At 38.6% G+C, this 144179-nt stretch overlaps 6 protein-coding genes and 2 non-coding genes across 13 annotated transcripts; 5 read left to right on the forward strand and 3 right to left on the reverse strand.

Moving 5' to 3' along the window:
- Positions 1-28797: 28797 nt before the first annotated feature.
- Positions 28798-29569, forward strand: LOC131428734 (uncharacterized). The gene is made up of 2 exons (XM_058592778.1): positions 28798-28995; positions 29183-29569. The coding sequence occupies exons 1-2, from the start codon at positions 28798-28800 to the stop codon at positions 29567-29569; spliced, it is 585 nt and encodes a 194-aa protein (XP_058448761.1).
- A 21480-nt stretch (positions 29570-51049) lies between these two features.
- LOC131432389 (uncharacterized) lies at positions 51050-52047 on the forward strand. The gene is made up of 3 exons (XM_058598622.1): positions 51050-51194; positions 51255-51694; positions 51785-52047. The coding sequence occupies exons 1-3, from the start codon at positions 51170-51172 to the stop codon at positions 51983-51985; spliced, it is 666 nt and encodes a 221-aa protein (XP_058454605.1). The 5' UTR covers positions 51050-51169; the 3' UTR covers positions 51986-52047.
- A 5218-nt stretch (positions 52048-57265) lies between these two features.
- LOC131431499 (D-aspartate oxidase-like) lies at positions 57266-63640 on the forward strand. The gene is made up of 4 exons (XM_058597256.1): positions 57266-57505; positions 57569-57781; positions 57850-58337; positions 63378-63640. The coding sequence occupies exons 1-4, from the start codon at positions 57300-57302 to the stop codon at positions 63527-63529; spliced, it is 1059 nt and encodes a 352-aa protein (XP_058453239.1). The 5' UTR covers positions 57266-57299; the 3' UTR covers positions 63530-63640.
- A 208-nt stretch (positions 63641-63848) lies between these two features.
- Positions 63849-76117, forward strand: LOC131427374 (D-aspartate oxidase-like). The gene is made up of 4 exons (XM_058590510.1): positions 63849-64152; positions 69610-70119; positions 70185-70384; positions 75829-76117. The coding sequence occupies exons 1-4, from the start codon at positions 63962-63964 to the stop codon at positions 75963-75965; spliced, it is 1038 nt and encodes a 345-aa protein (XP_058446493.1). The 5' UTR covers positions 63849-63961; the 3' UTR covers positions 75966-76117.
- Positions 76009-89532, reverse strand: LOC131427373 (protein polybromo-1). Of its 6 annotated transcripts, none has more exons than XM_058590505.1 (16): positions 89393-89532; positions 89131-89272; positions 88156-89071; positions 87718-87944; positions 87066-87658; positions 86858-86993; positions 85070-85443; positions 84450-84768; positions 83187-83274; positions 82497-83127; positions 82266-82438; positions 82032-82204; positions 81868-81927; positions 77402-77827; positions 76819-77335; positions 76009-76499 (listed from the first exon to the last, which is right to left on the reverse strand). In XM_058590505.1, exons 2-16 carry the CDS (start codon positions 89254-89256, stop codon positions 76198-76200), a joined length of 5061 nt encoding a protein of 1686 aa, XP_058446488.1. In that variant the 5' UTR covers positions 89257-89272; positions 89393-89532; the 3' UTR covers positions 76009-76197. The 6 variants fall into 6 exon arrangements, with proteins under 6 accessions (XP_058446488.1, XP_058446489.1, XP_058446491.1 ...); XM_058590506.1 differs by having other exon boundaries at positions 87718-87929; positions 89382-89532; XM_058590508.1 differs by having other exon boundaries at positions 85070-85413; positions 89382-89532.
- On the reverse strand, positions 83312-83384 carry Trnaf-gaa (transfer RNA phenylalanine (anticodon GAA)). The gene has a single exon. It is a non-coding gene; the product is annotated as a tRNA-Phe (tRNA).
- Positions 85487-85558, reverse strand: Trnae-uuc (transfer RNA glutamic acid (anticodon UUC)). The gene has a single exon. It is a non-coding gene; the product is annotated as a tRNA-Glu (tRNA).
- Positions 89533-124954: 35422 nt separating the features above from the next.
- On the forward strand, positions 124955-129192 carry LOC131428735 (uncharacterized). Its single transcript, XM_058592779.1, has 3 exons — positions 124955-125108; positions 125190-129050; positions 129131-129192. Exons 1-3 carry the CDS (start codon positions 124955-124957, stop codon positions 129190-129192), a joined length of 4077 nt encoding a protein of 1358 aa, XP_058448762.1.
- Positions 129193-144179: the final 14987 nt, after the last annotated feature.

Below are 144179 nucleotides of genomic sequence, written 5' to 3' on the forward strand. Positions count from 1 at the left end.
TCATTCTGGCGATAGCCATTTTTACTGAATCTTTGTCAACACTGATAGTATCCAACAACTGATGTGATACTGGAACGTTCATTGCTGCTTGGGCGATTTGGTTCGGTGATAGCACTTCATTGGAGCAAACGCTGGAAAACTTTTCGGAAAACAGTTGATAAATTTCATCTAGATTAGTTCCAACACTTATCCCATATACCATCGACGAGGGCAAATTCGATTCTTTTCGTTGGTCGTTTACGTACTTCCAAAAAGATTTAGGATCAGACTTCAATTTGTTCTGAACATTCCGAAGGTAACGTGCGTAGCAACGTTTTGCTGTCCTTTTATATAAAGAGTTGATGTGTACGTAGTTTTCGCGCAGTGCATACCCGCCATGCTTGGAATATTTTTTCAACGCAGATCTTTCAGATGATTTTAATCGTTTCAATTCAGTAGTTTGCCATGGAGCTTATCTGAAAGCATTACTTAGTTTTTTCGGCACATAATGATCTATAGCATACGTCAAAATATTGGAAAAAAGTCTGAACAGCAAGATTTGTATCGTCTTTGTCGAGAACTTCACTCCAATCAATATTCGACAAAAAGTCGATTATTTTGCTATATTGAGATGATGACAATGATGACAGGCAGAAATCCCACATATTACCTGCATAATCATGATTATACTCATATAATCATGATTATAATCATATCTTCGGTTATCATGATTATAATCATATCTTCGGTGTTAACGCAGTTTCTGCAGGTAATATGTGGGATTTAGTCCTGTCATCATTGTACCAATAGCCTGTTTTAAGACCTTGCCCAAAGACCATTGCTTCATTACCACGGATAATCTCAATATAGGCTCTCGAGACAATGAAGCCAGAAAAGTATACCCCATATAGACGGAGAAAAACATCACTCCATGATCATTTCCGTGGGTACTTTTGCTTCAAAAACTTATCCAAATCGTTTGAGTACTGATACATTTTCAGTTTGGATTGCTTCGATGTAGTTTGTGAACAATCGAACCTATTCCAGTCTCATTTTGATTAAAAGTGTTCTATGGATTAGTTTCAATATTTGGATATCCGATAATGTCAGATTTCTGTTATCTGTTATCATAACTTATATGTCTGTTTTCGATATCTGTTATCAATATCAATTGTCACTGACATTAAAAAAGAACAGGTATACGATAAGGAATACTTTTTGCTGACTAAGTGTGTTGTTTCCACTTTAAAAAGCAGCCTTGAGTTTATATCTCGGTATCGGTATGGGTTGGGCTCTGCAAAATTTATCTAAACATTTTTGAAGGTGGTTTATGACTATAAATTAACATTCGGGCCACGGGCTATTACTACATTGACCATTGTAAAAATGATTTATGATGTGATGTTTTTCTTGGTTTATTTACTTGATAATTCAAATATGAAGTAAACAGTGTATATTGCGACTAATTTCCAAAATCGTGATATTTCTGCTATCAACAATCAGAAGAAATAAAAAAATATGAATGCATTGCTATTGTTAAAAACCTAGGTAAAATAAAACGAGTGAGCTAATAATAATAACATTAATCATTTTCTTCGGAGCGATTATTATCACTATCGTAGTACATTTTAGTTAAGGTAACACACAATCATAATCTCAACATAAGTCTCGGTTGATTTTTCAATTGGCCGTATAAGCAAGTGACAGTTTCTCTTTGTTCGCTTTGTTTACTTTCTCTTTCGTTTACTGTAGCACGATTATAAAGATTTTCGTGGATTTTATAGTACTGATCGACAGTCGAAGTTTTCGACAATGAGTTGCGTGGAAAGCTCGGATTCCTCTAAGTAAGCTATAAGAGAAAATAAGCAAAAAGAACTGACTGACTGACTTATACGGCCATTTAATAATCAATCGAGAAATTAGTTGGTATAGTTTCCGGCTGCTCGGCCACAAATGGAAATTGATCTTCAATTTCAGCTTTTCTTCCTGAGCAACCTAGATAGGCGAGTAGTTTGAGTTCTCGAGCCTGTAAGAACCAAACGCAGCCAAAACACAGTTCGCAACAAGAAGCATCACACATTTATGATCTGGCAAGCTGTTCATGGCTGCGATAATATTTCGCAACCCGAAACGAAAAAAACAACCACTTCTACCGATGTTTTGAGATCCCATCCTACTGATTTCTAGCCAGAGTATGCGTCCAGGCATTAGACGATATTAACAGTTGTATATTACACGAGAAAAAAGATGTAACTTTCGCTAAAAAGCTCGTCAACTCGTCACACTGCCCACAAGTTTGACCAATGGAAGAATGTTGAGCATATCGTCACCAAAGAGATTGTGCTGAATCTATTACAGGATGTTTCCATACTTTTTTTAGACATTCTTTTCATATTTCATATTTTCTTTCCAAAAGATTAGGGGAGTTTTTCAAATTTATCGCGACACGTTTGGTTCAATAGAGAGGTTTGGGTTTCTTTTTTGAAAATCTCGCATCCGTGTCGTTCAATAGTTCCATAAGAACTGGGAACAGCGTAGATCAGCAAATCTTTTGAATAATTTCAGAATTTGTAGTCATTATACTTACATATAACGGAAAAAGGAATATATGTCTGTAGAGTCTATCATCCAAACCATGTATTTAATACGCTCAAAAAAGGATCGAATCATACCTGTAACATGAAAAAGAGAATAAGAAATGTACGTGAATTTTGATAATAATTTACGGTTATTTAATTGTAAGTAATGAATTTTGCTTCAACCGTTTTTATTTCCATTCCATTCCCTAGGCATCGATTGCTATTTTTGTGCTCTATCTGCGTTGGATAGAACTATTGAAATTCACCTATTCAGCTGTCAACACATTTGCCGTACTCATACATTACTACATTTCCAATCTACTAACGCAAGTATGGCTCCTACATTGATTGGAACAACTTTTCAAATTATGGCTTTAACTTTTAAAATGATACGTAATTTCATTTGTGTAAGAGACACCGGAATCGCACCGATAGCAACGGCAAACAAGAAGGACAACGTACGGTGCACGTTTACAATTTCGACTTCCGCGTCCGGTTTCAAGCTATAAGCCCATTCTCTAATTGCTTTTCTGTGGGCAATTGTTGCCTGTGGTGGAGATGCTTCACTTCTTCGCTTCAGATTTTATTCACTCGACTACGCGGGTTGTTTGTGTTTGCCACTTAGCATGTTGGGAAAATTAGCATCTGGTCGGGTAGTGCAAGTATATTCCACAGGAAGGTGCAAAGTTTTGAATAATATTATTATGTAAACAGTTGCAGAACTTTGGCCAGTAGATCTGCCTTAAGCTGAATTGATGTCGGTTGCTACCTTCTCCCGACTTTAGAACATATAGTAAATGTTGGAATACGTCTTTGTTATGAGTACCCGAGCAAAATTGCTTTCGTAGTTTTCGTAGTGGTTTTAATGGGGATTTATGTTACGTTGATAACGGGATATGCTTTCTCAAAACCTCAAATAAAAACCTATTTTAATCCACCTAGTGGTGTAATGATGGATTTCTCATGTATAATATTGTGGTATACAATTCAAAAATTTTTTCTTCGATTTTTGAAAAAAACCAAGAGATTGGTTGTGCATTAACTAGTATAACTAGTAATACAGAATAAAAAAGTGCTTTGATTGCGTAAGTCATCCTTAAGAAAACGAAGTGGGTTCACTATTATATGCACTTCCGGCACCGGAACCCGAGAACCGGTATAATCAAAGTCGGTTCGTACAGCCACCAACTAACACTACTAGTACGCACTCTAAATTACGATTTGAATGTTTGTCGCATCCGAAAATATGCAGTAATTTTTGGTAGGACCATAAGATTGGGAATAACGGTTTAGAGTCCAGTTTATAACATTTTTTACGTTTTTTGTTTCGCCGGTTTAAGTGACGGTGTACAATACTGATCACACTTTACCCTATAACTCCGGAACCGGAAGTCGGATCCGGATAAAATTCCGGAATTTCGTATGAAACCGGGAGACCTTTCATTTGAATCTAAGTTTGTGGAAATCGGTCAAACCATCGCTGAGAAATGTGAGTGAGATCCATTTTGATATATATGACCAGTATTTCCGGAACTTCCGGAACCGGATACCGGGAACCAGGATAGCCGGAATCGGTTTGTTTAGTTGCCTACTGATAATGGCTATCGATTTGTGTAGTTTTGAGACCAGTTTAGAAAAATTTTTACGTTTTTTGTTTCGCCGGTTTAAGTGACCCTATAACTCCGGAACCGGAAGTCGGATCCGGATAAAATTCCGGAATTTCGTATGAAACCGGGAGACCTTTCATTTGAATCTAAGTTTGTGGAAATCGGTCAAACCTTCAATCGGTGTACCTTCTGAAATGACCGCACTCACCGCTTGGTGGAGCGCGAGATTAATTGCATTGTTATCATTTCAACCAAAGTGTGCCATAAAATCTCAATATATACAAATGAGCTACCGAATTGAAAGGGTTCTCACGGTTTGACATTTGCATTAGGAATGTATGATAGGAACTCAGCAGTGCAACCAATTTATCACCATTGGTGCCAGTTTCACGGAGGACCGTAGATGTGCGCCAAAAAAAGATCGTGACTGTCATGTCTGGAAATTCGTGTGTGGATTAACTATTTAACATAAAACCGACGTACTTGTAGAAGACCGGGTAGAGTGCTTCTGATGTAATAAAGTATAACAAATTGTTTGCATATAATTTCAATGGTAGTAGAAACTTGTTGTACCGTTTTACCTCACTTTTTCTTCTTATAATATTCAGTTGAAATTATATCTACAATCCAGAAGCAGATCCAATACGATCTATTAAGATTGGCCCATATTATGTAGAAAGCTTCAGCGATCCAAGTACATACAAATGAGGCTGGCAGTACTAGCAAGTTTAGCCCGTTTTAACCCAATTCAATTAATTAATCGTATCGATTCTTATCCCCGCATGAGTCAGAAAGCTTTTCTGGCCCGAAGAGGCGAACGACCTTACGGTTAAAACCTGTTTAAAGAAGATTTGGGGTAACACATAATATATTTATTTGCGGTTGTTCTGATTAACAGCAATCCATTTGTAGAACGTCGTGTTGATGTGGCCAAAGAGATGATTTCCAACACAGATAGTGACCCCACATTCATCGAATGCATCATAACTGGTGATGAGGTGTGGATCTATGAATATGACGTCGAAACCGCACAACAATCGACCGAATGGTGCTTCGAAGGCTAGCAGAAACCATCCATTATAAAAATCGCCACACGAACTTCTTTGTATAGACGCCAAACAAAAACTAATCGTACGATATGCGTCAAAATTTGACAGAATGTGTATAAAAGTGTTGCCAACGTTGAGAGAATAAAAGTTTACCGATTGGACAAGCGCGGGAATTTTAAAATGAAAATTCCGGTTCTTTTTTGATCATAAGGTATACGATGAGAAACGGTGCAGAGGATTCCAGTTATGGCTTAGCTGTTACACAAATATTTCACATTTTTCACATCACTTTTGCAACAATTTTCCACAACAATCCTTCGGTAGTAGGTTATGAAAAAAATATTTTGTCTTGACTAATAAAACCAATAAAGATACAATTATTCTAGTTGCTCAAAACACCAACACGCCTGCAGCTAGAATAACATGCACCAAGATGACGTTTCAACAGAGTGAAAGCACTGATGCTAATATGGTAATATGGATGTTGAATTATAAAGTAATTAATATGTATTTCCGTCAGCGGTTTCCTTCCCGCGAAACTATGATGCAATATAGCGAAGTAGTCACTATTGCGTGAGATTCGGTTTGATGTATTTCTGAGTGTCCTCATCCTCTAAACTTTATAGCAATAACAAGACAAACGATCGCATCTTGCCGTGTACTCGGTTTGACATGACATTGTCTTACATAGAAGCGATAGAACGAAAGCATCAGTTGCTCGTTTGTTGACTGCTCCAGTGTTTTTTTGACGTGTTATCTTGCAGCGAAAGGAAACTTTTCTTGTTTGTCTGTCAAGGCGGTCCCCTGCTGAATGCATGAAATTGATTTTTTTAGCATATCCACAGGTGAATTAATCTGCTAAGATTAAATGTATGGCATGCGATTGTCAAAAGAATTCATGAAGATACTGTAATAACAATGATATTAGGGTAAACTGTCAGAAGCATACGAATGCACCTGTCAAACGAGTAACTGTTTTTTTTCCTAAACTTCACCACACATGCAGAAGAAGTAATGGGATTGTTTCCATTATTTGAATGTTCCATCACCTCCTGTGGGGAACATCCGAGCCATGGGTGGTTGGCTCCTCAGATGTTTATTTGAAAACAAATTGCTTTTACGGGTGTCGGCAGAATTTTAGCTCACTTCGTAACAGCACAATATAAAGGAAAAGTATATTCGTTGAATGGTCGGTATGGTTACGTTGAACATTAATCTGTCACAGTTATACTGACTTGTTCATTACTCGATATTGGCCTTCAGCAATATTTACAAAGGTATGTATGAAGTTGTTGGAAATTATTACGCTATCGATAAATTTGATTGTATATCCATCAAATGAAGGAAACACACAAACTGAAAAATAGCATATTTTCATTAAATCAAGTATATTATTTTACATGTCACCTAAAAATGCGGTTCGGATTTTAAGCGAGTTATCCAGATCCTAGAATAGTAATTTACTAAATCAGAAAAAAAAACATCTGAACGACAATAAAACCGGGAAATTAAAACAACAACAACAGATCGTGCCTCTTGCTTTATATAGTTATGGTGTATTTTTATCAGCTCTGTGTAGCCGACGTGACGGAAAAAAAATATTTTGAAATTTCGTTTGCCATGCTAATTCGCGACACAGCAGCGGATCAACAAGATTTTTATTTTGCATGTCTCGATTTTGTGTATGAGATGCGATAAGGTATGACGGGGCCAAAACGTTCACCGATGAAAAAACAAACACTGTTTTTTTTCAAAGTTTCTAGTTACAGACCAACAGACATGACACTAAGAGGTAAATTATTCTAAGAAATATATATTTTTGTGAGGCATTAGCTACATTTGTATTGAACCCAAGAGAAAAAATAAGACATGAGGGTACCGAAGAAGAATTGAAACAGTTGTGATTCATTGTAGAGTTCTTCCGGTACCTTATATTATGACAGCACTCACCACTTAGCGGCGAGTAAGAATGATTGCGTTGACCACATTTTGATTGGGAGTGTAGCGTGAACACAAATGTTAACGTTGGTAACAAATTGTTTCTTTATAAAGATGGGGGATCTTTGCATTCTGGAAAACATGAGGAGAAAATCTTTTATTGTTTCAATTCACAAAAGAAATCAAACAGTTACATATTTTAATTTTGTTATAGTTTTGTGCTGTCGAGTGTGTTGAGTGAAAAAAGAACGAAGTTTAAGTCCTCCGTACTTACTACACCGTGTCATGGGTCATCTGCCTTATCCTCAGAGGTGTAGGAGATGTTTCCCGTGGTCGGAACAATTGATGTCCAGTGAATAAAAATGGAAAAAAAATTAGTTCAGTGCATACAATCAATCTCAGCAATAGGGTAACAGAGGTATTTTGGCCACTTCATATATTTTGGCCCACCTAACAAACTTTATCAATTTCATCGGATTTTATCGATGTTAAGTAACCCATGTTGCACCAATTTGAAGCTAATCACATTAAATTACCTATTGCGGAAGGGGTTTTCAACATTTGGGGGATATTTTTACAAAGTGGGCCAAAATAAAATCAATCTTAAAGTGGGCCAAAATACCTCTGTTACCCTAGTTGTTATTGTTATTAATGTTAGTTTCTTTTGTTAATTAATATATATTACGGTTCGTGTTCATCGCTGCGACGTGTATCATGATGCATCTTACATCTACTGCAATTCGATATTCAGTGTATAGAATCCAGCGGTCGTATGTTACAAATTTGTATCAGTGCAGGAGTCTGCAAATCTGCACATAATATTTGAAAGCAGCAATCAATGGCCCGTTATCAGGCACGATGTAGAATAAAGCTGGTGGTGTCCAAGCGATTTCGGATTTTATTAACAGTTTTTTTTCCGAAATATAGTATGATGGTTATTTCGAAGAAGGTAAACATTCGGAACAACACATGGTTATATATTTTATTGCAGAGCTACTGTGGAATAGTTTGAGGTATGTAATTTATTTTTTTTTGTTTCAATTATAGAGGTTTTAACCTTAAGGTCATTCGCCTCTTCGGACCAGAAAAACTTTCTGACCCTATGTGCGGGGTTGAGAATCGATCCCAGGCGGGCTGCGTGAAAGGTATCGACTTACCCATCACGCTATACCAGTCCCCAGAATTTATATTCAAGCAAGCGTTCAATTGTTTCTAACGTGATAGAAAGGAAGCAAAATTCGGTTTTCACTATTTCTATTCCTTTAATTCCAACACAAAGTATAGCAAGTTTAAGTTTTAATCATAAAATTGCGATATCGCAGTTTTTGATTTTTGCGATAATTGATTTAACTAAATTCTTTTTGATTCAACCAATATGATTTTTGATTTGCATATATTCAAGTAGTTGAAAAATTTGTTGATTTAAATGCTGTCAAATGCTGGAGACAGCTGAAAGCAAAACAATAATCGCAATGCAAAATTAACAATTTATTTAGTTGAAATCTGTTCGCGTCGCTTCAAAATGTCAATGAAAACAACATCTATGGTTAAAGCGTTTGAGAAAATTGTGTTCGTTCGATTTGAAGAGGTTTATGATTCCATAACAAGTTTTTATCGAACAGAGGTGTTGTGATAAAGTTTACCTTGTTTAAGTTTAAAATAAGTTGGGGACAAATTGGAAAATGTTTACTGATTTGGTGTTACAAAAATCAAACAATTCACGAACATTTGTACTCCTGTACAGAGAGATTGCTAATAACGAAATTTACTCAATCAAATGTAAATGCGTTCGTCTATACTTAATCGTTTTCGTTAAATCCATGTTAATGAATGATCATCTCGTAATCTTTCAGGGATGCGCAAAAGTTTTCTGCTTCATAAGATTGGTTCAATGCTAAAAGAAAAATGTCCATCTTCTTTCATGAATAAAAAACAGTTACTTTGGCCCAAAAAATGGAAACAAAGATTCCAATGCGTAGAAGCTCTAAGCACAGAATCAGTCATAAGCGCACATTACTATATAGTTGATAACAGTTAAGAATACATTTATTAATAACCTGGGTTGAAAAAGCAAGATTAAAAAATCGTCCAATCGAGATCACTGCCAAAGAAGATCACTTGTAATTTTTACCAATAAATATCACTACTGATCTGATCTTCTTAAGATCAGTGATCTTCAAATTACATCGATCAAAACCGGTACTGATCTTTCCTCACACAAAATTGGTAGGGGGTTTTCAGCTAAAATGATTAATGATTCATGAAAGATCAATCATTGGATGATTCGATCAGCTTTGATCTTTGTCGAAGAGAATCACATATGATCAAGTTCAGACATGAGTGCCGATTTATCTACGTCCCACGTCGTTGATCACCGCTGAGGGGTGTGAAAATCAGTGAAAACAGTAATCCTACAGAAATAATAACTAAGGATAACGTGTGTCGTGTTTCAAAATCATGGAAAATTGTCAATTTTGTATCTTTGGGGAATGCTTCTCTAACACTCTTTATCACAAGAGTTAGGAAAAAATACAGCTTTCGTTACTGCCCGGCTTATGTAGTTTCAACATATTTTTTTTTTTTTATTCATTAATAATATATTTAAAGGCACACTGCTAATGCTCTAAGATGCCAAGAGTATTTTCTTATCTTGATTAACGACTAACTTAAAACTAGGGTATTATCATTAGGGTAGTGACGTATTCCGGTCGCAATGGTCGATTCTGGCAGATTCAGTTGCAGTTGCAGTTGGCGATCGGCAATGGTCGATGGATTGAATGTAATACGAGTGTCTTCCAGATGACGATTCTACGTGGGTCCGCGAGAAACACCCCCAGGCCACGGATACCCGTCGGGTGGTCCGCATGTTGGTCATCGATTGGAGCAGTTTTCCGTGGACGATGATGGTGATGTTACCTAAGAGATTGAAAGAAACATGGAGAAGTAATTTTGTGGAAAACGGAGTGAAAAAAGGGAGTATGGGAACGAATGACTGAATACGACAAAGATCTAATTAGTTTGACATCGAGATGGTGGAGAAACGGAGGAAAAGGGAACGAAAAAATTAGTGACAGCAAAAAGATCTTGTTATTTTCGACAGAGATGGTGGACAGACTAGGGATTGGGAGAATCGGGCGAATGTTAGTCTCGAACCTATAGGTGAAGATTATTCTTAGCCTCGACAAGAGAGAGGATATTACGAGTTACACTTGTATATTAATGTGTTTAAGGTACTGGTATATTAGAAGCATATATAAACTATCCCGACTCGCCAACACATCCCGAACCGGAACCTCAGGCGGTCTACCTCGGGCCCTAAGGGATTCCAGTAGCTGCGACCTGACGTCACGATACTCTACGCACGACCACACGACATGCTCGATGTCCTGATAACCGTCGCCACAGGTGCAGAGCCCGTTCTCCACGATCCCGATACGCCGGAGATGTGCGTTGAAGGTGTAGTGATTTGACATGAGCCGCGACATAACACGAATGAAATCGCGACTCACGTTCATCCCCCTGAACCAAGGTTTCGTCGATACCTTAGGGATAATGGAGTGTAGCCATCGTCCCAGTTCGTCATTGCTCCATGAAGTTTGCCAACTTTCGAGAGTTTTCTGACGAGAGATTCTGAAAAATTCATTGAAGCATATTGGTCTTTCATAAATATCACCTTCTAATGCGCCCACTTTAGCCAATGAGTCTGCCTGTTCATTGCCTGGAATGGAACAATGCGAAGGGACCCAGACTAACGATATTGAATAAGACCGTCCAGATAAAGTTCTCAAATGTTCCCGTATTTTCCCCAGGAAATATGGGGGATACTTTCCTGGCTTCATTGCCCGAAGAGCTTCTATTGAGCTTAGACTGTCCGTGACAATGAAGTAATGGTCTTTGGGCAAGGTTTCAATGATCTCAAGAGTGTACTGAATGGCAGCTAGTTCTGCGACGTAAACTGAAGCTGGATCACTGAGTTTGTAAGAAGCGGTGATGTTTTGATTGAAGATGCCGAAGCCTGTGGACTCGTTGATGTATGATCCGTCAGTGTAGAATATCTTTTCACAGTTGACTGTTCTGAATTTGTTATAAAAAATATTGGGGGCCACTTGAGGGCGTACGTGATCCGGAATTCCACGAATCTCTTCTCTCATGGATGTGTCGAAAAATACAGTGGAATCAGAAGTATCCAAGAATAGGACACGGTTGGGCACAAACGAAGAAGGGTTAATATTCTGAGCCATGTAATCAAAATACAAGGACATAAAACGGGTCTGAGAATTGAGCTCGACAAGCCTTTCGAAGTTTTCAATCACCTTCGGATTCAAGATTTCGCATCGGATTAGCAATCGATATGAGAGATCCCAGAATCGGTTTTTCAACGGTAAGACGCCCGCCAACACTTCGAGACTCATCGTATGAGTTGACTGCATGCAACCTAAGGAAATACGCAAGCAACGATACTGGATTCTTTCCAGCTTGATGAAATGAGTGTTCGCCGCGGATCGGAAGCAAAAGCATCCATATTCCATAACGGACAATATCGTTGTTTGGTACAACCTGATCAGGTCTCCTGGATGGGCACCCCACCACGATCCGGTTATCGTACGAAGAAAGTTGATTCTCCGTTGGCATTTTTGTTTCAGATATCTAATGTGACATCCCCAGGTGCCTTTGGAGTCGAACCAGACCCCGAGATATTTAAATGTGAAGACCTGAGCTATGGTTTCACCCCCTAGTTGAAGCTGTAATTGTGCTGGTTCTCGCTTCCTTGAAAATACAACTAGCTCAGTTTTCTCCGTAGAGAACTCGATACCCATTTGAAGAGCCCATGTCGACAAGTTGTCGAGGGTATCTTGTAATGGTCCTTGGAGATCGGCAGCTTTGGGTCCTATAATAGACACAACGCTGTCGTCGGCAAGTTGTCTTAGCGTGCAAGATGTGTTGATACATTCATCAATATTGCTTACGTAAAAATTGTATAAAAGGGGGCTTAAACATGAGCCCTGAGGAAGACCCATGTAACTGAATCGTATTGTCGACAAATCACCATGCGCGAAATACATGTGTTTCTCGGACAATAGATTATACAAAAAGTTATTCAAAATTGGTGAAAGACCATGCTGATGCAACTTCTCAGATAGGATGTTTATGGAAACTGAGTCAAAGGCCCCCTTGATGTCGAGGAAAACTGACGCCATTTGTTCTTTACGAGCAAATGCCATTTGAATTTCTGTTGAGAGCAACGCAAGACAATCGTTCGTTCCTTTGCCCCTGCGGAAACCAAATTGTGTATCTGAAAGCAAGCCATTAGTCTCCACCCAATTGTCAAGACGAAAGAGAATCATTTTTTCGAACAATTTCCGGATGCAGGAAAGCATAGCAATCGGCCGATACGAATTGTGATCGGAGGCTGGTTTTCCTGGTTTTTGGATGGCGATCACTCGCACTTGTCTCCAGTCGTGTGGGACAATATTACCCGTAAGAAACTTGTTAAATAAATTCAACAAGCGCCTTTTCGCAGGGTCAGGGAGATTTTTCAACAAGTTGAATTTAATTCTGTCTAGCCCCGGGGCTTTATTGTTACACGACAAGAGTGCGAGTGAGAACTCTACCATCGAAAACGGTGTTTCGTTTGTATTTGATGTCGCGGCGCGGGTGGTCTTCTGTTCCGGAACAGAGTCTGGGCATACTTTTTTAGCGAAATCGAATATCCAGCGGTTGGAATATTCCTCGCTTTCATTCGTGGCGTTTTGGTTGCGCATTCGTCGGGCTGTGTTCCAAAGAGTGCTCATCGATGTTTCTTTCGATAATCCTTCAACAAACCGTCGCCAATAACCAAGTTTCTTTGCTTTGACTAAGTTCTTCATTTGCTTGTCTAACGCCGCGTAATTCCGATAATTATCGGGTGTTCCATTTTTTCTGAACTTTTTGAACGCTAAAGATCTTTCCGCGTTCAGTGATGAGCACTCTTTGTCCCACCACAGGTTAGGAGAACGGATGTTGGTTTTCGCGCCAGGTACACGTTTCGTCTGAGCTTGAGTCGCGGTGTCGAGAATCAAGTCAGCCAACAACGTGTACTCTTCCTCCGGAGGAAGTTCTTGTGTTGATTCTAGTTTCTCAGATATCGAATTTGCGTAGTATTTCCAATCAATATTTCGTGTGAGGTCATACGAAAAATTGATTGTCTCCGATGGTCTTAATCCGTAGGCGATTGAAATTACGATAGGTAGATGGTCGCTACCGTGGGGATCGGGGATCACCTTCCACGTGCAATCCAACCGTAGCGAGGTCGAGCATAAGGATAAATTCAGCGCGCTTGGTCTTGCTGTTGGTGCGGGAATCCGTGTCATTTCTCCGGTATTCAAAATAGTCATATTGAAGTTATCGCAAAGATCATAGATCGCGGTTGATCTGTTGTCATCATGAAGACAACCCCATCCCGCACCGTGAGAGTTAAAGTCTCCTAAAACTAACGTCGGTGCGGGAAGAAGTTGCATGATACTGCTGAGCCAGTGGTACCCAACTGAGGCTCTAGGGGGAATGTAGATGGAAGCAATGCAAAGGTCCTTGCCTTTCATTGTGACATGACATGCGACAACTTCAATACCTGGTATCGATGGGAGGTTAATTCGATAGAAGGAGTAGCACTTTTTGATCCCCAAAAGTACTCCTCCGTAGGGATCGTCTCGATCCAGGCGAATAATGTTAAAATCGTGGAAGTTCAGGGAAACATCAGAAGTTAGCCAAGTTTCGCACAATGCAAATGCGTCACATTTCAGATTATTCACAAGAATTTTAAAAGAATCTATTTTTGGGATGATACTTCTACAATTCCACTGTAAAACAGTGATTGAATCCGTGACCTCGGTGGATGAGTTAGCCATCGAAGGATACGATCGCTGAAAGAAGGGGCCATTTTGCAGTCAACTGCTTCAAAAAAGTTCTAACTGTAGGTATCAAAGCCATAAACAGGCTTTTAAGGGGATCAGAGATATTGAAGGTGGTAAAAATCCAGTCCACAACATCAGAGAATTTTATGAGCCCAGCACCCAGCTGATTCTCTGTTGGGTTTTCAGGGGCACTTGGGGATTTTGGTGTCCCGGGAAGTGGTGGGAATTCCTTCTCAGAATTGAGTTTTCCGAAACCAGGAACTTTTTGCTTCGGAGCTTTTTCTCCACTACTCCTAAATATAAATGTTGGAGGCCCATCGGAAGACATCTTCGAACCCTTACTTGGGAGCTTATGAGAGGATTTGTTTACTCTTTTTCTAAAGCTATGAGGGACCGCCGAAGATGTACCTTCCAATGGGTCGTCAAACTCGCTCTCGTCAGTTGACAAGCAGGTATAGATGTTCGTTGATTGTTTAGGGGGTGTGGCAGTCTTGAGCATGTCAGCAAAGGAACGCTTGGAGTGTTCCTTCAGGGAACGCTTCATGTTATCCTTGCGCATCTTGTACGCAGGACATGCCATTAGGTCATGCGGACCCTCCTTACAGTAAAGACACTTTTCAGTGCGTTTACCGCAAGAGCCATCCGCATGAGACCCCCCACAGTTAGCACAACGGAGCTCATTGCAGCAATGGGATGTTGTGTGTCCCAGTTGCTTGCAGTTGGTGCAGTTCATTAAACGCGGAACAAAAAGACGAACAGGGAGGCGCACTCGGTCCAGGAGGACGTAGTTAGGTAAAGCCGAGCCAGCGAAGGTCACCCGATACGAGTCTGATTGGGGATATGATTTGGTACCATCCCCCGCGATCGACACTGAATGCAATCGCTTGCAATCCAGTATCTTTACGGTCTTAAGTAAGGGGTTTTTAAAGCAACCCATCCCGTACTTAAGAACGTCTTCGCATGTCAAACTGGCATCGGTGACCACGCCGTCAATCTCGACTTCACGAGCGGGGATGTACACACGATATTCCCGCGTAAAGAGCTCGCATTGAACGATCTCGTTAGCCTGTTTTGCACTGGTTAACGAGACCCTAAGCTTGTCTGGGCGCACCTTGTCGATACTCTTAACGGTAGAGTATCGCTTTGACAGTTCTCTCGATAATTGAAGAGTGTTCAATTTTTTTCCATTTAATTTGGGCCGGAAATAAACCGTATACGGTCCGGCCGGGAGTGCAAGTCCGTCGGGATAATTTTTAACGCGGGGTTTGTTGCTATTAGCAGTTGTATCCATTTCATTATCTGGTGGATCAGGATTATGTTTCTCAATGTTTATCATGACACGGAATTGTATCCGTGCGGGTAAGAGATCTGGGGTACTATCAGGTAATTTAAACGACAGATAAAATAGGAAAAGAGAATATTACTTATCTTAAACAATAGCCACCAATGCCTGGCCTTGGTTAATCGGTGTGCTCCGTAGCAAAGCTCGGCCGCTGGGGCCACGCGTTGATTGAATTGTAACTGTGCCCGTGTGCAAAAAAACCTCTAGGAGGAAAAAAGCACACAGCACCGGGTCACGGCACCACTCCAAACGTTCGATCACTATTTAAAGTCTACAGACTTGTACTAGCACTTGAAATCGCCTAACGGTATTGTTTCTATTGTTTCGTGTTTGTCTGGTACACTGCTCACAGTAATAAAAGATTAATCTTTGATTGACCTTGAAGCGGATTAGCACGGCTATATACACACTTGCTCTACCACGAATTAGCATCCGAACGGTACGACGGTCGCGTTAGGAATGAGTTTCAACATATGTTCTCGTTTGATGCAACCGATTGTTTGATTCGCAATACAAAGAATGCTATACACTATCATATGTAATAGTAATAGTTTGTACATTGTGGTTATTAATAGTAAACCTGGCATATCTTTTTACTCTCATGAGTTGGAATTAATCAAAAAAGTATTCTGTATTGAAAATTTGCATGTGTGCACACAAATCTGCATTAGTGGAAACTGATAAGTGAATGAAATTAAAACAGTCTGGATGAAGCAGTGAATGTTTTTGATGAGATAATGAGTGACATTAGTGACGCCATCATGAGACAAGCGAGCACTGCCCCAACTAAAGGTATATTCCCATACCAATGCAACGATTAAAGAAGACTTCCGGTGAAACTCTCAGCGAATGAGCACGATGTATCGTGTTAATTTGTTCCGTACTTTGAGGACTTGACGTTGCAACTCAGCTGGGGTTTCTCCGGTAGTCACGTGAAAAGAAAGTCCATTCCCAAGTAACAATTTTTGTTATGCTAGCTTATTTGTGACTAGTTTGCAACCAGATATTTGAGTTATTGTTACTAACATCTAACCACTTGCGTGACTAAAAAAGCGCAGTTTCTACTAGTTTCTATGTCGGTTAAAAATAAGTTGTCGTTACGTTGTAATGCCATACTGAAATAACTTATTTTCCATAACTTGAATATAACTTATTTCAAGTAAACTAGTTGAAACTTTGTTGCCATCGATATTATAAACATTGAATGAATCCATAATGTTTTCCTATCAACAATAAAAAGACAGTATAGTACTTGAAATTAAAAATTTAATACAAGGTACAAATTTCACAACGATTATAAAACTGTCGAGCGGAATTCAATTTTACTTAACTGTTTTTTATGCGCCGTCAATCAAAATCTGTTTATAAAGATATAAAAAATAAACAACAAAATAACCCTATGTTCAAAATGCTCAAAATTGTTCCAAGTAGAGTGATTTCTCATCATTTTAAATTCATATATCATTAGAATTATAATATTATCAGAACCGATGTTTCTATATTGTTTTCTTCGAGTTTATAATAGTGCATAGAACAAAAATGACTAATCAGCCTTCATTATTTTCGTCAAAAAGTAGTTTTAAAAAAGTAATATCCTGGTTCTTTTTACGTTTCATACATTTCTTGAGACTCCACATTGTGTTCGTCATATTCAAGCCAATAAAAGTTTTTTTGGTTACATTTTAGTTATCATAACGTTGCGAAAACCTACCGATAACTATCTGAATCAATGCAGAAATTGTATGTTATAATCTTATAATATCAAAGTTTTTGCTACATCACTTAAACGTAACGATTTACATATACGCTTACGTATTTATAATGGTTTCGCAACCTTTTTTCAACTAGTAGCTAAAACCAGAGCTGTGTTTAAAGATTTGTTAGAATCATGTAACGATAACTTACATATGATTGCTAGTTCAATGTTTACGTTATATAGAAACACTGCCGTCACCTTGTTTCAACCAGCATAACATAAAAAACATGTTCTTGCTTTTGTTGCAACATAGTTGGTCTAAGTAGTATCAGAACAAGTTACGGGTTGCTAATATTGGAGTCAAATAAACTTATTTTCAACTAGTAGCTAGAAGCATAGTTGTTATTAAAGATATGTTTGAATTAAGTAACGATAGCTTATAAATGATAATTAATTCAATATGATAAAGAGATGTGGGGATTTGAAACCTAAATAACTATTTCCTAACTAGCTGTGTTATGAAGAAACATTGATGTCACCTTGTTTTAACCAGTATAACATAGAAAACATATTCGTGCTCTTGTTGCAACATAGTTTGGACTTAGTCACATCAGAACTAGTTGCGGATTGCTACTCGGGATTGGACTATTAACGAAAAATATTAAGTTGCTGTGCCATCAATTCGGTGTCATCTCAAGTGAAGTGATGCAAGCCAGAAGAAGAACTGTCTATCTGTCTGTCTGTTTGTCTGTGTTTTGATATTAAATCAAGTTCCCATCCTTTCGATAATGTACATGAAGTCATTACACTTCCTTAGAATCGTGAAATATTTTTGCCACTATCAATGTTTTGGTATAAACTGGGTCATGTTCCGCGGGTCAAATGCTCCCCATTACTCGAAACCAATGGTTGGAATGAGATGTGTTATTTATTTTCAAAACATTGAATGCAAATAAGAGTTTTCGATTTGATGCTTTACTTCGCTGTTCTATGGGTAAATCCGGGGTTTAATGAACATATATGTTCATTTAAAAAAATATGTTTCTCAATCTTCATTGATTGCGGTGATATTAATCTTATAGCCGTTTATACTGAAAGAATGAAATGAATATAAGTACAATTATTACGCAGTTTCTATAGCAGTTGAATGTTGCAGTCTCCAAAATTCATATCACTCGGCTACGGTACCTGCCGAAGTATAAAACATCCGGCTTTGGTGCTTGCCGAATTATGAAACACCGGTGCCTCAAACCATGAACAGACACCGACACCGGAGCTTTGTTTACTGAGCATGGTGCTTGCTATCGGACACTGGCTCGGAGAGCAGAGGTTAATACTCTTTGTTGTGTGTTTGCAAGAAAAGTGCCTCCCGTACGAAATGGTGCACTGTTTTTACCATGCTCCTGCTGGTGATGGTGTCTACTGTCACAAAATGAGACTAGAGCTGTATCATCCATTAGGTAGTTACTATACTGTGCTCCAATCAGAAATTCATGCAATTCTGGGTAGTGTATATTCGGTACTGAGCACTGAGCATTTGTAGTAAACGATTTTTTTTTGTTTCAACAGTCAGGCTGCTTAAAAGGCACTGATTTAGAATAATTCACGATCGAATCTAGTAATCGCATGTCGAACTCAAATCGAAGACCTTAGCATTTCAAATGCTTTTTACTTCTTATGGATACCCGGTCATTGTGGTATTACTGGAAATGAATGAGTTGATGAATTGGCTAGATCTGCTGCAACGAACGATTTCGTTGGGCTATAACCAGCTTTATCAAACTCAACTAGTTGAATAAAGCACAAGATTTGTTCTTAAGATGCATCCAAACATAGCAGCTATTGACAAAATTTGCAAACTTGCACTCAGATAAAAGCTGTTTAGCCAGAATTGAATCTGAAAACCTCAAAATTTCAATTGGATTTTTCCACGTTCCAAGCATCATTGCAGTATTTTAGTCAGAGCTCGGATTGGAGATCGCAAACTCAACTGCAGGGTCCGCCCTGCAACTTTTTTTTAAACATGCAATAAAACACAAACGGTTCATCCGATTTCAAAATTTATTTTTTCACATTAAAGTACAATCCTTCCGGTTAATTGTGGAATATAATTTCATTCAAACGGCTGCCTCGGCTGGTCTTGCAGTACGCCATACGGCTGCTCCAGTTTTTTAGTACATTTTCGATTGTATGCAGATTTTTTCAGCTACGGCTGCACGAATGTTGACCTTCAAGGCTTGAATTGTCTCTGCCTTGTCCACATAACACTTATCTTTGACAGCCTCCCAAAGATAATAGTCTAACGGCGTCAAATCACAGCTCCGAGGCAGCCAAACGACATCCGAATTTCGACTGATAATTCGATCTTCGAAGACTGTGCGCAGAAGATCGATCGTAGCGTTCTGTGTGGCACGAAGCACCGTTTTGTTGGAACCAAATGGTGTCCAAGTCTTCCTCTTCAAGTAACGGGAAGAACCAATCGCTAATCATGGCGCGGTAGCGCTCGCCATTGACCGTGGCGGCGGCTCCTGCCTCATTTTCGAAGAAAAATGGCCCAACGATGCCGCCAAACCAAAATCCGCACCAAACCATCACTCTTTGAGGATGCATCGGTTTCTCCATGATAACGTGCGGGTTTTCCGTCCCCCAAATGCGACAATTTTGCTATGTTTGTACATACCCGCCGAGATGAAAATGTGCCTCATCCGAGAAGATGATTTTTTGGCAAGAATCGGCGTCTTCTTCAAGCTGATCGAAAGCCCAGACTATTTTCACGCGTTCCTCTAGCGTATACACAGCCATTTTCGTTCAGCGGAAGGATAAAACTAAGTTTCTGTCAAATCAGAAGTGACATTATGGTTACCAATGTCGAAATAACCGCTAGTTCAAAAACTACAAGGATCAGCCCCATGGGGTTGTTCGAGCCATTGATGTGGAATTTCAATAAATTTGCTCATATTTCCTTGTAATTTCGGAACCGGAAGTCGGATCCAAACCTTCCACTTAAATCTAAGTATGTGGAAATCGTTTCAGCCATCTCTGAGAAAATTGAGTGACATTACACACACAGCTACAATTCCTAAAGCATTAGTTCATTTATTAAATCAACCTTGCGTGAGACATCATCCTGCTCTCTAAGAATATAGATATTGTCTCCTCGAAACTGCACGCCCTGCAGCACCAAATTATTGATGTTGAAACTTACTTCGGAGTCTTTCTTGAGGCCCATTTGATTGCTTCGCTTCATATAATGAACGTTAATAAGTGATAAGAAGTAGAATTGAAATATAGATATCAATATCTGTTTCAACAATCCGCTAAGAATTTCAAATAAAAAATTATGTGTCCGATTGAGTCCCACTTTTTTGTCCGGTTTAGCCCCGCACAGACAATTCATTTTCGAGACACAATAACAATTTTATTTTCCACGTAATCGAAAGCATTTAATGATCACTAGACCTCACTGATCACTTCAAAGAATTAACCAGACCGTCACTACAATGCACAAAAATCGTATATACCAAAAAAATTTAAAAAAAACTACAAGGATCAGCCCCATGGGGTTGTTCGAGCCATTGATGTTGAACAAGGCAACTTAAATTTCTAATGATCTACAATCAAACAGTTCAATCAATCGTAACACTTTTGAAGCCGCAATTGCACGAGAGTCTGCTTAGATTGATCTTGATTAGGAACCAACACCGAACATTGTTTGTTTTATAGCCGACGAAATTACACCAATACCCCAAATGTATGCAATTATAACTTTGTACATACTTGTGATACGATTTTGATACTTAAGCTTCTCTTCGCCACGCTTGTGTTCAAGTTTTGTATGCAAGCAGTTATTTTTATAGCGCATGAGTTTTTATAAGTTTCTCTACCATTCTGCGATTCCGGTTGAAGCAATAAACTTTTTCTCATTATAAATCGAGTTCACCTTATATAAATTAGAAAATAATTTTAAGCACTCAAAATTTATTCTGGGATAGTTGCCAATTTCTCAGGCGAAACGACATAACATGGAATTTCATCCGAGCTTGCATGACAGAAGATCAGAGCATACCAACTAAAGCTTGAAATCGTTTTATGGCACTTTTTGTCTTGCTGTCCAGCAACAACCTACCTCTAGCATGCTACTCGTAGGACTAGACGTTAGCTATAATTTTGCTTCTATTTAAAGATTTGCGTGCTTCCAACAGCTTCGCTTTTGCATCGATTGACCAATCAGAGCGATGCTTTCCCTTTGATATATCGCTTACTCCTTCAAAACCGTCGTCTATGGCAGGGAAATCCGATATGCCAGAGATTTTTAGCAGACAAAATAGGACACTGCTATCTACTAATCAATATTTCAATCAATTGTAATTGAAAATACGTGGCTTGTTATATTCCAATCGAATCTTAGAAATATTTCCAATCAAATAATGAAATAATAATAATAATTGATACAAAATATACTGAGCTGTAAGTGTTTAAAACCTGACCACATTTCTACGTGTATTTTTTCTTGAGTTTCTGATTTGCACCCCTATATAGAAAATAAAGATGTGTTCCACATAAAAAAAAGTAAGATGGCGGACCCTGTATAACATGATTACTGTTCAGCGTACTGAATATTATTCGTGTGATTTTCGGGAATGCGATTATCATCTGATATCTAACTGCCCCGCATTGATGCAACTACGTATCAGGGTTTTGATTCGCCAGACAAGCCAGCTCTTCTGCTGTTAGTTGGAAAACATAAGTTCTACTTCTATTTACTAAACCCAAGAGAACTGGAACTCTTGTGTTTTCCTTCCAGCTAGTCAATGATAATAAGTTTAATTCCAAAAGCATCATTTTTTTTAGAGCGACTCTCTAACTTTGTACCTTTTAAATGACTAACTTTGCGAAACCTAAGGACGACTCTGGTATATCAATGTGCTTTTAAAATATAATGCGCTAACGACTTTTGTGCTGCCGTGAAACTGAAACGAGAATTCAAACAGCATTGGTTTCAAGCGGTGCCGTGTTAGATTTACAGTAAATGACATTTTAATTTTCCGGAAAAAGCAATCATTAATCATTAAATGCAATGTATAACATGGAACACATCTGAGACTAACTTCAACTGCAATACCCGTGAACATTTCAAACTTTCTATTGTGCGGTATTGAAACGATTCAAGATATCTTTTCTAATTTGCTTCCTTCCTTTAAACATAAACGCTTGTTTTTTTCTGCAAAAAACTATGAAAGGAAATGCACCTGTTGACGTTTGTTGTAATTTTGTTCGTTCCTGACTATTTCCCATAGAGCATTTATATTACGAGATGCTGAGTTATGATAAGATTGACAATAGAAACAGAGACGTTGCCTTATCGTCCCCATCATAATGGTATGCTCCATTGTTCTGTCATTTTAATATTGCATTAGCTATCATTCAACTCCTTACGGAAACAAACCGAATCAACGGTAAAGTCGGGAAATATGACTAGCAGAAGATTTTACCTGACGGTCAACCTCAGCTGTTCCGACACAATGGAATGTGAACGAAAGTTTGACTCGGTACGGTTTGCTGAAAGATATATGTACACATACTAGCCGGTGAGTATGTGTTTCATTTCGTTCGCAATAGCATTTCAAATACGTTGACAGTCTGTTGACAGTCGAGAATTCATAATGGCGCTTATCTCGTCACCAACGTGCAGCCAACGGAGAATGGCTGTATGAATCTAAAGTGGGTGTACCTAGCTCTATCAAAAGTTTGCAGGAATCAAATGGTATCGTTAGCTCCACAGTCAGCACCGTGAAGTAGCGTTGATGACGTGACCGACGACGGAAACATTTATCAACTAGTTGTAAAATGACTGTGCCCGTGGAGAGAAAACTTATGTAGTTTTTGTTTCATTATAAAACCTGCTAGGTTTACTGGGTGTTGTAGTTTCGAGCGAAATTAACAATGCGAAGCAACCAGTGGTCTGCCTCTGCTGAAACGTGACTTGGAATTTTGTTCGAAAAACTATAATATTTCACTGCTCTCAAGAAAACTGCTCTAGCTAGATCAGTGCAATTTGTTCTGGAACAAAGGAGAACGTAGAAGATGTAAAGAATATAAGCGAATATTGAAGAAAGTAAATTATGTGTAAAATAATAGTGACATAAGCATGGTCCAGAGGGACTGCAATTTTATGGGTCCGAGTTTTTAAAAAAAATTAGGCATTTTTTACGTGTTTAGTTAAAAAAAATTACTATGAAGAAAAAAAATTTATTCTAATCTTCGAATTTCCGGGGTCCCTAAAATAGTCCGAGTCCGCGGGGATTACCTATCACTCAGCTCCCTTTACCCATCCTACTTAGCGGTCCAGGGCATAAGCACATTCTGGTTCAGAAGAAAGGAACACTTATCTCTTCACATTTTTTTTGCTGAATCTAGGCGAACAGATTGCCGAGCTTGGTATTGCCGAGTACTCGGTAATTGTCTCGGTAAAATGTATGATTGATGAGTATCGCGGCAATTTCATATTTGGAAGCTGTCAATTATTGCCGAAATTATTGACAAAAACATTACTGTTTACTGGCTAAAAGTGCAAAGAAATAAACCATGAACGGCCCAGGAATCAACAGTTAAGCGCAGAACAGTTTTTGCTTTATTATTGTATGAAATAATGAAGAAAAAAATTAGGGCTGGGGAAGGTTTTATTCGAAATATAAACAGAGAAAACTAAAACACAAAAAAACAACATGACTAAAAACACTTGTTTCTACTACTCTTCATAGCCTGTAACTAGTAATTTGTAATAAGAAGTACCTAAAAGCAAACACATACACATGTATACTAGATTCTCCATTTCTGCACTTGAAATCTTGGCAAGTAATTTTCAACCAAGTTTTCAGTATGATATAACATTTTATTACTGCGGTATCTTTTGCTACTGCTGTAATAAAATGGTTCCTTTCGCCGATCTACTGTTTAAATTTGATATTTTCGGAAATTTGGTTGTTGATAGCACGATAGAATAACACATGGATCAATACGTCCCGAGACTAAAGCAGAGATGGCGCTCGTAGTAAACCAGTAACCACGTATTTCTAGAGTACTAACCTTTGCTTGAAACGGGTCAACATTTTAAGTCGATCCGACCAGAAACAGCTGAGTTATCGAGGTTGGAGTAAAGTCGTTTTGTAGTTTGTTTAAAAAAATGGAAAAAAGCGAGTTTCGTGTTTTGATAAAACATTGTTTTTTAATGGGTAAAAACACCGTGCAAGCGAAACAATGGGTTGAAAAATGTTATCCGGACTCTTGTACATCAAAAGCAACGATTTGTCGGTGGTTCGCCGAGTTTAAACGTGGTCGTACCGACACAAATGACGCGGAACGCTCGGGTAGACCTGTGGAAACCGTTACGCCGGAAAATGTGAGTTAAGTGACAAAAATTATAATGAAAGATCGTAAAGTGAAGCTCCGTGAGATTGCTGAGATGACACAGATATCATATGGAAGTGTATTTACTATCCTTCATGAAAAATTGAGCATGAAAAAGGTTTTTTCCAAGTGGGTGCCGCGATTGTCTTCGACAATGACAATGCACCCTGTCACAAGTCGATGAAAACAATGGCGAAATTGAACGAATTGAGCTTTGATCTGCTTCCCCACACCCCATACTCGCCAGATTTAGCCCCCAGTGACTACTGGCTCTTTGCTGATCTTAAAAAAATGCTCCAGGGAAAAAGATTTGGCTCAAATGAGGAGGTCATCGCTGAAACTGAAGCTTATTTTGAAGCTTATTTTTTATAAGCATGGTATTGAAAAATTGGAAAAACGTTGGAACCATTGTATCACCCTAAAAGGTGATTATGTTGATGAATAAAAAAAAATTGCAAAAAAAATGTTGTTTCCATTGTTAGTCTCGGGACTTATTGATCCATGTGTTATTTACTGTGCGAAATTATGTGTGTAAATTTCGTTTCGCTGATTGGTAATGTTTTCATGGAAACTTTCGACAAACGGAATAAATAACTGATTGGTTGGTAAACTCAATTTAGCCTTGTGAGATTTCATCGCACGACCGGTTGTAAACATGTTGTGCAAAATTTGGTGAATAAAAATACGGTTAACCTGACAATTTTTTCATACAATTCTTTTGCGAAAACGATCAAATAAACGGTTTGTTTATAATTCATTTTTGCATTGCCATCGTGAAATATCTCTATAGCCTCAGTGAAATATCTCTATAGTTTTTATATAACAGTATGTATACACGTTTGTCTCTTATTTGTAAATGCCACTTGAACAAATTGCAGTTTATCGTTGAATAAACAACATACCATAACAAATTGCGGATCCCACAACATGAACGATTTTTGTATAATTCGAATCGCACTAGTTACTATTTTTAATTATGCAACAAATTGACTTCCGAACTTATTGAATTTCGTTAAATTTGATAATCAATTACAATGATATGTCAAACTTTATAAGCTTGAAAAGTGTAAAAAGTTATTATTGTAGGTCGAAAACAAACTGTTATTTTATAACACCAGATTCAAAACTTTGATTACTCGTACTATAACTAAGCCATGAGGGATAGTTCGGAGCAAACTCTTATTTGCCAATAGCATATTCGATAATTAAATCAGCCAACCTTCTGCGCTCTGTTGAAGTGGCCAACATGCCGTAACTAGTGTGACATATAATTAGCAGATACATTTCAATGATGTCACCAACGGTTCAGGTCCAGCAAAGGACGATGTGGTTGTCACAAAAAAAGAAAGTAACTTGTGCTGGATTTCGATTACAGTCGCATGCCACGTGCTGTCTATATCAGTCTGACTGTCTGTGTGAACGTATGTATAGGAAGTTTTACCACGGCCTAGCCGTACCTAATTAGTGATTAGTTTCGACCATGTATGTAAATTAAAAGACCAGCAGACGAAGAAGGTTGGCGACTTTCGAAATATATAATTTAATCCATAATTGGAAAGGATCTTCCGAGCTAGTGCTATTCGAAAAGTTTTCTGTTCAAAACTAAAGAGCTATATGTTCTATGACGCTAATTTCCATGCCTTTTTGAAGCTTTTTGCAACAAATTCAAGCAAGAGTACCCAGTCAACTCGTCTGGAATTTGATTCGGTATTCAGTATGATTTTCAAATGGATTCCGAATCGGATGCAAAAACCGATTCCGACTCGGATCGATTCTTGCATCTGGTGCGGAATCCATTTGGAAAGCATACTGAATTCCGAATCAAATTCCAGATGAGTTAACTGTGTAGCAATTCTAACAGTTCTGCACGTTAATTGTGGACCGCGCTTTGTAACTGAAAATTACATTTCGCATCGGAATGCATTACTTATACTTTACTTTTATCTCAAAATATGAAATAGTTTATGAACAATTTTTAATATAATACTAACACCACCGGTTGATATGGAGTTGACAGTAGCAAACTTCTTACGAAAGAGTTTGATGTGACCGACGGGTGGAGGCAATACTGAAACGAGTATTTGAATCGCGGAAGCTACAAAAACGACTCAGGAATTCATTTGGGTACACGCTCAGCTGATGATAGATTCCTAGCACCAAATGTATCGGAGATAGAAGAAGAAATCGGTAAGCTTAGGGTTAAGACCAATCGCCATGCAAACTGCTCTGAAGTAGAGGAGGGACACTAACTAGAGCTCTGCACTGGAAGATTTCTAATATTTGGGATAAGGGAATTCTACCGTGAGAATTGATGGAAAAAGGCGAATGGATAATGTCAGAGACATAACTGGATGACGTAATACGAGCAAAACTGATATGCCGTTTTCCACACTTCCGATAATCGCATGTACTAGTTGATTGATTGAGTGAATTTTGTAAACTTTCAATGCTCCGCTTGCAGAATTATAACAGCGTAATAAAAGGTGAAACACACGAGAGCAAAAAATTACAGGGTTGTGTAGGGGACAAGACCGATTACGATTAAATTAAAAATGCAATGTTCGCATTTATTCTTGAATTAATTTAAATAAAGAAAATCCACAACAAATCGTTGCGGTCATCCAGAATTTCTAAATTGAAGTTAGAAATTTATTTGACACTAATTAAAATAACTTACTTGCCAACCCCGTCTCCAAAATATAAATTATATAGCAATTCGAAAGAATATCCACAAACCGAAATCCGTCATCTTGAATTTTAAGAATTCTCCAAGTATAAATTATAGAAATTGGTTGGTAAAGGCTGGGTAACGCGCAACACAGACCCCATTGAGGTCATCAGCCTCTACCCAGTAACTCCTATCTTTACCTCCCCGTGGAACCGGCTGGGCTGCGAGCAACCTTAGGGAAGATCGGGTAACCAACCCCGGTGGGAACTTTGGTCGTAGGCTGACAGGAAAGGGGGAGGGGGTTGCTTCTGCAAGCCTGAGCGTCTGTTCTCCAGGTTAGGAGCGGCTCACAACAGCGTCTGTTCCCCATGTTAGGGGGGGACTGATCGACGTCCGAGTGCCAGGGGAGGACTCTAAGCTCAACTGTGCACTATGGTCCTCCGGAAATTTAAAGGGTTGGTGTCCGGCCCTGCGAGCCAGCCGTAAAAAAACTATTGCAACGGAAAATCAGCAAGAGAGTAATACGAATCGAGACCAATGGCAACGACTCTTGCGACGAAAAAGGACTTGCGGTTGGAAGCTCTGTACGTGGAACTGCCGATCTCTCAACTTCATCGGGAGCACCCGCATACTCGCCGATCTACTGAAGGACCGCGGCTTCGGCATCGTAGCGCTGCAGGAGGTGTGTTGGACAGGATCTATGGTGCGAACGTTTAGAGGTGATCATACCATCTACCAGAGCAGCGGCAATACACGCAAACTGGGAACAGCTTTCATCGGGATGGGTGATATGCAGAGGCGCGTTATCGGTTGGTGGCCGATCGTCGAAAGAATGTGCAGGTTGAGGATCAAGGGCCATTTCTTCAACTTTAGCATAATCAACGTGTACAGCCCTCACCCTCCACCCTCCAAGAACATGGCCATTCGTAGCACCTTCTTCCAACATAGCCTCCCTTATCGTTACACCTGGAGATCACCACAGCAGACGGAATCGCAAATCGACCACGTTCTGATTGATGGATGGTACTTCTCTGACATTATCGACGTCGGGACCTATCGTGGCGCTAACGTCGACTCTGACCACTATCTGGTGATGGTGAAACTGCGCCCAAAACTCTCCGCCATCAACAATGCACGGTACCAACTACCGCCAGGCAGCGTTGAAAGACGAGGGCGAGCTAGATGTGGCTCCCCTAGAAGACTTCTGGAGTACAGTAAAAGCAGCCATAAACAACGCAGCCGAGTGCACCGTCGGGTACGTGGAACGGAGTCGACGGAACGAATGGTTCGATGAAGAGTGCAGAGTGATTTTGGAGGAGAAGAACGCAGCACGGGCGGTAATGCTGCAGCATGGAACCCGGCAGAACGTGGAACGATACAAACAGAAGCGGAAAGAACAGACCCGCATCTTTCGGGAGAAAAAACGCCACCTGGAAGAAGCGGTCGCACTCCGGAACTGCTGTAGCGCTCTCAAGAAGCACGGAAATTCTACAAGAAGCTCAACAAATCCCGCAGCGGCCCTCTGCCGCGAGCCGAAATGTGCAGGGATAAGGACGGGAGCCTCTTAACGGATGGACGTGAGGTGATGAAAAGGTGAAAGCAGCACTTCGATGAGCACCTGAACGGCGCGGAGAACGTAGGCATGGGGATTCAAGATGACGGGAGAAACGACTACGTCAGTGTAGCAGAAGACGGAAATGATCCAGCTCTCACATTGAGGGAAGTTAAGGATGCCATGCACCAGCTCAAAACCAACAGTGCAGCTGGTAAGGATGGCATCGCAGCTGAACTCATCAAGATGGGCCCAGAAAAGTTGGCCACGTGTTTGCACCGATTAATAGTCAGGATCTGGGAAACCGAACAGCTACCGGAGGAGTGGAAGTAAGGAGTAATTAGCCCCATTCACAAGAAAGGCGACCATTTGGAATGCGAGAACTTCCGAGCGATCACAATTCTGAATACCGCCTACAAAGTGTTACCCCAGATCATCTTCCGTCGTCTATCACCTAAAATGAATGAATTTGTAGGAAGTTATCAAGCCGGCTTCGTCGACAACGGACCAGATCTTCACCGAGCGGCAAATCCTCCAAAAATGCCGTGAATACCAGATCCCAACGCATCACCTGTTCATCGACTTCAAGGCAGCATACGATAGCATCGACCGCATAGAGCTATGGAAAATTATGGACGAGAACAGCTTTCCGGTGATGTTGACTAGAATGATCAAAGCGATGATAGACGGTGTGCAAAACTGCGTAAGGATCTCGGGTGAACTATCCAGTTCATTCGGATCTCGTCGAGGACTGCGACAAGGTGACGGACTCTCATGCCTACTATCCAACATCGCCTTGGAAGGAGTAATGCGACGAGCCGGGCTTAACAGCCGGGGTACGATTTTCACGAAATCCAGTTAATTTGTGTGCTTCACGGATGACATGGACATTATCGCGAGAAACTTTGGAACGGTGGCAGAGTTGTACACACGTCTGAAACGCGAAGCAGCAAAGGTTGGACTGGTGGTGAATGCGTCGAAAACAAAGTACGCTGAAGTCTTTTTTTATGCGAATTTACGTACCGCATAAAAAAAACGCATAAAAAAAACCGCATAACTCTGAAAATTCGCATAAAAAAACCGCATAACTCTGAAACTTCGCATAAAAAAAACCGCATAACTCTGAAACTTCGCATAAAAAAATACCGCAGAAGGGTACACCGCATAACTCTTAAAATTCGCATAAAAAAACAGCATAACTCTGAAACTTCGCATAAAAAAAACCGCATAACTCTGAAAATTCGCATAAAAAAGTCGCGTAAAAAAAACCGCATAAAAAAAGACCGCATAAAAAAAGACCTCAGTGTACATGCTAGTAGGCGGAACCGAGCACGACAGGATTCGTCTAGGAAGTAATGTCACGATAGACGGGGATAATTTCGAGGTAGTGGAAGAATTTGTTTATCTAGGATCCTTACTAACGGCTGACAACAATGTGAGTCGTGAAATACGAAGACGCATCATCAGTGGAAGTCGTGCCTACTACGGGCTCCAAAAGAATCTGCGTTCAAAAAAGATTCACCCCCACACGAAATGTACCATGTACAAAACACTTATAAGACCGGTGATCCTCTACGAACACGAAGCATGGATCATGCTCGAAGAGGACCTGCAAGCACTTGGAGTTTTCGAGCGACGCGTGCTAAGGACGATTTTCGGCGGTATGCAGGAGAACGGCGTGTGGCGACGAAGAATGAACCACGAGCTCGCTTCACTCTACGGCGAACCCAGCATCCAGAAGGTGGCCAAAGCCGGAAGAATGCGATGGGCAGGGCATGTTGCAAGAATGCCAGACAACAACCCTGCTAAACTGGTGTTTGCCACGAGTCCGTTTGGAACAAGAAGGCGGGGAGCACAGCGGGCAAGATGGGTGCACCAGGTAGAACGTGATCTGGCGAGTATTGGGCGTGATCGAGGATGGAGAGAGGCAGCCAAAAACCGAGTATTGTGGCGTACTATTGTTGATTATGTGTTATCTTAAATGTGATGTAGTGCAAATATATGTATGTATGTAAATTATAGAAATACACACACCAATCGTTGACAAAAACCTTCAAAAATTCATGAGAAGTGGTAAACATGGAGGTTTTAAACATAATTAAAACGAAATGAAACAAATTAATAATATATACCAATCATAAATCTAATCTATTCTAATTTTTTTTGGTTCTACACACCCTTGATAAGATTTGCTTCTATGAGATTCTATTTTAAATCAACACACGTTCCTAGGCTATGGTGCCCACTTGGTCACTGTTTTTTTGTGCTGATTCAAATAGATTGTATAAAATTGTCTTCATAATGTGTGGTTGTGTTTTATAGTTTGTATTTTTTTTACATACTTATCTTTTTTTCACATACTTATATATTCGTTTCTTTTTTTATATTTCTGGTATTCTGCATCATTCTTCTTCTTTTCTTCTTCTTCCTTCTTTTCCAAGTTTAAGAGCTTCTCTTAGTTCGATTTTCCACTTTTCTCAATGTGAATAAATTTCATATGGAATAGAAATGTTCAGTCAGTAATTATTTACACATGCAATTTACATATACATATACATCTACATATGCACGCAAACATACTTACACACATACATACATACGTACATACATACATTCATGTACTCCACCAGCAAACATCGTTACATTGAGCTACTATTCTAATAGATTCTGACTAGGCTTAATGTACCAATAATCATCTCATTAGTAGTGTCACCATGTTATTTTAGCGATTACTCGACTTTAAATTAATGCATTGTGATCAAATCGAATACAATATATTTGCTTCGGATTTGTGAAGCTCTATCGCAGAAAAAGTAGTTCGAAAATTGTTCAATACTGTTGTTATATCGACGCGAAATCTCACTTTAACTAAGATAAATGATGTTTGGAGCGTAATGCAATCAACATCTTATTAAATTCGTTCCGTATTTCATTCATTAAATTCAATAATTATGCTAAAGCTGTAATATATATCTATATTAAATTCTAACTGCAATTGATTGTATCTGATGATGTTTGCAATACCGTCAAGCCCACCAACCACGGAAAATATATATACCAATCATAAATCTAATCTATTCTAATTACTTCTTTTTAGGATCCGGCAGAAACCGGTTAAAACGAAGTAGTTCGAGCAGAAAAAAATATTGCAAATATAAATAAATTCTGGGTAATTTCAAAAAAATTTTGGGTTGATATAGTGCCAACAACAAATTTAGTTTGATTCAGACAATGGTTTCATGAAACAGCCACATTTGTTCTATATAATCATTCAGTTCATAAAAAAGTTTCCGTTATTTGAAATTTACTTCGTAAACCAAGTTTATGTTGTTTGGGATTTACTTTGTAAAAAAAGTTTTGTATAATGAATGTAAAAAATCGCAATTATATGGATAGTTTCAGAACGGATGTGAAGAGAAGATGATATTTGGGATCATTTCGAAATTCAAGATGCACATTTCCGGTTTATTAAAATTCTCTAAAAACCCTTCAATTTGGGTACTGTTAGAACGGTTTTGATAAGTAAAAGCCGGAAAACGATGTTTGAGGGGGTTCCAAAATCCAAGATGGCGATATTCCTTGAAAACCTTTACGATATGGGTATTTTCGAAATGGATTAGATGAACAGATGCCGGAAAAAGATTTTGTGGTGTTTCTGAAATCAATGATGTCGACTTGCGGTTTATCGGTATTCAGTTATATTACAACTACGTTTAATCTATACTTTTTGTGAGCCTTGAAAATTTGATATTTTCCGAGTGGATTTGTTTAGTAGGAAAATGATTGAGGTTTTTTCAAGATCCGAGATGGAGACATCCGATTTTTTTTATATTCTTTGAAACCTCTTGAAAAAATTGGCATATTTGAATTGATTTTGATGACTAGATTCCAGTAAAGTCTGTTTGAGGTCGTTCTGAACATTATAATAGTGACTCCTGGTTCATTAAAATTTCCTGCATCTACTCATTCAACCCGTTCCAAAAAAACGAATTTTATAAAGGATTTCAAGAAGTATTAAAAAACCGGACAACCCCATCCTGAACCTAACACATCGTTTACTTGCATCTATCCATCAAATCCGTTTCGAAAATATTGTGAGCGGTTTGAGGAAATATGATCATACCGAAAATCTCCATCTTGCATTTGAGAATCACCTCAAACATTATTTTCCTTTATACACTCATCGAATCTGTTTCGAAAATATACACATCATAAAGGTTCACAAGAAATATCAATTAAACGTAATTTTGGAATTTACAGCCATATCATACATCAATTTCTAGCACTTACTCATCAAATGCGTTCCGAAAATACTCATATCGTAAGGGTTTTAAAGAAATGTCCATGAACCGGAAATCGTCACCTTGGATTATGGATCGAGTTATATCGAACGATTTCTATGTATTTATAAACAGGACTTAGTAAAAAAAAATTATTAGGTAATTCAAACATTTCGATGCGATAAAAATTATTGAAAACATTCCTGCATATCAGATATTCTAAATTACAAACAACCATCCGTCAACATCAAAATATAGTTATTATCAGATCGTTTAGAATCAGTTTTGATCCATTTGTTCATTGTTTTGTCTTTTCCTGTCTGCTACAGACAATAGGTGTGTACATCCATGTTGCATTATTCGTTGTGTCGAATCAATAATTGATACCTGATGCGTATTATTTGCATAGTGCATGGGATCAGTCTTTCGAATTAAATTGTCGAACTGAAGATATCAAAACTGAAAAAAAGAGCATGTTGTAATTTATTCACAAGCTTTCTGCTTCCATATTAAAGGACGAAAGCGTTTAAAGTTAACTTTCAACATATGGTATTCGCGTTTTTCAGAATACAGTAGCGCTCAAAAGTATCATTTTCTGTGTTTCCTGGGAAATGTCGCACTACATCGATTTCTTACCTCTCAGGAACTTTGAAAAATATATTATAAATTTAAATTACGAAGTTTCATAACTCATGATTAGATTATATGGTCATCTTCTACATTATAAAACCGACAACAATACAAATGTCTTTCTATTTCAAAGTTCATAGGTGAAATTGCAGCTAATATAAATCAGAAACATGAAAAAAAATAATCGATAATTTTAAAATTATCATCAAAAAGTCAATACTTTGTACTGTGGCCTTTTGATTAATAACTGCAGCACACATTTTTAATGTTCTTTGCTTGCAATCATGGTTAAATATCAGCAAGTAAATATAATTTAGAGTGAAGCGATTTTAATAAAAAAAAACATGACCTGAATCGTAAACATCGATGTTGCCGTTCAACAAGACCAATAGACAACTTGAAAAAAACAACAAAAAACTTATGACCCTTACCACTTGTTTCATGACTTTTTTCGCTAAAAAAAGTTCGATCGCTCCTTTGTCGATAACACGGACACCAACATTACCGAAGAAATACCACCTACAAAAGACTTTTAAGCGTTACTGTAGATGCTACTAAGGAGTGTATCGATAAGTAGTTAGCAACATTCAAACAGTTATTAACGACGTACAAGAAACAGAAGGTGCCGAAAAAGTCCCTGGTACAGCGAGTTCAGGCCAAAACAAGAGTGCGGAAACTGTATAACCGGATTCTACAGAATAAAGACGGATGCATCCTGATCGACGACGAAACCTGCGCCAAGGAAGACTCTCGAGCGCTGCCCGGACCGCAATATTATACGAAATCGGTGAACCAGGACCTGGACGACGCTGACACCACGGTGGCGATGGAAAAGTTTGGGCAGAAGGTGTTGGTCTGGCAAGCAATCTGTACCTGTGGTTTGCGGTCGTCGATTTTCTTCACGAAGGGCACAATCAACGCCAAGGTGTACGAGGAAGAATGTTTGAAGAAGAAAATGCTGCCACTGTACAGAAAGCATAAGGCTCATCCTCTCTTCTGGCCGGATTTGGCTTCAGCCCACTACGCCAACTCCGTTCTACAGTGGTTGTCAAAAAATAATGTACAATTCGTGGAAAAGGACAGCAACCCACCGAACTTCCCGGATCTTCGGAAATTGAAAGGTATTAAGCAATTGTCAAGCGGCACTTTCGGAAGGAAGGTACAGTGTCCCAAAACATGCAGGAGTTCTAAAAAACTGGACAGCTGCCACCAGTCACAAAATAACTGTGCAGAATGTAATGAAGTGTGCGAGCGTTTCACAGAAACTAGGATTTTCTTCAATATAATCAGTGAAATGCATAAAATGGATTTTTTCTACAATATATAGAAAACTGATGTCAAAATATGTTTTTTCTCTCTCTTTTTTATTCAATAATCAATGTTGCTAACTACTTTTCGATACACTCCTTACTCGATGTAAAATCCCTTTCTCATTCGTTGTTAAAAAAGAATCTCTCAGTTGGTCAAACGTCGTTTGATGTCCCTTGACTACAACTCTTGTGGAACCCACGTTTCCTGTTTTTTTTTCATTCTCATGGCTTTGAGGCGTTTCCCGACCGTCGAAAGATTGACTCCAAGTAATGTGGACAACTCTAGAAATGTTCGGCAATGGCTTAGAAAAATGCCACCAAATCTTTATCTTCGAATTTTTTGGTTGTTCAGAAAATTCATTGTCTTCCAAGGAAAAATTTCCATTTCTGAATCACGCAGCCCACTTTCTACATGTTTGCTCATCGAGAGCGCTGTATACTTCTTCTAAAATACAAAGACTTTGTGCCACTTTTTTCAAGTTGTAACTAATGAAGTAACACTTCCCGCAAAACCGTTTGTTTAGGCACAAATAGTCATACACTGTTAAAAATGCGCTGTGTCAGTAGCTCCCTAGCCATTGGAGGTGCTTAAAGCTTGTTCGCGACAAAATCTAGACACCCCTAAATACGTATATCCCTGGAAATATTTCATCAACGTGTGAAATATTTCGCAGAGTGCTGAACGTATGTTTGTTCAATGTGTGAAATCATGTTTTGATGATTTCACACATTGAACAAACATGATGATTGCGAGAAGTAATTGCTTGCAGTTGCAATGATAATCCGGATCTGTCAGTACGAAAATGTTTGATCCGCGAAGGGAAAGCAAGTATTGCAGAAGAGACCTGATCTTTCAGTAGAAACTGTGGCTAGAAAATTAAAAATGTCTTCAACTTTCTCGCATACTTCCAAGCGCCGGTGAGGTATGAAGTCGTTCATTGTGAAAACTATACCGAGCCGTAATGATAAACAGAATGTGACGGCTACAACCCGGACTTGCCAGTTGTATCGACTAAATTATTCGACTAAATCTTTCTGCGTACTAATGTGTGTCTCTTTATATTGCCATGCAACGGAGCTGCGTAGAAGAGCATTTTAGCACGAAGAAAATGAGTTTCCAAGTTTCCCAACAAATATTTGATTTGGCAGGCAATATGCAGCTGTGGTCGAGCAAGCCAAAGCTGCATCACTACCGGAACGGTAAACAAGAAAATATGCCGTGAAGATTGCCTAAAGATCGATTGTTACTATTCCTACGCAGCCATGACGCTTTCTCGCTATTTTGGTCTAAATAGGCATCTTGTCATTACGCTAAGAATGTTTTGGAACGGTAGAAAAGAGAATGGTGTCCAAATTGTGTCAAAAGAGGTGAAAATCTTGAACAAAGGCGTCTAAATCGGTTGCAGAGAAGTCTGCACAGACCCTATTTGCTGGAGTAAACTCAAAAGTTGTAGTTTCTTTATGCAGCCTAATTAAGTAACGGCAATTAGTATTTTTTGCTATGACTGAGGGGAAAAGTATATTGGAGAAGCTAAATTAATGAAAAACTTACAGAAACGATGATTTTTTCGATAAAGATACGCTTAGAGACCTGCGTTCTTATGCATTCCGTACATACGCGCTACCATTTCGCCACCCTAAGCCTTTTATTAGACACAGCTCTAAAACACGACTAGTCATGATAGAACGTACATCGAACATGGTCTACATTCATACAAAAAACAAAGTTTTAAGATGATTAACAGTGTACAAATCAATGAATAAAAAACCTGTTTTTATCCACTCGTATCAATTATACTATCATATATAATAATGTGGTATTCTTCAGAATAATTTTCTTAGATTGTTGAAGGAATAACCGGAAACGGTTTGTTTGAACGTCTACTTATAATTACTACTGATTTGAGCAGTTTTGAGGACAGTTTAGATTTTTTTTTCACTCTTTTTGTTTTGCCCCTCTAAATGATGGTTTCAATTTTTAAAACACTTTACCATATAATTCCGAACCCGGAATTCGGATCCAAATGAAATTTAGAAGGATTTGTATAGGACCATGAGACCATTCATTTGAACCTAAGTTTGTAAAAAATCGGTCACACCATCTCTGAGAAAAGTGAGTAAGTAATTTGAAATTGAAATTTTTAAATCGGAACAAAATGAAATTCAGGAATTTTCTACGGGACCAACAATCCTTTCATTTGTATCTGATTTTGTGAAAATCAGTTCAGCCATCTCCGAGAAAAGTTGGTGCACTTATTTTCACATTTTACCCCATAATTCCGGACCCGGAAGTCGGATCCAAACAAAATTTGAGAATTTTTTCGTGGGATCGCAAGATTTTCTTTTTACTTATTTATTTATTTTTTTATTTATTTATTTATTTATTAATTTATTTATTTATTCATTTATTTATTTACTAGGTAAGGGAAAAGCCCACTAGAGCTGAGATTCTTTAATTCTCCTTCTCCAACAGGCATAAAACCTTTTCATCTTTGGATCAACAGATTACATACATCCGAAAAAAGTTTGTCCCATTTTTTTGCACATTTTACCCTCTTAATTCAGGAACCGGAAGTCGGATTCAAATAATAATTAGGAATTCTGTATGGAACCACCAGACTTCACATTGATTGCACAACCTTCTATATGAGAAAGGCAAAAATGCATCTTGGGTTGAAATAACAGCAAATTTGTTTTATTTCGAATTTAATCTGTCCAGATTTTGTCGCGAACAAGGCTGTTCCTTTGAAATCAATCGGGCTAATGTGACATTCAGTAAAATCCTCGAATCGATTAAGTGACCAAGTTTTATCGCCTTAATCGTTTATTTATGTTTTTGGAAGTTTTGAAACAGCATGGTACAAAACCAAAATAAAAAAAATGAACCTTTTCGGCTTATTTTTCTAATTTCAATTTGCTTGTGTTATGCATTTGGTATTCAAATAATTTTTCTTGTTATTACTCTTTATAAGAAGATATTTCTTCCAACTAGCGTAACACCAAATCACAGAAATCAGGTATACAGACTCGCATGTGAACTGTGTGTAAAATTTTGAATGAGCAGAGAGGCGAATACTTGCAGATGTCACTTCAATCGACATAATTTTGGGTACTACAATCGCTTCACGCTTAGTTTTTGTTTCGAGAGCTCAAATTGTTATAGTTGTAATATTTCTATAATCAACAGGAAAACTTTGTTATCGTGCCGGAACATAGTTCCGAAAGAACTAGTTGAGTAGGTAGCAGTAGTGAGCTCTTTGTTTCCAACTTATAGCAAATATAAAATTTCGTCAGGCTTTCGAAAAATGTTGTTCAAACCTGTATATCAGTAAACTGTAACCGAATTGAACTGTTTTGCTGTTTAAAAAAAATGCATAATATATTCACTAATTAGGTGTCTAATTAGTGTCGAATTTTTATTGCGTTCTTTTTTCTTAATAGTCCGTAGAAAAAGCTTAATTCACAGAGTGTGTAACACAGATTGTGTGACAGGCAAAATCTTTGTCGTAGTTTCATTCATTCAAGGGTCATCGGAAGCTCGTCAATGATCACGTCTCGAGTGTCGTTTGGCTACTCTTTCAATGAAAAACAAATATGATATACGTATAGTGCATTAGCGGATGAGTTGAATCGAGATTGTAATGGTATGTACATTGTATACTTGAATATAGACACTGAATCGTCGTTCATGCATTATTTTGTTCTATTTTTATTTCGGAAATATACAGTTACAGGGTTTGTAATAAGAATATGATAAACTTGCACATAATGAGTATTTTTTGTAATTATCTTCTCCCGTTATGACAAAGTTGAAACGAAACAGAACACAGCCTTGGCGATAAATGGAACAGGAGAAACGACAAAAAGCATACTTTGCTCGATACTGAGTAGTGCGAAGAAAAAACAGCATAACACAAAATCAATAAACCAGAAGCAGTGCAGCATTGTGTTAAAATAAATAGGTTCGTTGACGTTGTTTAGTAACGAAGGAAAAAAAACAGACAACATACCTGTTACAGAGGAGACGTGACTGTCAGTCACTGTGGGAGGCACACGATTGGGACTGTGCTCGTTTTGCTTACGAACACACTAACTGTTGATGGTTTGATTGTGCAATGTACATTCTTACAGTTTGCAAGAATGTGGCGGGTAAACGGAAGAGCTACTCTTCGCACGACCCCAAAAAAAGAAAGAACTACCGATTGTTGATATTGTAATTTTCTATACGCGTTTCAAGTGTAGATTGTTCTATTTTCGTTACCATTAGTCGCTATACATCATCATTTTCATGTATTCCTAATTTTCACCACTACTAAGCAATGACGGAGGCAGTAACAAAGGACAAATGCGAAAAATCCAATACACCAGCACAACCAGCTGGGTATCCTGCACCTATACCAATCCACCTGACACAACTTCGCACTATACACACCCCCCGGTGGCACGCGTCCTATGAGAACGGACTAAGCGGCTCCTTCGTGTAAAGCAATGGTGATTCTCCCGCACCAACACAACCACCGCTTGATGATTCGACACCGCTACGAACGAGAAAACTTTACTGCTTAAATTTTTCACTTTTTTTTTATCAACTGTCACCACTTTGTTATAATTTTCACGCTCGGCTTTTTTCGTTTTTTTCTCCTCGGTTGATAGAATCAGTTTCAACGCTACGATATTGTTGGTTTAATCCACCTTAAAGGATCAGTTTTTAATTCGAGCTGCTTCGAGATATATTCTTAGTAATCTCACAACTTTTTACACAAGTTTACGAAACATATGAAATAACTAATGAAAAAATAAACCAACGTACATTATACATTCGCTTGAGTTGATCCTTTATGTTTGTTGTTCTGCTCCGAGCGCTCGTATAGCTATAGGAATGGTCTAGCGATATGATTTTCAATCCCCTCAACCCGGTGGGAGGAACATTCCACCTTCCATTCACGATTACAAATTTCTCTATAGTAGTGATAACTAAAACGGTCCTTTCCGTTATACTTTCAACAATTCACAAAATTCTTGTACTGTTATTTTTCACTAACAAAAACATACGGTTATCAGTCGTGTAACAACTCACGAAATCGCGCGCGCTCTCATGGCTCCGCACTAAAATACTGCTTGTTATTTTCGAAGCTACGCACTAGCATCAGCCGTCTATTGGGTGGTGAAAAAAACGATGCTCATGGTATGATATTCTGACACGAACTGAGTTCGCATTTCCAGCGATTTTTCACTATAATGTGAACAGAGAGCTGATGATGTTGGTATGGTATACTGCTGTTGATAAAAAAAAGTAGCACGAGAGAGAACGAACAGAACAGGGAGAGATTTGCACATGATCTGTAGGGCGATGATAATATTAATGGGAATGCGAGCGAAGATTGAGAATATGCGTTCAATAAAGCACTCCGGTTGCCAGTATTACTTTTTACTACGATGTAAAACACAAGAAAAAAAATCTTCAAAATTTGTCATTAAAATTGTTTCAATTTATAGTTAGGTTATGTTAGTCAAACAAACCGACTACATGTGAAACGGCTTCCAGTCCGCGGTACCGGAAATTGTGGTCAAAATCTTCAAAATGGAACTACGTTTACTCTCAGATGACTGATCCATTTTATACAAACATAGATTCATATGAAAGCTCTTACGCGAGAGAAATGGAAGAGAAAGAAGAGTAGGTGAACCTCGTGAGTATGGTGCATCTTAGGTTCTTTGCTCTGCGATTGCGAACAGAAACAATCCTTTTAACGTATGACAAAAAACTCACTTTCAAGGATCACACTGAAGGAATCCAGGCAAAGTGTAATAAATATATTAAATATAAACATCCTCTTATAAACAGAAATTCTAAGCTCTGTCTAAAAAACAAATTGTTAATTTATAAACAAATTTTCAGACCAGCCATGCTTTATGCAGTACCAATTTGGTCAAGTTGTTGTTCCACCAGGAAAAAAACGCTTCAAAGGATTCAGAATAAAATTCGGAAAATGATTTTGAAGCGTCCTCCCTGGTTTAGTACAAATGAGTTACACAGACTCACAAATATAGAACCATTGGATGTAATGTCACATAATATTATAAGCAAATTCCGACAAAAATCGATGCAATCTTCAATTGAATCGATTCACTCTCTGTATTAGTTAGTAAGTTAGTAAATAAATTCCTTTTCCCCATTACACAATACAAGTAGGTTTAGAATTTTCCCTACACAAAAATCTCAGAATTGCGGAAGCAAATAATGTCCTCATGGTAATAACCAAATCATATATATATATATATATATATATATATATATATATATATATATATATATATATATATATATATATATATATATATATATATATATATATATATATATATATATATATATATATATATATATATATATATATATATATAATAGGGCTGAAAAGTCACCACTTGTGGCTGAACACCCAATTTCTCGATTTAATTTTCAATTTAAATCTTAATAATTTAATTTTAACTCATATTCCAATAAATAGTTATTAAAAAAAACGTAACAATCCTGCGCAATAAAGAGAATAAAATTATCGTCACGCCGGATAAGTTTGGCTTTTTTGAGATCCTAATTTCGGCATCAAAGCGTTCTAGCAGTTAAATATACAACAGACGTTTCCTTCCTTGTCCAGACAAAAATCGTTACCTACTTGCACGGATACAAATCCATTGCCGGTACCATGATTAGGAAATCATGAAACATTACTTCTCATGAGACCATGCCTATTACTGATGATTTTGTGATCAAATCCAATAAAAATAATCATTAGTTATTATAATTATTTATTATTGTTATGAAATTCATCTGATAATAAAATGGTCTTAATAAATATGTATATGTCATAAAATTATAGAACGAAAACAGCTTGCTGAATTTTTCTGCGTCGTTCCAATAAGTCGAGTCCGATCAGTCGACAACGATCGGGATACGGTGGGAGCTCAAGCGGATTTCTCCAAGGAAGATTTCTTAGAGCAAGACAAACAAATTAACATCTAATGCTTATGACAGACATGTGATAAGAAGTGTATCGAAAATGAGCTATCCACATACATTTGTGTTGTACGCATGTATTTGTGATGGTTTTTATTGCTCAGATCACAGCATGCTGTGCGTTTGGCTGTCAGCTTTCGTTTGTTTACTTGTTTGTGCTGTTGAAATTCTGCGTTTTCAAAATGTCGCGTATTGAGAAGGCAGTGAAAATTAAGGTTTCAGACACATGGCGCATTGAGAAGGGTATTACTAGGCGAAAATTGGCGAAGCGGTTTGGAATTTATCATGTCAGTGCCATCATTAATAAGTTTGGGGAACACTATTCTTTGAATGAGCTACCAGGAAGAGGCAGAAAATCCGGTTCTTCCAACCCGAAACTGGACCAGAAAGTGGTATCTCTAATCATGAAGAACAAATCAATGTCAATACGTAATTTGGCCAAAAAAAGCAGGAACGAGTGTCGGAATGATCCAGCGTGTCAAGAGGCGAAATCACCTGAAGACCTACAAGAAGCAGAAAATCTCGAAAAAAAGTGTAGAACAGAAGAAGCGAACAGTAACATGGGCCCGGGAATTGTATTCGCGCCTTTTGCAGTGTCCGGATTAGAGATGGTCGGGTATAGAAATTCTTATACCCGAACCCGACCCGTACCCGAGTGATCAGCAAAAAAAATTACCCGTACCCGACCCGTACCCGATTAAAAATTTGAAAAATTACCCGTACCCTACCCGTACCCGATCAATAATAAAAAAAAATTACCCGTACCCGACCCGTACCCGATAAAAAATAAAAAACATTACCCGTACCCGACCCGTACCCGTTTAAAAATTACCTGTACCCGTACCCGACCCGAATGAGTAGTAAAAAGTTTAACAAAATTCAGGATGGAAAAAATAGTGTTTTAGATAGCGAGCTAGATAGAGCGTATCAGGCTCTAGTTTGAAAGTAAAATACATTAAAATGCTTGTTTACATTTAAATATATAAATACACTGTGAAGCATGAATAGATTTCCAATGTCTTTGGTACTTTATACTCATTTACAAATGTCAACAAAAGGGAGTAATATCTACTCAAATTTTTCGAGAAGCATATTTATCCAAAATGCCGTAATACCCGCAGTATTCTATTTTGGGTAGGTATGGTTTTTACGAAACAGTGCGACTTTTGATCCAATTCTTTAGAACCACAAGTAAGCGTGCTCATTATCTTGACACACAAATAAAAATTCACATTAGAATCACTTGAAAAATCACGAAAATCCCCTAAAATTAATAGAGTATCATCGGTTCGTTTACGTGAATTGACCAAACATCAAATAATTCACGTGTATTCCCGATGTGAAAAATTCAATTTTGAAAATGGTCCTTCAAGTGTAAGTAGTTTGAACATTTGTGAGAAATTTTTTTTGGTTACATTTTTTTTACTACAAAGCAAAATGAATTATCATTTTGATTTAAATTAATCTGTCAAATATGCCCGGTTTGTAAGCCTCACAAACCCACACCAACGATGTTAACGGGAGCTGGTGGTTTTTACAGCCATTGAACTTCTGTTCCACCTCCCTTGGAACCCTCAACGAGTGAACACGGCGAAAATTTGAGCATTTCGCGTGAAAAGATTTTCACCCGTACTTTTGCGACTGTCACGCATCGAGATTTTCAGTGAAAAGAAACGTAAATTAACTCGACGTCAACATTTCAAAAGGGCCTAAAAACAATTGACAGATTTTCTTTGTTTACTTTCTCTTTCGACTATATCTGCGTTATTATACAAACGTTCGTTACATATTTGGTAATGTTGGAAACATGGAGATATTATCTTTCATTCTACACGAATACTTTGTAGGTACACGTGAAAATTAAGGAGATATTCACAAAAGAGAAAGTAAACAAAGATAAACTCTCATTGGTTTATGTGCCCTTATGAAATGTTGACATCGAACTGGCAATATAGCTCAACTTGCTGTGCCATCAATCGGTGTTATTTCAAATGAGGTGACACCACCCAGAAGTGAAGAATAAGAAGAACTTCTATGCAGATTTTCTGAAATAAATGTTCATGTTTTTATGGTTAGACTCCTAATGATTTATATGTAAATTTTCAAAATCTCCAACCATATTTAAAATAACAGTTTTCTGGTATCTGAATATGATATGTGATACTACACTACATTTTATATATTAATCAAATAATTTTTACTGGATTGTGCATTAAACAGCTTTGAAATGGCAGTCCATTAAAACCTACGTGGAAAGTAGGGTCTGACCGCAACATCTTAGAGCTAAGGCAGTGTATCTTATTAAATATGTTATAAAAAAGTAGGGTGGAAAATATTCACATAACTTTTCACGTAACTATGATTGATCGTTTTTTTTTTGAATGAAGAAAAGAAATGTTTTTTTTCTGGAAAAAGATGCCAGTTTTCAGGTCTGGTTCTAGGCGCGAATGTCAAAGCCCCTTGAATCAAATTGTTTATTTTTCGGAACAACTGTTTTGCAATAAAAAATTCTCGTCAACGTGTAAACATATTTATGTGAAGTACAAATGGTCGGGTAATCGATCAGAAAAAAAAATTACCCGTACCCGACCCGTACCCGAGTGAGTAGTAATTTTTTTTACCCGACCCGACCCGTACCCGAGTAAGCAGTAATTTTTTTTTACCCGTACCCGACCCGTACCCGATTGAAAATAAAAATTTTTACCCGTACCCGACCAAAAACCCGTCGGGTACGGTTACGGGTCGGGTTTCGGGTAAAATACCCGATACCCGACCATCTCTAGTCCGGATGCATGCGTTTTGATGAACGATGAGACTTATGCAAAGGAGGACTCAAAAACCGTCCACAATACTTTACTGTCGTCGTTGGGGAGGATGTGTGGTTTGAAGTCAACCATTTTTTACACTACCGGAACTATAAAGGCAGTAATCTATCCATCTGAGTGTCTTCAGAAGAGATTGCTGCCTTTGCATAAGAAGCATAGCACACCTCCACTGTTTTGGCCGGATTTAGCGTCGGCTCGCTATGCCAAAACCACTCTCAATTGGCTTGCGGAAAAGGGTATAAATTTCATTGAGAAAAATATCAATTCCCCAAATTGCCCTCAGCTTCGACCCATCGAACGTTACTGGGCAATCGTGAAGAGGGTCTTCAAGAAGACTGGTAAGGCAACTGAGAACATGCAGGAGTTCAAAAAAATTTGGGCTCAAGCGTCCAAAAAATGCGATGCAACACTTGTCCGGAACTTGATGAAGAGCGTTCGATCAAAAGTTCGAAAATTCATGAAGGAATAACATAAATTTCATCCGGTTTTCATTATGCTCAATTTTGACCTCGTACAATAAAGGATAAATTTTTAGTTTGAATAAAATATCGTTTTTTATCATAATTTGAAAGAAAAGTTTGTGGATAGCTTATTTTCGATACACTCGTTATCGGAATCACTGTACACTATGAAACCACATGTCTGTCACCCTGAATCACGGTGGTATCACGCGAGCATCATGATACAACGGTGATTTCCGTACTACGGTCATTGATCGTTGTACTGTGCAAAATCACATCACTGTTTACTGCTACCAGCGCCTTTAGCGTGCAATGGTGAACTCATGAAACAATATTTCCTTCTTTTAAGCATCAAATAATAAACAAAAACGTTTTATTTTGCAAAAAAAATCTCGGTTAAATGCTAATAAGCAGCATAAAACTTATATACTTTATCAACGTTATAGCATATTTTCAAAATGCAGTCAGCAAATAAATTTGATGAAATTTTGAAATACAAATAAGGAAAACAATATATTCATATTTGTTCAAAAAACCAGTACTGTTGGGTAATTGTTTTCCATTCAATAACAAGTAAATTTATTGTTGAAATGGATTTAAAAACATAATGATTCATATTTTGACTGCACATGTGATAAATAAATAATAAACGATAAATATCCAATAGCAAACATAAACCAATTGAGTGATCATCCTGTTTATTGATGACCTATATTGAATTCCATTTATCACATTGATCCCCTATATTCACTTCTGAAAACTCTAAATCTTCTAATTACTTTTTCTTATATAATCACGTTGAATGCCGTTCGACGGAAAGAAAACTTGTTTTAAATTGTTTAGAAAGAGTCTTATTTTAAGTATGAATATAGATAACAGCGAATCATGTCTTTCAGTGTGAGTAAATTGAAGCAGAACACGTACCAAGTTCCATATTCAATTTAGGAATACTTGTAGTAGTTTTCAGTGTTACTTAATAAATATAGCATAACAACTTTAAACACCTCAAAATTCTAATGAAACCATTGTGAGATTATATTCCAGTATAAATCAAATAAACGTAGATTTCCCAGTGTAATAGTAATGTAGTTGAGCAACCCGTGACACCAAAAGCACCGTCTGGTGGAGAATGGGTGCGTAAATGCTCCTAAAATGCATGCAAAAAGTTGCCTGCGCATTTAACACAACCACAGTAGCTAATGGAAAAAAGTACACCCGTTTGTCACTAGAGGTGCTGTTAGTATCACCGTACAGTGAGAAATGTATGTTTATTTGATTTATGATTCCAGTCTAGTAGACCATTTTTCATAACTATGTCATATCTATTTCGGAATGATTTAAAATTCAAGAAGGTTTTAAATTCAGCTTTATGTTGAACATCCTTTTTATGAAAATTTCGAGATGACGTTACGTTGATAGAATTTTTCTGAAATATGTGTGTGCCATGCCGTTTCTGATGGTTACATACTAATAATACCTTAGATGTATTTACTATTTTGAGGCTCAATGTTAAAAGTTTATGCGCTCTTAATTTTATCGTGAATATGCGGGTGAAAAAGGAATTATGACTGAGCACCTTGAAATTTATGCAGATTTTACAAAAGTCGGCATTATTTATAAACAAAATTTGGCTATTCATCACCTTTTTGGGTAGAAATCAGCTTCTTTGCATAAAAAATAGTGCTACTGTCTATCATATTTCCTCCGTTGTCCATTTTTATTTGATGTCAGTAAATGTTACGCTAGAACATCAAAATTATGGACATCAAAATTTCCCAAATGCTAATTACATTTAAACAATGAAGGAAAAATCCTGTATCCCAGAACAAATGTGTCATAAATGTACCTTAAAACCACAAAATTTGATATGAGTGAAACAGTCATCCGACGAACACTCACACACAAAACTAATTCAATAATTCAGAGAAGCATTGATTATATCTGTCATAAATCAGCTACTGGGAATACACTTCAAACCGCAAAAACTTGTAGTTTCTATATTATCGATCATCGGAGCTGTGCAATCAAGCTAAGTTTTGAGTTGTTTCTTTTCACTGTATATTCATTCTGTGCGCTAAACATGTCTGTCACCTCATCGTTGTACGCGAACAGCGTTGTACAGAAATCATTGTACGGAAATCACATGTCTGTCAGCGGTATAACAAAACACCAAGATCATTAACATGATCACCGCTCTGGAGCCTTTGTCCATCAATTTCATAGTCGAATCGAATTGGATTTAGTATTGGGTGGAACGTTATGACCTGGCATTTTGCAATGATGATAATAAGCCAGTTTCTACGACACCAGGCGACGAATGTATCAAGAAGATTTTGAAGCCGGATGCAGTCGTCGATAGAACGAACTTCAAAATACAATTTCAAATCATCGACATATACTAATCTGCATCCAACACCGAGCCGCGAAACAGCATCATTGAAGAACAGCAAGAACAAAAGTGGACCCATGTTACTGCCTTGAGGAAATCCAAATAGATTTGATAACGGAGATGATACACAGGAGCCTAGCTTTATTCGCAAAACTCTACCACATAAGTAAGAGCATAGCCATCCAATCAACTTTTGTGTTGCACCCAGCCGCGAGATCTTGCATAAAAGTATTCGGTGATCAATTCGGTCGGAAGCTGCTTTCAGGTCGGTGTATACTGCATCAACTTCCCGCATAGCGTTTTGGCTACCTGGGCAGCCATGGCCACCAGACGGCTACCGAAATTGATTCAGTGACGGTTGTCAAATCCAATTCGACAAAACAAAGTCGCCTGTATCTACGTTAGCCGAGCGTTTTCATCTTCTCACCTTTGCTGAAAATGTCAAAGATTTCAATGTGGAAAAATCCTGGTGGATACGGTTGTATCGTTTGAGTTGTATATCTGGCAGCGGTGAGGCAGTCGGTCACCAGAATGTCTGCCAGCCATATTTTACCAGCTGGCAGCGTTTAGTCAGCCATCTGACAGCCATGCGTATGCGGGTTGTACTCTCTCCTCCAAACTCGAAATACACACAGCAAAAAATAATAGGTATGATCTCATGAGAAGACAGATTTCAGAATTTCCTAATCATGGTACCGGCAATGGATTTTTATCCGTGTGGTCTAGATCAGTGGTTTCCAAAAAAGTTTGGTCGAATGGCCATTTGGGATATAGTATTCTTTCTACTGTCCACCAATTTGAAAAATTTGAATTTTGGATGGATGGTTCACTTGTGTTTCAAATGTGAAATAGAGGAAAATGGCGAAAAGACTAGCTTTCTTTCCAATCCTACAAGGTTAAAATAACATATTAATTCAATATCCTATCAAGTAAACATTAAGAAAGAATAAAAAAAACGGCAACAGAGACATAACATGTCATTGTCCAACCGGAAAATCAAAGAGAAATTTAATTGGTAGGGAAAGGACTTAATAAGTGTACCGCGATCACTGGCTTGAGACTAATAGAGTTCCTAAAATCACACGGAAAAGCCAACGATCGCAAAATAACTTAAATAATAATTGTTTTTTCTGAATTAGATTGGTTAAAATTTGGTACAACTAATCGATTTGGGTTTTAACTAAACTGTCATTTTTTATTTATCGTGCTGGCAATTTAGCAATGACACCCAGCAGAAACACGTACCACAAACGAGTAGAGCACCCAATCGGAAAATGAAACGTTCCAATGAGGTGTCACTCGTGAAACTGAGCACACAATCCTAGATAAGTTACCTGTATGCATAAATGCAAAAAATGACTCAGTTTTTTACCCAATTATTCAGTTATTTTATCTTAAGACGACTGTTGTAATAAATATGCTCTACTGTTAGTCTCTTCGGGGGGCAGCTAATCGTTCACCGCTTGAAAAACGAAATTTTGCCTAAGTAGCTGCTTATAGCTTTATCACTAAACTTACAGATGATAACGACTGATGAAAATTTATTATTCATATATGGCGAACTACATGCTTTACCTTTCAACGGCACAATATGTGCAGTGACATCCATAAAATTATTCAGATAAAAAAAATTTACCAGTTAAATTAATAGAAATTTTATTTCGAATTCGATATATTTTAAATATTTTAGTCCCTGACTTGATGCTTTTGGTTGATCTTTTGAGACATAGGTTGCGCCTCAGGCACTAAAAATCCTGAACCAAAATAATATTTCTCGGTGTATTTTTCAAAAAGGCGTATAAGCCAGTGACAGTTTCTCTTTAATCACTCTTTCTTTCGATTATTGTGATGTGATTGAAAAGATTTTCTTCGATATCACTATTCTGTTTGAAAGTCGAAAGTTTCGGGTATCATTTCATGCAAAGGGTTGAGTGATAAACGTGGAAACCGCTTGGTAATTAATAGAAGAGAAAGTAAACAAAGAGAAACTGTCACTTGCATACGCCTTTTTGAAAAATTAACCGAGATTTATGTATTTGACATGTGGCTAGGGATGTCGGATTTTTTTAATTACTCGATAATTCAATAATCGAGTATAATTTTTAAACTATTAGCGGCCCTTACACGATCATTAAAAGTGTCATTACTAAAATGTAATGGCACTTTTAATGATCGTGTAAGGTCTACGAGCTCAGTAATGACACGAGTAATGATGGAATTCCGGATTCTCCATCATTATCAACATTATTTCTTCTTCTTATTTTTTTGTGGAAGTGCTGAATATCGTTAGTTGTAATAGATGAGAAAATTTGACAACCATGAGGTAAATATTTTCTTCAGAACTATACACTCAAGCAAATTGAGTAGTAAAAATCATAAGGCAAATCTTATGATGCATCAAAAATCACCAAAATCATAATTTCATAAGATTAATATGAACAATATACCTCTGCAACATACATCTCATCTATCACTATAATAGTTTTCATACGAACAACATATGAACTCCACAATATATGAGAGAAGTTATGTTTGTTATAGAAATTTCGCACAATATTCCTAAAAAGTTCGTATGAATTTCATAAGGCGTTTTATTGGAATTCCAATTTTCGTGATTTCATAAGGCGGCCTTATGATTCGCTTACGATATTCTTGTGGCTAAAAACCATACGAAATCATTATGAAATTCCATATATTTTTTGCCTGAGTGTACGTGAAAAAAATTCTGGAAATGGCGAAGTGTATGGCAAATAAACATTAATGAAGATAATGAATACTGCTAATATTCTTTAATTGCTGAGGAAAAGTTATTCTGGTTACAAGCCCCGTGCTGGAGTAGTTACAAATACTCATCATTAATAATGAACGTGTAATGCTAAAAAGTAATGATGTACAGTAATGCAGTAATGACGAGTGTTTGAGCAGAAGTGTCATTACTTGGTAATGACACTTTTAATGATCGTGGAAGGGCCGCTATTCGATTAAATTTAAATCGTTTATGTGGGTCATTAATCGATTACTCGATTAATTATTCGAGTATTGTTATTGAATTTTTCAAACCATTCGATAAGCTTAAGGGCATATTCAGGAGTGTTCTAGTTCTAGATGCATAAATTATGTCAGTTTTAAAATTTAAATCTAGAAATTATAACAAAATAAACTGGCAGCCCCAGTACCGTTTTATCTGTGTTTCAAATATAGAAAAAATAGAGCGGCAATGTATACCAGTTTTAAATTTGACAGTAGAACTGGTCGAATAAATAAAACTAAAACGGATTGCTGGGGATACGTTTGTTTCAGTTTCATTTACATTATAGATCACCCATATGAATCTTGCAGCTGCTGATTTGCTCTAATAATCGAATATTGGTTTCAAAATAATCGATTAAAATTACTCGATTATCTGAATTATTAATCGATTACTCAATTAATCGATCGATATTACGACATCCCTATATGTGGCCATTCAAAACCAAAACATTGTATAACCGGAATGCGGACTTATTACTCGAATTAATTTTTGAATAAGTTTGATTATACAGGTTTTCGAAAATGTTGGGCCGTTATACCGTGCGAGGTAGTATAATGACATATCTGGACTCATAGATTGTAGTACAAAAAGATTTATTTCGAGCAGCCATTTCCAATATTACTCGGAAGTATAGCAACATTTCTCTGCGAGATAACCCGACGTTATGTTCTCGAGTGGCAATTGTCAATTTAAATCGGTCACTAGACGAGGCCAACAGTTTAAAGGCACCGTGCAAACTACGGTTTTTACCACGAGAGATTTCACTTGACATTGGACGTGCTCCAACTGTGAATCCACTGCTTCCACTAAATGAAATTACGGATGTGCCACGAATTCGGTGGATAATCGAGAATCCGAACCAGTCCCGTATTGCTGAGATCGAGGATAATGCGAAAGTTATTCCTAATATGGAGTTGCCAACTAACAACAAACCAGTGGATGATAATGGAATTCAAGCTGCCAGATTAATCGTTATCCGTCGAAGAAAGATGCGAAAACATAAACTGAAAAAGCTTCGCAAGAAGATGAAATTCGAATGGGCGAAGGTATGTGATTTAATCTGAATTCTTTGTAGTTACGCTTGAAAGAGTAAAACTATACCTTGAATACATAAGTAGAGACTGTTAAATTTGTAGGTTCGTCAACGCAGGGAGTTACGCAAGGAAAAGACGTTCCAAGCAGAACTGATTGGTCAAATCAAGGAAGCGGAAAAGTTTTCAGCCGAGGCTTATGTTGCAAACAAACTGCGACAGGCGACAGAAACACCGATTCCCCGTTTCTGGAAAGGCAAGCGACTACCACAATTCATCATTAAGCAAAAAATGGGAATTAAGTAAGACGTTCAAAATATCTCGAGCAACATGTGGAATAAACAATTTGTTAGTCGTAAATTATAAAATTTGCTATCTTGTATTCATTCATCTAAAAGAATCCAAAATCTAATATTTATGTTTTTCAAAATCATTATCAATGGCTTGTCGAGTCGAAATTTTCGATAGTTTGTTGATCAATCACTTATAAATATTAGTAAGCAAGTTTGTGGCTCTTGTTGAATCATTCGAATGTTACAAGATACTCGCAATCATGGGATAAATATTAGTTTCGTCATAGCTTGTCTCTAACTAATTTGAGCAATCATCTATTCAAGGGGTTTTGTGGCACATTTTCGGCGAAATTGCAATTTTTTATACACTTTAAAAAAAATTATTTTTGAAATTAGTGTACCAATATGTAATCTCGAGAGCCGACCATAAATATTATTTTTTGAATAACCCAGTTTGCAATCAACGGATCATAAGAATGTTGAGAGAATTGTTTCGGTTGAGCTCTCAGTAGCAAAATTACAGAACACATACTGTGATGAAGTGGGCTGATCCGTAAGCCGAGCCACTTAGTTGCATTCCACAAATGTTAAGAATCTCATTCGAATACCAACTTCCGGCCATATAATAAAAAATGACTATACATTCCTTCCCACTACCCTTTAATTAGTTTTGGAAAACAAACCCAAAAGTCAAAATAATTATAACAATACATATAATAAATACTATTGAATACCAATGAATAAAAAACTTCTGAAATGGCTATCCTATTTTTCGCGAGTTAACCTATTTTTCTATAACTGTTTTAATTTTATAGTTCATGTGTTCACAAACATGCTTGCAAAACATTTTGTCGATATTCGTAATTGAAATTACGTACACTGAAGTTTTTTTTCTTATGCGGGGAATACGTAGCGCATAAAAACCGCGTAACAGAAAATCCGCGTAATTTGGAAATTCACATAAAAAACTACATAACTTTGGAAATCCGCATAAAAAAATCGCATAACTTTGGAAATCCGTAAAAAATGCAAAACATCGGAAAACCGCGTAGGTTCGGGAATTCGCATAACTATATCGTATTTTTAATAAGCATAAAACTCTGACATGCTGCTATCCTGATTTTTTTTAAATGAATGAACAATTTTCATGGCCAGATTACGGACGTAAATCGTTGTAAAACTTTTGGAACATTGCTGAAAAAATTATAAGGGACTGAGGTTCAATGGGAGATTGATAGTACCTATTATCCTTTTCCGGACAGGACCAGCCTAGAGGCCGTGTGGAATTCGGTGGCACAGAAAAATCTAACCAAGAGTAAATCCACTGGGTTCCTGCTTCCATACTGTGAAAGGTCACAATTACAGGAGTTTATTCCTAATTTCAGTTATCAGAACACTATTTTACTCAACTATCACTTCGTTTAACAAAGTGTTTTCAATCCTTCTATAATTCTGTTCCTTCGAGCTTGTAGGAATAGTCTAATCTGTAAGAAGTATTTTCTTCTAGCTTATTCTTGTGTGCTGATTCGTAAGCGGAACTTTCGTTAAAAGTGTTATGCTTAGTAGTTTGTAGTTTTCTGTATTTCACACGCTTACTAGCTTTACTAGTTTAAGTTTTGAATTTAGTTCTCTAATGCATATTCTAAGCCATCAGGATGGTGGTGAACCCTATTTGTCCGCATTCTTTGTCTCATTTTCGAATATGCGTCAGTAATAAAATTGTCTCACTGGAACAATATGCGTACTTTTATTGATCTAACACACACATCGTCTTACTAAATATGCTGCTTTAATGCTTTGTTTGGTATTTGTATGACCAACTAGTAAACTGTCCGGAAGAAATACGAATTATATAGTCTGAGTAGGTCTCGGATCCTTCGAATGATCCAATATGAATTCTTCTTCGTTCAGACGTCTTGATTGTGTTATATATTATAAGTTGAATTAGATGAAATATTTAGGACTAATTGACCTTCAATTAATATAACTCAAAATTTTTCTCTTTCGGTAACCGGCTGCCTAGAGATTGAGGAACAAAAACTTTTGGCTTAGATTATAACATTTCGTTAGAAATTTACCAACGCATTTCCGCTATTATAAACCAGATGACTATTTTGAATAAGTTGTATTTCCATTTTTGTAGATTATTCTTATAAAATAATTGTCCTTGGCAGAGATGGCATTTCACCAGAGTGATACACACTGGCTACAGATTCTTGTCCACACCGAGGATGCAAAAAACGAAGCATCGCACAAAGAGGAAAGCGCATTTCTTCTCAGTGTCGAATAGACAGCATTTGAGTGTGTGCTTGCGGTTAAAGCAGCTGGCGCGAGTGAAACACATTCTCTTCGCATGAATCGCTCTCACGCGCTCTCGTCTAAATACACCCAAGTGACCACTGGCGCATGATGGTGAGCGAACACTTCTGTGAACTTCAATTAATAGAGAGTAGATCTGGCCTTGCTATGAAAAATTTGCAAGGAAAACCGAAAATTTTACGATAAATTGTTCTATTTTGCTGATTTTGCGTGTACACGCTTCTTCTACGCAAACCATACACCAGAGTGCTCACCGGCGTGTACACCTCTGTGAAAGTATCTGCATCCACCTCAGAGAATCTATTAGCTAATGCTCTAGCACTTAGGTGCGATTCAGTGGAGGAGGTAAAATGAAATAAACAAACGCACTCATGATGCGTGCACACTTTATACAACAGTGGTGTATATATGTGAAAGAGAAGAGCTCTCGTTGAAGTTGTCAGTGCGAGGGGAGAAATTTTGCTTGCTCTTCGTCACACAGAGGAGATAGACAGCCTAGATAGCCGTGTAGTGTCGGTAGCGGTTTCCCAACTGGCTAAGAATAATGCTACGGTCCACCTGTACCGGTGGTATAAGTCCACCAAACAGGTAAGCCGTGTGGCATCTGGCAGAATTATTTTCTACCAAGAATTGATCCACTGGTTTCCTGTTCCATGTCGTAAAAGGCCACAAAAATAGGAACTCCTAAGTCAAGGTGTATTTCCGTGCCGAGGACTGAATGGCTGCAGGAGGTTAAACAATGCAGTCGTGAACGGAATATCTTGGAACCTAGTCGCTGATGGTTTGTTAAGGAAACTTAATAACCTTGGATTTCCGACTTATGGTTTTGCCGACGATTATCATATATTGATGACCGGTATAAGCATTATCACTCTTTTTGATTTAATGCAGCAAGCCCTGCGATCTGTTCAACAATGGTGTTATCAGGTTAGATTATCTGTAAATCCGGGCAAAACATCAATGGTGCTTTTCACTTATAGTAGGATAATCACAGGAGCTCGTCCGTTACAGTTGTTTGGTTCAGAGGTCACAATGGTTGATCAAGTTAAATAAGTCGGGGTTATTCGTGATTCAAAACTGAATTGGTCTGCTCACATTGACTTCAGGATTAAAAAAAGCTTGCGAGGCTTTCGGCCAATGCAGACGAGTTTTTGGAAAGTCATGGAGACTCAAACCCAGATACATTCATTGGATCTACACAACTATCGTTAGACCAATTTTAGCATACGGAAGTCTTGTATGGTGGCAGAAAGGAGAAGCTGCGACAGTTAAGTCAAAGCTAAATCATCTCCAAAGGATGGTCATAATGGCGATGACAGGAGCATTCACAACAACTCCTACTGCTGCTCTAGAGGCGCTACTGTGCATTAAACCACTACATGTGTTCCTAAAACAAGAAGCATTATCTTGTGCATACCGTCTTAAGGTTACAGGGCTTTGGAACAGTAACCCTATAGACTATGCTACTAGCCACACTCGCTTGTGGTCTCGAATGGTTACCTGGGATGAGTATTTACTCGCTCCTAGTGATCTAACTCTCACATGCAGTTTTCCTTTCAACACATTCAATGTGAGCTATCCTCTTCGTGAGGAATGGTTGTCTGGTTATTTGAAACGACAACTTGATGAACACATAGTTTGTTATACGGACGGTTCTCTGTTGAATGATCGTGCTGCTACTGGTGTCTACTGTCGTGAAATGAGGCTAGAGCAGTCTCATTCACTTGGTAAATACTATACCGTGTTCGAAGCAGAAATCTACGCGATTCTGTGAGGAATACAATCGGCAATGATGAGTTGGCTAGAGCTGGTGCAACGAATGATTTCGTTGGTCCGGAACCAGCTTTACCACTTTTAACTAGTTGGATAAAGCACAAGATTCGTTCTTGGGCTGCATCCAAACATGCCAACAAAAGGATATTCTCTCGTTTCTCACTCAATGTGATAACGAGCTATAGTCAGAAGGGTTCATTGTTCTTGTAGTGAATAAATCCTTTCTGTATTCATCTTAAATATGGTTTAGCAGATTGTTTGGCATCCTTTATGGGGTACCGAATTTACTTATGCTCGTACATACTGCGAATCGTTCTGCATTCTTCCGGGAGTGCAGAATGGTGTCGCTTTTGTAAAATCTCTAAATCCTCTCGGGGGTTGGAGGTTTTATTAGCTGTGCATCGTTCATCAGAAAGAACGCACATAGTAACAAACCTAAATAGGTTTTACAGCAGACTGTTCGGAACCTCGTAGAGGTTCAGAATTTACTTCTGCTTCCACTAAATGTGATCCCTAGCAGAATGTTCAGCATCCCTTAGGAGTGCAGAATTTACTTCTGCTTTTTGTGTTTTTGTGTCGTCAATTTTCCCCATCCTAGTCCAAACCTTTCCAATTTCCCTTCAATCATTTATGATCATTTAGGGGTTAGCCTATGTTTGTGCTTAGGGCACATAACCGTTTTTACTTTTCTTTACGTTTCCTGACTGCACTGATGAGTCTAAGACGAAACGTAAGAAAAAGGTAAATGATGCTAAAAACAAATTGATGGCAAGGCACAAATCTCCAAATATAAAGAGGAACGTGGCATTTGAGCCAATTTGTTCTGATTCCTGAAGCAGTTTAATTTTAGATTTAAGCTAGTTCAATTTTAGATCTAATATTTCTAATATGAATAATGAAAAGCTTGCTAGCTACAAACAAAGTAATGAAATTATGACATTTTTCAAGTGAGATCTATGCCACGGTTAACCGAATGTTCAATTTTGCATAAAACTGAGATTATTTCCTATAAGTACAGAAGGTTAAATTAAAATCGTATTAAAAAAAACAAATCTATGCTATATGTTTTTAGTAGATAACAAAAATAAGACTTAAAAAAGCCAAAATATGTGTGGATCCCCTTAATCATGCTGACCGCGCCGCTGTGTACGATGTTAAGCTGAGATGCTAGGAATAAACACACTAAATCACTCGGAGATAGAGTATAGAACGATGTGATCTTTTAGTTGCTAACGATGAGCGATTATAATAGTACGCTGAAATTTATTGTTTTGGGAGCAGGAATAAATGGACTCTCTTGTGCATTTCGACTTTCGAGTCGCTATCCAGGATCGAATATCGAAATACTAAGTGAACAGTTCAGTCCGTCTACAACAAGCGATGTGGCTGCTGGGCTCTGGGAACCATATCTTCTCGGAGAAACTTCGAAAGATCTAGTCAGGTGAGTATTGCCTAATCGGTGTTAGATCATGTGTGTACATTCCAGAAAGAAATTATGTTTTAGAAAATGGTCCCGTGAGACGTACGAATACTTCCATGGCCTTTGGAAGGCCGGTTACGCCAATGAGGCTGGTATTAGCCTTTTGCCATATGTTGCTCTGGTTTCCAAAGGACATGAGTTAGATGACTTTTTCTGGAAAGACTACGTGTACGGTTTCCGAGAGTTGTCTCAATTCGAGCTGCATCAATTGGGCGCTGAACACAACGTGGAATATATGTGAATATGTTTGACGAATAAGTAAAAGAAAGCGAAATGTATTATCTCTAGTTAAATTTCGTCCACAGCACAGGCGCACAATTTATTACGTTCACATGCGAACCGAGTAAATTGCTTCAATTCTACACTAACGCGCTAAGGTCACGAGGAGTAAAATTTCGTCAGTTCAAGGTAAACTGTTTTCAAGCACTGAGTGAGAAACTAGATCGGCTCATTGTCATCAATTGTCTGGGACTGGCGTCCGGTAGTATTATTCCCGACGAAACACTAAAACCTTGCCGTGGTCAGATCAGACGTGTGCGAGCCCCATGGATGTTTCATGTTTTGATTTCCAATAATGGATATGTGATCCCGAATACCGGTGGTGTGACATTGGGCGGAACTAAACAGGAAGATGATTGGGATCTAACTGTAAGAGCCGCGGATACCATGAAGATTTCCAGGGAATGCTATGGCTTGATTCGAGCACTGAAACGAACTCCGATTATCGCAGATATTGTTGGCTTGAGGCCAACACGTGACTCCGTGAGGTTAGAAGCCGAGTTTTTAAAAACAGGTAGGTGTTCTAACTCATACCCACATATGTCTATTATCAAATAATTGATCTACTAAAGACTGATTAAGAGTAAATTGGCGCGCACAAAAAGACTCACGTAATTTGTGAATATGCTTAAAAATTCTATCAATGGTTGCTTTCAAGAACTTTTAATTAAACTTCAAAGCATTACAGCATTGTTCCAGTTCGAACGAAATTTCAAGCACTACTCTTGGTACAGCCCTTTAGCGCCCGCACAGTAAAATTGGACACGGAATGAACATATTGCTCCGCTGTTTCGTCGAAAAATCGATCTAATTGGCGACATACCCTTATAGAACCAGCAAAGAGTAGTAGCAGCTCCCCAAAATCGGGCCAAAAGATTACTTTACCCCTATTTTTATGGATGAATGGCAACACATCGTCGAGGATGTGACGAATGGTTCGTTTTCTTATGCCACAACAGCAAATCGCTTGCCAAATCATAAGCTTGAATCTTTCCGGTTTACCACATGTTCAGTCGTGATATAAATCTTTTGATCGGGAAGCTACTTAAAATTTTGTTTCACGTATGTTTCGTCATCGATGCGGCCCTTGTGTTTCACCAAAACACGGTCGTTCAAGAGTCTTGTCTCATGTTTTGGTCATAAAATTCTACTTCATGTGCCGTTTCAGACGTTTACTAACTTTGTACTAATTGTATCCTTCCGTGGAAAGGATGTTTCGCAGCAATTGAAAGTTGGCGCTGTACCTTTTGGCACAAGACTTTAAAGTACCAAAAACTTCTTGTTGAACAACCAATGATCCCTGATTCCAGGTTTTTCGTAGGTCCGGTGATTCTTTTCCATATTCAGGGTTTCCCTGTAGGTGTTAAGCAGTTGACAAATTGTTATTTTCGGCATCTTTTACGTATTTGGAATCGGTCCACTTTGGATTTTCACGGTGTTTGTGTACAATATTTTTTCATCGTTACAGTTCCATTTTACGTTATTTTTACACGCGGTCGACTACTTTGACCAAATTTGCACCTATTGCTCTCTATAGAAGTATAAACAAACCATTTCAAAGATTTCCGATTCACAACACTAGAAGCGTGATAGCGGTACACGAGGGGCATATCAATTTACTTTGAGTCAGTCTTTACACAGGACATATCCTCCAAATTTAGAGTACTTACTAACTTCGTAGCAAAAAGATTACGTTTGCTTAACGGTTTTTGTTGAACTAGGTGTCATAATAGCAGAGATGGCATTGGCATGACATGACCAGAGTGATACACGCTGGCGTCAGATTCTTGTCCACACCGAGGATGCAAAAAACGAAGCATCGCACAAAGAGGGAAGCGCACTTATTCTCAGTGTCGAATAGACAGCATTTGAGTGTGTGCTTGTGGTTAAAGCAGCTGGCGCGAGTGAAACACATTCTCTTCGCATGAATCGCTCACACGCGCTCTCGTCTAAATACACCCAAGTGACCACTGGCGCGTGATGGTGAGCGAACACTTCTGTGAACTTCAATTAATAGAGAGCAGATCTGGCCTTGCTACGAAAAATTTGCAAGGAAAACCAAAAATTTAACGATAAATTGTTTTATTTTGCTGATTTTGCGTGCCCACGCTTCTTCTACGCAAACCATACAGCAGAGTGCTCACCGGCGTGTACACCTCTGTGAAAGTATCTGCATCCACCTCAGCGAATTTATTAGCTAATGCTCTAGCACTTTGGTGCGATTCAGTGGAGGAGGTAAAAGGAAATAAACAAACGCACTCATGATGCGTGCACACTTTATACAACAGTGGTGTATATATGTGAAAGAGAAGAGCTCTCGTTGAAGTTGTCACTGCGAGGGGAGAAATTTTGCTTGCTCTTCGTCACACAGAGGAGATGGACATCTCTGCATAATAGTCCAACATAAACTGTTATGCACTGACGAGACGTCCCACATTATCTGATCCGAATGGATTCCGAATCAATTCCGAATCGGCGAGAAATTTTCATTCGGAATTCCATGTGAAAATCATGTGGAATTCCGAATCAATTCCAACTCCAGTGCAACAACCGATTCCGAATGAATTTCGCCTACAACCGGTTGATTCGGAAATCATTCGGAATTGAGTGAGAAGATGCGGACTGAATTGTCCATTCGTCTTCTTCTTTCCCGATTTTGCACGTTTTCGTGCTGATTCAGTTTATTTTTAAACGAAAACATTATATAACTGAATATATAAATTTAAATCGTCATGTTTTTCGGACATACAGAACTAGTAAATAACCACCCACTTGTACTCGGCGGGCAGATTTCCCCCCAGACGGTTGGCTATGTCGGCCAACCATTTTTGCCAGAATTCTTCCAGAATTCTGGCAGAAGTCTGGCAACAATGCAACAACCGTTTCCGGCAGAAAATTTCGCCTAGCGGTTATTAACGGTTCTGTTTCTGCCAGATTCTTGCCATACAAGATTGGCAGAACCGTTTTGAATCGGTTCTACATATTTAGCGTCTTGGTTTCATTTTTTCATTAAAAAGTACATATGAAAGGCAATAAATTATTGCCCTTCATACATACTAATTATGAAAATGTTATTGCCAATAACAGTGCTTTCTCACTACCAAACATACACATATTTCAATCTCTTTTAACTCGTCTCAAGATTCGTTTTTCGTATGTACAAGCGGGATTGACAAACATCAAATGAAGTCGAATAAAAAAAAGAAAAAAGAAGGAAGAGAGAAATAAACAAGACACATACGGCGAGATAATGACGCAATTTCGCCTGAACAATTTTGACAGCAGCCGGAATGCAGCCAGTCTTCTGACGGTTGCCAGAATTCCTCACAAGCGGGCAGTTCTTCTTGGAATCCCAACATAAACTGTTGAAATTCGCTGGAAATTAACAAAACGGTCTACCCTAGTCAGCATCATCCATTCCTCTAGCTGGAGTGTAGTGAAATGGCTTAAGTCGCCTAAATTTTACACTAACACATTCATAAAATAAGCGAATATTCAATGACATTTATAATGTCACTATCAATCAGGTTGATTGAGCAGCTAACTCAGGCGAAAATTCTAGCACTGAACCGATCGAGCACTAAACAATCATGCAGTCGAGTAAGAATTCATAGCTCATTCCGTCATTTTGATATTGTGAGGTAAAGCAATTGTTTAAGTGCCTAAGTCACAAATAGGTTTAGGTGTTATATACCTTCCAGCGCGAGCCCAAACAAATCCATATCTTTCGATGAATTCAGAGTAGTGGTGAAATGACATTCAGCGAAGTGGCTCATTCGGCGAAATGACCCCTTCGGCGAAATGACTTTCGGTGAAACGGCTTTCGGCGAAATGGTTTTCGGCGAAATGACCCTGATCCGAATAATACATAGTACATAGAAAATTTACACACAAGTTTGAGAAAACGACAAGATCATTACATTGTTTTAAAACCATTATCATATTGAATTTGAGGCAACACAATACCACGTACTGCTAGAAATAATATCTGACAGAGATTAGCAGTTCATGTAAATGATGCGCAATCCCCAATAAAACTACTTTGCGGATCCCCGGAGGACCACGCGAAACACAAATTGGGAACAGCTGAAATAGTATTTACATCCTTCAATATGCTTGTGAAAAAATATTATCGTGATGTGTGGAATTTTTTTTTTCGGGAATAACATTGTCAATCACACCAAAATTTTTGGGTTTCGTTATATCATACTCAACACAAATTAATTCTCAAGAAAACATCGTTTTTGGAATATGCAATATACAATTTTCCAAACATTAGGATAACGGACGTATTTTGGTCCGGCGCTCAATAGTATGGGAAAACCACAAATGACTCAAAATTGAAGTTTTCTAAAATGTTTAGTATGAACGAGCATTAAGGTGCAATTCAGTGTCAACATAAGGCGCGCTAAATTTCAACTGCATTAATTGAACGAATCATCGCACAAAGCGTATCGTACGAAACCAATACATAGAAATACGGAATATTTTCAGTGGTGTAGTGTAGTGGGCTTACGATATGTTTTGTTCGCTAGTGAGACAGACACTAACTATGTTCAATTTATAACCAAAACAAAAATTGATTTTCTTTATTGTTACAAAAATCAAACCTTTGGCATGATGACAATACTTCATCTAGATGATTCTAACTATGTAGCATTTTATAAAAGAACTGAATAATATTCAAACAAGATCTTTTTCATATGAAATTACAACTGGTATACAAGATGTACTGTTACAATTATGCAAGTGACGCATTGAAAGCTCGCAAAATTCACAAAATCAATCGATTTACATACGATTATCAGCATTCAAATGTGCGATTATCGATATTCGGATGTGTGAAAAAAGCATGTCATTCATTCGAGTTTATGTCATCCAGTTATGTCTCTGGCATTACCCTCCAGCCTTTTTTTCACAAACGTTACGAAGGATGTACTTTTTGATGCATCATAGAAATAAAGCACTTTTAGCATCTTCAAGATTAATTTAAAAATAAGGGCTAGTTTTCTTGTGCATGAAGGTATGTAACACTTTAATCCTTGAATTACCAGTGAAGGTTGGCAAATCAACACTTCCGACACACGACAGAAACATCATTTATCTCTGGTCTGATAGCATCACCATTTCAGGCTGCGCAACTGTACAAGACAACACTATCGCTGCAAGTAATTGACAATCAACAATGAACAACATCTGTACTGTATCTAATCGTGTGATCTATTGAATCATTCACAAAATAAATAAAAGCATTTATATGCATGTTTAGAATAGCTGTACCTGTATTGATCTTACTAGTTGAGTAGCTTCGTTGTTCTCGCATTCTTCGGACTGAAATTGGAAACAGAAAAGTGCAAAATACGCGAAATGGTAGAGAAAAGGGAAGATCTTTAAGTAAACGAAGAGAGTTGATCTCATTCTAGCAGTTCAAATTGTAGAATGATTAGATGAGATAACAATAATTAGGTACACTTATCTTTGTCAGCGTCCATCGAAATAATGATAAGCGATCGTTATGACACAATGCGAACTGATTGTATTTTCACTTTTGCAGAGCACACGGATCGGATGCCTATTATCCACAATTATGGACACGGTGGGGGCGGAATCACATTGGCTTGGGGTTGTGCTGGAGAAGTCTTGAATCTTGTCGAAAATATTTTGAACGATGAACACGGATCGACTAATAATAAATCAAAACTATGAATTCTCATATTTTAAGGTTTAGAGCACTCTAAAGAAAAAACAAAACAATGCATACAATTGTTTAGCAAGTTGCACATGGTTCACAAGATAATAAATCTAATTCTCTTACGCAGTTGCATATTCGCAAACAAAAACACATTCTAGGACAAAAAAGAAAAACATTCTCTGATGCGAACAAATAGGAGTCAGTTAACTTCCTTGTGTTCCTAACGTACAACTTGATCCGTCCGCCTTACGACGATTGCACCTGATATTGGCGGTAAGCAAAACGTTGATAAGACAGTTGATTTAAATTTGCATTTCGAATTGAGCTGCGGTATCAGTTTGCGTTCGGTTATCGAGAGAGTCAGTACCTAAACGTCTAAGGGCTTGGTTGTACGGGAATCGTAGTGCATAGCAGCAAGTTGGGTATATTGTATACACGATCACAGCATGAAGGAAATTGTCGTGATCGGTGCGGGTGTGAATGGACTGTGTGCCGCCGTTCAGCTTGCTGAGTATTACTACGGGGTGGCCAGCGTGACGCTGATTTCTGAAGATGTATCGCCGGCGACGACCGGTGACGGATCGGCAGGACTATGGGGCCCGTACTACTGTGGCAAAACTCCGGATCATAAGATTGTGTAAGCTGTGAAATTTATGTAACATTTTTAAGATCATGTGCATCATTTATAAACTTGCAACATTCTGCTGAATACGGTATTTTCCTGACCTCACGTTCGATGATCGCTGCGGTAATTTAATTGATTACAGAGCGTTCAGTAATTTAATTTTTCATAACCTCCAAAGACCATCGAGCAGCTCGGTAATTTAAAAAAATGAACTAACGAATGATTCGGAAATGTTAATATTTTTTTTGAAAGCTGTGATTCGATTTATTTGAAGATTATTTGAAACAATAGGTGAAACCGGGGCTCGTTGGCCGAGTTTTGTTTTCGGAATTCCTGTACTCTTTTTGGTTAGACTTTGTGATAAACGATTTTCTTTGTTATAAAGATACACCTTTTGAGCACATATGTGATTTTTTCCATTCCTGAAAAAAACAGGGAAATAGTTATTAACATTCAAATGCAAAGAAAAAAAAATCAGCCAGCCAACCCCAGTCCCGAGGTTGGTTGGCCGAGTTTGAAAAATTATGTGAAACACATCAAATGCATCAATGGAAAACCACAGATAACAAATATACAGGTTCAAACAAAATTTTTCAAAATCCTGTGTAAATTTCCAATTTTTTGTATGTTAGAAACACTACTGCCACCTACTCGACTGTTCGCCGCGTTCCACTACGTTCCGTAACGATAACAAAATCCTCCTGTCTGTTATAGAAATATTTCATCTACAACAATTTCCACACTTATCACACGATTCCCCTAAGTGTTAAAGACAATTTTATTTCCATGCCGCATAAATCATACAAGAATTCGATCGAAATAAAACAAAAATAAACTTGTCATTTTAAGAAACAGTGAAACAAAAATCTAGCATGAAGTGAAATGTCGCACCCAAGATTGTGGCTCTGTTAAAGTGGCTCCTAAATCATGGTGGCACATCGTGTCGATCGTGGTGACATCTGCAAGTGTTCGACACGCTGATTGAGCAAATTTTACACACAGTTTATATGTGAGCCTGTATATCTGTTATCTGTGGGAAAACGTTTATTTATGGAAAAAAGTTAGCATGTACCATTTTTTATTATGTAATATCTGCCTCTTTACTTTTTAGTCTTAATTATTTTAGTCTTAGTTTCGGTAGAATTTGTGATCATTTTCAGCTTCGCTTCTACCTTTTCCTCCACCAGCATACGCGTCTCCAAATGGGAAATCGATTCAAATTTGAATGAATCAATTCGCTATTTACGACCTTGACGCACCTCCGAATCAGTTCGCACACTCACCTTGCGGGAATGTCTGACGTTTTCAAGATGACCTACATCAACAGCAGATTCTATACTGATGAACAAGTTTTGTTTGGGGTTGGGTCAATCTACGATAAATTCTAAAAGTTTTGATGGTATTGAATTCATAAAATCTTGAAATCGTCTCTTTTATCAACAGTTAGAATTTTTAAAGTTTTAACTATTTCGATTTGTTAATAATTTTAATTTATACGCATTACTTATTTCTAATGTATGTTTTTTGCTATGATAATCTATATTAGCATAATATCCAAATCCGTTAAAAAAAGATAACATTTCACGAATATCCTAGTGCACACTGCTCTAAGCTAAAATTACAACTCGGCCAACCAACCCTGCACAAAATTCGGCTAACCTACCCCAATGAATGTTTACGAGAACAATCACGATTAACAAAACTAGAAGCAAGGTTACACTGGAAACCAGGCCCGTGCGCAGGAATCATCCATGGGGGGGGGGGGGGTTTCAAGGGGAGAGGGGGGTATCCAAAAATGTAAAACGAATACTGACAGGATCGTGCGGGGGGGGGTTCACATTATGTCAGTTTATAAATTGATAAAAAATTGATAAAAAAATATGAATTGTCAAGTTATTTGCACTTTAATATAATAAGTACTCCATTGTTCATGAAACTTAATTTAAAAAAAAATTCTTCATGGGGGGGGGGGGGGGGGTTAAAACCCCCAAAACCCCCCCATGCGCACGGGCCTGCTGGAAACCAATATATTTTGTCGTGAATACGACTTCCTTTACTATGGGGTGCCTTTTCAAAATTTACCCTCTGAGAGAGCGATAAGTTTTTGATCGTGAATATCTCTTGTTGTATCTAAAGAACCAACATAATTTTTGCTACACGCCATCGGAAATATGGTCACAATTTTATGATAAAATTTTTCGTTCTGTCACATAATCTCAAATAATTCAGTGATCTGTGAAAGGATTTATATAATCTAACTACTAATAGAATCGAAATTTTTCAACTTGAACGTGTATAGCAAAAGCATTGAAGTATTTCAATAGTACACTATTGAAAAACCTGTCTCATTTGACCCATGTCAACACCAGCCAATCAGAATGCGTTCTGAGGAAGAGAACAAAATATCTGCTGCTGTACAACAAATCGTTCGAGGAAAATGTTCCGAACAGTGTTTAATATCGTAGTGAGTTCCACAATTTGGTCCTTCTGAAAGGTAGGAATGAATCCCGTACAGCACCCTGATAGTTTCTTTCAATGAAATGCAAATCCGAAATGAAATAATCGACATTAAAATTCTGTATGTGGCTATTTTTATAGCCGTTAGGACCGCCCATTAGTGAAAAAGCTACAAACGAAATCACATAAAAAGAAACTTCTTAACAAAAATTGAATCAGTTTGGATTCTATCGCCACTGCGAGTAGATGTGTTTTGTGTCGTCTGCACAGCTAGTTTCGCTTTCGACAAGAGCGATTACGTCACAGCTGCCAGTCATTAGCATTGGTGAATAAACAACGGCGGAGAGCATTACACAAAATCAGCCGTTCTAATGGCTCTAAAAGTTTTCTAAAGAACTATTCGGATTTATTGTTCGCAAATCGAAGGTAAATATCCTCAGTTTAGTGCAAATCTAGAACAGTTTAGTTAGATTTGTGCACTTTTCGCTGTGTGAAATTCACAATAATCGAGATCAAGTGAAGCCTTCTTTTTTGCGAAAAATGTGAAAAAGAGGAATGCTTGCATAATTCATACAATTGATCAACTAATTGATATTCGGAATTGTTAAGGAACATGTGAGTTTTTTTCGTATTCACGTCATCCAGTTATGTCCCTGACATTACCCACCCGCCTTTTTTTTGTAGAGTTTTGAATATTTTTCTCAGCGGTACTTTGTTTTTGGAAATCGGATGTACATTTATTCGCTTTACACATATTACTTTACATAAATTGAAATATACTCTCCAGCACCGAAAAAAGAATAAACGTGCTCCCGAACATATGAATTGAAAATGAAAAATTGAATGTGTGCTGAGTTCTAGTATAAAAATATGATGAAAGCTAAGAAGTGCAATATGTTTGGGTCAACGTTATCCTATTACAAATTCGGCAACATGATCCTGACAGTGAATAAAATCTGATAATGTTTAACATTGATAAATTTAAGAATACTAGTAGAATGTTTCATTGAATCGCTTATCTTTTTCCTATAGCAGTTTGCAAAATTCTACGAAATTATCGTCGCGTATAATTTTCTTCAGTTGTGTAATACATCGAAGTTTGATGATCGTCAGTTGATATCACCATTTATTCGGTGTTTGTTTTTTTACTTTTGATTTGAAATCCAAACACTTTGTTTTTTCTGTTTCTGTGTACGCGCTCTTCGGTCCATGTTAGGGAAAAGTATTAAAAAAGCCCCTCTGCTGGCCAAAACGTCCCCTTTCTTTGTTGAGCATTCAAGACTTTTCTAAACAAAAGTTTTATCACTCTTCGCAGGATCTTTCTGCTATGCAAATTCGGCAGTTTGCTAGAAAATATAGAAAAAAATTAAAAATATCAATAGGCAGCTTTTCGATGTAAAGTTTTGCATTTTATCCGCCATTTTTTGATATACTGTTTTTCTCAAAACAGTCACTTTACGGACATATTTTACATCTTTTATTGAAAATTATGTTCCTGAGCCGTATTGCAATGAGATACTCACATTTTCGAGAGACATATTTTAGCCACAAATAACAGATATACAGGCTCGAACAAAATTGTTCAAAGTCCTGTGTAAATTTCAAATTTGCTATACGTTGAAAACACTGCTGTCACCTACTCGACTGTTCGCCGCGATCTTTTTAAAACGTTCCACTACGTTCCGGACCTTGTTTCGGACCGATAACAAAATCCTCCCGTCTGTTATAGAAATATTCCAACTACAACAATTTTAACACTTATCACACGATTTTTAGTGTTAAAGACAACTTTTTTTCATGTCGGATAAATCACACGAGAATTCGATCGGAAAAAAACAAAAACAAATTTATAATTTTAACCAACAGCAAAAAAAAATCTAGCGTGAAGTGAATGTTGCACCCAAAATTGTATCTTAACATAAGTGAGAGCGACATCCAAATCGTGGTGGCACTTCGTGTCTATCGTAGTGACATCTGCAAGTGTTCGCCACGCTGAATGAGCAAATTTTACACACAGTTTATACACAGATAACAGATATACAGGCTCGAACAAAAATTTTCAAAAACCTGTGTAATTTTTTTATTTGCTATACGTTAGAAACACTACTGCCACCTACTCGACTGTTCGCCGCGAGCTTTCAAAACGTTCCACTATGTTCCAGAACGATAACAAAATTCTTCTACCTGTTATAGAAATATTCCAGCTGCAACCATTTGAACACTTCTCACACGATTTCTCTAAGAGTAAAAGACAACTTTATTTCGAAGTCGTTTGAATAACACGTGAATCAATGGGAATAAAACAAAATAAACTAGACATTCTATGCAACAACAAAACAAAAAAAAAGCGTGAAGTGAATGTCGCACCCAAAAAAATTGTGTCGTGATGCGAATACTGCATCTATAATAGTCGCTTCGATCGTGGTGACATCTGCAAGTATTCGCCACATGCTTGAACACACAATTCATATGCGAGCCTGTATATCTGTTTTCTGTGATTATACAGACAACATGAGCCATTTAGATTCATTTACCTACGTGTCGTTGGATATAATTAATCATTTTTTTCGTTTTATCACTCGCGACTTCAAACTGATTTTAAATTTTCTTTGTCGAAAATTACAATGACGTTTTGTCGAAGAAAAACAAATAATCAATTCAACTTTTGTCGTAATTATAACGTGCAACTTTCTACACTTTTTTTTTGCACGGTTTCCGCATTTGATACGGCTTTGCTAACCACGTTTTTTAACACGACACGAAAGCCTCGAGAAAAAAAATTATAGTGTATCGTACCATCAACGACGGTATCAAAGATGATCGTTTGAAATTACTAGTTCTTCTAAAATGAGAAGTTATTTTATAATGAATGGTTGTTCTGTAACAAAAATGAGTGACTGGATCGGAAGTTTTGAAAAAAATTCGAAATTGAACTATCTATACAAACAGCAATTCATTAAATTATTATTTCGACATACTAAACCGCAGCCAAACCTTCGATTTCAATTTCAGCAAATGGTCGACCGCCACGCATGTGTTTTTTCATCAACTGTGGCAAAATGGACTGGCCTCCCGAATCGGAGTCAGCCTACAGCCCTGTGTACGGCTGACCACAGATCCGGATGGTTACCCGGAACCATCCTGGAAAGATATCGTATACGGGTGTCAGAAACTCTCTCAAACCGAACTTGATCGATTGAGCTACGAACACGGGCGAAGCTACACCGGAGGATACCATTTTGCTACCTTCACTTGCGAGCCGTCTGGGCTGCTGCCCTATCTGTTTAATCGGTTCGTTAATGTGGGTGGCAAGTTTGTCCAAGCAAAGGTGCAGAGTATTGATAGTGTATTGAACAATCGTAAGGTAGATTTGATAATTAATTGCACAGGACTAGGATCGCTAGAAATGTTGGGTGATAAGGAGGTCCTTCCCATTCGGGGTCAAGTAGCGAGAGTTTTCGCTCCTTGGATTTTCGAGATAACTTTGGACGATAGCGACGATGGAAACTATATCATTCCGAAGTGAGTCCAGGTTTAATAAACGATTTATGATGAAAGATTCGAATAATGATTTGTGATGATTGTAGTTCCGAAACAGTGATACTTGGTGGAACACATCAAATGAACGACTTCAATCGTAACGTTAGTTCCACGGATAGTAAATTCATTTTCGACGGATGTGAACGCATGCTGCCGAGTCTTAAGAAGGCCCCGAAAGTTAAGGAGTGGGTCGGCTTGCGACCTGGGCGAAATACAGTACGACTGGAGCTGGAACATTACAAAGCAGGTGAGAATCGTCTTATTGTTTTGTTATTTAATTTTATGGTGTTGCCATACGATCTTATTTCCATTATCTGTCGCCAAAAATATCGATTGCAAGCAATATAATTGAAACTGTCTAAAGTTATTATATACGCGTCGACTCATGTGTTATCAGTTAGACAGCTGGTTGATAATAAGAGTTGCAATCGGCAGAGTTGAGAGATTATGTTTTGCCGACTACGAAACTGGCGTTTCATTTGGAAGAAAACTTTCACGCTGTACTAAGTAGAGTTTGAAAATACAGAAAAAGCAGTACAAATATTTATCAATCATAACATAACATTCCATTGATAACAATGACTTGAGTTATCAATGTTGGCATATAAAGCATGTATAGAAAAAGCGAAAGATTTCTCATTTTGTTCTTGTTTATACTATCAACAAATGTTAGGCTTGCATACTTAAGGTACAGAGAAGGTTTCAGTTGGTGACAGGACACGAATGGTGTCTTACCAACTCCAATATATCATTCAGATGCAAAAATTGGCATTTGAGTTTTTTGAAACCTGGAATTAGACCTTTGGTGCGAATGAGTCTTAAGAAATTGTTAATATCCTTCTTAGAGAATTGTGCTGGGAATTTCATAAACTAATTCAATTTTTATTTACGTTTCGTTTTTACTAAACAATGCGTTAGTAGTTTATATTGAACAGCGGCTACAATTGAATATTCGATATGATTATTATGTTCTCGAAGTAGAGTCACAGATGACAGACTTCCAAGTTAGCACAAACTTTTTTAAAGAAGCTGTGTAAAGCATGCAAGTAAAAATCCGTTAAAAGTCACCGATGCGTACGACTTTGCACGCATGAATTACCATTGTATGAAAGCTCGAACGCAAGAGCCTGTGTGATTTCCTAGTTCCTAGAGTGGTCCTTTCCAGCACAATCTGACTAGTTCGAAGCCCCTCCACAGGAGAATTGCTACATGGTGATTGCTTTTTAAAACAACCGTTAAATTACTTACACATATTGAAATCTCTACTTAGATGTCTGTTTTCTGTGGTAGAGAACTTTTAGAGCAAATTCAGCAGTTAAATGTTCTGTATGGAAGATCTATAATAGAACAGAAACTGGAACAAACGTGTCCCCAACAAGCCGTTCTAGTTTTATATATTCGACCAGTTCTTCTGTCAAATTTAAAACTGGTCTACGATGCCGTTCTATTTTTTGTATATTTGAAACACGAATAAAACACTGCTGGGGCTGCCAGTTCTTCTTGTTATAAAATCCAGATTTAAATTTTGTAACTGACATAAATTATGCATCTAGAACTAGAACGCTCCTGAACATGCCCTTAGGCCTGCTTACGAGTCGGCGGTTTAGAGTATGAAAGGTTGCTTTCGTAAGGCCGGTTATACCAGGAAGAGTTTCTTAGGTTGAGAAACTGTCAGAGTGAAAGCGTCACGCGAAGCGTCTGGACGCGCGTGTGAGCTAGTTACATTTGATCAAAGCCAGCCTGTCAGAGGAAAGCGATGTGAAAACAGTACATCGCATTGAATCGCTTCGCTTCGGTCCGCGTTCCGCGCTCACTCGCTCTGACATACATGTCCTTTTTCTGCTGAACTTGAATGAACGGAGCTCTGCCGCGCGACTCCGTGCGATCTGTCAAGTTTCGCATCGCGTCGCTTGTCGCCTTCTCTCTGGCTTCACCCTTAGGCTGTGAACCATTTCGCGGTTAATTTTAACTTTTGGTTGAAATCTGGCACTCGAGTGGTTAATTTGATGTTGTCAAAAATAACCCTACTCGAGGGCATGGTTATTATTGACAGATCCATGGTTATTTTCCGACACTGAAAAAAATCTTGCAATGAAAACTCTAATATTATTTTTTTAGTTGAAATTCCTATGGAGTTACATTGATAATATATTCAACTTTTTTAGCGATGTTGGAAAGTAACCATTCATTTTCTCAACGTTGTTTATCTTGACTATTTTTGACCCCGAAATCATATGGCGGCCGACAAGAAGTAAGTAAATATCGTAACAAAACATTCGATTCGATTCGATTTTATATTGCATTGGAAGAGGAGAAGTAGGCACAATTCTGTTTTTAGTTTTAGCAATAACACATGGATCAATAAGTCCCGAGACTAAAGCAGAGATGGCGCTCGTAGTGAACCAGTAACGACGTATTTCTAGAGTACTAACCTTTGCTTGAAACGGGTCAACATTTTAAGTCGATCCGTCCAGAAACAGCTGAGCTATCGAGGTTGGAGTAAAGTCGTTTTGTAGTTTGTTTAGCAATGGAAAAACCGAGTTTCGTGTTTTGATAAAACATTGTTTTTTAATGGGTAAAAACACCGTGCAAGCGAAACAATGGATTGAAAAATGTTATCCGGACTCTTGTCCATTAAAAGCAACGATTTGTCGGTGGTTCGCCGAGTTTAAACGTGGTCGTACCGACACAAATAACGCGGAACGCTCGGGTAGACCTGTGGAAGCCGTTACACCGGAAAATGTGAGTGAAGTGACAAAAATTATAATGAAAGATCGTAAAGTGAAGCTCCGTGAGATTGCTGAGATGACACAGATATCATATGGAAGTGTATTTACTATCATTCATGAAAAATTGAGCGTGAAAAAGGTTTTTCCAAGTGGGTACCGCGATTGCTTTCGATGGAATAAAAACAGCAACGAGTCGATGATCCAGAAAGCAGCTTATCGCTATTTACTCGCAACAAAAAAGATTTCTTGCGTCGTTACGTGACCATGGACGAAACATGGATACATCACTACACTCCAGAGTCGAAGCGGCACTCATCTGAGTGGCGCACAGCTGGCGAAAGCCGTCCGAAGCGTCCGAAAACGCAGCAGTCAGCTGGCAAAGTCATGGCGTCAGTTTTTTGGGATACGCATGGCGTGATTTTCATTGACTACCTCGAAAAAGGTAAATCGATAAACAGTGATTATTATATTGACTTACTGGTGCGTTTGTAGGAGGAAATCGCAAAAAAACGACCGCACATGCAGAGAAAAAAATCCTTTTTCATCAAGACAATGCACCCTGCCACAAGTCGATGAAAACAATGGCGAAATTGAACGAATTAGGCTTTGATCTGCTTCCCCACCCCCCATACTCGCCAGATTTAGCCCCCAGTGACTACTGGCTCTTTGCTGATCTTAAAAAATGCTCCAGGGATAAAGATTTGGCTCAAATGAGGAGGTCATCGCTGAAACTGAAGCTTATTTTGAAGCGAAAGATAAATTTTTTTATAAACATGGTATTGAAAAATTGGAAAAACGTTGGAACCATTGTATCACCCTAAAAGGTGATTATGTTGATGAATAAAAAAAATTTTGCAAAAAAAATGTTGTTTCCATTGTTAGTCTCGGGACTTATTGATCCATGTGTTATGTATCCTTCATGAATTTCGCATAGACGTATACAAATCAATACATTACAAATAATTCTGTATGAATGGAAACTCTGTTGATAAATGAAAAAGATAAACACAGTCTAGATGACAGACTAGATGTTCTTGATAGGATAACGTGGCGCCATCATGTCATATGCGAGTACTGTGCCAACTAAAGGAATATTCGAAATGACCGTTAAAATGATTAAAGAATCCAATTATAGTGTCCTGTCTTTTAGTCTGTGCTATCGTAGTACTAGCAATGTTCTGTACACTAATGAACCAGTTGCAAAAGCTGTGGAAACAGTCAAGTCAAGTTCCGCTTCGTATAGTGCAGCAGCACTTTGACAGATTGATTTATGTTAAGAGGCAATTTACAATCTTAAAAAACGGCCATTATTGCAAAACGCAAAAGCAGTTTTTTCGCAGTCGTTGAACGGAAATTTAAAAGAGAAATGTCAGTTTGTTTAGAACATTTTTTTAAACCAACTGATGTTTTTTTCTTGAAGATTCATCAAGCAGTAGCGAAGAAAACTGCTTTAGCGTTATTCAACAATGGCTGTTTTCCTGAGATTGTAAGTAGAACCTTAAGGAGCAAGACACTTTGCAAGCATATGAGTAATGTCAACAATGCGTTCGTAAAAACCAATTCCTGTGCTTTTTTCCTGATTTTAATCATTGAAGTAAGGGTACATTAAATAAGTTTTAGGAGTTACGAAGCATTACATGCATTACTCTTTTGTAAGTTATAGTCGTTAACAATCGCTATATGCGTATCTTTTAGGTGTTACAAAATGTCACAGTTGTTACATTTTCAAAAGATACAAGCGTTACGAAATTGTAATCTTTTTTAAGTTTTGTGTGTTAGGAAGCTTTAAACTTCGTAAATTATAGGTGTTAATAAGCGTTACAAGAGTTTTGGCAGTTTTAACATATTGAAGTCACTTATTTCCAAAATCTACTGGAAATATCAAAATTATGAAATTATTAGAAATGATCCTACAACGACATGGAATACACTGATCAACATTAGCACGAGTAAAGTAAATTGAAAAGTTATTTCAGATGATTCAACCGTATCAATATTTTAAATGTTACCGACAGACATGTACCCAGAGGGGCCCTGGCCTTTCCCGAAATCAGAAACAGAAACGAAAAAAAAGTTTGAGAAATATTATGGGGCTGTTCATCTTGTAGATTATACCGTGAGATAGAGGTTTTGAGAGATACGTGATGGTCAAAACTCCATTGCCGATAAAGCACGAAGCAGCAGATCCTACGAGCATGGCTTAGTTAAGCAAGATTCTGCAGATCAGAGTGTCCTGTCGCTGGATCTCGCACTTACTGTTTTAGGGCTAGGAAGACGAACGCAAGCGCACTTCGAGTACATGTTTGGCTGAATCCATTGTTATAAGCTAGAGAACAGAATGATTACTCGACAATAGACTGAAGTCAGCACGAGTGCCGCGAAGGTCGTCTCAATGGGAAGGAAAGATCACAATGTCGGTTTTCTGGGATCGGCATAGTATACTTTTGGAGGACTAACTCAAATCAGAAAAAACCAGTATTAGCGTGCATTAATAAAGCGATTGAAGTCCGAAATCGCTACCATGGTTAAAATCAACGGTTAAGGTTTCAATTACTTGAGCATCACACTCGTTGATCTGATTTTTACGGATGTTTACTGCTTGAAATCCCTATACTGTTCACTCGTTCGCTCTACTCTGGAATATTGTTCAGTTGTTTAGAACCCTCACTACCTTAATGGTGTAAATAGAGTCGTGTCGATTCAACGTAGATTCGTTCGATTCGCTCTTCGCCGTTTACCTTGGACTAATCCTCATCAACTACCGAGCTATGAAAATCGCGGATTGCTTATTGGTATAGACACACTGCAAGAAAGACGGGAGCTCTCATGATAGCAGATGTTTTGAACGATAAGATTGACTGCCCTTTTTTACTTAGTTTCAGAATTAATTATTAGGATCACATGGTGTCTGTTGATTTTACAATAAATAAATAAATGACCCAGGATTTTATTTTATTTACAGGAAAGCGAACTATACCAATAATTCACAATTACGGTCATGGCGGATGCGGAGTAACACTTTGCTGGGGTTGCGGAACAGAAGTTCTTCATCTCAGTAAAGGGCTAGGTTTCCATGGCGACACAAAGTCTAAACTTTAAAGAACCGGATAAGTTCGGATTAATCAAATAAAACTGATGACTGTTACATGAAAAATCAAATACTTTTATTTCCCACAATTATATACATTGTGAAATATAGTGTTTGGATGTAGATAATAAAAACATATACGCGTCCTTACCGTACTGGTTTATAGTCTATTGTTGTCTTTTCGGAAAAGAAAACCAGATCTACCTTAAATGTCCTACAATGCAGGTATCCAGAGAATTCAATTTAAAACCGATCAAATTGAATAACATCTTTCATCAGGAAACCACGCAGCTGCCATAGAGCGTCAACCACAACTTCCGGCTTGTCGCGTCCTTTTTTGGCAAGCCAGTGCGTTGGTAGGCGACTCACGTCTTGATTCGGTATATTATCACGAGTGGCCGTGAGCGTTTTTTGCCAGGGCGTTATATACTGTGAGCCTCCCTGTAAACCCTCGATATAACGAATGTAGGCCTCTGAATGCAGTACCCGCTGTGGTCGGGGTGGAACGGTGACAAATAGTGGCTCTGCTGGAGGTGCTGGAACGACTGCACGTAAAATATTATGAAGAGAAAATAAAAAGGAACTGAATGAGAACACTATATTTCGTGGGGAAAAGCATGCAAGCCAATGGGGGAAGATGGAACACATTTTCTATAAATCAGTCATGTCAACGAATAGCGAATTTATGATTACTCAAACAGATTAACTGGAATCTTCAATCTAGTAGTGTAGCTTGACATAAGTAAAAATGAAATCACGTTGATTTCGTATGGACAAACAAGTAAAGATCTAATTCATGCATAATATAATGAAAAGTGCTACACTTCGCAAAATAAAGATTTAAAACAACAAACCAAAACTCACAATTATAGTACGACGCAGGAATGTAATTACTTGACTGATTGTTTCCGGCAGCACCGGCGGCTCCATTCGGTTGCGTCTGGTTAGCGGGGGTGGTTGGGCCTCCAGCATCACTGGATGCAGCGCTGCTGGATGCGGTTCCTGCTGCCTGTGGTAAACCTGGACTGGCGGTGCCAACTGCAACCGGTTGCTGCTTCACAGTCGATGGATGAGGTTGTGAGATCGATTGCCGTTTCGCCGGAACGAAATTTTTACTGCGATCCTGCGGCATCACAACTTTGCCGGGTGTCTTCGTCAAGTGAACTTCCCGAACGTGCTTCACCAAACGTTGCATGTGTGGGAACGGTGGCATATTCCGCCGCAGTCGAACACAGTTTCGCCAAATGCAGGAAAATTCTGGTTCGCTAGCTTTCATGAATGTCTTGTAGACGCAACCGGTCACATCGGTGATACAATGCTCTAGACAATCGAACGGATCCTCGAACTGATGGTCGCACTTTTCCCAGCAGCATTCGTAAACCTGACGAAAAGGATGGGTTTGTTGTTAGAAAAATAAAATATTATGAAATATTAAAAAAAATTTTACATGATTGGGCGTTATCTCTTGAACAATCGGACCTTCCGACTTTGTCGGTGCTGGACTGGGACAGTGTCCTTCGCCTGATTCCGCTGCGAATTTGGCAGCGTTTTCTTCGTTCATTTTCAAAGCACGCTGTTCCCAGGTCGTCTTCTCGTGATCCGGTAGCGAACGCCACTCATTGCCAACGATGCGGGACACTTCGCCGAAGGTGGCCTCCGGATTGCTAGCCACAATCGTTTTACGATGTTCGCTCGAATAGAGAATGTAACCGGTAACCAGCTTCCGTCCGGGTTGTTTGGTCTTTTTCCCGGACGCTTGTGGTGTACTTGTCGTATTCGGTGGGACAGGGGATGCCGTCGCCACCACGTCGGAACCGATCGATGGCGGACCGTCAATCGAGTCGTCTATGATTCCGAATTCATCTTTGCATTCCTGGAACGAACGTTTTCGTGATTATTCTGTGACTGAGTTTTCGAATGTGATTGTTTAAGGGGAACTAAACCTTAAAATTTATATCGGGATTACTTTACTCTTCATACTTTTCTTGTTGAACAAATACTATTAATCAAACAATTAAAAGATAATACTGATTGGTTATAGTCGGATAGATGAAAGGATAGGTGGATGGTTAATTGCGATTATTCTACTGATGTTGCTGATTTACAATCGTCGACCCACTGACCCTTGACCCTCCTATATTTTCTTGTGTTTCATTCGCTAAGAACAGAAGATTTCATGTAACAATTATTATATGAACAAACATTAAAGCAGAGGTGGAAATAAGCCAATTTTGAGCATGAAAATGTGAATCAAGATTTCCGATTGTGAATCAAAAAACCGAACACCGTGAATTAAAAAATTGTGCAACAAAACTAAAACTGCAATTGTTTTAAATTGTGGGAAAATAAATTGAAGAATTTTTTGAATTCTGAGTAAAACTAAAATTTATCTTATCAAAAATCATTCGTTTCAAAATTCATTATAATATCTACAATAAATATGTGATACGAAACGATAATACTGACTATTTTCATTTACTGTGAATCAAAAAATGTGCTTATTTCCACCCCTGCATTAAAGGTAAAGGTACAGAAATGCGTGGTCATGTTTATTCCGATTACGCAATTTACGTAACGCAAACGAACCCGAATTCGTAGCGTCCAAGTTCGTATGGATGAAATAAGACGTGGCGACGTTAGAGATCCTCACACAACACAATATTTTTGTCAATACGCGAGATTTTGACAATACTATTCATAGTGCAATGGAAAATAACCGTGTGCATTCAAATAGGATGCAGCGATGATAGATTGTCATTACCTTCCATTTAAACTGTGCGCGTACACCCAATCGGTAATTTTTTTTCTTGATTGGTACAACCTTCTTTGACATTCCTGTTAAGTTTGAGCGAGATATGTCAATTAGTGTGTGTTTGGCAGCTGTTTGCTTACGCCACGATAAATTTGTCTGGCTATTTTTACTAAAAAAATTGAACACCGAGTTTGCTTGAAATTTTGTGTTTCAAATGGAATTTCGGCTACGGAGTCATTAAAAATGTTGCAGAAGCATTTTGAGGAATCTACTCTTTCTAGACCGCAAGTATTTGAGTGGCATAAAGCATTCAGTGAGGGTCGTGAGATCGTAGAAAATTTGTATCACGCTGCTTGTCCGTTTTCATCGTTTTCTTCGATTACCGCGGTGTTGTTTACCATGAATTTCGGTCGGATTTGTGTGCAGACAATTCATGGATTTTATACCACGATAACGCGCATTCGAATTCCAGCATGATTGTGAGTAAATTTTTGGCCAAATACGAAACGAAAGTCATCGCTCAACCATCATATTCGCCAGATTTGGCCCCCTGTGACTTTTCCCTTTTTAGACAACTAAAATATCCACTCCGGGAAACACGTTATGACTCGACCGAGGACATAAAAAGTCATTCGCTGTGTGAACTGAAGGTCATTCCGGCCGAGGCCTATGGCAAGTGTATGGAAAATTGGATTGACCGCTAGAATGTCCGTATAGGTTCAAAAGGAGTTTATTTTGAAGGCGATAATAAAAAAACGCTTTCAAATTTGCAACAGAAAACTCAAAATTCTGACTTCTATGTTTTGAATATGAAGCTTTCTGAGCAGGTTCGAGGGTTTCACATGATTTTTTTTAAGACAACGGAGAACTATTTCATATCAGTAAACATTAAACAGTAAACATCTAATTAACAAACTAAAAATTTATGAAGGGGATCGCAATTCTACTTTTTTAGAGACCTGTCTGAATAATTGGTACCGGTCATATTTATTTGTGAGAATTTCTCATAATATTATACTTTGATGTGTGATGTAATAAAAAAGGTTTTGACTACACAGTCAAAAAATTCACAAAAACATGCCGTTTTTTTGTGCAAATCGCTTGTCAAATCATGCCCTTCTTCGCGAATTTGTTTGTGCACAAAAAATGGAACTTGGCGTTATTTCAGGACGCGATCGGTCTATCAAAATTGCATTCAGTTGTTTTATATACATGGTGTGCCATTTAGACATTATTGGAATGTTAAATAGCTCCACCAATTTTCAGCCGATTTCAACAAATCAGCCAGATTCAGAAACGTCAGTCTTTGCCATTTTAATAATGGTTTGTTTTAACACAAAAAGGGACTGAAATTGCAGCGATGTACATTGAAAACAATTATGAAAAATGTGCATTTACATCGTTAAAAATATGATAAATATTTGGCTACCTTAAGCCAAGACAATTTGTACTGAGGTTATTTGAAGAGTAAGGTGTATGCTAGAAAACCGAAGACTATTGAAGAACTAAAATGTAATATACCAGCGGAAATCGCTCACATTTAATACAATGCAAAATACTCGAAAAGGTTATCTTGTTGTGTGTCTTATGAAGGTAAACATTTGATCGAAATTGTATTCTGAATGAATTGTCAACGAATGGCATTGTATACACTAAATAAATTTTCGAACATCGACCAAAAAATGGCGGAATTGTTGAACATTTAAATAGGCCCTATCTAGATGGCGCATCCTGCAGAAAAGCAAACAAACCACAGTTAAAGATTGTCGATTCCAACACTAGAAGTGGTGCGCGAGGGGCATAGCCTAATGTCTATGTTGAAAAACAACAAGGTAAATCGATCCGTTACCAACTTGAGTCATTTAATATCCGGACTAAATTTTTTACATCAATTGGTCTCGTTAAGGGGCTCTTAAGACCGTGGGCCCGGGGACTAACGAAAAGCCACTGTTGAGTTCGAGTTATTAAAGGAAAAATTGAGAAATATATTTTCCGAATTGTTTTGATGAAATCTTTGAACAATACTCATCATAAATTGGACACACTATTGGCAAAGACATCATATTAACAAGATATCCTGCTCTCACATTTCCCGAACAAATCTTTGGCAACATCCTTTTTTGCGACCATGACGCCCTCAGGCGAGTCCGCATCGAATCACGTACATAGAAGTAGGGGAGAGAAATGTCAAATTCGTACGCGCCAAATAGCAGCACTGTGCACCCATACAATTGACATGACATGTTGAATGAGACGCCGTGCGATGGCGTTGCTGAACTGAAGGTTGAGATCGCTCCAAGATGCCAGGGTCTGCTATAGGTAGCATGCTTGTTCCACTCGACTCTCCTTTCCACTTTTCTTCAACTTCTTTTTGACTGAACCGTCTTAAAAAAGAAAGTTCCTTTTGGATTTCACTATGAAAAAATTGTCCATAGTGGAATCCAAAGGGAACCTTTATTTTTTAAGACGGTTTAGTTTCATGCCACTAACCGCTCGACCAAACTTGATTGACGTCTTTTCTGAAAAAAAGAAAATCCACCACGCTGTCTGGGTCACCGAGACAGTATTTCACAGCTGTAGTGACAGCCTGCCGAATCAAGCCAAAATTTTTGCAGGTCAATTTCAAACACTCATACTTATTTATATAAGAATCCACAGTCTTGTTTGTCATGAAAACGTGAATTTTTGGTCCGCAGCAACAAACACATAATCTTTCTAGAAAACTTATCGGCAAAACAAATTTGAACTCGCTAAAAACAACACTTCGACCAATAATTTGATTAAAGATTTGTTCTGGAAGCTTTCCGGAAGCATGTTGAGTTATGTTTTTTCTTCTAAATTCTTCATCCGTTCCAAACTCGAACTCGAAATAGCCTGAATCCTACTTATACCTGATTAAAAATAGAAATCTCTACTTAAACCTGACCGAACCGGGTCGGGTTCATTCTCGTATCGAATTTCGGTTGACTGAACCTGAGTCTCTATATGCACATTCTTAATCACGAACCCGAACATTTTTCTTTTTCAATACCTGATTTAGTCGGGTAGGGTTTCAAATACGAATATCCGAGACCCGACCCAACTCTAACATTTCTACATAATTAGCAAAAAACGAAAAATGTGCGAAACAGTACTAAACTAATAATAATGCTAGTATTTACCAGTTCACCCGATGGAATCGGCCTGTTTTCCTGCATGGCTGCGATTTCACCACAGGAAACCTACAATAACACACAACAGAGGGATAAAAAATGATTCACACAAACAGAAAAAACACACGTGCACACGCACGCAAACCTGTCGATAGAGACTGGGACGTGCCTACCTTTGGTGGATTGATCGGCCGTCGGAAGTGGAAGATTTCATCTGTCGTTACCATCTGAGAATGATTGAACTTTTTCAATCCCGCCGGACCAAGCTTACGGATTTGCTTCCTCATCTCGTCGTACACTGACTCGCAAAGGAACACATCCGCTTCGGGGATCTCAGTTGGGCGTCCTTGAATGTGGAAAAAATGTGATTCGTAAGCTGTGGAAATCAAATCATAACGTTATCATACTTGTAATGTATTCATGATGCTCCTGGACAGCACAACGCCCAACGATAGCCACCGTGGGAGTACTTTCCTGAATGGTAGAAAGTAGAACTTCTTGACGATAAAATAATCGACTGATGGTCCCCGGGACTTCAGGAGGCGTTAGCAACCACGGCCCACGGAAGAAAGATTTACCACTGAAACAGAGGATGGATTAAGCAAAATAAATAAATATTTCGTTCCTAAAAAACTTACTCTTTCGTCTCCCAGAGTGACTGAATCTGTGCGACCGATTGTTTGCCGGCTTCAGTGGCAACATACACAAAGTCACCTGTCTTCACGACCCCACCGCAGACAGTGTTGTACTGTTCGAAAAAGACACTTCCTTCGTCACCACCGTTCACGTACACAACCACATTGGGTTTCTCTTTCTCCACCAGCGCTTCCTGCATTTGTAGCTCGGAAAGTTCCTCCTTGTGTTTTTCTACGCGTTCCTTGAACACGGACTGCACCCGTTTCACGTCCAGAGGTGTTTCTCGTTGAACCATGTTTACCGGATCGTTTGCACGCACCATCGTCCATGTTTTAATCTTTTTAAAGCACCGTCCCCGCGAACTGTAACGAGACTCGCAGACGAAAACGTCTTTATCAGCGAAACCTTCCGGACGCATCTTGAAGTAGTCTTTAACGTGCATCACAAAGCACTTGTTTAGCACTTGCGACAGCGGAATGGCCTGATGTTGATCGCTCTTGAACACTTCCTGCTCCATAAATTTGCGCGTTTGCAGGTGGTACGTTTCGTACGGCCGGAGCATCATATTGCCATACATCATTTTTATATTGTCACTGTTTGTCCATAGTCGCTCGATGTATACTATGCCAGGAACTGAAACGAAGCAGAGTTTAGATAAGTACAAAGATGGGCATCGTACAAAAACTAATTACTCTTGTTATCCGGAAGCTCAACGTAAACAAAATCTCCTGGTGAAAACACTTTCTGATCGATGGTCATACTTTCCCCTTGCGATGGTTGCTGTGAAAAAAAATGGTAAAAAAATTATCAACCCTTTTGCCGAAACCCGGGATTGAACCGGGGACATTTAGATCTTCAGTCTAACGCTCTCCCAACTGAGCTATTTCGGCTGATGAGGGAAGAGTTTCTATAGTGCTATTTATGTTAGTATGGAGAGAGTTAAAGCAAATATCACAAACTGGAAAAGCTTCGGAAGCATAAATTCTGCTTTATCGATACAGTGTTGCTAAGCGTTGTGTGATAATATAGAGAACATAAATTACCGGTATTTTTTGAGTGTCGGTGAAAATAAAATGATTAACTTCAATTATCAACACATCATAATACTCTAAATGGGAAAATATTTTTTTAAATCTTTAAAGAAAATACAAATCGAATGGTAATTTGATGTCTTCTAAGGTATACAGCATAGCCAATTTTGGCATAGAATAGCAAATATTACATGGTTTAGAAATATTTCTACGTATCAATTAGAATCGATACAATTAATTATACAAATGGAACGTCTTATAGCACAACTTGTATTTGGACCCGACTTCCGGTTCCGGAACTAAAGAGCGAAAAGTGTTTAAAATTATAAAATACATGAAACGGGAATATTCTTCTTAATTTGACATAATTGTTTACAATTTAAAAAGGTAATGTTAGTGTATACCATTGTTTCATAAACTGGTCCCTACAGCCCACCTGAGTCGTTTCGCTGAGCTGTCGCAGCGTTTTATTATATAACGAAAAGAATATCATAAATGTTTGAAGGATCAGATATAACGGAAAGACGAATTCTTCCAAATTTTTCTATTTTTAACCATAGGCATACTGCCATTAAATGACAAGTGCGACATCCGGAATTAAATGATAAGCTATCTCAGGGCATAAATAAAATAAACATAGATTTCCCAGTGTAACAGTAATGCAGTTGAGCAACCCGTGACAGCAAAAGTACCGTCTGGTGGAGAATGGGTGCATAATTGCCTGCGCATTTAAAATAACCACAGTAGCTAATGGAAAAAGTACAGCCGTTTCTCACTAGAGGTACTGTTAGTGTCACCGTACAGTGGGAAATCTATGTTTATTTGATTTATGCTCAGGGTCAAGATTGAATTGTTCGAATATGTGTATTTATATGCAAACCAAAACAAATTTATCATCTTCCCGTGCACAAATACAAAACTCACCATGGCATCCGTCTCCGTGTCGGCCTCCTCCTCTAGAAGTTTTGCTTGCCGAAGGGCCTCGACTGCTGCGCTCAAGTGCATCGTAGTGTAACTGAGTGCCGGAGATTCCAGTACATTTCCGTGGCGGCACAATTCGTCTCGCTTCTTGATGAAGTATGATTGCATTTCGATCGAATCCTCGAACACCTGTGAATCGGTGCGACTCAGTTTGCGAGCACGCTCCAGGCAGGTAAAAATGTCTTCCTGGAACATGTCCAGTCGTTTGTAGAGGCCCTTGTCTAGACGGCGCTTGATCAAGTCGAGTGAAATTCCACGAACCCTGGAAATCAAATTAGAATTAGATCTTTGGTTCATTGGATGTCAAACGACTATCCAGTTTATGTTTTCGTCTTCGTGTTGCCCGAGCACAGCAGGTCAAATTGACGCGATAGAACAGTTTAGTACTTTAGCTTGAACCGTAGTTCAACTAGAACTAAAAACGAGTGGCGACTTACTGGCCGATCACAGGTAGTGGTTATTTAGGGGTTAGTCGGTTCAGTTTGAACTGCTGTGTGCCGATAAATCGAAACTGATGTTGATTTGATAAGGTCACTAAACACTGAAATCAAACAGTCACTCACTTTGTTCCATCCGTAGACTCGTCATGCTCCGGCAGTTCCGACAACGAATCCGTGTAGCATCGCCCTTCGTCGTCCTGATAATTGTACAGACTGGTGAACAGTGAAAGTAGCAATTCTTGCACGGCTTGCGGGACGTCCGGTACCGTTTCGTCACTTCGCAGGGCTTGCTTAGTTTGAATTACAAGCTGCTGCAGGCACAGTGCGTCCTTGTAAATCTGAGAGTCCGGTTCGTTGTACTTGCAGGCATTCTCGAACATCAGCATAAAATCGGCAGCCATCTCGTCAACGCTCTCGTAACTTTGTTTACGCAGCTTCTGCTCGATTTTGTCAATATCAATCGGGTTCTTGATGATATCGTAATAGTCAGGATATTCCTAAAACGAGAGGTTTGATAAATCACTTTCGACCAAAAAAAATTTCCCATACCGGGAATCGAACCCGGGCCTTCTGGGTGAAAGCCAGATATCCTAGCCACTAGACCATATGGGAAGTTATTCAGCAATGATGGTAGAAGCTTATTTAAACTAAATATTGTATAGATTGAACAAATATTTACAGAGCCTTTGAATAGCCAGTGTTATCAAACGATTTACATGCAAAATTAATCGTTTCTAGTTCGATGAGAACACTTTTCATCTAACGTAACTTTAATGAGCAATATATACTTGTTTAATGCAATATTTCAACCATTGATTGTACATTGAAAAAATAATTCCTTTTACATCGCATATTTGTAAAACTAATAAAAATCTAATTTTATGTTTTGCTATGCTGAAAAATATTAAACTTTGATGTTGCTCATTCCGGTAGTAATTGAAAATATGTACAATAACACCGGCGAACGACTAATGTAGTTAAAGCCGAGATTAAATAAAGTTATTTATGTATAAGAACAGATCGACGTTACCTAATGCAAACTGTTGTGCCAGCAGAAGCGGAAGCCTGTTTAAATTTTGTTATAATTCAAATTTTTGTCTCCCAAAAATGTCTAATTTAATTCATATCTCAAAGCTAGCCGAAACCCTTGTTTCAGTAATATATGTTGTAGACAATTTATTCATATGTTTTTAATTTGTTTGTTTCGCCAACAACAATGGAAACTAGACTGATAATGTATTTAGAGGCAAAATCTTCAGCACTGTGAAATTGCAAAAAAAAACTGACAACACTGGTATATTCTATAAACCTCTATAGCGGTTAATCGTATCTCAGACACCAATTGGATGCAATCTGGAAGCTTTCTAGCCAATCCATCAACCAAACTCTGTTTTACCGACCGATAGTGAAAATCGACTGATACACGTCAATGTCGTTTTCGTTTGAGTAAACTGAAACTGGCCCAGGGGAATTTTCTTGAACACTTTTTACGAAAATGTGTTAAGTTTGCACTTAGCAACGGAGGTGTAAGCAAACCCGATATAAGGAACTGAATCAAAATTCAGTTCATTTATGTTGAAACTAGATTCGAAATTGGCTTCCAATAAACCGATTTGACAGTAGTTAAAATGGAAACTGGGTTAGGTTTGGCATCAAACGAAAACGACATAAGTCAAATTAGATATAGAATTATAAAAAAACATTCAAAATTAAAAATTACCTTTTTCTTTCCATATGCCCATCCAACACAACCAGTAATTGGAGGTGGTGTGTGAAACGGAACACCGGAAAGAAAGAGAGAAAACACAAGAACTTGCTGTAGGAAAGGTCTATTAACCCTGATTTAGGTTGGTCAATAGTTTCATCGCGACTTAACCCACCTAAAATACTGACCCGAGTAGTGCTACTTACATTTTTCGATGGTAGTTTCACAAAGATGAAGGATAATTGTCGATTTGCTTTCGGCTCTCGATATTCTCGAACGGTTTCGTACAGATGTTTAAGTTTCGATTCCAGCGTATTGAGCTTGGCCTTCGTCCTGGTGGAACTGTGAAACAAAAAAAAAAAAAAAACGTTATGATTAGTGATAAAGTGATAGTCAAATAATCAGTTCACTAACGCTTTTGGTGTGCTTAGTCTTTTGCTGATGGATGAGAACTCCTTCAGCTTTTCATTGAGAGCCTTTTCCAGAATGTTAGCATCTTCATAGATCTGTGAGCCTTCTTCGTTGTACTTGCGACAGTTGGAAAACATGAGACGGTAATCGCCAACCACATCGTCCAACGTACCGTACCGGTCGGTTTTCATGTTGTTCTCTATCGTCGTCATATCGATGGGATGTTGAATTACTTGGTAGTAATCAGGATATAGCTTCTTCGAGGGTTTCTCCATAAACAAAACCATCGGTTGGCGCCCGGCGACCGTGTAGTCCACCATGTAATCGTGCAGGGACAGTAATTTTTTCTTCAGTGTTGCTAATAACGATGGTCGACTTGTTCCCTTGACCAACGGAGTGCTGTTGGCCGTTCCGGATGATGTCTGTGGTGGTGAGTGAATATTCGCCGCGACACTGCGGGGACGACTTCTTTTAATGCTACTTTTGGCGGGAGTGACTGTCACCATCGAAGAATCAGAGTCATCGTCTTCACTATCTTCCAGATCACCCGAGTCGATCAGTTTTTGATTGAGTAACTTTTGCATTTTAACAGCATCCTGAAAACAAGAACAATCATAAGTTACGAATGTTCAGCATATTTTTGAATCGTACCAACCTTATAAATTTTACTGCTGGATGGATTAGCCTTTTTAGCGTTGTCCAACATGACATACAGATCCGCACTCATGTCCGTGACGTTCGAGTACAGCCCCTTCTTCAGTTTGTTGCGTACCTGTCCCATGGAAATCGGTTTCTTAACTTGAGCATAATACTCCGGATGGAAGCGACGATTCGGTAGCTTCCAGAGTGACTCTCCAAGCGGCGCGCCTACAGCATTGGGATCTATTAGAGGAAAGTTGTGGTTTCAAACCGCAAGGGAAGGATATTTGAAAGGAAAGGCCATTCATCAGCATTACAACAGGAAAATAAGGACAGGAACAGATAGGGGAACAGAAAACAGAACCGAAATTAACTAAAACTGGCAACATAATGCAAATTTCGCAAAACATAATCAATACTAAGCAGGGTATATTAACACATCCACGAGCATTACCATTGGTGTTAGCCGTATTGTACAGCTGATCGAATAGTTGCCAAAGTGGACCATCTCCTTCGGTTTCCATCGAGTCGTCCAGTTCGTCATCGGAACTCTCAACCTCTTCTTTCAGAGCAGCGACCATTGAGCTTAGGCTAGTCCCAGTACGGGCTTTCCGATTTGCACTTTTACGGAATCGACCCGCTTCGATATCCGCCTTTCGGTTTGTAAAAATCCGTTTCAAAGTTTTGGCATCCTTGTAAATTTGCGAACCTGGTTCATTGAAAGTGCAGGCATTTTTAATCATCTGCAGCAAATCTTTTTCCATGTCGTTTAGGTTCGAATAAGCATTCGTCTGAATTTTGACGGCGATACATTTCAAATCAATCGGATGATCAATTACGTCGTAATATTCCGGATAAAGCTTTTTCGACGGTAATAGTTGAAACATTCTGTGCAGCTCACGATTTTCATCCGTTGCCGTCATGACCGAGTTGAATAATTCTTCATATGGATCAAAATCGTCTTCGGCCTCTTCGGGTTCATGCGTTGACTTTCGTGGGCGAACAATTTTTCGAGGCCTTGGTTCACTCGAATCCTGTTCCTGTTGGCTTTCCATCAACTTGGTTCGATTGGCGTTGAACACATCCAACAGTTGGCAAGCATCTTGATATTCAATGGAATCGGGTTTATAGAAAGCTTTTGCATTCTTCACGATTAACTCAATATCCGTCTTTAAATCTTCCACATCTTCATAGGTTTCAGTTTTGAGTTTTTGTTGAACTTTCAACAAATCGATTGGATTTGCCACTACTTCGTAGTAGGACGGCTCCTGTCTACGTTTTGGAGCCCGTATGAACGTATCACAAAGGGTAGTTCCATCCTCCTTTTTGAAGGCACGAATTGAATCGTACAGATGTTGACATAGTTCCGCCTAGAAATAAAAATGTTGACATTCGATTCTTGAACTAAGCAAAAAAACAAAATACAAACCGGATCAAGCTTCTTCTTCTTCCGTGGAATAGACGGCGCCGGAGATTGTTCCGGGGTGGTATCCTCAGTACTGTCATCATCCTCAAGGTTACTTTGAACCGAGCTGTTCCTTCTTCTTTTGTTCATACTAGAATTCAACAATCTGAGAACAGAAATAAAAGGATTCTTTTAAATGCACGACATCGGCCAATTCGGTAGCAGACTAGCATTGCGACAAAAGGAAATATGTTTGATTGAAACATTTTGATTACCTGGTATTTACCTATTCCTTCAACAAGTCCAAGTTCCACATTAAACGTATTCGAGATTTGATACAATATAATATACTTTTATTATATGTTTAATTGATTTTTAGGAACCGAAATTGTCCAGCAAAGCCGAAAAACAAGATGTCAGACAAATGCAAAGCGTCTTTTGCTTTTGTTTTGGAGGAGACAGCTCCGGCGGCGGAAAATGTATGGGCGGCTATATTTGGTGAACACTGAGCGAAAACGTTAGCCGCATATTGAATGGAACCTAGTTCTGCTGTTTAAAGAAGGGCGAAGCTCACACCTACAGCAAATAGAACAAAACACAAAAGTATGTTTCGAATTTGATTTCCATTCTGGTTAAGAAATTATCGTTCTATTTGCGATCAATGACTCGATGAATTGTTGGTTAAACGCTCCCGTCACCCTGAACTCTATTAAATAGTTTTAAGATAGAATGTTTACTTCTTGAGTTATACGAAGTTTTATATTAAAATTTTCAACATCTGTCATAATTTACCTTGAAACAGTATATGTTTCTAGACTTCGATTTCGCACGGCAATAGCTATCCAACAAGCTATAGATTGTTAAAATCCGTCAATTTTCAACGGAGATATCGATATTTTTGTGTAAGCGACTTTTCGCCTTAGGGGCTGTCCATAAAAGACGTCACGCCGCAAGGGGTAGGGAGGTGTTTCATAAAACGTGACCTTTTGTGACAGGGGGGAGGGGGAGAGGTTTTTGGAATGTGACGTCCAATATTTTCAATGAGCGCATTTTTGAAATACCTAATTATATTACTGCTTTGCCCTATTTCCTGAAAAAATCTTCACAATAAACGTTTACATTCTGTAGGAAAACGTGTATTTGTTGATGTAGAAGCTTCTTCTTGTAAATTCGGAAATGAGTGATGCAGGAAATCATTTCTGTTGTGATCAGCAAAAGTGCACGGAGGAGCGAGTAAATTAGCGAAATTAATAAATTCTGCCTAATATGAGTAAAAAAGAAAAAGATGCCTTCAAACGGTTTAACTTAAGTTATGCACTGAATTTTTTTTTAGTAATTTGATTTTCTAGCATTGATAATAGTATATCATAAGAATTTCTCTTATCTGATTCTGATGCAGTTTATTCAATTGTACTCCATTTGAAAAAGGGCGGGAGATCAAAGATTTCAGACGTAGATCATGTCATGTCTTATCTTGATCATATGTTATTTTCCTCCACCAAGATCAAAGCTGATCGAATCATCCAATGATTGAACTTACATAAATCAAGAATCATTTTAGCTAAAAATCACGGAAGATCAGTAACGATATTGATCGATGTGATTTAAAATTCACTGATCAACTGATCATGAAAAGATTCTCCGGCAGTGATCTCGTTTTGATGAGGTTTTGGTCTTTATTTTCTCAGCCCTGTATGCTACACAAAGGAAATATTATTCTTTACCTAAAACAATAATATATCTGTGTACCCCTAGTAGGAATAAAACAGATGATTTAAATGTTTCATCAATTCCAACCAAATACTTTTGTTAATTTATATAATTGATATTAATAAAATAATTCCGATGATTTTGTAGTTTTACGGATATTTTTTAATCTAATGACAGCATGTAATAAATTGATTTTTCTCTCATATAGTATGGTTTGTCATACATATTGGTATTGAGATGACTTTTATTTATTTTGAATTCGTGACATGTGACATAGAGGGGGTGGGGGGTCTTTGCTTCTGTGAAAATTTGTGACAAAGGGGGGATGGGGAGTCAAAAATCGTCAAAAAAAGCGTGACGTCTTTTATGGACAGCCCCTTATTCCAGTAGTAGGATGTTTCAGCGCTTGATGATAAAGCGGTACGTTTTTAGAAACATAATCGTTCGAACATATTTTTTTAAATAACTATTTATTGGAATATGAGTTAAAATTAAATTATTAAGTTTTAAATTGGGTGTTCAGCCACAAGTGGTGACTTTTTAGCCCTATTATATACATGATTTGGTTATTACAATGAGGACATCATTTGCTTCCGCAATTCTGAGATTTTTGTGTAGGGAAAATTCTAAACCTACTTGTATGGTGTAATGGGGAAAAGGAACTTATATACTAACTTACTAACTAATACAGAGAGCGAATCGATTCAATTGAAGATTGCGTCGATTTTTGTCGGAATTTGCTTATAATATCATCTAATGGTTCTATATTTGTGAGTCTGTGTAACTCATTTGTACTAAACCAGGGAGGACGCTTCAAAATCATTTTCAGAATTTTATTCCGAATCCTTTGAAGCGTTTTCTTCCTGGTGGAACAACAACTTGACCAAATTGGTACTGCATAATAGTATGTTCACATTAGCGCTGATATCAAGTGATATAGTGATATACTTGATATCCGTTGATATCATGTGCGTACCACTTGATATCCCATACAATTTGATGTCAACGCGTATCACCATTTTAGCATGATATCCGGGATATCATATACGATATCATGTCGAGTTGTCAAAAATCGCAACTAGCAACACGGATAATGGCATTGAACGCACTCATTCATGAACGTCACTTTGAGAGTGACAATAAACAATCATTATAATTTTGATTTTATCAACGAATATTGGCGTTCGGAGACCGATAAATGCGAGACTTCAATTATTGATTGAATTTTAGGAGAGAAAAGCAATATTATTTATCTTACTTCTAATGGGAACATTCTATATGACAACTTGATTGTCAAACGATATCATTTCGATCATATGTGAACACTTCGAAGTGATATGCATATCATCTCGGTATATCGAGTGATAACAGCGCTAATGTGAACATGGTATAAAGCATGGCTGGTCTGACAATTTGTACACCAAGGAGCTCAAACCCCAAAGAAATCTTCGATTAAGCGACACTGAGGTAGATTTATCGGGTTGTGGTTTTTGGGTACAAATGGGATCGAATGGGTATTCAGGAACGATTGTGTTTTTTGGCGCAATGCGATGCTTTATCCGGCCAAAACACGCATGATGTTTTTGAAAAAACGGGATCAAAACTTTCTACAAACATTCGTTCTGATACACATCTTGATTGATTGCCAACCCAGATGGCTTGAACGATGGCTTAGAAATGCCTTTCTCGGAAATGACAATGTACAGCACCACTTTCTGTTCAAACTTATGTTTAAACTTATATTTTATGTTCGGATGTACAGTAGAACTATCCGTTGAATAGTATCGATCGTTTGCGGGAATCTCCACCTTCGAAAGAGGGAAGTAACTTTCGTCGTCCAAAACAAAACTTTTCAGTCAGTAATAGCCGTTCAACCGAGAAGGTTGTGTATAGAAGCGTACAGTTTAATAACGCTGGTTGGTTTACACGCGTTAAATACGACAACGGTTGAACTACAGGTAGAAACCTGTTGGCAGCAGCCGTTAAAACGTATAGTCGTGCTGCATAAGAGAGCCCTAGTGCTGGGCCAAGCTGGTGAAGGAAACAACAAAGGGCGTTTCCCAAACTCTACCCAGGCCGCAATATACAGCCACAAGTGCTGAGCAGGAGAGTGCAAAGGCACATCGAAGAGGAAGAGTGCAAAGGCACATAGAAGCAGGAGAGTGCAAAGGCACACCGGTGCGAAGGCACTTCGGTGCAGAAGCATATCGGTGCGGAGCACTAGGAAGAAGGAGACAAGACAACTCGGTCTTTCCACTGCCATACAACACGCAGGTATACACCGGTGACCTGCGCTGGTTACAGCTGGCGAAGACGAAAGCAAATCGGAATTCGAGTGGTGCTGGATGTCAGGTAGCAGTAGCATCACATCATATTCTATCGCTACAGTGAGCTTCAGCATTGTATCAACGTCCAGATACATCCAACAAGAACATCTAGAGCAACGAGGATCTACACGGCAGTGCAACGGAGATATTTTCTTTTCCTTTTGATTGAGTACTGTGTAGTGTTGGTTTCAAATTTTATTTTAAAGTTTAGTTAAAATTTTTAATGTAATGGATGAATCCATGGACGTAAATCCTAGCATGAATCCGATACCCCCACGAACGAAAAAATATCAGGAGAGCTCTTCTGGGCCTTGGATAGTCTTTTTTAGACGTATATCAAAGCCATTAAACATTTTTCAAATTAATAAAGGTTTGACATCACGATACTCTTCAATCAAAGAGATCATAAAAGTAAATAACGATAAAATTCGTGTTGTGGTAAATAATTTGAAACACGCGAATGATATTGTCTCTTCGGAACATTTCAATAAAGAGTATAAAGTTTACATACCCTCCAAAGATGTCGAAATTGACGGTGTTGTTACCGAAGCGAGTCTTTCGGTAGATGATTTACTCAAGCATGGTGTTGGTCGTTTCAAGAACTCTATGCTTGAGGGTGTGAAAATACTGGAGTGCAAACAACTGTACTCAGTAGTTCATGAAGAGGAAAAAAAAGTTTATCGCCCATCAGACTCGTTTCGAGTGACATTTGCCGGGTCTGCGTTGCCGTCCCATGTCTATGTCGATAAAATTCGCCTCCCTGTTCGGCTTTTTGTTCCAAATGTAATGAATTGTACGAACTGCAAAAAATTCGGCCACACAGCTACTTACTGTAGTAATAAACCAAAATGTATTAAGTGTGAAGGGCCTCATAAAGATAATGATTGCAACAAGGAAATTGAAAAATGTATTTATTGTGGGAATAGTCCTCATGATGATATTTCAGTATGCACTGCATTTAAAGTGCACAAAGACAAAATTAAGCTTTCTTTAAAAGCACGGTCTAAGCGCACATATGCAGAAATGCTTAAAACGGTCATTGATGTCCCCCCTTTGGAAACCGAAAACGGGTTTTCAAATCTAGAGGAACCAGAGGACTCTGACTCTGACGAAAATAGTGAAGGTAATTCGTTTATCACTACCCAAGGGTCAGTTAAGAGAAAGAAGTCTTCCTCCAAATTACCAAAAAAGACACCTAAAATTTCATCTTCAAAAAAAGATCCCCGTGTTAAACAAAAAAAGTCAAAACCAAAGACTGTGCCTCCTGGTTTGTCAAATTCACAAACCAATCCAGGATCTAGTACAGAAAAAGATAATAATCCAGTGGGCTCCATTTCACAGCCACCAACAGGATTACTGAAGTTTTCGGAAATTGTTGAATGGATTTTCTCAGCATTCAATATATCTGAACCCTTAAAGACCCTCATAATGGCATTCCTTCCAATAGCTAGAACCTTTTTGAAGCAGTTATCAGCTCAATGGCCAATTGTCTCAGGTTTTGTATCTTTTGATGGATAATTTATCACCCGTCGCAAATGATACAATCACTGTCCTGCAGTGGAATTGTCGAAGCATCATGCCAAAACTTGATTAATTTAAAATATTATTGCATAGTCAAAAATGTGATGTATTTGCTTTATGCGAAACATGGCTTACTTCAAACATAGCTTTAAATTTTAATGATTTTAACATTATACGTCTCGATAGAGACTCTCCGTATGGTGGAGTGCTTTTGGGAATTAAGAAATGCTATTCCTTTTATAGATTAAACATCCCTTCAACTTCTAGTATAGAAGTTGTTGCTTGCCAAATAAACATTAAAGGCAAAGATATTTGCATAGCTTCGGTTTATATTCCTCCAAAAGCACAAGTTGGACAGCAACAGCTTAATGATATGGTTGAAGCCCTTCCTGCACCACGATTGATTCTGGGGGATTTAAATTCGCACGGTATTATGTGGGGTTCCGTTTACAATGATAGCAGATCATCTTTAATACAAAACATTTGTGACAATTTTAGCATGACGGTATTAAATATGGGTAGCATGACACGGATCCCAAGACCTCCGGCACGCCCAAGTGCATTAGATCTATCTCTTTGCTCAACATCAATTCGACTAGATTGCACCTGGAAAATACTGCCTGATTTACACGGTAGCGATCATTTACCAATCATCATCTCAATTAGCAGTAGCAATTGCATTGCTACTTCCGCTAGTATTCCATATGATTTGACAAAAAATATCGACTGGATTAAATACCAAAGTAGTATCTCTAGTATTTTGAATTCAATGGAAGAGCTCCCTCCACTTGAAGAATATGACTTCCTCATTTGTTCGATTCTGGAGGCAGCAGAACAATCCCAAACTAAACGCTTTCCTGGGCCAACGACTAACAGAAGGCCTCCCAACCCCTGGTGGGACAAAGAGTGCTCAGAGGCTAAACTCGCAAAACAAAATGCTTGCAAGACGTTTCTAAAACGGGGAGGAGGAACTCCTCAGAATTTTGAAAAACTTATGGTTTTAGAAACCAAGTACAAGAGCATACTTCGAGCCAAAAAATGTAGCTATTGGAGACATTTTGTCGAAGGTTTGTCAAGAGATACCTCAATGAGCACTCTTTGGAACACGGCCAGACGAATGAGGAATCGTAACGTGGGCAATGAGAGTGATGAATACTCGAACCGATGGATATTTGACTTTGCTAGGAAAGTTTGCCCAGATTCTGTTCCTACGCAGAGCATTATACGGGAATCTCCTCCAAATAATGGTTTTATTAATAACCCATTTTCAATGATGGAATTTTCTATAGCACTCTTGTCTTGTAACAATAACGCTCCAGGGTTGGACAGAATTAAATTCAACTTGGTGAAGAATCTGCCCAACCTCGCAAAAAGACGTTTGTTGGAATTGTTCAACAAGTTTCTTGAGCAAAATATTGTTCCACCTGACTGGAGACAAGTGAAAGTTATCGCCATTCAAAAACCGGGGAAACCAGCTTCCAATCACAACTCATATAGACCCATTGCGATGTTGTCCTGCATCAGAAAATTGTTCGAAAAAATTATTCTACGACGTCTCGACACTTGGGTCGAGACGAACGGTTTGTTGTCAGATACTCAGTTTGGCTTCCGTAGAAATAAAGGGACGAATGATTGCCTTGCATTACTTTCGTCTGACATCCAAATTGCCTTCGCTCAAAAGCAACAAATGGCATCTGTATTTTTAGACATTAAAGGAGCATTTGATTCAGTTTCCATTGATGTTCTTTCAGACAAGCTTCACCAAAATGGACTCCCAGCGGTTATAAATAATTATTTGCACAACCTTTTGTCAGAGAAACACATGCATTTTTCACATGGCGATTTGGCAACACTCAGAAATAGTTACATGGGTCTCCCGCAAGGCTCATGCCTCAGTCCGCTCCTCTATAATTTTTACGTAAATGACATTGACAGCTGTCTAGTAACCCCATGTACACTAAGACAATTGGCAGATGATGGCGTGGTTTCAGTTACTGGACCCAAAGCTATTGATCTGCATAAACCATTGCAAGATACCTTAGATAACTTGTCCGATTGGGCTGTTCATCTTGGTATCGAATTCTCTGCGGAGAAAACAGAGTTAGTCGTCTTTTCAAGAAAGCATGATCCCGCGCAGCTTCAGCTCCATATGATGGGAAGAATGATCCAACAGGTTTTAACTTTTAAATACCTCGGGGTGTGGTTCGATTCCAAATGCACGTGGGGAGGACACATTAGGTTTCTGATAACAAAATGCCAACAAAGAGTAAATTTTCTTCGAACAATAACAGGATCTTGGTGGGGTGCTCATCCGGAAGATCTAATAAAATTGTATCAGACAACGATACTTTCAGTGATGGAATATGGATGCGTTTGCTTTCGTTCCGCTGCAAACTCTCATATTATCAAACTGGAGCGAATTCAGTATCGTTGTTTGCGAATTGCTTTAGGGTGCATGCATTCGACACATACAATGAGTCTTGAAGTTCTGGCGGGAGTTCTTCCATTAAAAGATCGATTTTGGGAGCTTTCATCACGCCTGCTAATAAGATGTGAGGTGCTGAATCCCATGGTAATTAATAATTTCGAACGACTAGTCGAGCTTCGATCTCAAACAAAATTCATGACAGTATATTTTAACCATATGTCACAGGAAATCAACCCTTCAAGATATATTCCTATCCGTGTCAGCCTCCTAAATGTCCCTGACTCAACTTTATTTTTCGATACATCCATGCAGCGCGAAGTGCGTGGAATCCCGGATCATCTACGTTCGACGGAAATCCCAAAAATATTTTCAAGTAAGTTCAGGCATATTGACTCTGAGAAAATGTTTTACACGGACGGATCGCGAATTGAAGAAGCGACAGGGTTTGGTATGTTCAACAATAATGTTTCGGCCTCATTTAGGCTTCAAGAACCTGCATCTGTTTATATAGCAGAGCTAGCAGCAGTTCATTATAGTTTGAGTGTAATCGTCACATTAATTCCAAACCATTATTTCCTCTTCACAGATAGTCTGAGTGCAATTGAAGCCATTCGCTCAAACATGACTGGCAAGACTGAACCGTTTTTCCTGGGCAAAATAAAACAGTGCCTGAACGACATATTGAACAATAATTATCTAATCACTATAGTCTGGGTCCCGGCTCATTGCTCCATTCCTGGCAATGAAAGAGCCGATATTTTAGCCAAACGTGGTGCTATTGAGGGTGAAATTTATGAGAGACCAATTGCTTTCAACGAATTCTATAGCTCGTCTCGCCAAAGAACACTTGCCAGCTGGCAAGCTTCTTGGGATAAAGATGATCTGGGTCGGTGGATGCACTCAATTATTCCGAAAATATCGACAAAGGCATGGTTCAGGGGACTGGATGTGAGTAGAGATTTCATTCGTGTGATGTCCAGACTCATGTCCAATCACTACACGTTAGATGCACATCTCCTTCGAATTGGGCTCTCCGAGACTAATCATTGTGCTTGTGGCGAAGGTTATCGAGATATTGATCATGTCGTTTGGACATGCGTGGAGTATCGTGATGTCAGATCTCAACTAATAAATTCTTTGCGTACCCAAGGTAGACTATCCAATATCCCAGTTCGAGACATTCTTGCTTGTCGTGACCTTTCATACATGAAACTTATTTATCATTTCATAAAGAAAACTGGAGTTTCAATTTAATAAAGGCCCCTTTCAAGACTTAGTTCTGATCCCAGCTGCGTCCATGAGTTCAACCAATAGCTAAATTAGAATAAAAATAATGTAATGATACAAACAAACTCGAAACAGTTTATGAAATTATTAACAAAATGTCTGAAAATAACAGCTTATTTTATAATTTATAGAAGTTAATCGTTTGGTTCAAATAATATTTCCGAGTAGATTTCATAATTAATGACGAGTTACCTAAGATGATATTTAAGTAATAAGAGAATATGTTTTAATAAATGCAAAACGTTGTGACTATGTTAGAATTAAATTAGGATAAGAATATTATGTAAAAGTGATGCTACGGCGAAGAAAAACTTATGTAAACTGCCTTAAGAAATAAACGTATTTATGAAAAAAAAAAACAAAACTTTTTCTGGAAAATTTTTTTATCAACCAGCGGTATTGGGAATTCAGCGTTGAAATCTGTGCGTCAGTATACCCCGGGGCTCGTGTCTTCTTTCCATTTTTGCTTTTAAAATGTTGTACCGTATACTATTTGCTGTGATTTCTGTGCAGTTCGTAGAACTGTACAATGCACTCGTGAAATACTTCTTGTTTCGACGGCATTTTGAGCAAAACTGAGCAAGCATGAACAAAACAGAAAATACTAGCAAAAAGAGGAGAAAGAGAGCTAACACATACACACTTTCAGTTCTTTCTGAGCTCGTTTGCTGTTGAGCATACAGGCTTCGAAAAAATTCCAAAATTTTAGTTGCCACCCGTTACAGGATGATATGTGTAATGAAATTACACTAATGTCACTCATTTTGCTCGTAGATAGCTGAACCGATTTCGTCCATCTAATATTCAAATGAAAGAGTTTAAGGTCCCATAAAAACTGCTTGTTTGTTTTCAATCGGATCTGACTTCCGGTTCAAGAGATACAGTTTGATTAGTGTAAACAATTCACCTAAATTTATCGGGTTCACAGATTTTGAGTATAGATAACCAAATAAGCTTATTTCTGTTTTACCAGTATTCAGTTTGCGATCCCGGAATGTGTCCAAAAATTTTATTTGGAACGCATTACGACTTCTCTAAGATGGCAACACCGATTTTTAAAAATTTCGAATCTAATGAAATGTTTTACAATCCGTTAGGCGACGGTGACATCGGCTACACCGATCTCCGCATTTATTTGTCATACTATTTCATGGACATACGATCTATTTTGGGTTATGCTGGTCTTTGAATACCGTTTCTGGAGGTACCATAAATAATGTCAAAAACTATAAAGAGGAACTTCTACATCTCACGGAATGCTTAATCGATTGTCACAGGCTTAGATATAAATGAATAATTTTAAGGTTTCATACAATTTCCATCTTCGATTCAACTTGTAGTTCCAGAATTACAGGGCAATGAGTGATTGGAATATCATGAAAACTGAAAACAACCAAGAATAATCACACAAAAACACATGCAGATGGATTTTTGTCCATCCGCTTGTGTTTTTGTGTGAATATTCTTGGTTGTTTTTAGTTTTCATGATATTATCACAGACTAACAGGCAGGACACTCAAATTAGATTCTTCAATCATTTTAAAGGTCATTTCGAATATTCCTTTAGTTGGGACAGTACTCGCATATGACATGATGGCGCCATGTTACCCTATCAAAAACATCCTGTCTGTCATCTAGACTGTGTTTATTTTTTCATTTAACAACAGAGTTGCCATTCATACAGAATTACCTGTAGTGTATTGATTTGTATACATCCATGCGAATTTCATGCAGGATACAGATTTAATACATATTGCCAAAACTATATACATAATTGTGCCTACTTCTCATCCTTCAACGCAATACAAAATCGAACCCCTTTTGATACAATATCTACTTACTTCTGGTCTGCCGCCACTTAATTTCGGGTAAATATTACCAACACAATCAAAAACAGTCTAGATGAACAACGTTGAAAAAAATAAATGGTTACCTTCCAACATCGCTAAAAATGTTAAATATATATTATCAACGTAATCCAATAATTTATTGTGACGATTCATTTTCAAATATGATGAAATCAGGCATCCCTGTAAGCAGCAGATCGGTTTTGACAAACGAGGGGGAACCAACTAGTAAAAAAACTTTTACATAACCCAAGGGGTGTACCGATAGTAAATAGTTCGCGCAGTACAATATAGGTGGAACTAGTGCATCACGAAAAATTATTTTTATAAGAACTCACTCATACTGTCATGTCTGTTAGTCTGTGATATTATCTCACTGCTACGTGGATTAAGCACGTACAGTACAATCTTAAGTATGTTTACGTTAGTCTCAAACAGTTTAAAGTTTCGCGAACATTGGCGGGAAATATTATTTAATAATATTCAGGTTTGGTGATTGTTTGCAATCAATCTCACCTTTCGCAATGGATTTCATTCATCAACGTCAACAACAGAGAACAAAGACAAGCCATAATAGCACCGTAGTCATTTGATCGCCATCCGACATGATTGAAGACATCCCGCATGTAAAAGTACCATTTGGTCAGCGTAATACTCTATTCCTTGTATATTCCAAACCATACTCTTGATCTTTTGACCATATTTAATATAACATAGTATGTTCATGGTATTCGTGAGTGCAAGACGGTTTCAGGTCTTGAGTAACTTCTTTGGTTTATTGTCAAATCACCTCTGTTTCTCCATAACATTTGATCTATATTTTACTGTTGAATAGTTCTATCTTGAATGGACTTTTCCCGAACCGAGAAAATTAAGCAATGGACAATGAAATTATAGAAGCCAAAAACAAGTCAAGAAGTAACTTTTCTGTCCCGCTCGCTTCTTAATATTGTTCTGCGGTATAAATATATTAATTGTCCATTGTCACAAAATGAGTTAAAGAAAAAATGGTGCAGTACGATTCGCTGATCTAAGGTAACTGGCTCTATATTGCTCTTATATGAATACATAGGACTTCATATGCAGAACAGTTCGTTTGAATTGGTTTAGCTATTATTTGTTTACAAAAAATATTTAGCAACATAAAATGTACATAAGACACGTCTTTGGTCGATTACCATATATGAAAGCATTTTTGGTTATTTCGGATGCGTGCAATATGGTTTTGGCTACCATACTGTTCTGTTTTATTACATTTTTTCGAAGCTTATCAACTCTCCTCCAATGCTGCTATGCGGTTCTGTACGTGGGTACCCAGCAATACACATACTTGAAACAATAATATGACCTCTGAACCCCATTCAAATTGGTTTTGTATGCAAATTTTATCGGTCACATACATAAATCTCCTGACGGTGAAAGCGGCGTAGTCCCGTGATTGTCGTGGATAAACCGCCAAGGACTGCTGCGATCCGCTTCTATCGGTCACAATACAACTTCTTCCGTGTGGTAGATGGTTACATATTGCCAGTATGTTCTCACGCTGTCATTAAACAGAGTATAGTGTTGGAACAGTGAACAACTTCCATTCTTCGTATGGCACGAGATTTGTACTTATCAAATACAAAAACTCAAACGCTATTTCTCACATGGAGAGGCTAAGTACTAACTATGAAAACCAACTTTTGCACCGCGACCCGGAGGACCGACTATCATATACCATTCGACTCAGTTCATAGAGATTGTGATTGGTGTATGTTTTTGCGAGTATATATGTATGCGTGCATATACACCTACTTTTCTTGAAGATGACTAAATCGATTTTCACAAACTAAATTTTTTTCCTGGATCGGACTTCCAGTTCCGAAATTAAATGCTGATTACAATCATTAAACTATGCACTCTTTTCTCTCGGAGAATGATGTAAATTATTTATAAGGGATGAGTCCATTAAAATCATCAGTATTTTTTCAAAATTGCAGGTTTTATTAGTTTATCACCGAAAAAAATGCACTCCGTCATTCCGGTTTCCGATTTCCAGTTTCAGGAGTATAGGTTTCAAAAGATTCCGGGCTGGAACTCATATCAATTTCTCTGCCATGATGAACCAAATTTTCATAATCTCAGATTCTAATGAAATGTGTTCCTCATTGAATACTAATTAATTTCATCTGGATTCAACATCCGGTTCCAAAACCACATGGTAGTTCGAGTAAAAATTCTAAATTTTAGTTTGTAAGTTATATTAATTAACAGATCGGCTGAAAAGTTCGTATCGTTTCTATGAGAGAGCGCCACTAGCATTAAATCAATACCATTTTCAGTTAGTACCAACCTTCAAAAGATACGTGTATAAATTTGACAGTTGTCTGATTATTAGTTTGTGAGATATTGCATTTTGAGTGAAGCTACTTTTGTTATTGTGAAAAAAATGGAAAAAAAGGAATTTCGAGTGTTGATGAAACACTACTTTTTGATGAAAATAAGTGCCGCCGATACCAAAAAATGGCTTGATGAGCGTTATCCAGACTCTGCACCGAGCGAAGCAACAATTCGTAAGTGGTTTGTAAAATTTCGTACTGGTCATATGAGCACCGAAGACGATGAACGCAGTGGACGTCCAAAAGAGGCTGTTTCCGATGAAAACGTGAAAAAAATCCACAAAATGATTTTCAATGACCGTAAAGTGAAGTTGATCGAAATTGCTGACACCCTAAAGATATCAAAGGAACGTGTTGGACATATTATTCACGAATATTTGGATATGAGAAAGCTTTGTGCAAAATGGGTGCCGCGTGAGCTCACAATCGATCAAAAACAACAACGATGTTTTTTTATGATTCTGAGCAGTGTTTGGAGCTGTTATTGTAGCGTTCCCATCGTATTCAGCAATCAGTTTGTTGTCTTTAGTTGACCCATGTCATTGATTGCGCCCGAAGTTATAACCTTAACCGTTAGCCTTGCGCAACGCTCTAATAAACTTCCCCTCTTTAAATCGGGTAAATAGAATAATCCGTTGTGTCTCTCCTGAAGGCGAAAATCACGAGGATTCTTCACGAATGATGTAGGATGGAAAGGGAGGGATGGCGCCAAGATTTGGTTAACAGAATGAAACAGTCAGTGGGGTCATTGGTTTCCGAAGTTGCCCGAAGAGATTAGCGGGAAATTACGTATTTCCGGTTAAGTCGTACGAGATTACCTTCCCTAATCCCCCCCTAAGGATTCACAACGTAAGTTATTTCATCTCAGTTCGCCAAACCTAGTGGAAGCTCGCGTTGTTGTCCGGTTCAAAGTTGTGAAAAGTAAGATAGTGACGCAAGCGTGCGTGAATTTTGTCTAAATGTTTGTCTCTCCCGTTCGAATAGATTATAAAGATAGCTTCGATAGCGTCGGTAGTGCGTGCAAGAATAGCGTGTGCAAATACAATAAGAAGGTAATTGTGCTCAAAATGTTCATGCCATTGACCTCACGAATGTGCTAATGACCCCGTCGCAATAGCCATACGGCACGCTCTTTTATTTGCACAGCTACGACTGGAGAAGCGGACAATCAGAACCACACGCGTGCGGCGAACTCTACACCCGGCTTCCGTTACATCGCCGGAAGCAAGCCGGACCGTCAACTGACCGCTGGACGTATCCTAGAGCCATCAACCGTCGGCTCGAATCTGCGTGGTGATGTGATCACCCACACCCAATCGACCAAAAACGTCATCGTCAACCGAACAACGATCGATCGCAGCATCCACCAGCAGCAGCAGCAGCCGAATCTATTGGTGAGTCGTATCGTTCTTTCTACCTTATTTGGAAGGGCGGCGTCCAAAGAACCCGCACCGTAATTAAACAAAGTATTGGAGAGCATATAGATAATTCCCGTTTCGAAACGAGTGATAGGGACGCGTCCATAAGTTGAGGGTTGTGTGTCGGCCATCATGTTTTTGTGACACCATCTTTGAACACCACACACAACCCATACGATTAGTCACCCGGGTGCGAAGCACATGGTATCGAGAGAGAAGGAGTGACGTCATGTAGTAGTAAAGCACAAAAATGGTCAATGAGCACGAGTAGGGAGAGAAAGCACGCACACGAATAGTAGATAGGCCTAGATAGAAATCGTGAAACCAATTATATAATATGCAATAGAACCCGTTGATTTTCACTTAAATAAATGTTGTTTGCTTTCCCAAAATATATGTTTATATTACCGAGGTAGCTAGGAAATCATTTAGTCCATTCTCGTACGTTTGTGTCGCTTCGTCAAGTTTGCGTTGTTAGCCGTCTTCCACTTCGTGGGATTTGAACGTGTGCTATAAGTTCAGCTTCGATGAGGTTTACGCCATCTGGGGGCGAGTAGCTGCGTTGCCCATGATGATGACTTTGGGTACGGGTAAATCTCTTACCGCTATTTCTCGGAAGGTGATTAGGTATTGATGATTGCTGCTGGCTGATAATAGGGTCATCTACCCGTCTTTTGGATACTGATTCTTGGTATGCCTATCTTGACCGATCTTGAATTATCTTTGAGTCGACCTTCTTCGGGAACTCGCCCTAAGGAGAGTCTCATCCGGGCAAACACGCGGCATGCAGTCTTCCCAAGTGGAAGTGGCGCTTTAAACTGCATGCTTTTTAGGGATCGGTAAGGGTGGGATACAAATTGGCGCCCAACTGCAGGTTTTCGGACATATGGGTATTGTATGGAGAATGCTATCGAAGGAATATTTCTAGTAAATATAGATGATTCCTGACAGAATAATTAATTTCGAGATTTCGTGAAAAATTTTAGGTAAACTATAGAAATTATATAAATGAGATTACAGAGATATTCGTGAGTACTGAGGGATTTTGTGGGTTGGGAAAATTGAACAAGCTTTCAAATTTTCAGAAGTGTGTTATATTTATTTTCAAAATGCTCCATTCATTACAGTTTGTATATTGAATCGATTATAAGGGTATATAAGATATATAGTATATCCATCTATCACGATTGATATTTAATTTATTTAGTAAAAGTATTGAAATAAACTTATTTGGTAAATTTGTTTAAAGAATTGGTTGGTGGAAATAGTTGTTGCGTCGTTGGTTATTGGTAGTGCAGAATACTGGTCAGTATGAATAAGTTTCCACATGCAGATCATTTGACTAACGAGGAGGTTGACTACGAATTGTTAATTCGAGGGAAAACAGAAGAAGTAAAATGTGATGTCGAAGCTAAATATCGTTTACTACGAAATTTGTTTCACGAAGATTCTCGTGAGAATCGTGACTATCCTTCGCCTTACACGATCGATCAGGAATACGATTACATATCGGGAAGGGTTCAGACACTGAAAGGGAAGTTGGAGAAAGGTTCAGATGATAGAATTGTTTCTCGCCTAAAGCACTACGCGCTCAGGGTTTCAAGATGTAAAACTCCCGATCTTACATCGGAACGAATGCGTAGGGAACTTGCCAATGAGATTCGGACTATTTTGAATAAATCTACAGGTCGGAAGGGGTCCGAGGAGAAACAGAATAAAGAACTGCCCGTCGATTTTCCCAGAGGTCCCTTGTCGGATGAAAATAATGTGGTAGAAACTGAAGGTAACCTTGACGAAGCAAAAGGACAGAATTATTCGAGTGAAACCGTGAACGGAAACGCAGCATGGGACGAATCTAGGGCAAGTCAAGGAGCCATTAAGAAGACATCTGTCCAGGTACCAAAAGAAGTAGCGGAGATGCAGAAGGCTCTACTAGCCCGGATTACCCAGCTCGAGAAAGAATTGCTGAAGGTAAAAACAACCGAACGAAAACCGAGCGAAGAGGTTTGTCTCCCCAGAACCCAGAAAGAAGAGATGACTCAAGCGACATCCTTTGGCATCACGAGCTCTCAGAATAGACATTCGATGCCAGTAGCGATGGACAATAATTTCACCATGGAATCGATGGAAATCCCAGCCGCTCGAATAACAAACCATTTTTCCGGATGCAGTGGCGCTCATCCATGGTCGGAACCAATCCGGGTAGTCGGTTAGAGGACCGTAGGCGGGATGACCAGCCGAGGAATGAGGTTTCTAGGAATACTGGAGTGACGAATCCTGGTCGGGTGGACCGTTCGTGGAACGAGTTCTCTAGAAATGCCGGGACGATGAATCCCATCAAGAATAATCATCCATGGAACGATCGGTTTTGGAACACTGGCGTGGCGAACTCAACCCAAAGCGATAATTTAAAAGGAAGCCGCGGCCAAGGACATGATATTAGGCAACGACGCAGTTTCCTTCCAGATAGGAGACGAATATCCTACGAAGAAAGTGATCAGCGATATGACGTCGGTCAGAGCACAGTAGGATCCGGGGAACCCAACTCTGAAGACAGCTCTAATGACGAAGAAAGCTTCCACTACGAAAATCATCGGCATCGGTCGCGGAGAGAACGACGGGTTAGCGATGTGGAAATTCAAAATGCCGATCGTCGAATGGAGAAGTGGCATTTAACTTTTAGTGGAGATGCTCGACAACGCTCTTTAGAGGACTTCTTGCACAAAGTTCGCCGATTAGCTAAAATGGACCGCATCGCGAAGGACGTGCTGCTACAAAGGATTCACACGATTCTTAGAGGAGCCGCGTATGACTGGTACCTGTGTTATTCCGATGAATTTCTTAATTGGGAGGACTTCGAAGAAAGGATTCGATATATGTATGGCAACCCTAACAAAGATCAGGGAAATCGGCAAAAAATTTATGTGCGGAAACAGCTCCGCCATGAGACATTCCTCGCTTTTAAAATAGAGATCGAAAGGCTGAACAAATTGCTAACGAGACCACTAGATCAAGTCCGAATATTCGAAGTGGTCTGGGACGATATGCGCCCACACTATCGCTCTAAGTTGGCATGTCGAACGGTTCGAGATCTCAAAAGATTAGAGTATTACGCCTATCGCATCGACGCTAATGATCCAGCCTATCGACAAGTACGAGAAGCGCCGTCTCGACCGGCCAATGTTAACCAACTCGAGGTCGAAAAGGATACAGAAGATTCGTATTCCTCCTATTCCGAAACGGAGGAATTGAATATAATTAGTAAGAGGCATGACAGGGACCGAAAGCGCCCTTCACAAGTATCGCAATCAACTGTTGGGTCACCGGCGATTGTAGTGGATAGACCGGGTCCACTTTGTTGGAATTGCCGAAATGTTGGACATTTTTGGAGGCAATGTCGCGAAGAGAAGAGAATCTTCTGTTACGTATGTGGATCACCAGGCAAAACCTCCGCTACTTGCGAGAATCATCCACGGGCGGCTTATCCGCTTGATACGAACCGATCGTCGGGAAACTAGTTCCGGAATGCAAGAAAGGGGACCTTCGCATTCCCACGGAAGACCTTTTTTTTTTTTTGTTTTTGATTATAGAGGTTTTAACCTTAAGGTCATTCACCTCTTCGGGCCCGAAAAACTTTCTGACCCTATGTGCGGGGTTGGGAATCGAACCCAGGCGGGCTGCGTGAAAGGCATCGACTTACCCATCACGCTATATCCGTCCCCAACGCGGAAGACCTTGTTCACAGTAATTCCCCGTTTGACGATCCTTTCCAAAGAGTGTGTGAAGTAAGTGTGCAGACAGGAAGTTGCCCACACATAACGGTCCAAATCTTTGCCCACGATTTTGACGCCCTACTTGACTCCGGAGCAAGCGTTAGTGTGACGAACATGTCTGATATTGCCGAACGAAACGGCTTAACTTTACAACCAAGCCCACTTAAAATCGTTACTGCAGATAAAACAGTTCACGAAAGCCATGGCTATGTCCAACTGCCTATTACGTTTCGAGGAGTAACCAAGATAATTCCGACACTTGTCGTACCGCAGGTATCCAGGGAACTGATCCTTGGCTACGATTTCTGGAAAAGATTTGGCATACAGCCTATGATACTAGGACAGAATGGGTTTGAACGAGTTAACACATTGTATACAACTGGAAAGATATATTCTGGCGGTGAGGAGATGCAGGTACCGATATTACCCATAACCACACTGCCCGCACTGAAACAAATCGAACCGGATGAAACCCTGGATATTCCGGCCTTGGAGTTGCCAGAAGCTTCCAAGTTAACCCCCGAAACGGTTGAAACCGAGCATGAATTAACAAAGGAGGAACGGAATCAGTTGGTAGAGGTTATACGATTATTCCCATGTACGACCGATAATCATTTGGGAAGGACATCGATTCTGCAGCACGAGATCGTGTTACGCGAGGACGCCAAGCCGACACGCACGCAAATGTATCGCTGCTCGCCAGCAATACAAACTGAAATGGAGGCCGAACTCGAGCGGTATAAACGAATGGACGCTATTGAGGAGTGTACGAGCGAGTGGGCAAGTGCCCTAGTTCCCGTTCGAAAGGCGAACGGAAAGTTGAGGGTTTGTCTCGATTCGCGTCGCATAAATGCCTGTACTAAAAAAGATTCTTACCCTATGCGTAACATGGGAGGAATTTTTCATCGTCTAGGTAAAGCAAAATTCTACTCTGTTGTGGATTTGAAGGACGCGTATTTCCAGATTCCATTGAAAATGGAATGCCGCGATTATACCGCCTTCAGAACACCGCAAGGCCTATTCCGCTTTAAGGTCTGTCCATTCGGCCTAACGAATGCTCCATTCACAATGTGTCGTTTAATGGATCGCGTGATCGGATTTGATTTAGAACCGAATGTGTTTGTCTACCTTGACGATATCGTCATTGCAACAAACACCTTTGACGAGCATGTGCGCCTTCTACGCATAGTAGCCGATCGACTTAATCAAGCTAATCTGACAATTTCACTCGATAAAAGTCGTTTTTGTCGAAAGCAGGTGACCTATTTAGGCTATTTACTCACCGACGAAGGTGTATCGATTGACAATAACCGCATCACACCCATTCTGGAGTATGCACGACCCCGCAATATAAAAGACATCCGCCGTTTGTTAGGACTCGCTGGTTTATACCAACGATTCATTCGAGATTACAGCCGGATCGTTGCGCCAATATCCGATCTATTGAAAAAGGCCAAAGCGAAATTTATGTGGACCGAAGCCGCCGAAGCAGCGTTTGGAGAGTTAAGAGCAGCATTAATATCAGCACCCATCCTAGGGAATCCGGACTTCTCTCTTCCTTTTTCTATTGAGTCGGATGCATCCGATAATGCAGTGGGAGCCGCTCTAATTCAACAACAAGATGGTCAACCAAAGGTTATAGCGTACTTTAGCAAGAAATTAAGCAGCACTCAGCGTAAATATGCTAGTGTTGAAAAGGAATGCTTAGGAGTACTGCTGGCGATTGAGCACTTCCGTCACTATGTCGAAGGTAACCGGTTCAAGGTGGTTACCGATGCACGAAGCCTACTGTGGCTTTTCACAATTGGTGTAGATTCAGGTAACGCGAAATTACTACGATGGGCCTTAAAAATCCAATCATACGACATTGAGTTGGAGTATAGGAAGGGGAAATGCAATATTTTGGCCGACTGTCTCTCCAGATCAGTGGAGACTATCTCAGTGCAGTCCATGGACGTTGAACACCGAGAGTTGGCTGAAAAAATTACGAAAGAGCCCACTAGGTTTCCTGATTTCCGTGTGATTGATGGACAAATAGTGAAATTGGTGAAAATGCCGGGAAAAGTCGAGGATTCTCGTTTCCAATGGAAAATCTACCCATCGAAGTCGGATCGAACTGATCTCATCCGTATAGTACACGAGAAGGCTCATCTCGGTTCGGAAAAAACGTTGGCGACGCTAAGAGAGCGATATTTTTGGCCTTTGATGAGCAGCGAGGTAAAACGCTTTTGTACGAAGTGTCTGATCTGTCAAACCAGCAAAGCTACAAATCAAAACTCGACTGCTCCGATGACCAGTCAGAAAAAACTGGCTCAATACCCCTGGCAGTTTCTAACGATGGAGTATGTTGGTCCCCTTCCAGCGTCCGGGAAAAGCAGAAGCACATGCATGCTAGTAGTGACTGATCTTTTCACTAAATTCGTGATAGTCCAGCCCTTTCGACAAGCAACAGCAGAATCCCTAGTTAACTTCGTTGAAAACTCGTTATTTTTGCTATTTGGGGTACCAGAGGTAATCCTTTCCGACAATGGAACGCAATTTGTGTCTGCTTCTTTCCAGAAGCTATTGGTCAAATACCATGTCACGCACTGGCGAACGCCTAACTATCACCCGCAGATCAACGATAGTGAACGGGTTAATCGAGTTGTTACGACGGCGATTCGGGCAAGTATCAAAAAAGATCACCGAGAATGGGCAAATAATCTTCAGCAGATTGCCAACGCTGTTAGGAACTCCGTACATGATGCCACCCGTCATACACCGTACTTCGTTTTGTTCGGGAGAAATATGATATCCGACGGCCGAGAATATCGTCATCTTCGGGACACTGCCACGGTTGGTACCGGAGAGTTGCGCGACGAAGAACGGAAGAAATTATTGGATGACGTCCGTAAGAATCTGAAAATGGCATATGAGAAGCATTCGACATATTACAACCTTCGATCGAACGTTAATTGCGCTACCTACTCTGTAGGAGAACAAGTGCTTAAGAAAAATACGGAGCAATCGGACAAAGGCAAAGGGTTTTGCGCTAAGTTGGCACCAAAGTACGTACCTGCGGTGGTTAAGCGGATCGTGGGATCACACTGTTACGACCTAGAGGATTTGTGTGGGAAGCGATTAGGAATATTTAATTGCAGATACCTGAAGAAGCTTCATCCACCAATATCCTTCCTCTCGACTCATTAGAGTTTTATATTTTTCGAGCTATGTATCCTTCACTTAGTGACTGGAGACAACTGCACCATGACGCGCAAGCTCTGGTGGCCTAAAATACGTACAACCATGAAACGTATAGCCCACAATATCAATTAGCTACTGGGACGTTGGGTTGGAACCGTTCAGTTGGAATTTTGGAATGGGAAATCGATCCTTCCTTTAGTTGTTATTGCGCGTATAGCCTATCCCCTCGACCAGAAAGCAGAGCGAGTTCTTGGCGTTAGCCGGAACGATGAGCTATTTAACACCAGAAACTCCGAGCCAATGAGGCGTTGAAGGGGAGTACCAGCAATGAGAAGCTTAGCGAGAGTTCAAGATCGGGGATGCTTGGACGATGACCGTATAAGACTCGGATGACCTTCACAAGGTCGATGACGAGCAAACACAAGTCAATCGAGCTGGCAGTAACAACTAGTTTGAAGGAAAGCTTTCGTAGTCCGATAGAAATTCGCGGGAAAGTTCGAGGACAGGTGGGACTGCCTGTCGGGATTAGTTCGATATACTTCCCGAGACCGAGATAGAGGGACGTTGTGCTAGTCACAATCACCCCAACATTTGTAAATATTTCCCTTTCGGTATAAATAATGTTAGTGTTTTTACACTACATCGAGTCCTAATTCTAAGTTAGTACCTAACCCTGTGATTTATTATATATAGCCTGCTACTTAGAACTAAAAATATTTTTGTTATTCTGTTACTTATTTATTAGATATTATTTATTAAATTATTTATTTTTGCATGTTTTTTTTGCATGCTAATTTTTTTTTTCATATTGCCTATTTTTTTTTTAGGCGTTTTTTTTCATTATATTGCATATTTATTTTTTTATGCGTTTTTTTATATATTGCATATTTGTATTTTTTATATGCCGTATATATATATGTATATATGATTTTTTTTTTGCATGCTTGTGATTTTTTTTTTCTGTGATATTTTTTTTTTCGATGTTTTTTTTTCCTCTCATCGATATTTATTCATTATAAAAACGATTATTGATTTTGTCGTGTTTAGTTAGATTATTAAAAAAAATCCTGGCTATAGTGTCTATATCCAACACTATTTACAAAAAAAAAAACTAGCTGAAAAATGTGGGGTCACTGTAGAAACTTTCGTGACCGTTTTCCTGGCGTCTTGTTGCTCCTAAAATTACAAAACAGTTTGATGAAAATCTGTTCAAAAACTCACCTGCAACTGGAATCCAACTCTCCTTAGCAGTGTCTGCTGGTTTCTTCAAAACCATTTCCTTTTAGACTAAAATTCTGCTGTCCGGGAAGACTTCCTGCGGTATTCAGCTACCGGCAACGATCCTGCTATTATAATATAAAAAAAAATGATTAGGTATATGAAAATTATACTCACTTGTTAAATATCTATCATTAACAAGATAGTTCGACAGTTACTTACCTCCTTTCCATGAATTTGAAGAAAAACAAATTTTCACTTCACAACACGATGCACTTCTGTTTACATTCAGCTTCGTTTTGACATTTCGTTTCGGTACCGTAGTGGTAGTTCCATGTATTGGTGTAATATGAGAAGCTTTCGGAGCTTTTTTTTATGGTTGAGTTAAAGTCTCTCATTTTCGTTATGTTCGTGTAGGCGAAATATTTCGTTGTAAAGAACATAATGTTAAGTGATGGTAGGGAATATTTATGTTGTTTTAATGTTTGTTTTCATGTGGTCGGATATTCTCCGGCGTTGAAACAGTACGGAAACAACGGGTTATGAATCATGATGGGAGTATTGTGGCAGTTGGCTCACTGACCGATGTATTTCGGTGTAAGAGTCACAGTCTGGGGGTACGTTTAGGGGGTATTTGTTATTGATCGAGAGTGTTGTCCAGTAAAGGTTCTGGAGGTGTCTCGAAACAATACAGTGCGGTGAATTAGATGAAGGATACCTTTCCAACATACGAATGGAGTAGTCCAGAGATCTAATGAACCTGTTATAGTTATTTGGTAATAAGTATCGCCTATGTGCCGAACATTTCTGTTTGTGCTGTATGGGGATCGGCTTGCTTTAAAATTGAAATATTTTAAATTCAAGGCCATATCGGCGGATACATATGGTTGTATGCGTAATATATGTAGAACTGCCAATGGGGTGGCGGGCGGAATGTCGAAATTATTTACCGTTCTATTCCAACAGTCAATACTATGCGATAGTGATAAAATTTAGGATAGTTGAATTTGTATATAATAATCTAAGGAATTGTTAGATTTAGAATGTTATTTATTTTGTCGGTTACGAAAATTTGGTTTTACTCCTTCAACCAAATTTTCGTAAAACTCGCGGGGGTGTTATGTAGCGTTCCCATCGTATTCAGCAATCAGTTTGTTGTCTCTAGTTGACCCATGTCATTGATTGCGCCCGAAGTTATAACCTTAACCGTTAGCCTTGCGCAACGCTCTAATAAACTTCCCCTCTTTAAATCGGGTAAATAGAATAATCCGTTGTGTCTCTCCTGAAGGCGAAAATCACGAGGATTCTTCACGAATGATGTAGGATGGAAAGGGAGGGATGGCGCCAAGATTTGGTTAACAGAATGAAACAGTCAGTGGGGTCATTGGTTTCCGAAGTTGCCCGAAGAGATTAGCGGGAAATTACGTATTTCCGGTTAAGTCGTACGAGATTACCTTCCCTAATCTGAGGATTCACAACGTAAGTTATTTCATCTCAGTTCGCCAAACCTAGTGGAAGCTCGCGTTGTTGTCCGGTTCAAAGTTGTGAAAAGTAAGATAGTGACGCAAGCGTGCGTGAATTTTGTCTAAATGTTTGTCTCTCCCGTTCGAATAGATTATAAAGATAGCTTCGATAGCGTCGGTAGTGCGTGCAAGAATAGCGTGTGCAAATACAATAAGAAGGTAATTGTGCTCAAAATGTTCATGCCATTGACCTCACGAATGTGCTAATGACCCCGTCGCAATAGCCATACGGCACGCTCTTTTATTTGCACAGCTACGACTGGAGAAGCGGACAATCAGAACCACACGCGTGCGGCGAACTCTACACCCGGCTTCCGTTACATCGCCGGAAGCAAGCCGGACCGTCAACTGACCGCTGGACGTATCCTAGAGCCATCAACCGTCGGCTCGAATCTGCGTGGTGATGTGATCACCCACACCCAATCGACCAAAAACGTCATCGTCAACCGAACAACGATCGATCGCAGCATCCACCAGCAGCAGCAGCAGCCGAATCTATTGGTGAGTCGTATCGTTCTTTCTACCTTATTTGGAAGGGCGGCGTCCAAAGAACCCGCACCGTAATTAAACAAAGTATTGGAGAGCATATAGATAATTCCCGTTTCGAAACGAGTGATAGGGACGCGTCCATAAGTTGAGGGTTGTGTGTCGGCCATCATGTTTTTGTGACACCATCTTTGAACGCCACACACAACCCATACGATTAGTCACCCGGGTGCGAAGCACATGGTATCGAGAGAGAAGGAGTGACGTCATGTAGTAGTAAAGCACAAAAATGGTCAATGAGCACGAGTAGGGAGAGAAAGCACGCACACGAATAGTAGATAGGCCTAGATAGAAATCGTGAAACCAATTATATAATATGCAATAGAACCCGTTGATTTTCACTTAAATAAATGTTGTTTGCTTTCCCAAAATATATGTTTATATTACCGAGGTAGCTAAGAAATCATTTAGTCCATTCTCGTACGTTTGTGTCGCTTCGTCAAGTTTGCGTTGTTAGCCGTCTTCCACTTCGTGGGATTTGAACGTGTGCTATAAGTTCAGCTTCGATGAGGTTTACGCCATCTGGGGGCGAGTAGCTGCGTTGCCCATGATGATGACTTTGGGTACGGGTAAATCTCTTACCGCTATTTCTCGGAAGGTGATTAGGTATTGATGATTGCTGCTGGCTGATAATAGGGTCATCTACCCGTCTTTTGGATACTGATTCTTGGTATGCCTATCTTGACCGATCTTGAATTATCTTTGAGTCGACCTTTTTCGGGAACTCGCCCTAAGGAGAGTCTCATCCGGGCAAACACATCGCGGCATGCAGTCTTCCCAAGTGGAAGTGGCGCTTTAAACTGCATGCTTTTTAGGGATCGGTAAGGGTGGGCTACATTATATCGAAATAAAACCGATTTTTTCGTCGATATATAACAATGGACGAAACATGGCTCCATCACTTCACTCCGGAGTCCAATCGACAGTCAGCTGAGTGGACTGCACGCGATGAACCGAACCCAAAGCGTGGAAAGACTCAACAATCAGCCGGTAAGGTTATGGCGTCTGTATTTTGGGATTCGCATGGTATAATTTTCATCGACTACCTTGAAAAGGGAAAAACCATCAACAGTGACTATTATATAGTGTTATTAGAGCGTTTGAAGGACGAAATTGAAAAAAAAAAACGGCCTCAATTGAAGAAGAAAAAAGTTTTGTTTCGTCAAGACAATGCACCGTGTCACAAGTCGATGAAAACCATGCTGAAATTGAACGAATTGGGCTTCGAATTGCTCCCTCATCCACCGTATTCTCCAGATTTGGCCCCAGTGACTTTTTCCTGTTCTCAGACCTCAAGAGAAGGCTCGCTGGTAAAAAATTTAGAAGCAATGAAGAGGTAATCGCTGAAACTGAGGCCTATTTTGAGGCAAAGGACAAATAGTACTACAAAAATGGTATTGCAAAGTTGGAAGATCGCTATAATCGCTGTATCGCCTCTGATGGCAATTATGTTGAATAATAAAAACGAATTTCGGCAAAAAAATGTGTGTTTCTATTAATCGATACGAACTTTTCAGCTGAACTGTTAAACATTTCAATCCAAACTATCTAATATTTCTGTATTGCAAATTACTGCAATATTAAACAGTAATTCTCAACAATCAACAGTTTTCTCTATATTGTATATTCTCTTTTCTTTATCGTCCATTCTCTGTTTTCAATTCATTATTCTATATTATTTATTCTCTATCCTTTATTTTCTACCCTCTATTTGTTATGCTGTATTCTCTATTCTTTAAATGTTTCATTGCATACTATTTTTTCTGTTTTATTCTTCACTGTTTTACTATTTTAGTGCTTCATTGTTTTATTTTTTTTTCTTTATTCTCTAATATCAATCTTCTGTTCTCTATACTATATTCCATATTTGCTAAATGTTTCTTTACATACTGTTTTATTGTTTACTGTTTTACTGTTTTACTGTTTTACTGTTTTACTGTTTTACTGTTTTACTGTTTTACTGTTTTACTGTTTTACTGTTTTACTGTTTTACTGTTTTACTGTTTTACTGTTTTACTGTTTTACTGTTTTACTGTTTTACTGTTTTACTGTTTTACTGTTTTACTGTTTTACTGTTTTACTGTTTTACTGTTTTACTGTTTTACTGTTTTACTGTTTTACTGTTTTACTGTTTTACTGTTTTACTGTTTTACTGTTTTACTGTTTTACTGTTTTACTGTTTTACTGTTTTACTGTTTTACTGTTTTACTGTTTTACTGTTTTACTGTTTTACTGTTTTACTGTTTTACTGTTTTACTGTTTTACTGTTTTACTGTTTTACTGTTTTACTGTTTTACTGTTTTACTGTTTTACCGTTTTACTGTTTTACTGTTTTACTGTAAGTTTTACGAAATGAGAAATGCAAAACAAAAGCTGTGCTCATAATAATCGATTCAGGTATTGGTAATTTAGAGATTATCCTACACTTAGCTAAATTATCATTTTCACATTACATAATATTCTAATTATTGTGCACTATTGGAAGATCCAATGATAACAACATGATGTATTCAACATCATGTCAAATATATGAAATGGTTATGGAAAACATAAAACTGTTTTTAAAGTTATTTTATCGTGAAAACGACTTACTATGGAGCGCCTTTTCAAATTTACTCATGTACAAGAGTGGGTAGAACTCAATCGCGAATATCACATGTTGTATTTAACGCAGCAACATAAATTTTTCTCCGTATCATTGGCAATGTGGTCAGCTATTTGCGATATAATTTTCAATACTATGAGATAAGCACAAATAACTCAAAATGGAAGATTTCTTGAATGTTTGTTATGAACGAGCATCAAGGTGAAATTCAGTGCCAAAACCGCATGAATTGAACGAATCATCGCAAAAAGCGTATCTTGCGAAACCGACACATTGAAATACGGAGTATTTTCAGTGGTTGAATGCAGTGGGCTTACGACATGTTTTGTTCGCTAGTGAAACAGACACTAACTATATATGCTTATAAACCATGAGCATTTTTAATTTACTAATACGAGGAAGACGCATTTGTGCCTGTTGTTTCAGACAGTCATTTTGATAATTCAATTTATCACCCAAATTCTCGTTTAATTAATTTTCTTGCCTATAATGAAATTGATCATTCCTTACTACACATCAACATTTTTAGCATAGATAAAAACTTTGTAGATATAACGACGAATGTTTGCTGATAAAACCGCGATCGTATGGAAACATCAAGGCTCCAGACAAAAAATACATATGCAAATTATCGGTATACATCTATTACAGTCGCGCAAAATGCTGATTTGTTAAACGTTAATTTTAAGCGCTGCCATGTTCTTATACTTCTGTATGTAGGAATTATTATTTTCTCACTAGATAGTGATCTGTATATGTAACGTTCTTTAGAGTTTGCAAAGTGTAAGTTCTATGTAAAGCATGTAAACGTTCAACAATCTTAAAACAAATTTTCATTTCTGTTTTCCTTATGGACTGGTAATAACGAACGGAAGAAAACGAGAGCCGCCTAAGCTAAGTATTGATAATTTTTAATACATTAATTTTTGACGTGAATACGTCTTACTTTACTCTGGGACGGTATTTCAAAATTCGAAAAGTAGTAGCGCTCAGGACTCGCTATCATTTGCATTCTTGGAACGAAATTCTATTTTTAAATTTTCTTCTGATTCCGATATATATATATATATATATATATATATATATATATATATATATATATATATATATATATATATATATATATTTATATATATATATATATATATATATATATATATATATATATATATATATATATATATATATATATATATATATATATCATCATGGTTGGTACGATTGTCAACCATCAGTATGACCAACCAAAATGCAGAAAACAAATTGAAATTGTTTAAAGGAAAATGATAAATATATTGGCCACGTTTTCTGTAAATCTTAACTAGTAAAGACGCGTTCTCAGTGATCTCTCGAAATTCCCTCCGGTTTGGTAACAGAAATTTATTAAAAGATTAAATATGAATCTCAGAAAAAACATGCACTGAATATCTTTTGTTAAAGTTTCGTCCTAGACTCGTCAGTGCACAGCAGTTCAAATTGAACTGCTTAGTGCAAACTTAAACAGCTCAACTTGAACCGCTAAGCAGACGTAAAGTTAATACTATTTGCAAAACACTTCTTCATTGGCACCGAAGTGCCATGTCTTTGCTGACGTGCCGAACGAAAAAGTTATTTTCAGCTAATACTGGCCGATTTGAAGACGAAGCGTAAAGAAAAGTAGAAACGATTATAAGTTTTTCTTCGTCGTAGCATCACTTTTACATCGAAATCTTATCCTAATATAATACTAATATAGCCACAACGATTTGAGTTTAATAAAGCATATTCCTCTTATTTTTAAATATCATATTATTTGAACCAAACGATTAACTGCTATAAATTATAAAATAAGCTGAAATTTTTATACATTTTGTTGATGATTTCATAACCTTTTTGGAGTTTTTTTTATCAGCACATCATTTTTAATAAAATTTTGCTATTGTAGCCCATAATGCCTTAAACATACCTGATTTTTTTTTCAATTTTTCGGAGGAGCAGTTTCTTCAAAAACCAAATAAAATAAAAATCAATAGAACCACTCTCTCAATATGGCAGTAAAAGGGTTGAAACTTTGAGAAAATTGTTTCCAGTCTATGACCTTTCGAATGTGGTATAACAATATGAATTCCCTTTGGGGGCAGATTTCACATGCTTATACTGCTATAGCCTTTGATCCTAAATTGCTGAACATATTTCTTATGGTATGGAGAAAAAATTATATTACTGCGTTAAACATAACAAGATATATTCGCCCATTATTTTACAGAGTGAACATCGAAAAAGCGCTCCATATTAAAGCAATACGTATTCAAGTCAAAACAAAGAAGAATAAATTAAAGAAAATTAAAAGGTGGGTGGGTAGCGTCACAGACATAACTGAAGGATGTGAATACCAATAAAACTGGCATGCTTCTTGCACACTTCCGAATAAAGATAATCGTTCTATAATATACTGCTTCGCTTTCAGAAGTATAACATTGCATATATACTAAAGTACGGCTAATTGAAGAAAAACATATTCTTCCATCAATTAAACAACACGAGATAAATGAGAGAAAAAATACAACAAACAATGCTACAGTAGTTTTTTGTTGATTTACATACTCAGTAGAGGAAAAGTTCGCATAATCTTTTTGGAATATTTCAATAGTTCTAAAAGAGCCATTTTGCGGAGTTTCTCCTATGTTTACTACTGTTAAATACTTTTACATCATTTAATTATCTAAAGAATCAAAATTATAGACCAGGAGCTAAAAGCGAATTCAAGATTTGAAATAAGGAATTAAGATTCGTAATCTAGATCAAGAATTCAATTCACGAAATTAGTTCTATAATTCTGAAACTGAGCTCATTTTCAGGCCTAGAACTGAATTTAAATTCCATAACAAAATATACTTCAAGAATCTAATTTTATTTCTACCAAAATATAGTTCAAGAATCTCTGATTTATTTCTACTGTTAATTTTTGGAATTACTCTAAATGTATTGCAACCTGATCATTTGACCAGTGTAACTTTGGAATGGATAGAACAAAAAGGGCGGAACGATTTGTGTTAAGATGCAAGACTCTTTGCAAGCGTATGAGTAATGTCAACAATGTGAATATCTTAGGCTGTAAACCATTCGTGGTTAATTTTAACTTTTGGTTAAAATCTGACACTCGAGCGGTTAATTTGATGTTGTCAAAAATAACCCTGCTCGAGAGATCGATGTTTATTTTCCGACACCGAGAAAAATATTGCAATGAAAATTCTAATATTAATTCTTTAGTTGAAATTATTTCCAGTGAGAAATAAACCCAAATAACTTGCCGTCCGTCAAATTTTGAAATGGGATGCAGTTTTAGTTAAATTTAATAACTCGACACAAAATAACCACTCAAGTGTCAGATTTCAACCAAAAGTTAAAATTGACCTCGAAATGGTTCACAGCCTTATGTTGCTGTCAGAGTGAAAGCATCACGCGATGCGTCTAGGCGCGCGTGCGAACTAGTTGCATTTGATCAAAGCAAACCTGTCAGAGTGAATGCGATGCGAAAACAGTACATCGCATTGAATCGCTTCGCTTCGGTCCGCGCTCAATCTGACATCAACCTTAGTGTAAAACTTTTCCGCTTTACCTTAAACTGCTCGAGAAAAAATATTTCAGTTTCAGCCTACTTCCACTAACATATTTGATAAGCAACAAACACATTCCTATATGGATTTTCTCTTGCAGAAATTATTGCGAAATAAAGATTTACGTACCTTCTATGAATAAACCCGCGAAATAGGAACCTTTAATTTGTAACATAAAAGATTTAGTTTTGTTTATTTTGTGTAGCGCAATTTAATACAAATTCATTGAAGCAGTATTGCTAACTTTTTTATTAGGGAATTAAAATCTTCATTCATAAAATGTAAGCAATTTTCCATCAAACGTTGGTTAAAAAAACTGATATTTCATCCAAAAAGTCAGGCTTAACATTCATTTGAGAATAAACTATTGTTAATATAGATTGTTTGAAACTCAATCGTGCAAGCCACTTTGATAAACTGCATATATGAGTACATAGATCTATGACATACGTACAAATGTATTACGTACATAAAATGCACGTAATACACAAATTACCAACACAAGTTAACTTGGTTTGCTCTTGATCCTTAACAATCCTAATTAAAACTATTTAATTGTCGAGTAAAAAAGAACTTCGGTTTAAACTCATTGACCTAATTTCCCAACGACCAACGCCCCAACGCCGAAATTGATTATAATACGAAATATATATTAGAAATAGGTAAGTGCTAGATGTCCGTTTAGTTTCGAGGCCCGCTGTTGCATTGCATTTACCTGAACCCATTGGTCACCACTCGGAAGTCGAGGCGAATACTACCCGGACCAGGTGCTCTGATTCGAAGCGACTCAACACAAACATTGATTTGGTATTCCGTTGTTGCACTGGTCGGGCGGACGGACGGTTGTTCTTCAACCAACAATAGAACCGTAAAAATTAACCGTTTCGGAGCAGTACCATGTCGTTACTCGCTGGACAATTGAGCTTTCTGAATGGTTATTGCTGCGGGCAGGGCAGTTTAGATCGATTGTCGCATATTGTACAGCAGGGTTGGAGGACGCGGTAAAACGGAACGTGCGCGTCAGCCCAGTTTGAATTATGGTCGTCAATTAATCGTCGATTTAATTAAAATTCAAATCATATATTTTAACAGCTGGACTATGAACGGTAATTGATGTGGGCAGACCACGACTTGTCAGGAAGTTGACAGAGCAGTTATGGTTTGTTGGAAAATTTAAGTCATTGCTAGATTTGGAACAGTTCAAGTGTTGGTGACGTATGTTTAAGCACGAAGAGAATAAGTCCATTCTGTTCTTCCATATAAACAAATGATGTTTTTATTTGATTTGAATCTACATTTAGTTTAAAGTAATCGATTTCTTCGATTGGCATGCAACTAATCGTTTTGTTGTGGTAAGCAAGTTTTTTTTTGCGTGCAACCTAAGTTGCAGATGTACCATTTTCTGGATGAACAAGTGAAGCCGCCAACTGATAATCTCGAAGGTTGAAACTATCTTCGTATTGAGACTCGACAAGTCACGGTGGGAGTTTCTATAATTGAATGAAATGTTGAACTTTCATCGCTGTATGAAACCATCAGCAGATAATCAATGCAGCGAAAGCAAAACAGGAAATAGCAACGAATTGACAAAGTCAACCAACTTGTTGATCGCATACTGTACCTTCTGACTGCTAGGCCCATCCTCGGGGAGGGAGGAAACAATGAAGCAGCGCGCGCATTAGATCCGCGAGTCTTCATCATCTCGGATCCCACTCACTTTCGCGACAATCACCACAGCGACAGCTGCCCGGGACCGAACATATGGGTAAAGTTACAAGCTACCCCGACGGTTCCAAGCAAAACGCTCAGGAGGCCATCTCGGGAGGGCATATGTGATCTCTTCATTTTAATAGGATGCCCCACCGTTTCCTGGCGTAGTCACTCACAAACCTACCTGCTGATGGTTGGGGATAAGAGGCTATTCAATTCAATTGCCAAGACCCGCGTGGAGAATGTCAAACAAGCCTAAGTCTTCGGAACGAGGAACGAGAGTGGAGAGATCACATAAGGGCTTAACGGGCGAAGGAGGTTCCCGTGTCTGTCGGTTGGTTCGCATAGTAGGAAGATTGTTGATTGAAGTGGTACAATGAATTATTGGATTCAATTATAGTTTTGCTCCCCCGCATCAATTTTTCCCGCTGAATAGTTGACGGCCGGAGTTTCAATGGAAGCGGTTTGCTCCACTATAGGAGCAACAGACAGCAAAGGGAAAAGTGATTTGAATACGGTAAGCCTAATGAAGCGCCTCCGCATTTTTCCGCACAGTGGCGCACATTTTATCGCGGTTGCCGCATGGTGATTGAAGTCTCTCAGGTTGGTAACACCACGGTACTTGGAATCTTTTAATGTTTACGGAATTCTGTTCGACAGAAATAGCGGCAGTGGTTGCTGTCTGGGCAGAAACTGGATGATGGAATGATTCAACTAGCGCCATACCGGGTTCGTGCGCAAATATTTGCGGTTTTACAGTTTGCTAATTAATTACCTATCGGAACAAAGATGCTCATTGCTCAGTATTATTGGAGTTCAGGAACTGCCTTCGTTTTTCCATTTTCGGCGACGAGAAAAAAAAAACTCAGCAAAACATTCCCACGCTTATCGGCATCAATAAATTTTACGATGATAAGCGTCGATGAGTGCAGGCGCAGCGAGGCGGTGTGATGGCTGCGGGGTACATGAGACAAGAAAGCGTGCGCGCAAAAAATGAACGCAGCAACATAAAACTGTCACATTATCGCCATAACCAGCACACAATTAGCATAACTTACCGCAGCTCTGTTATTTACGTTAGTGCGCTGAAAATTGCCGACAGCAACGGCTACAGAGATGAGAGCGACTGCCAGGTGCATAAAAACTGGATCAATCACTGCATATGATGACAACTTGCATATCGAGATACAATGGGTTCGAAAACGGTTTTATTCGGCTAAAAAATCATGTGCTTTCCTACTTATCAAAAATAAGTCCTAATTCAAAATCATGATATTAGCCGCGCTCAGTCGTCCGGGAGCTTCTCGAGATTGATTAATAATCATTCAAAATTACTAACTAGACTAAATGTACATCGTGTCCGCAGTGTTTCCTGTCTTAAAATATGTTAAAAACGATGAGGATCATTTTAAAATGGGAAAAAACATCGATCAAAAATCGCATTTCCAGGTTTGTATTCCACACCCAGACATTTCCCAGGTATAGTATTCAGTATACAGTATAACCGGGTAAAATTACAAGGAACAGCCCTAAGTAGTTGTTCGAACTGTTCACGTAGGACTACACAACTATTGTTAAAATCACTGCTAAAATTAGTTTCGAAGGTTTAGGCAGCTGTTGTTTCCGTGAACTTATTTGTATCCATGTGAAAATTTTATCTACTCAAATTGATGTGTAAAACTATTTACAAGTAGTAGGTTTACAGGAAATCTGTTTAAAATCGGTTGAGTTTAAAGTGTTCAAAACCTGACCACTGTTCGTACGGCTTCGTTTTTTCGTATTTTGGATTCGCAACCCTAAAGACTGTCCCAGAAAGTAAGGACGCAACCAAAAACCGCTGCCATTGCGCAATGGTTTAGAAACTTTCAATTTTTATGGCTGCGTTCTGTTGTTTACACTCTTCTTTAACCACTCGTGCAGTTGTTTATTCGTTTTCATTAGTTTGTTTCGAAATGTGTGGACTTTCAGCAGAACATCGTCGAAAAATTGTGTACAAATGGTGCACCGAACGCGGACTGTCACTGATAAAGATAGCAGAAATGGAAGGAGTAAGTGAAAAAGCCGTGCGAAATGCAATCAGGAAGTTCGGTGAGAATAACACCTTTGAGGATAAACCGAAAACGGTCCTGCTTACCCTCAGTTGGATAAACGTATACTGAAGGCGTTCGAGCAAAAGAAGGAGGTTTCAGTTCGGGATGTGACCAAAAATGTGGGCACTTCGAAGTCAAATGTTCTTCGTGCTAAATAGCGTTCGAATCTTCGAACCTATAAGAAGCAGAAACAACCAAAACGTAACAAAAGCATCGATCAGGCCGAGGGTTCGAAAGCTGTACAATACGATTCTTGCTGGACGACGAAACCTACGTGAAAATCGATTACAAATCCTTGCCGGGACCACAATATTATACGGTGCGAGAAGTGTTCGCGAAGAAATCGTTCGCTCTGGAAATTAATTATAATCAGTAACCATAGTATCAACATAAACAGCGATCCGTCCTATAAAAACAGCCTACATAGCATGTAAAAACTTTAGTATTAAATTAGACCTCGAAGCGTTAACATAATAAATAGCAAGATACAGCAAGAGTTTTTCTGTTTTCGTTGCTATGAAGATGGCACTTGGTTGTTGATCGAGAAAATTATTGTCGTCATTTACCGTTGGAAAAGTTCACCTCCTTGGCCCCGAAAAACGCGCCAACATATGGTCCTTCGAACCGGATGTCCACCTATCAGATGCAAGTCATCAAGAACCAGTAATCAGAGAAAAGAAGGAAAATGCCACCGAAGGTACACCATACTCCCAAGGCAGAGCCCATCATCAGCACTGATAAGGTAGATTCCAAAGCATGTTTAATACATCAACGTACCAAGATCCAGAATAGAGTAAGCACGATAAGCCGAACGCTGGAGGAAGCAAATAACGATCCCAGTAAAATAAGTGCATCACTGCTATAAGTATTCGCGAAGAAACTAGAATTGCACTATAACGAGTTTATTACGATTCACCAAGCAATTGTTGAGGTTACCCCTTCCGATGAAATTGAAGATGAAGATGAAGCGCTGGACATTTTCGACGCTTTTCATACGGACACGCTTTCTTTAATTGAGCACCTCGTCGAAAACCTTTCTCCTGCTGCTGTTCGAGATATAAGTTCTTCCGCAACCATTCAACAGCAATCACTTAGAGCTCCAGTTCCCACTTTTGATGGGAAGGTGGAAAATTGGCCGAAATTCCGAACAATGTTTGAAGACATTATCGGGCGTAGTTGTAATTCCGATGCAGTAAAGTTACATCACCTTGATAAGGCGCAGATAGATGATGCTTCTGGATTAATTACGGCAAAAATGATAGTTGACAATAATTTTCAACAAACATGGAAGCAGCTGAGCGACCAATTTGAAAACCCAAGAGTAATCGTCGATACTCATCTTGAAGGACTGCTCGAGATGAAACCGATGACCAAACGCAACCATAAGGATTTACTCGAGCTACTAAAAACATTTAACCGACATGTTGGTGGTCTCGAGTACCAAGGACTAGTAGTTGATGAACTTTCTGGTCTTATTCTCACGAAGATACTTACCACGCGATTAGATGAACAAACTCTTCAACTGTGGGAGAGAACCCAGCAACATGCCAAATTGCCCAAATATGAAGAAACCGCACTGTTTTTACGAAACGAATGCCAAGTTTTGGAAAGGTTCCAAAATCGGCACCAGATTACAACAAGAGAAGCCGTACCAAAACAGCAATCCAGTTCAAGAACACTCAATCAAAAATCACATGCTGTAACTACTGTCACTGTTGTAAGTTCCTGTCAGGTATGTGGCGGCAACCATCGTCATTTTGAGTGCCCAGAGTTCAACAAACTGTCAACAACTCAACGAATTGAGAAAGTGAAGGTGCTGAACATTTGTTTCAATTGCCTTCGGTTCGGTCACAGGTCATTGGACTGCTCATCAAAAAAATCCTGCTATCGCTGCCATAAGAGACATCACACTTTACTACATGAAGAGAGTGTTTTTAAAGAAGCCCCACCATCAAGCCAGACTCCAGATCCAATGTACAAAACCGGCAAGGACAGTTTGAAGTATCCGCAAACTGTTGTAGTTTGCAGTAATTCTAATTCCAAAACCGTGATGCTTATGACTGCTGTTGTGCTAATCAAGGATCAGTGTAAACGGACAATACCATGTCGAGTTCTATTGGATTGTGGTTCGCAAATAAATTTCATTTGCAAGACCTTGGCAGATCGTTTGAAGTTTGAAAAACAGGCTGTGTATGTTCCTATTGCTGGAATTGGAGGAGCCAAAGCTTGTGCCAAGGAAAAACTAGTGGTGAAGGTGGAATCCAGATTATCCGATTTCACAACATGCATCGAATGCTTAGTGGTTCCCAAAATTACCGGACCTATTCCATCTGCCAAAATCGATATTTCTTCGTGGCTAATCGACGTTAATCTACCTATGGCAGATCCAAAATTTAACATCCCTTCAGATATCGACATGCTAATCGGTGCTTCACAGTTTTTGCGGTTGCTGAAAACAGGTCGAATGCAGTTAAAGAATCATTTGCCAGAACTTCAAGAAACACACTTCGGATGGGTAGTTGCAGGTGATTTCGACGGTGCAATTACTTCTCAGCAGTGCTTAGTATCCACAACCGACTCCATTTCCGATATTCTTTGCCAATTTTGGGAGCTGGAGGAAATTGCAGAGTCTGCTACTTTAAGTTTCGAGCAAGATGAGTGCGAAAAAATATGCCAATCCAGTCATGCTCGAGACGTGACCGGTCGTTATATGGTTAGTTTACCGTTTCGAGATTCTGTACAGGAGTTGGGAAACAATCGTAGCTTGGCTATGCGAAGATTCCTTGCGTTGGAAAGAAGATTTCGAAAAAATCCTGTCTTAAAGCAGGAATATTGCAAGTTTATCGAGGAATACGAGCAGCTAGGTCATTGCCAAGAAGTGGTTGAATCTGATGATGATATCAGTTGTAGCGGTTATTATCTGCCGCATCATGCTATTTTCCGCCTATCAAGTTCAACTACCAAAATTCGGGTTGTCTTTGACGCTTCTGCCAAATCATCGCGAGCTGAGAAGTCATTGAACGATGTTCTACAAGTCGGAGCAACACTTAAGAGTGACATTTTCAGCATTCTACTACGGTTTCGAAAACATCAAGTGGTGTTTACTGCCGACATTACAAAAAAGTACCGGCAAATACGCGTTATACCCGAGCATACAAGGTTTCAACGAATATTTTGGCGTTCAAACCCAGACGACCCTCTTCGTATTTTGGAACTTACAACAGTTACCTATGGGACATCCGCAGCTCCTTATTTGGCTACCCGATGTTTAATGCAGCTTTGCGAAGATGAAGGCGATTCATTCCCACTCGCTGAACGAATTATCCGTCTAGATTGTTACGTAGATGACGTCATTTCAGGTGCGAATACTGTAAGAGAGGCGATTGAATGTCAATCTCAAATACAGCAACTACTCGAGCGAGGTGGTTTTCCTATTCACAAATGGTGTTCCAATGCCATAGAAGTTCTCAACCAAATTCCCGAATCCGATCGTGAGAAATTAGTGCATCTTGATAACAGTTCAGTTAACGTAACGAAAACATTGGGTTTGATGTGGAGCTCACAACAGGACGAATTTGTGTTCAACGTCAATATTACCAACAGACAAGAAAACCCACATACGAAGCGCTCGGTACTATCCGAGATTAGCAGGCTGTTCGACCCGCTTGGTCTCATATCTCCAGTTACCATTATTGCCAAAATAATTATGCAGAGGATTTGGAAAGCTGGACTCGCTTGGGATGATCCATTAAAAGAAGAGTTAATTGCGTCATGGCTGCAATTTCGTAAATCTTTATTCCATGTTAACAGTATAAAGATTCCCCGATGTACTATAACTAGTGGTGTCAAAAATATCGAATATCATGGTTTCTCAGATGCATCTGCTGCTGCATATGGTGCAGTCATCTATACTCGTTGCATCCTGTCTGATGGTACAATTCGACTGAATATGCTGTGCAGTAAATCCAAGGTATCTCCGATTGCAGAAATGACTATTCCACGTAAAGAATTGCTTGGTGCTCGACTACTGTCTCGTCTATTGGTGAAAGTCCTGGATTCCTTCCAATTAAAAATATCAGATGTGATTCTGTGGAGTGACAGTCAGGTAGTTCTAGCATGGCTTCAAAAACCTTTAACATCACTTGAATTGTTCGTTCGAAACCGAGTAATGGAAATTGTAAAAAACACTCAAGGTTGCACATGGAATTACATCAGATCTAAACAAAATCCTGCCGATATTATGTCCAGAGGTCAACTGCCACTCGCTTTGAGTACAAATGAGCTTTGGTGGAACGCGCCGAAGTTTCTAAGCAAAGCCGATTACAAGTTGGAGATTCCTGATGATATTCCAGATGAAGATCTTCCAGAATTAAGAAAGGTTCACCTTATTGTGGCCCCTGTTGTCAACGAGGAAAAGTTACCTGTGTTCTCCAAGTTCAGTTCATTCAGGAAAATGCAGAGGGTTCTCGCGTTGGTGCTGCGATTCATCAGTAATTGTAAATTGAAATCATCGAATGAACGAAGTTTGTATCACTATCTTACAATCCAAGAACTTCGCTCAGCACTGCATTTGATTATCAAGGTGATTCAACACGAAGCTCTTGGTGACGAGATTCATCGTATGATGTCCAGAAGGCCGTACAAAAACATTTCTTCTCTTGATCCGATCTACGACAATGGCATTTTGCCTGTTGGAGGAAGGCTTCAGAACTCTCGTTTGCCTTTCGATATGAAGCACCCAATCATACTTCCAAAACATCCAATTACCGATCAACTCATCCGTACATACCATGAAGAAAATATGCATATAGGTCCTACTACTCTGTTAACAACATTAAATTTACGTTTCTGGCTGCTAAAGGGAAGATCATCTGTCAGAAAAATAACCAGGAGCTGCATCACATGTTTCCGTTCGAACCCTAGAAGTTCCAGTCAATTGATGGGAAATCTGCCGTCTTGTCGAGTTACACCCGCAGCACCGTTTCTGAAAACAGGTATTGATTACGCCGGACCAGTATTTGTCAAAGAAGGTCGACATAAACCAAAAATAGTGAAAGCATACATAGCAGTATTTATTTGTATGGCAACCAAAGCAGCCCACTTGGAATTGGTTTCAGATACATCAACCGCCGCATTCCTTGCAGCATTGAAGCGTTTCGTCAGCCGAAGAGGTTTTTGTCAAGAAATTTACTCCGACAACGGTTCCAATTTCAAGGGAGCTAAGTCTGAATTACACGAGCTGTATGTTTTGGTATGTATTGGTGGTTCTATTTACAGACGAGCAGTATCAAAATTATCAGTTCTACCGATTAAAGACAACAAAGATACTGCCTTAGTTCAGTGAATTCTTCACAGCCGTGGGGAGTATGTTCGCGAAGAAATCGTTTGCTCTGGAAATTAATTATAATCAGTAACCATAGTATCAACATAAACAGCGATCCGTCCTATAAAAACAGCCTACATAGCATGTAAAAACTTTAGTATTAAATTAGACCTCGAAGCGTTAACATAATAAATAGCAAGATACAGCAAGAGTTTTTCTGTTTTCGTTGCTATGAAGATGGCACTTGGTTGTTGATCGAGAAAATTATTATCGTCATTTACCGTTGGAAAAGTTCACCTCCTTGGCCCCGAAAAACGCGCCAACAAGAAGGGCAAGTGTTAAACCAGTCCGAGACATCGATTGAAGTCGAAAAATTTGGTAAGAAAGCTATGGTCAGGCAAGCAATTTGTAGCTGCGGTAAGATTTCGAAACCCTTCATCACCACTGCTTCTATGAACAGCGAAATATACATCAAGGAATGTTTACAAAAACGACTTCTACCCATGATTCGAAGTAACAAGGATCCTGTTGCCTTCTGGCCAGATCTTGCTTTTTGCCACTACTCAAAATCAACGGTAGAATGGTATACTACCAACAATGTTACTTTCGTCCCAAAAGACATGAATCCACCAAATTGCCCACAGCTTCGACCAATTGAGGAATTTTGGACATTAACGAAGGCACATCTTAGGACACATGTCTGGGCAGCCGAAACCATTCAACAGTTTGAAAAAGATTGGAAAAAAGTGTCAAAACTTGTCGCCAAGAAGTCTGTACGGAATTTAATGAGGAACGTTCGCAAGAAGGTGCGCCAGCTAGTCTACAATGGCTAAGTAGCAAATTTTGAGAATAATATTTTGTTGTTGTAGTCTAATATTATCAGTATATCGAATAAAATTTGAATATCTAACACTTGTGAATTATTTACAGCGAAATCAAAGTGCGTCCATACTTTCTGGGACAGTCTTTATATACTCCGCGACAGTTAGCTAAATTCGTCTCTTTCGGTTCAACAGGGATTCCATTCGCTTGATACCATTCCAAAACATCTTTGGCGTAGTAACAAGATGTCAAATCAGGCCAGAATAGCGGTGGAGCGGTTGCGTAGGAATGATAACAATCGCTTCTTTAGGCATTCTGCACTGTATATTTCCTTGTTAATAGTTTCGAAAGTGATGAAACTTTGGCTTGCTCGACCAGAGCTTCATATTGCTTGTCAAACCAAACATTTTTTGGGAAACTTTGTCTTTTTCTTCGTCCTGAATAGTTCGTCTACGCCATTCCGTTGCATGGAAGTATAAAAAGATATTCCGGGAAGCTGCATAAAGTCTTCATGTTTCATCGTCCATTATCTTGCAGGAAAACTTCGTCTAATGTTCGCAGTACAGCGTGTGAGCCCGGGTTTGAGCCGTCACGTTCTCTTTATCATTACGGTTCGGTGCAATTTTTCACCACGAACGACTTCATAGTTCAAGTTCAACTTCATAGAAAGTTGAAGACATTTTTGTTTTTCTAGCCATAGTCTGTCAAGATTTGGTCTCTTTAGCTATATTCGCTTCATCTTCGCGTCCTTCTGATGGTTCCTGAGATTCGTTTTTATTCCGCTCCCGGCCTTTTTGGCTGTTGTCAAACTTGTATCGAAAGACTTAGGAGAGTTATAGACAGTGCTAGCAGGAAAGCTGTCAGGTTCGAATTTTTGTTGCGACCGCACAAAATTACTTTTCGCACTTGCTTTTCTTTGGACGTCATCTTTGTTCCAAATGTTCGTAGTATGATTGATTTTACGCAATGAAAAGACATACGTTCATCATCCTAAGAGATATTTCACGCGTTGATGAAGTATTCGCAGAGATACCTTATGATAAAAAAAGAACCGGAATTTTCATTTTAAAATTCCCGCGCTTGTCCAATCGGTAAACTTTTATTCTCTCAACGTTGGCAACACTTTTATACACATTTTGTCAAATTTTGATGCATATCGTACGATTAGTTTTTGTTTGGCGTCTATACAAAGAAGTTGAAAAATTTTCGTGTGGCGATTTTTATAATGGATGGTTTCGGCTCGCCTTCGAAGCGCCATTCGGTCGATTGTTGTACGGTTTCGACGTCATATTCATAGATCCACACCTCATCACCAGTTATGATGCATTCGATGAATGTGGGGTCACTATCTGCGTTGAAAATCATCTCTTTGACCACATCAACACGACGCTGTTTTTGAATGAAATTCAGTTTTTTTTGGCACCATCCGAGAAGCGACGCGTTTGAAACCCAGAACATCACTCATATGAAAGATTCAATCTGTAGAACTTTTTTTATGAATTTTTGATTTTTTAAATTTTCTAACTGTTTCGGTAGACTTTGTATCTTTTACCGAAAAATTATCTTCTTGCTTGCCTAAGTCAGTAAATTCGCTAAAAACGCGAACCGTAGAATAACAAAGCTAAAAATAAAAAAACGGAGAGTAACAAAGAAGATTAGAAAATACCAAATGAGGTGATGGGGGCATATCCGACAACGCATTAGTTCTCATCCCCTTCGAGTATCAACACGTTTGCGTCCATCACGACTACGTGCTTGTTGTCCGGAATATGCATGATTGGACAACACACGGCAGAATAAATGTCGTTTTAATCTAAGCTATAACAAGTGGAAAATATTAGCTACAAATAAAAAATAATTCCACAAAAAAACTACTGGAAATAGCACAAAAACAAATTGATATTACTGGCAGCGCTGTTTGAGAGAGATCTGGTATGACAGCCCTTTAGGGATACATTTCGTAGCCCTTTAGAAATATATTATTAGAAAAAATACTCCCTTGTATGGCGGCAGTCATTCCTGTGTGGTAAAATATATCCTTCCAACCACGCCAATCGCACCCTCAACCAAACCTTTATTCAGCACGACTTCACCATCACTGATAATCAATAATTAAACTACTTATTTCACTAGAACTTTCTAAAATCACTGAAAAAAACACTTTTTATTAGAGCAACACAGAAGCACTGTGTTTTCTTCTCCAGTGATGCCAATCTCGTTATTCGTAGAATAAATTTTACTTTAAACTCCCCTTTTGGTTTCAAACTTACTATAGCTCTCTGGTCTCTGAGTAGTGTAGAAAGTATCTGCGCTCGACAAAAAGCGTCGATGGGGAGAGATGAAAATCAATTTTCGGACCCCTTCTTCTAGTTTAAATCATTCGGCTCCTCTCGTTTGTCGACAAATAAGATAACATATTGTAAAATAAACATTCATTTTAAGAGACACTTGCTACAAACTCCACCCTTTTGTTCACTTGTGCAATGAATATCTGATCTCGTCAAGAAATATACAAAAAAAACTTATTACCATCTATGAATTACAAAACGTACTTGTGCCAAGTTTGGTGATAATTTACTGAGTTGTTATAGAATTATTCCAATATATACAAACAGTTTGGCTGAGAACAATCCGTGCAGTAATTCTGAAGTTATGTCATCATAAACATTATATTGGGCCGTCATCAAATGACAGTGGAATCAGTATTTGAGGTTTACAATAATAAATAAAAGAACATTTATTAAAACGATGTTAACCGTATGCAAGTCGGAACTCGAATGAATAAAAGATGGACGCGAAGTATCAGCCGGTATGTGAGCACCAGCCTTTTGAAAGTACACCGATTACGTTGAGCCCCAAACACTGCGATGTTTTGATCAACGTTGTCATGTATACCGATTTATCGGTATTTATACAGATATTTGACCTCTATACCGCAATACACATATGTACTCCCAAAATATCGATAATTCACGGATCGTACAGATAAATACCGATTTTCGTTGATAGCATGGATAGACAAGAGAAAAAGTTGCTACGAGACCTTTCGTTTTTTTTGCTCACCAAAATGAGCTTTGGTCAAAATTCCGTGAACTTATGTTGACGAGATTCTGATACCGACATGGTACAGATAGATTTTTGCGCCGAATACAGATTTTTTGGAAAAATTACCTGGTAACGCTGGTTTTGATACTCATCGCGATCCTCAAATTGTGAAAATTACCTGCACTTGATGTCCCAAAACATGTTTGTTTACGTTGCAATCAGCTGTTTTTGAAGTTCCGATTTTGATCTCATCAAGATGGCGTCGTGACAGGGGGCCGCGAAGTATGCGTGCCAAAAAACGAACAAGGTAGGCGGTCAGCCCGCAAGAAAATTTTCACTTTGACAGCACAACTCTATCAAGCCAGTCGCTGCACCTCTCAATACATTACACCCCTCTTTTTAGAGGCCCTTACTATATCCCTCTTATATCTCGATGAACATTAGAAAAGGTCCCAAGTGCAAGTGACAGTTTCTCTTGGTTTACGTTCTCTTTCAATTATTACGGCAAATTCCAGTAATTTCCAACAAATTCTACAGTGCATATCGAAAGTTGATGGTTTTTGCTATAATCCTATGTGAAGTGTTAGATAGAAAGATTGCTGATTGGACCGTAATACTCGAAAGAGAAAGTAAACAAAGAGAAACTGTCATTTGCACTTAGGACCTTTTCTCGTGTTTGTCTTCATATACGCCCTTATTCTGAATAACGACGTATTGATTTTTCGATCGAATCGTAGCTACCTTCACAGATAAAAATATTTTGTGATTTTACATTTATTTTCATGCACATATTTGGAGCAGGCAATTGAATGGAAATTTACGTTAATACAAAACGAAGCGGTTTTTAAATATACAGTCTTGTTCAATGAAAAACTAAATGAATTTTAATGTAATTTTACATCAATCATGGTTTTAAATCAGATTTTCGTTTCAACTGATGTCTATTTCATAGTACTATTCGGTTTACAAGTCGTGTAAGTTTCATCTTTTCTTTCTGTGTTTGATTTTGCTAGCGTTATTAGAAATACAAATGAAATACGATCGTAAAATCGATACGACGTTATTCAGAATGAGGGCGATACTATATAGTTTCCTCAATTTACATAAAAAAGTGCACATTAATTGTATGATTTTGTCAATTCAGATCAATGTTGAGAATACTTATTCTCCCTCCCTCTTGTGAATAGTTTTGTGAACCTCACTTAGTTGCTAGAAATATGTTGTACTCGTACAGAAGTACCAATTTTTCGTGAAATCCGATCAATTTTCTCTTACACTTCCCATGTTATGGGTACTTGCTGAGTATCTGTGCCAAATTTGATAGTAATCCGTTCAGTACTTCCGGAGTTATGCTGTTACAAACATACAAACTTACATTCTTCTTTATATATAGATAGATGTCGGTAGAGTACTTATTCAGAAGAAAAGTATTCTTTTTTTGTTTCGATTACAAGTTTTAACCATAAGGTCATTCGCCACTTCAGGCCATAAAAACTTTCAGACCCGATGTGCGGGGTTGAGAATCGAACCCAGGTGGGCTGCGTGAAAGACATCGATTTATCCATCTCGCTATATCCGTCCCCCGAAAAGTAATTGGAAATTGGCTAAATCCTTCCGTGAAACTAGGTATATGGTGGTCCGATGCTTTATTTGTGAAAAAAAGGCTCAACAATCAACCTTTGTTTGGCGAATTCGTTAAACGGAAGAACGGCACACGTAAGCCCCGAAACGTTCATTGTTCTAACTGCCAGTATCAACTTTTGTAAGTTATCTAAGTAATTTTTCTAACGGGGTTCATTCAGCGTTTACTCCCCAAAATCATTTGATTTAATTCCATACCGAATTCCTGTGACTTGACTCGAAACCTGTACGGTATTCAAATCGAACTATTTTGGAAATCCAGTGGGTATCTTTGCTGACACTTTTCACAAAAAAGTCAGGTGTCGCTTGACGCCGTTGTTGCTGCTCAGGCAACGCTTTGCGTAACATAGAACGTAACGGGTATAGAACTTTTTCCGCTGCCATCGTAGTAGGCGTAATTGCATTGGCAGGTGTAATTTTGAACAAAACATTTCTGGTATCGAAACAATCAAGATGCGTAATCTGTTTACGCTTTCGTTAGTGCCGCTAGTGGCCACCATCGGCTTTCTCGTAACGGATACCACTTCCATCGGACAGGACGTGATTGTTAGCCTTCCGATGATCGTTTTCCGGAAGATAGCTGGTTCGTAAACGCTATCCCCGTATGGTGAATTTTATCGGAAAGATTTGTGTGCTAACATTCGTGTAGCAAACAACGATTTTATGACGGCTGCCCACTGCTTAGTAACTTTTGTAGGTAGGTTTATTTGAAAAAAAAAGCTTTTGGGTTAGATTCACATTTTTCCCGTACGAGAAGGTATGAATTTAACCCATTCTTTTAAGTCTTTTTTAGAAGGGCATGAATTAAAATCATTGGTAAGTGATTTTTACGTGACCAAGAAACTGGATTTGAAGGCATAGAACCTCGAGTCCAGAGTACAGCCAGTGTTTTATGCAGAAAACTTCGGGTGTTATTCACAACGGAAAAACTTCACGTCCCGAGGATTGCTGTGAGGAATCCAGGTGTTCAATCTCCAGGCCACTAATTAACGGAACGATTTCCGGGTCTGTGGATTTTTAGTCTTCTGTCAGTAGACTTCTGGTAGCCATATTCTGGATGGAAAATCTAAAGGTGAACATATCAAATCGGAATGCTTGTGCCGCGAAAGAATATGACAAGCAAAGATGAGATGCGATAACGGAACTACTAGTTTGTTCTTTGAAGTTTTATTGAAATTTTTTATTGAAATAAATTTTTTTTCTCGTGAATAGTTTGATTATTTTTTAATTGTCTTTCAAAATATTTTATACTGCAAGTTATTAGATAAAGAAGTTCTAGCAGTTTTGTGTACGTTCGATGATTTCTATCAGTTTCATTTTCTATCGATTGTCTTTATTATTGGTATCCTGCTATAAAATGAACTTCTTAGATGAATTTGAACAGAACAAACACAATTTTTTCACTATAGAGAAAATGTATGTATGTGGCTCTGGTATTTTGGAAAATCCTGAGAAGTAATCAGTGAGGCAAAAGTGATAGAGAGACGGATAATAAGCGATAATAATAATAATTCTGAGAAAACATGGTTTATTCTATTCATTTTTCCAACCGGGGCAAAGATTTATGATCAACAATCGGATCTGTTTCCAGGGCGTCTCGTACATTTGAAGGCCGGCTTGCGGCTATTCTGAAGCACCGATCCGACTGTGCGTAATGCCAACAAACTCAATCGGAAGTGAAAAAAATAAAACAATCCACTTTGAGTATACTCTGTATTCCGAATAGATTTGAGCTCCAATTGCTTGGACAAACTTTGAACCTAGTCCTATATTGTTTGTGTTGTGAACTAATTGTGTTAAATCATCCAATGTAGATCATTTACAAAAGTAGAAAGTGCTCTTTTAATTAATGATTTATAATTTGCATTATTGCAGAGAGAAGTGTTGGGGTTGGATAGTCAACCTATATAACTGTTCCAATTATTGGAAGCCGAATTCAGAAAGCACTCGGTAAGTATACTTACTTTTCTAGGTATAGTTTGATCATATTCAATTATTTCTTTTCTCAATCAGACTTCATACAGAAAATATATCAGATAAATCGAACATAATATCACATCGAATGTTTGATGTAAGAACATTATATTTACCTTATACTAACCGAATGACATCTGATTACGTTCAAGTTTTTATTCCAGTACAAGTCAGAGTACTTTTGATCCTAGATCCGGCACTGATCATCTGGATGAGCCTGTTTCAGGTATTAAAACCTTATTCGCGGAACTCCACGAGGTATCAGATGAGATACTACGCGATGTGCCAGCTGTGAAAGCTATGCAATTCAAGATTTTGCTATACAATATTAAATTTTTATTAAGTTGAATTGAATATTACTGCAATTATAATTCTGTTGTTAAATTTGCGGTTACTGTTAATTGCTATATTGTGAAATAAATAAAAAAAAATATAACTAGGACACGTTTTACAATATATGGAACACTGACAAGATACACTGTTATAGTGAATTTTCTACAGAGCCACAGAAGGTATAAAAATCAGTTTCCCATAGTGACTGTTTATTATAATGGAATACTGGAAAAAATTTGATGGTGTGTTGCTGTTCTAATGTATGCGGTAGGTATGTAGATTTATTTGAATAATCAATTAATTTCGCGTACAATATTTGCTGAGAAGGTAATTGAATGGACGAATAATTTGTTTTTGTGATTTATCCAAGAATTGTCTGCCTACACCGAAATATGTGACCACATTATCGTTTTCAAACTGCTATTAATCAATGCCTTCGATGAGGTGCTCTTCGCTAAGAAAAAACGAAATCTCAATTCATTCAAGGGATAGCCAAATTTTGTGCTAGGGCACATAACCTTTTTTATTCAATTTGAATTTGAACCGCTAAGCAGACGTAAAGTTTCTGCTATTTACAGAACACTTTTTGTTTTGCAACGGAGTGCAATGTCTTTTCTGACGTGCCGAACGAAAACGTGTTTTCGATTATTTCTGGCCGATGCAGGTTTGGTCATTTAGGGGTTAGCCAAATTTTGAGCTAGGGCACTTAACCGGCACATTAGCGGTTCAAATTGAACTGCCGAGTTTAGCACTAGCAGTTTAATTTGAACTGCTCTGCATTGACGAGTCAAATAAGAAACGTAAAAATAATAGAAAAGGTTAAACTAGTAGTTTAATAATGTCGTTTGTTTATCATCAACACTTTTTTATGTAATGAACTAAATTTCTGAATTGAATGGAATTTGTGTGTAATAGGCGGAATCGATGCTATATCGGCGTGAAAGCTCGAACGCGAACCCCATTTCTCTTCTATGTAAATATGTCAGTTGTGTACATAGTAGATATGAATTAGGCTGAATTTGGAAATATATTTGATCGGACACTTCGATCCAAGTAGACGTCTTTTGGACAAATAGAACTGTAAGAAAGTATCCTATTAAAAGTGAGCATAAATATTAAAGTGGCGACGAGTGAAAATCGGTTTCTTTTGGTTTTCGCGTGTGGTATTGTTCTACGAGTGGTTCTTGGTTGGAACTCCGATAGGAAAGGCTCAATCTAATGGCAGCGTTTTGTTTTAGCCAGACGTCCAAAATTTTTGGAAGGTATTATTACACCGCACAGTGGATGACATCAGGGTTTTTTCCCATACAACATGTAATGTGCCTTAATTTTTAGGTGCATGATGTCAGATTAGTCTAACTGGTCTATGCATCTGTGTCACCCGTATCTCCTTGGACTTTTTTTTTCTAGTACAAGTATAGATTTTTGGGAACAATTACGCAACCCGAATCATCGCACCCCTGTTCCATTTTCCATCACATATGTTGCCTGAACGATTTTTAGAACGAACTCAAGAGACTGGATATGTTTCCTGTATTTCGTCTATGTGAATTTGCTATGCTCCAAATATATTTTCAAGGCCATATCTGCCTTCGAATTCCACTGTTCACAATCAACCCATTTATGGCACACTCCGGCAAAAACGTCAATCACTAGGCATTAAAATTGTACAATTCATCTCACATCAAGATCAAAGGAATAATATGCTCTAATTTCCATTCATTTTAGTCCGGTCGGTCAGTCAATTTCGCAAAGTGGACCGATACTGCGATACTTCGAGAGAACACCTGCTGAGATCCTGTTGATGTTCCTGAAATAAAAAAATAAGAGTAGCGCACAGTTGTTAAGAAGGGAGGAGAAAGGCAGACAGAGAGATAGATAGAGAGAGGAAGGAAATCATGGCCAAACAACAACTGACAGATGATTTACATCAACTTCACACTGTAAATATCCGCATATGTGTAGTCTGATGCGCATCGTACATCACCCAAAGAACGATTTTGCCTTATGCTGCCAAGGTGTGGAGCGAAACATGTTAAATCACACGCGTCGTCGCCGTCACCGGTTCCCTTTGCCGTTTCTGGCAGTGGGTACTTAGTCTTCTTTTGTCCGGTTACTTAGCACCGTCAGGAAGCAAGCCGGAGATACGATCTCTAGGTGGCACAAGAGCAAGATCTTCAAACGCGATAAGCGATAATGAGATTGCGCGGGCTCTGATGATGCCGATGAATAATTCATTGCGATTCGCGATGCACTCACGTATGTGTGCAAACACATGTTGGATTTAGTTTGTTACTGGTGGTTCTGACTCAGCACAAATCGGAGAGACAGACTCATCGATTCCAATTCTGGCAGGGCGATGAAAACGAGCTATCACTGCGCGGAACAGCTGTTACGGAAAGTGAGTGGCATGCGCTTTTATCCACGAACAGATTCCGTGTATTGTTCGGTGAGTTAATCAAAACTGTGTTCCGCTTCAATTCAACAACGACCGTCGTGCGTAATCCATCTCGATCTGATTACGTTGGCACGGATGGGGAGAATTTGTTGTGCTGAGGGGAAGAGAACATACAGTGCCGCCTGGTGGCAAATTTCAATTACTACTCGATATTCCTGCCAGGTTACGTCGCGTCGGGTGCAATTTATGGGATCGATAAATCATCACAGTACCTGATTGGATTTGTCGCTTTCTCTGGAGTCTCTGCGTGGGGAATAGGGTTAACCAGCTAAACAATTATCGGTCGTTTTTTTGCGAATATTTTTATTTCTGTAGAAGTTTATCGAAGGAATTCTGTTTAGATCTACTATTCTGTGGCGACACAAGTCTGTAAGCTACAGGTAGAAATCTAAGAGTGATCTGCAGTCGCCTACAAAGAAGTTTAAATATTTTCAGTGATTATCTGTCAAAATCATTCAGTAATAGCCGTTCAACCGAGAAGGTTGTGTATAGAAGCGTACAGTTTAACAACGCTGGTTAGTTTACACGCGTTAAATACGACAACGGTTGAACTACAGGTAGAGACCTGTTGGCAGCAGCCGTTAAAAAGTATAGTCGTGCTGCATAAGAGAGCCCTAGTGCTGGGCCAAGCTGGTGAAGGAAACAACAAAGGGCGTTTCCCAAGCTCTACCCAGGCCACAATACACAGCCACAAGTGCTGAGCAAGAGAGTTCAAAGGCACATCGAAGAAGAAGAGTGCAAAGGCACATAGAAGCAGGAGAGTGCAAAGGCACACCGGTGCGAAGGCACTTCGGTGCAGAAGCATATCGGTGCGGAGCACAAGGAAGAAGGAGACAAGACAACTCGGTCTTTCCACTGCCATACAACACGCAGGTATACACCGGTGACCTGCGCTGGTTACAGCTGGCGAAGACAAAAGTAAATCGGAAATCGAGTGGTGCTTGATGTCAGGTAGCAGTAGCATCACATCCAACAATCAGCAACCAACAAGAACATCTAGAGCAACGAGGATCTACACGGCAGTGCAACGGAGATAGACAACAATTTCAAGGTAGAAGTTTTTTCTTTTCCTTTTGATTGAGTACTGTGTAGTGTTGGTTTCATTTTTTATTTTAAAGTTTGATTAAAAATTTTAATGTGATGGATGAATCCATGGACGTAAATCCTAGCATGAATCCTATACCCCCACGAACGAAAAAATATCAGGAGAGCTCTTCTGGGCCTTGGATAGTCTTTTTTAGACGTATATCAAAGCCATTAAACATTTTTCAAATTAATAAAGGTTTGACATCACGATACTCTTCAATCAAAGAGATCATAAAAGTAAATAATGATAAAATTCGTGTTGTAGTAAATAATTTGAAACAAGCGAATGATATTGTCTCTTCGGAACATTTCAATAAAGAGTATAAAGTTTACATACCCTCCAAAGATGTCGAAATTGACGGTGTTGTTACCGAAGCGAGTCTTTCGGTAGATGATTTACTCAAGCATGGTGTTGGTCGTTTCAAGAACTCTATGCTTGAGGGTGTGAAAATACTGGAGTGCAAACAACTGTACTCAGTAGTTCATGAAGAGGGAAAGAAAGTTTATCGCCCATCAGACTTGTTTCGAGTGACATTTGCCGGGTCTGCGTTGCCGTCCCATGTCTATGTCGATAAAATTCGCCTCCCTGTTCGGATTTTTGTTCCAAATGTAATGAATTGTACGAACTGCAAAAAATTCGGCCACACAGCTACTTACTGTAGTAATAAACCAAAATGTATTAAGTGTGAAGGGCCTCATAAAGATAATGATTGCAACAAGGAAATTGAAAAATGTATTTATTGTGGAGAAAGTCCTCATGAGGATATTTCAGTATGCACTGCATTTAAAGTACACAAAGACAAAATTAAGCTTTCTTTAAAAGCACGGTCTAAGCGCACATATGCAGAAATGCTTAAAACGGTCATTGATGTCCCCCCTTTGGAAACCGAAAACGGGTTTTCAAATCTAGAGGAACCAGAGGACTCTGACTCTGACGAAAATAGTGAAGGTAATTCGTTTATCACTACCCAAGGGTCAGTTAAGAGAAAGAAGTCTTCTTCCAAATTACCAAAAAAGGCACCTAAAATTTCATCTTCAAAAAAAGATCCCCGTGTTAAACAAAAAAAGTCAAAACCAAAGACTGTGCCTCCTGGTTTGTCAAATTCACAAACCAATCCAGGATCTAGCACAGAAAAAGGTAATAATCCTGTGGGCTCTATTTCACAGCCACCAACAGGATTACTGAAGTTTTCGGAAATTGTTGAATGGATTTTCTCAGCATTCAATATATCTGAACCCTTAAAGACCCTCATAATGGCATTCCTTCCAATAGCTAGAAATTTTTTGAAGCAGTTATCAGCTCAATGGCCAATTGTCTCAGGTTTTGTATCTTTTGATGGATAATTTATCACCCGCCGCAAATGATACAATCACTGTCCTGCAGTGGAATTGTCGAAGTATCATGCCAAAACTTGATTCATTTAAAATTTTATTGCATAGCCAAAAATGTGATGTATTTGCTTTATGCGAAACATGGCTTACTTCAAACATAGCTTTAAATTTTAATGATTTTAACATTATACGTCTCGATAGAGACTCTCCGTATGGTGGAGTGCTTTTGGGAATTAAGAAATGCTATTCCTTTTATAGATTAAACATCCCTTCAACTTCTAGTATAGAAGTTGTTGCTTGCCAAATAAACATTAAAGGCAAAGATATTTGCATAGCTTCGGTTTATATTCCTCCAAAAGCACAAGTTGGACAGCGACAGCTTAATGAAATGGTTGAAGCCCTTCCTGCTCCACGATTGATTCTGGGGGATTTAAATTCGCACGGAATGATGTGGGGTTCCGTTTACAATGATAGCAGATCATCTTTAATACAAAACATTTGTGACAATTTTAGCATGACGGTATTAAATATGGGTAGCATGACACGGATCCCAAGACCTCCTGCACGCCCAAGTGCATTAGATCTATCTCTTTGCTCAACATCAATTCGACTAGATTGCACCTGGAAAATATTGCCTGATTTACACGGTAGCGATCATTTACCAATCATCATCTCAATTAGCAATAGCAATTGCATTGCTACTTCAGCTAGTATTCCATATGATTTGACAAAAAATATCGACTGGATTAAATACCAAAGTAGTATCTCTAGTATTTTGAATTCAATGGAAGAGCTCCCTCCACTTGAAGAATATGACTTCCTCATTTGTTCGATTCTGGAGGCAGCAGAACAATCCCAAACTAAACGCTTTCCTGGGCCAACGACTAACAGAAGGCCTCCCAACCCCTGGTGGGACAAAGAGTGCTCAGAGGCTAAACTCGCAAAACAAAATGCTTGCAAGACGTTTCTAAAACGGGGAGGAGGAACTCCTCAGAATTTTGAAAAACTTATGGCTTTAGAAACCAAGTACAAGAGCGTACTTCGAGCCAAAAAATGTAGCTATTGGAGACATTTTTCGAAGGTTTGTCAAGAGAAACCTCAATGAGCACTCTTTGGAACACGGCCAGACGAATGAGGAATCGTAACGTGGGCAATGAGAGTGATGAATACTCGAGCCGATGGATATTTGACTTTGCTAGGAAAGTTTGCCCAGATTCTGTTCCTACGCAGAGTATTATAAGGGAATCTCCTCCAAATAATGGGTTTATTAATAACCCATTTTCAATGATGGAATTTTCTATAGCACTCTTGTCTTGTAACAATAACGCTCCTGGGTTGGACAGAATTAAATTCAACTTGGTGAAGAATCTGCCCGACCTCGCAAAAAGACGTTTGTTGGAATTGTTCAACAAGTTTCTTGAGCAAAATATTGTTCCACCTGACTGGAGACAAGTGAAAGTTATCGCCATTCAAAAGCCGGGGAAACCAGCTTCCAATCACAACTCATATAGACCCATTGCGATGTTGTCCTGCATCAGAAAATTGTTCGAAAAAATTATTCTACGACGTCTCGACACTTGGGTCGAGACGAACGGTTTGTTGTCAGATACTCAGTTTGGCTTCCGTAGAAATAAAGGGACGAATGATTGCCTTGCATTACTTTCGTCTGACATCCAAATTGCCTTCGCTCAAAAGCAACAAATGGCATCTGTATTTTTAGACATTAAAGGAGCATTTGATTCAGTTTCCATTGATGTTCTTTCAGACAAGCTCCACCAACATGGACTCCCAGCGGTTATAAATAATTATTTGCACAACCTTTTGTCAGAGAAACGCATGCATTTTTCATATGGCGATTTGACAACATTCAGAATTAGCTACATGGGTCTACCGCAA

The sequence above is a fragment of the Malaya genurostris genome, chromosome 2 (assembly GCF_030247185.1).
Source record: "Malaya genurostris strain Urasoe2022 chromosome 2, Malgen_1.1, whole genome shotgun sequence".
NCBI classification, from domain to species: domain Eukaryota; kingdom Metazoa; phylum Arthropoda; class Insecta; order Diptera; family Culicidae; genus Malaya; species Malaya genurostris.

Excerpts from the sequence above, each read along its gene's own strand:
- LOC131427373 (XM_058590505.1), bottom strand. The coding sequence starts at position 89,256 with ATGAACAAAAGAAGAAGGAACAGCTCGGTTCAAAGTAACCTTGAGGAT. Across the intron at positions 89,072-89,130 it reads AGAAGAAGAAGCTTGATCCG|GCGGAACTATGTCAACATCT; the intron begins GTTTGTATTTTG and ends TTTTATTTCTAG. Across the intron at positions 84,769-85,069 it reads GAGTCTACGGATGGAACAAA|GGTTCGTGGAATTTCACTCG; the intron begins GTGAGTGACTGT and ends TTTGATTTCCAG.
- LOC131427374 (XM_058590510.1), top strand. The coding sequence starts at position 63,962 with ATGAAGGAAATTGTCGTGATCGGTGCGGGTGTGAATGGACTGTGTGCC. Across the intron at positions 64,153-69,609 it reads ACTCCGGATCATAAGATTGT|CAAATGGTCGACCGCCACGC; the intron begins GTAAGCTGTGAA and ends TTTCAATTTCAG. Across the intron at positions 70,385-75,828 it reads GCTGGAACATTACAAAGCAG|GAAAGCGAACTATACCAATA; the intron begins GTGAGAATCGTC and ends TTTTATTTACAG.
- LOC131428734 (XM_058592778.1), top strand. The coding sequence starts at position 28,798 with ATGGGGATTCAAGATGACGGGAGAAACGACTACGTCAGTGTAGCAGAA. Across the intron at positions 28,996-29,182 it reads CGTGTTTGCACCGATTAATA|GAAGTTATCAAGCCGGCTTC; the intron begins GTCAGGATCTGG and ends ATGAATTTGTAG.
- LOC131432389 (XM_058598622.1), top strand. The coding sequence starts at position 51,170 with ATGTTGGGCCGTTATACCGTGCGAG. Across the intron at positions 51,195-51,254 it reads GGGCCGTTATACCGTGCGAG|CCATTTCCAATATTACTCGG; the intron begins GTAGTATAATGA and ends TATTTCGAGCAG. Across the intron at positions 51,695-51,784 it reads TGAAATTCGAATGGGCGAAG|GTTCGTCAACGCAGGGAGTT; the intron begins GTATGTGATTTA and ends TTAAATTTGTAG.
- LOC131428735 (XM_058592779.1), top strand. The coding sequence starts at position 124,955 with ATGCCACCGAAGGTACACCATACTCCCAAGGCAGAGCCCATCATCAGC. Across the intron at positions 125,109-125,189 it reads GGAAGCAAATAACGATCCCA|CAATTGTTGAGGTTACCCCT; the intron begins GTAAAATAAGTG and ends CGATTCACCAAG. Across the intron at positions 129,051-129,130 it reads AATTACCGATCAACTCATCC|GGAAGATCATCTGTCAGAAA; the intron begins GTACATACCATG and ends TGGCTGCTAAAG.
- LOC131431499 (XM_058597256.1), top strand. The coding sequence starts at position 57,300 with ATGAGCGATTATAATAGTACGCTGAAATTTATTGTTTTGGGAGCAGGA. Across the intron at positions 57,506-57,568 it reads ACTTCGAAAGATCTAGTCAG|AAAATGGTCCCGTGAGACGT; the intron begins GTGAGTATTGCC and ends ATTATGTTTTAG. Across the intron at positions 57,782-57,849 it reads GAACACAACGTGGAATATAT|CACAGGCGCACAATTTATTA; the intron begins GTGAATATGTTT and ends TTTCGTCCACAG.